The sequence below is a fragment of the Oryctolagus cuniculus genome, chromosome 18 (assembly GCF_051225735.1).
Source record: "Oryctolagus cuniculus isolate XC-2025 breed Fujian yellow rabbit chromosome 18, ASM5122573v1, whole genome shotgun sequence".
NCBI classification, from domain to species: domain Eukaryota; kingdom Metazoa; phylum Chordata; class Mammalia; order Lagomorpha; family Leporidae; genus Oryctolagus; species Oryctolagus cuniculus.
In genome coordinates, this window is record NC_142884.1 from 30,312,008 (window position 1) to 30,455,583 (window position 143,576).

At 47.9% G+C, this 143,576-nt stretch overlaps 1 long non-coding RNA gene across 11 annotated transcripts; it reads left to right on the top strand.

Annotated features, from left to right (window-relative positions):
• The first annotated feature begins 22,227 nt into the window (after positions 1-22,227).
• LOC103352338 (uncharacterized) lies at positions 22,228-110,549 on the top strand. Of its 11 annotated transcripts, none has more exons than XR_016224507.1 (6): positions 22,228-22,533; positions 43,755-44,040; positions 46,342-46,424; positions 54,948-55,069; positions 90,028-90,087; positions 108,619-110,549. It is a non-coding gene; the product is annotated as an uncharacterized LOC103352338 (long non-coding RNA). The 11 variants fall into 11 exon arrangements; XR_016224505.1 differs by lacking the exon at positions 43,755-44,040 and adding an exon at positions 47,601-47,650 and having other exon boundaries at positions 22,334-22,533; XR_016224509.1 differs by lacking the exons at positions 54,948-55,069; positions 90,028-90,087; positions 108,619-110,549 and adding exons at positions 47,601-47,650; positions 51,204-52,242.
• The last annotated feature ends 33,027 nt before the right edge of the window (positions 110,550-143,576 follow it).

Genomic DNA, 143,576 nt, shown 5'->3' on the forward strand with positions numbered 1-143,576 from the left:
CCCAGTGGGAGAAGTAGCAATTACCTTAGGTCCTTTCCTTTTGTTCATATGTCATTAGCGCTCAGGTAGTACAGCTTTGTAGCACTTCTCATCTTATGATGTTAATGGTTCATTAAGTGGTCTTTCTTTTACTAGTTGGGAAGCTAATCGAGGGGCAGGGATGATGCCATATCCACCTGGTATACACTGGGTTTCCCCAGACCTCATCCATTTATGAACACAATGCAATAACAAATTCCACCGTGGCCTTTCATCCCTGTACTGCTGAGAGCTCCCGTCTCTGCAAAAGATCACTGAGGATTTCTGGAAGGTTCTAGTAGTGGCTCACACTTGCTCACAAATGATAGTGTTTAGTTACCCAGAGCTATTTGCCATTTGCTTCCACTTCTATTCCAGTTTCCCTTGACTGGCAATCTGGTTACACCTACCAGACCTGCTGTGTCTGCTGAACTTGCCACCAAGGTCTTTGGAAAACCATGTCCACCTGGCACCCAGCCTCTACTTCCACAGCAGGTGGGGTTCATGGCCACTTCTGCCCTGCACACCAGCTGCCACCTGAGAGTCATCGTGATGATGACAGCCAGAACTCCACAACACTCTTCTGTTCAACAGACCGAGCATGGAGACCTACTGGCTGGAATGTTCTAGCACTGGGGATGCAAGGCACAGTCCTGAACCTAGGAGAACACAGACCTGCAAAGACGCAACTCTATGATGAGAGGTAAAGAGGGAGGGAGGACCCTGAGGCCAGACTTCTAAGAAAAATGAAACCTGAAGAGGAGTAGGGGTTGGGGAAGGAAAAGTGGGTGTGGAAGAAGAAAGGAAAGAAGGAAGAAGGAAGGAGTGGCAATGGCCTTTGGAAACCTAGAGGGAAAGAGGGCATGGGGGTTTCTGATGACTGCAAGTGCTTTAATCCAGTGTTAGCAAACAGCAGGTGTGAGGGAGATGACTGACAGGAGTGGAGCCAGGAGCGGTCTGGGCAAGGCAGAGGGGCTTACAAGCCACGCTAAGGGGATGGGTTTTCCCTTAGGGCAACGCAGGTCCCACAGTAGGCTGTAAGTAGGAGCGGGCCTTGTCTGAATGTGAACCTTAGAAAAACTGTTCCCATAGAAAATGGCAAGAGCTCAGTCTGAGCAGAGCAGCAGTGTAGCATACTCTCCTGCCAACGTGCTGGAAAATGTGTCATTGATGGCTGAGTGGTCAGAAACAGTCAGAGCTCAGAAACCGGGCAACAAGAGGAACCCGGGGTAAACACAACCTTCGCGGGCAGCTTTCACCTTGAGGCATTTGCCAACCTGAGTGACCTTGCGTCTTGGACTTTGTGGTTCCGTGGGCACGCAGTCTAGGAACAGATCAGGGGAGTAATCTAAAAATCCCTTCTCTCGTCCCTCTCTTTCCCACACGACCACACCTTCTGTGTAAGTGAGCTGGAAGTGAACCACTCACCCTCTTCATCAGCCTCCTGGCCTGAGACCTGCAAGAACAATTTCTCTCTTGAATTTTGGTGCTGAGTAGTTGAGGGGAATAAACAATAAGTCTCTTAAAATTTACAACCATAAACCACTCCTTGTGTGGGTTTACAGTCCAAAATCGAGCCACTCAAATGAGTCAAAAAAATGTTGAGACAAGAGTTCAGTTTAAATTGATTGTGGTAGGATCTCACTTTCAAATAATTTCCAGAGGTAAAGTTCTAAGAAATCCAGCCACAGCCACACAACACAATACAACCACACAATGCAATTTAAAAATACACACACACCTTCGTACACACACACACACACACACAAAACTGCATAAGATGTGTTGGGTAAGAACCAGCAGAAATATAAATATTTGACCTTAAAAAATTTCAAATGATGGAATTATTAAGTTCCCACAGTAGAATAGGTACATTTAATATGCTTCAGGATATGGAAGCAATTATATTACAAATAGCAAGAGACTAGAGAATAGGACTGATTATAGTAACAAAAATGTTCTAGAAATCAAAATACAGTGATCAGTTTGAAGGAGCACAAAGTAGATCTAAAAAAAACCCTACCCTCCATATGGCATAGAATCAAAGCAATGGGAAATCAGACCGAGGTTAGGAGGCCCTCAGTGAGAAGTTCTAACATCTGATCAAGGATGTGCAGGCAGAAGAGACAATGGGACGCAGGCAATAGCAGAATGGGTGATGGAAAAGAATTTTCCACAAGCACTAACAGAATCTATTCTGCAGACCTGCAAATCCCAACAAAGCAACACAGTTAAGAAAAATTCTACATGCCACACGAAAGGCAAAGAGATCTTAAACAGATCCAGATTACAGAAAAGGGATAACCTTTAATGGAATGACAAGCTGAGCAGACTTCTCAATGAAAACGACAGAAGCCAGAAAACCAAGGAATAGTATCTTTGCTGTGTTGAGAGACAAATCTGCAATTATATAGTCAGATGAAATACTTTTCAAGGATGTGAGTAAAATACAGATACACAACACTGATTAAAGAGGATGCTAAAGGCAGAAGGACTGTGATTGTAAGTGGTTCACCACCATGAAAGGAGGAGTTGTGAGTGGAGGAAGGGATAACAATGTAGGTCAATTTCGCAAGCTCTGGTAGCATAAAACAATAGTTATGGTTTTTTTTTTTTTTGGAGTAAATTATATGCCAGCAATAGCATAACAATAAGGAAAACGTGAAGTCAACCTGGTGACATCTCAAAAGCAATGTGTGTGTGAAAGCAGTCACAGAAAGAACCATAAGCTATCAAAGCTTTTAATTAGTTTAAGAGCTTGTAAAATAATACTGTATTGCATCTGGATGCATACTCATATAGTACAAACACAAAACAGTCATGAGTGGTGCATGCACCAATTTAAGGGTAGTAGGTAATTTAGCAGAGATCAGAGGAATTCCGGGAATTTTAATTGAAACTACAGTGCTTTATTTGGGGAATACAAATGTCTCTGAAACAAACATGGACATGTGTTCAGATTGGTGCAGTCTGGGGAGTGGATATATACATATCTGTCCATTTGAATGTTGCGTCACTTAAAATCAAAATGGATAGTTAGGAAAGTTTGTAGGGTAGTAACTGAAAGAAATTTTAGCTGGAAAGAGCCCCCCTTCTTTTTTTAAAGATTTATTTATTTATTTGAAAGTCAGTGTTACAGAGAGAGAGAAGGAGAGGCAGAAAGAGGTTTTCCATCTGCTGGTTCACTCCCTAAATGGCCACAACAACTGGAGCTGAGCCAATCAGAAGCCAGGAGCCAGGAGCTTCTTCCGGGTCTCCCACGCGGGTGCAGGGGCCCAAGGACTTGGGCCATCTTCCACTACTTCCCAGACCATAACAGAGAGCTGGATCAGAAATGGAGCAGCCGGGACTTGAACCATCACCCAGTTGGGATGCTAGCACTGCAGGTAGCAGCTTCACCCACTATGCCACAACGCCGGCCTCTCTTTTTCTTATTTTTTAAGGTAAATTTGGATACTTACATGCCAACATGATGGGCGCCGGTGGAGGAGGTGACGGGGGTGCCTGTGCAGCAGCCCGCAGGAGTTGGGCTCCTGGGACTGCGCGCTGCTCCAGGTCCTCCTCCGGGAGAGGAGTGCATGGGGGAGGAAGCCAGATTGCCTCTGTATGTGGTAGAGGAGGGAAAGCTTCTAAGCTGGTTGCTTAGGGCAATCCTGGGTGGTCAGCTGCTCAGCGGGGGAGAGAAGGGATGTTCATGTTCGAGGAGCCAGAGCAAGCCTTGCATGTTGCCGTGTTTGGCAAGGTGAGAGGGGACGTCTTTTGCCTAATGTGCTGTCTCTGCTTTCCTCAGGTAACAGAGTTTTAATGATGCAGCTCTTCTGGAGTGGAGCTCATTCTGGCTCTCGGATGTGAACTGAGGGGATAGGCGGTTGGCGCAGTGCTCAGGATACCACTTGGGATGCCCACAACCCATACAGAGGGCCTGGGTTCAACTTCGGGCTCTGTTTCTGATTCCAGCTTCCTGCTAACGCACCCACTGGGAGATAGCAGGTGATGACTCAAGTACTTGGGTTCCTGCCACCCATGTAGGAGACCTGGAGAGAGTCCAGCTCCTGGCTTCAGTCTGGTCCAGGCTCAGCTATTACAGGCATTCAGGGGATTGAATCCATGCATGGAAGATCTTTGTCTGTCTCTGTCTTATCTCTCTCTCTCTCTGCCTTTCAAATAAATAAATTTTAAGAAACATAGAGAACTCCTTGAATGGGGCTTAAAAAAAGAAGATATGAACTTGGGGGGGGGTGGGGCTGCACAGGGAGGCAGTCCACCACAGGGGCAACCTTCTGCCCTCAACCAAGGGCGAAGCCTATGCTGCCCAGACTTTACCTGGCAGGCTTCCTGAAGTGCAGATTTCAAACCAGTTGCTCAGATGTGGGACTGAGATTCTGCGTTTCTAAGTTCCCAAGTGATGCTGATGCTGCTGGCTGGTGGACCCCAGTCTGAGTACTGAATCAGACTGACTCACTCGTGGGGATGTATTTGCTTGTTCCTCCCCCCTCCTCCCTCCTCCCTCTCTGCCAATACTCTCTTGTTCTCCGTCCAAATAGAGTTTTGAGCCAGTGTCTCACCAATTTGCCAGACAATCCCATCTGTATCTGAACCACGGGTGAAAGGAGACTTTGGTTCAAGTAGGGTCTCTGTTCCGTTTGGTTGAGTCAGCTGTGCTTTAAACCAGAGCAGAGGCTTGAGACAGTGAGAAGGTGACTGGGGAGAAGACAAAGCCATTCTGAGGTCAGTTCCAGGCGGATTCCATGCCTTCCCTCTCCCCTTTGGACAACACAGCACAGCACTGGATTGCCGGAGCAGGGGACCCTTAGCTCTGCTTTGAGCCTTTGGCTGCCTGATCTTACGCCCTAAACGTCAGCACCGACAGTGCTGATGGAGCATTGCCTCCCGGATCTGAGAGAACACTCTGCTCATGCATACTGAGCCCCTCCTGGTGCTACTCATCCATCTCTTTCATGAATTTAATTGGTTCGTGTTCCTGGCGCCATGGAACTCCAGCCCTGAGTTCCCTGATGCCTTTGAGGCCCTCAAGCACCAGCTTTCTCCCTCTCAGCAGCTCTTCTCCCAGAGTGGACCTACGCACTGACCCTGGATCTGCCCGCTACCTCCTCCACGTTTACGGGAAGAAGGCTGTCGTTCCCGTATCCTTAAATCTGTCTACCTTGGTGCTTTTGGATTTCAGACTCATTTACTTGTACAGTGATAATAATGGACTTCCAGGTTCTTTGACGTTATCTGTAGAGACTTGGCTCCCTCTCCCGTCACAGGAATACTTAGTTGGAAAGCACAGAAGTTACCAGTGTCCACAGACCAGTAGGTCCTACCTAGCCAATGTGCTTCTAGAACAGGGTTTCTTAACGTCACACTATTGATGTTGTGGGGGTGGGGGGTCACTGTCTGTACATTGCAGGATGGTGAATAGCATCTCTGATCTCTACTTACTAGAAGCCAGTAGCAACCCCAGCCTGTGGCAACAAAGACCTGTCTCCTGACATTGCCAAATATCCCTGGATTGAGGACCACCATTCTGGGAGATCTAAAACAGAAAACCAGGCATTTGGCATAGTGGTTAAGACATGGCTCAGGGTGGCTGCATCCCCCGTTGGACTGTGGGGGTGGAGTCCCAGCTCTGCTCTTGATTCCAGCCTCCTGTTAATGTGCACCATGGGAGTGACCAGGGGACGGTTTGAGTGCATAGCTCCTTGCTACACATGTGGCAGGCCTGGACTGTGTTTCTACCTCCTGGCTTTGGTTTGACCCAGCTCCAGCCCGTGGGGGCATTTGTGGAGTGATTCAGCAGGTGGGAGAGCTCTGTCTTTCTCTTTGTTTCTCTGCTTTCAAATTAATAAAACAAGCAAACAGAATTTTTTAAAAACTGAGAGGAAGACAGAAATAAAGTAGGTGAACTTGATGTTGGAAGGTCATTAATTTAGACTGACTTCAGCAAAGCTCTGTCCATACTATAAGCTATGTCATGGCCAGGGCTGTTGGCTAATACATTAGCCAATTAGGCTTAAATGCTGGTGATTCCTGGTTTCTGCTTAGGGTCTTTTCACGAAGGTACTTCAAAAAATTCACAAATACTGAACATTATGGAAAAAACCATGCATGGATTTCATAATTTTTTGCACCAAAATAAAAACATATGTTGTAATTGCATTTCCCATGAACTTTTGGGGTACCCTAATATTTCTTTAGTTGTTCCTGGATTGTCTCATCTACATTCAGGATTTCAACAATAGTAGGCCAAAGAACCCATATCAGCCTAAACCTTTCCAGTAAACCCAGTGTCATATAGAATCTGGACAGTCTGTGCATACTTTAGACATAATTGTATCCAGCAGAACTCATTGCAGAAGCTAAGAGGATATTTCAACCCTAAATTTTGATGATATTGTTCCTCATCTTCAGACCTTTTCTTTGCAGCCCGTACTGCTCAGAAAATCCAATTTCTAACATGATGGACAGGCCCTTCATGACCCGCCTGCCTCTCCAGCCTGTTTGCTACCAGTCCCTCTCCTCCCTGTGGGCAGCCACAGGCAGTCACCCCTTTTGTTTACACTTAAACATATGGATGGAGACATCCTGGTACAGACAAAAGGCTAAGGAGAGTCCAGGAATAGGCAGGAAGCTTATTGGGAACTCTTTGTAACCCCAAAGTCTTTTGGATATGTAAATCTTTTGTGTGCCTTCTTGTATAAGACTGGTCACCTTTAAATACTACTGGACTTGTTGAATAAACGGGCCTTGATCAGGATTTGTCTTGGCTCCATTCTTTGCGTCCTTTCTCCCTGCATTCCAACTCTCTGTTTCAGGAAACCCGGTTCATTGTGCTGCAGGCCGGCACACCTCCCTTCTCTGTGACCTGGGCTCCAGGAACACCATGCTCCCTCATCCCCAGGCAGTGGGCCTATTTTTCCTGTTTCTGGTTTGGGCTTGCTGGATCCTTAGTTTCTAGCTTGGATATCATGTCTCCCCAGAGTATTTTCAGAACTCCCAGGATCATGCCTTCCGACTTGATCATGTGATCCTGGAGTGAGCAGCCTGGGTTTCATCCTTGGCAGTGGAACCTTTAGGTAGGAGGACTTTTTAATGAGGAAAGCCACACTTCCCAGGGGCTCCATGTACTTCCTTCTGCAGACAGCTGGGAAGATTGGGGCATGGAATGGCGGAGGTTTCTGTAGCCACCATTCTTAGAGATATTGTAGAGACTCTGGATTCTGTTTTGTTCTTATTAAGAACGTTGAATTTGGGGAGCTGATGCTGTGGTGCAGTGGGTTAAAGCCCTGGCCTGTAGTGCTGGCATCCCATATGGGCGTTGGTTCGAGTCCCCAGCTGCTTCACTTTCCATCCAGCTCCTTGCTAATGTGTCTGGGAAAGAAATAGAGGATGGCCCAAGTCCTTGGGCCCCTGTACCTGTTTGGGAGACCTGGTTGAAGTTCCTGGCTCCTGGCTTCAGATTGCCTCAGCTCCTGCTGTTGCCATCATTTGGGGAGTGAACCAGCGGATAGAAGACTTCTCTCTCTCTCTCCCTCTCTCTCTCTCTACCTCTTTCTATAAATCTGTTTTTCAAATAAATAAAATAAGTCTTTAAAAAATATATCTCTATAAAAGAATGTTGAGTTTGTTTTACCAAAGGGACTGACTTGAGTTAATGGAGGCCTGGTTTATGTTTTGTTTAGGGCAGGGCCATGTTTCTCCTCTTAGACCTAGGAAGAATCTTTGATTCTGAAACAGGATCTTAATTCCTAAAGTAATAGTCCTCCTATGGGCTGCATGAGTTATTTCCAGCTTGGACTTGCTGGGACATGAATCCTCTCCCATGTCCTGGATGGAAGCAGCCTGTCTGGGAAATCTTTTCTCCTTATACCTGTTTTCTTCCTGTGTTTCTTGGAGTCTCTACCATTCATACACAGTTTGGGATGAGCCAGGGAGTCCGAGGAGAGTTTCTGGACAGAGCTGGGGACTCTCCCTCCTCTGTTGTGTCTTGTCCCTCTGCGAATCCCAGCCACTCTACACTTGCTGACCCCCTTCTTTGTGTCAAGTCAATATGCTTATGGTTTCCAGCGTGGACCTCAGTGGCATGGTTGCAAAAATATGGGTCTCACTCTCTGTGGTTCTCTTATTTCAAAGGGAAAGTCGCTCCGAGTTCTGCCTGCTTTGGTTTGCTTCCCAGTTCTCTCAAGTGGCCACACTTCACATGAATGTTTTCCCCCCAGAATACGTAATTGCTATCTGTGAGCAGATGCCACTGTTCCTGGAACCGCAAGTCTTAAAACATCTTTGAAGAGAATACAAAGCATAAAAAAAGTGAATGTTTAATTTTTGTGCTATCAAAAGTGACACAGGGAACTTCTAATTTACTGTATGGGACCTCTTAGTTGAGATTGGTTGGAAACATCTTGGTCTCATTTATTCTAATCCTCAGTCTGTGATTTTTATCAGTGGATTTTATTTTGTGGATTTTATTTCTGAAAATGTGCTGCAGAGAATGACTCAGTCTGGTACCCATCAGGAATTAATTTAGATAATAAAGGACATTTGGGGGATGACAGGTCTCAGATCTCCCATATAAATATCTGATATAGCAGCAAAACTTTACAGAAGAATTGCTGATTTGTCTCTGACACTGCCAATGATCTGCGCATCGACCACAGAATCGTCAATTACTGGCCTTCACATTGCTTGATCTGTTTATCCTTTGATTTATTGTTATTTTATCTATTTGTCATATTGGAAGACATTCCCTCCAAAACCCCCATTTTCCCCACTTGGTTCTGTTAGGTAGGAAGTCAGATATGAGCTTATGTGTATGTGACAAAGGCCTAAGGAGACATTTAGGTCCAGCATATGCATCTCAAAGTCATCCCGATAACCTTCCAGGGGCAGCCTAGTATTTGCATCCTGCCCTGCCCCCTTCTACTCCATAACCTGCTAGGTGGGGGTCCCCACCCCTTCTGCCTGATAACCTTCCAGGTGCAGCCCAGGATCTGCACTTCAAACATCCTACTGATCTTCCAGGGGGTCCCGCCCATCCTTCCTCTAAGTGTAGCACCAGCCAGGCTTCCCCTGGTCTGATAACTTCAGGGGGAAAACTCAGATAGGAGTTTTTCTACTTACATCCGAAAAGTCCTTTGTTCCAAGAGGAGCAGAGGTGGGGAGGCAAGACCCATCCACTTACCCCCCACCCCGCCCCAACCTCAACTGGACTGGCTCTCAGTCCTCTGCCTCTCTGATGAGCTGCCCGCCTGGCCTGGCCAGGTGTACTCTCCATTCAACCATGTAACCTCGCTCTCCCCCAGTCTGAGTGACTGGGCACTCTCTCTCAGGTTCTGTCTGGAGAGGTGCCCATCTGTTCTTACGGATGTCCCTTCCCTAATAAACCTTCCTATTTTACTTTCCACTGCTCTGTCTCACACCTGAATCCTCCCTTCCTCCCTTCCTTCCTCCCTTCCTCCCTCCCTCCCTCCCTCCCTCCTTCCCTTCCTTCCTTCCTTCCTTCCTTCCTTCCTTCCTTCCTTCCTTCCTTCCTTCCTTCCTTGTTGGTTTACCCTCCAATGGCCGCCGCGGCCAGCACGCTGCGGCCGGCGCACCGCGCTGACCCGAAGGCAGAAGCCAGGTGCTTCTCCTGGTCTCCCATGCAGGTGCAGGGCCTAAGCACTTGGGCCATCCTCCACTGCACTCCCTGGCCACAGCAGAGAGCTGGCCTGGAAGAGGGGCAACCAGGACAGAATCCAGCACCCCGACCGGGACTAGAACCTGGTGTGCCGGCGCCACAGGCGGAGGATTAGCCTAGTGAGCTGCGGCGCCGGCCCCTGAATTCTTTCTTGCGTGAAGACAAGAACAGTTCCAGAAACAGTTCCAGAAAGGCAGGCTCTTCCAATTTTTCTTCTCCATCTTTAGTGTTTGCTTCTGGTGTTACTGTTTTCTCCCTCTTCCCTGGATCTCTGAAATTGGAATGTCCCCAGGCTGTTTTTTTTTTTTGGAGGTTTAAAAGTGTTTATTAGAATCAAAGGCCTCCAGCTAGAGCAGTGTGGAGGGGGACTTCCAGAAGAGGAAAGAAAGGACTGGTGGTAGTAGGCTTTTTAACTACAAGTTTGAAGGAAAAAAACAAAACAAAACAAAACAAAAACAAAAACAAAAACAAAAACAAAAAACCTGACAATCAGATTGGCATTCAGTTACCAGGTGGGGACAAAACCATCAAAGACCTCATTTACAATTCTCCATCCTGTCTGGCCTGCTAAGGGTGGGAGAGGTAACTGGTTTTCACAGTAAGCTGTGAGCTCTGGAGCTCCCTTGCTATTCTCATGGTAACTTTGGAAGGAGGGCAGCCTGCTTGTTCTTGCTAAAGATAATGTTTTTTGGGGAAGGATTTCACACCCCAAATTCCATTGGGGTCCCCTGACTATGGTTAACCTATCTGACTCCTCACATTCCTACTTCCCAAGGATGGAAACCCTAACATCTGTTAGGGGGAACTGGGCGATGATCGCTCTGGCTGCCTCATGCTGAAAAGGGGCGACTTTGGGAATTAGAGCCAAGACAGGGTTCCAGCAGGAGGTGGCTTCTCCAGGGGGATGCAGTGCCAGCTGCAGAAACTGCCTCCATCAGAGGTTTCACGTGCATGGCACCTAGAATTTTACTTTTTTAAGTCCAAAGAAGAATTTAACAAGCAGTTTAAACTCACAGGATCTAAAATCACAGGATCTAAAACTGAGGACAGAGTCATTACTAGAGGCCCTAAGGAAAGTGTCTAAACCATGAGCGAGTTTTTTCCATTGAGAGGCAAATACAAACTGACAGAACGGGCTTGAAAATAATCAGGTGGGCTTAAGGCCTTGTCAGTTATGAGGCTCAGACCTATCTATATCCTGTCACATGTGGTGCATCTTAAGGGAGGCACCCTGTTGACTTCCGATACCTAGCTGGCCTGGGAGGAAAGCTGGCTTGAAGAGAAGGTAGGTGGCATTTCTAAAAGGAAAACATTTATTGGTTAATATACAGTTCTGCCTGCAATGTTGGTGACCCTACTTGGCCATCCCCTTGCCAGCAGTGGTCACTTTGGAAGCTGGGCGGAGTGAAGGGCTTTTCAGCTTACAGGGAACAAGGTCTGTGGCCTTGACCTGGAGCCCTTCAACTCCAGGGCAGGTCCACTTCCAGGGACCCAACTACTGGCTGGCAGAGCTGCCAGGGCTCTTAATAAACTGACTTCTGCTGAAGCCCTGGCTTTCCACATCGAAAACCAGTGTGGTAGGCTGGCCTGTTGGGTCTCTGATGGCAGATCACTGTGTAAAGCCACCACTAACTGGGCTGCCACCTATCTTTGTATTGCTTCTTCAGCCCAGCTTCCTCTTCTTCCTGGTTTTTGTTAAAGCAGACCAGAAGAAACCTTTAAGAGCATGCAAATGAAGGGTGTGCTCCTGAAGTAGGCAGGCATACAGGTTAAAATTGATTAGGTCTGTGGGCTGGAAGACCATGCCTTCACCATGCCCCCGTGTGACCTACCTGGCCACACCTGAGTGCCCACCAGCCAATCAGGTTAATTAACCACTCCCCTTTGAGAGTGGATTAAAAGCACGGGACAGGGTGTGTCTGGCCCCCTTTTTTCCTCCATTTCCCTAGTCCTGACCTCTTGCCAGTAGGGGGCTGGCTGTAGCCCTGTGCCTCCAGGGCATGTGGCCTTTGGGCCACCTGCCTTATGCTTCCAGGCCTAGATGCTCTTCCATGTGGCTGGTTCCTGGTGCTCCGTATGAACCCAGATTTACCCCTCTCTCTTAGATAAAGCTCTCATTCTCCTATGTATCTTTCATACCAAATAAAAACTTAAAATGGACCGTGCCTCGTTCATTTATGCCAGTATTTAGAATTCTTCTCTAAATATTAGGCAAGAACCCACTCGGGCATATTAGTATTGGAGATTTATTAATAAGCATATGGTGAAATTGTATAGCACCCCAAATACCAATAACATATGTGGCACCCCAGATGGGACTTCTGGGGAAATTTAAGGGGTCACATTTTGATGTAATCTTAAGGGGTCAATTCCGATATCACTCCAACCCTAATCTTTGGTGGCCTAAACTAGAAATTTGTAGTCACAGGCACGTTCTGATAGTGGTTCTTCTTTGAGGTAGACTTTGCCCATGAGGAAACAGGCTGATTGCTTATACATGTTCTTTTTCTACTGACATTCTCTCTCTCGGTGATCATGTTCAGGTCATCTATATAATGACATTTCTAAATTGGCATCTCTGTCTCAGACCTCTCCCCATGGAGCTGTGTACCAACTACTTCCCTTCCTGATCTCCTAATGCCCAACAGGCATCTCCACTCCAGTGTCTGGAGGAACTGCCACCTTCCACTGTCCCCAACCTCCTTCTGCCATAATCGCTTCCCTATGTGTTGATGGCAACTCCATCTCTCTTTTTCCTCAGGTGGGTCCTTGACTGCTCTGGGGGCAACCCAAATGCACTCTTCCAGCAGATCTCGGCAGCTTTCAAAACCTGGCCAGAATTTCCCATTCCATCTCCATGATTGCGGAAATCACCTCACTTGCCTCCCCACCTCCGCCCTTCCCCTCTGCACTCCTTTGAGAAGTGATTATTTTAAAATGGAAGACATACTACGACCTCCTCTCTCCAGAGCACCCCATTGCTTCCCATCCATCAAAGTAAAACCAAAGTCTTGATCATCCTCACTTCGCCAAAGTCTTGATGTAGTTATCATGCTCACTTCATCACCTTCTCACTCATCCTGGGCCACATGGGTCTTCCTGAAGGGACTGGCCACACTTCTGCTTCCGGGCCTTTGCACTGCCTGTTTGTTGTGTCTGCAGTGCTTGTCTCTGAACCACCTGCACGATTCATGTCCTCACTTCCTTTAGTTTTTCACAAATCAGCAGCAAGATTGCCACTTGGCCTCAGCGATGTCTTTCCCCAAGCATTTTTTTTTTTTTTTTTTGACAGGCAGAGTGGACAGTGAGAGAGAGAGACAGAGAGAAAGGTCTTCCTTTGCCGTTGGTTCACCCTCCAATGGCCGCCGCGGCTGGCGCGCTGCGGCCGGCGCACCGCGCTGATCCGATGGCAGGAGCCAGGAGCCAGGTGCTTTTCCTGGTCTCCCATGGGGTGCAGGGCCCAAGCACCTGGGCCATCCTCCACTGCACTCCCTGGCCACAGCAGAGAGCTGGCCTGGAAGAGGAGCAACCGGGACAGAATCCGGCGCCCCGACCGGGACTAGAACCCGGTGTGCCGGCGCCGCTAGGCGGAGGATTAGCCTAGTGAGCCGCGGCGCCGGCCTCCCCAAGCATTTATCATCAGGGGGCATCTTTTATATTTTCTCCACTTATTGCCTGTGTTCAGTGACTAGACTGTAGCTCTACCAGTGCCTGTTTTCATGAATCTATTCCTGGAATATAAATGTGGACCTTGCACAGAGTATTATTCAATGAAGATTTTTATGAATGGGCTAATAATGAATGTTTAGACTGACATCATGAAACTATGTCCTTAGGTACACAGAGGTTGGTAATGGAAGATGTGATTGTTGACAAGTGTGCTATAGTTTATTACACAACAGGAGCCAAAGAAGCTGAACTCAATCACATTGGCTAGCTGCTTCCTTGTCAGTTTCTCCCATCTGTGGTTTTTATAGCATGTGCAGTCCAGTGCACTTACCATAACTCCACCCTAGTCTCTCACATGGTGGGCAGGGGCCAAAGTATTTGGGGCGGCATCCACTGCTTTCTCTGGTGCACTGGCAGGAAGATGGATGAGGAGCAGCCGGGACTTGAATTGGCACTCCGATATGGGATGCTGGCAGCTTAACCTACTGCTGCTGTGCCAGCCCTGGGAGGACGTTCTTGTCCTCTCCCTGTCCACTGTCAGCATGGACTACCACACTCCATGAGTACCCTGGCAGGTAGCGCTTCTTGCTTTGGACTTCTATCTGGGCCCATCTCAGGACGTTGGGACACTCCCTGGGGAGCTTCCTGTCCGCTGTTGGGTGACTGCAGACGTGGCTGCCCATTTACCGCATACACCGAAAAATCAATCTAGCTGTCACATTATTTCATAGTTTAACCTCTTTTTCTGGCTATGCTGTTTGGTCCTCTATACTGTGGCCAGGCATTATTACAGAAAAGGTCAGTCATCCCTTACATAAGGTCTGGGGATCAAACCGTACATCACAGTGGAGAGTCCTGCAGAACAGTAGTAACTTCCCTTCTGGAAGAGAAAAGAGGAGAAGTGAGGCAGCGAGTTGGGTCTCTAGCCTGACTTCCTGGGATTTCAGATTTAACTGGCATTTGACCAGTGTTTACTGCGTAGCCTGACTTAGAGGAGAAGTTGTGGCAGACGCCTCTGCCATCCTTTGGCTTCCGGATATTTACCGTGTAGCCAGTGGGTTATGGGCCTGGGTTTCTGGGTTTAACTAAGTCTTACCATGCAACCCATAAGTTTAAGTTTTTGGGCTTCTGGGCTTTCACCGTGTAGCCTGTGGACACTAGAGCTTTCTTGGGCTCCTGGAACCCAGTTCTCTAGCATCTGCCGCATAACCATCCCCCGTCGTCTCTAAGTCTCTTTTGGAACACTTTCTCCCTTTTGGCTAGACCTCCCATTTGATCCACATTTGAACTAGCAATACATTTGAACTAGCAATGCCTGGTTGTTCAGCGTTAGCTGGACGGAGACTTTGTCAGTCCCTCTTCAAAGGATCTGGCTTCTGAGCCAGAGACTGGAGCAGCTAGAAAGAAACATGTTTATAACTGAAGCTTAGCATCATTTCACATCTTGGCACCACTTTTCATCTAAACAGCCAATTGGTTATTATCTCTGCAAGATGAGAGATATCTCTTTTGACATCTCCAGGGGCCCTCTGGGGATGTCAAAAGTCCAGATAATTTAGAACTTTGATTTTCAGAACATCTGTTAGAGGTGCCAAGAGAACTTAGAGTATCTGGTCAAAATTCCTTAACATCCTGAAATGATAGCCATTCATTAGTCAGGGTGATTTTAACACTTTTAGACCAGATCTAATCATAATGATATTTAACAATGGTTTTCATCAATCTGAACTTAACAGAGACAGTAGAGTACACAATAGATTACTTTGGCAGAACATGAATTCTATGTCTCTTGTTGTCGAATAAACCAGAAATAAAAACCTTGAACATTAGAGTTAGCACACAAAATCATCACATAACTCAGAATTATTTAACAGAGTCAAAAAGAGCTTACAGGACCTAACTTTAGAAATGTCAGAGTAACCGATTAAGCAGACACTGTTAAAAAGAGACATTACAGTTTTTGCAAAAACAGATTTAAGATTTATGATTGAGACCATTTACTAACATTAGTACACTTTTTTTTTAAAAACCCCATTGTTATAACAGAAGATCAGACTTCAACTTTAGGTCAGTGTAATTTTGGCATTAGCACTCAACTTAAAGAAAACTCTGTAAACAATTTTAAAATTGTAAACCTTTTTTTTTAAACTTTTATTTAATTAATACAGATTTCCAAAGTGCAGCTTATGGATTACATTAGCTCCCCCACCATGACTTCCCTCCCACCCACAACCCTCCCCTTTCCCGCTCTCTCTCCCCTTCCATTCATATCAAGATTCATTTTCAATTTTCTATATATACAGAAGATCAGTTTAGTATACATTAAGTAAAGATTTCAACAGTTTGCACCCACATAGAAACACAAAGTGAAAAATACTGTTTGAGTACTCGTTATAGCATTAAATCTCAATGTACAGCACATTAAGGACAGAGATCCTACATGAGGAGTAAGTGCACAGTGACTCCTGTTGTTGACTTTACAAATTGACACTCCTGTTTATGGCATCAGTAATCTCCCTATGCTCCAGTCATGAGTTTCCAAGGCTATGGAAGCCTTTTGAGTTCACTGACTCTTATCTTATTTAGACAAGGTCATAGTCAAAGTGGAGGTTCTCTTCTCCCTTCAGAGAAAGGTACCTCCTTCTTTGAAGACCCGTTCTTTCCACTGGGATCTCACTCACAGAGATATTTCATTTAGGTTTTTTTTTGGCCAGAGTGTCTTGGCTTTCCATGCCTGAAATACTCTCATGGGCTTTTCAGCCAGATCCCAATGCCTTTAGGGCTGATTCTGAGGCCAGAGTGCTGTTTAGGACATCCGCCATTCTATGGGTCTGCTGTGCATCTCGCTTCCCATGTTGGATCGCTCTCCCCTTTATTCTATCGGTTAGTATTAGCAGGCACTAGACTTGTTTATGTGATCCCTTTGACTCTTAGTCCTTTCATTATGATCAATTGTGAACAGAAATTGATCACTTGGACTAGTGAGATGGCATTGGTACATGCCACCTTGATGGGATCGAATTGGAATCCCCTGGTATGTTTCTAACTCTACCATTTGGGGCAAGTCAGCTTGAGCATGTCCCAAATTGTACATCTCTTCCCACTCTTATTCCCACTCTTATATTTAACAGGGATCACAATTCAGTTAAATTTCTAAAATTGTAAACCTTTTAAAACTTTTCATGACTTGCTCACACCTTCTGAAACTTTACACCCGTAGTTACTTTTACATAGTCTTGAATTGTCATGTATGGACAACCTATGAGAATACATGCTAACAAACTCAGTCTCTCTTATTGAATTTGAGATGTTAAAAGTACACATAATACATTTTACCAAGTTTTACTTAGCACCAATGCCTAGATAACTTAAAACAGAGTTATTAATGAATACCACACCATTATCTGAATTAAAAGTCAAAATTACATTTCCCATGCTTTTAAGTAACATGAGGATAACAGCTGAGCAGCAACAGGGACACCAGTGCATGTTTACAACTTTGAAAAGATCTTCATTGTTAAGAGAAACAAGTTTAAAGCATATCAAAGACATGTAAAACTGAGCAAGTGAGCCAAGAGCAAACCTAAGGGCGTTTGCATTAACTCCATTCTCTGAACCAATTTGTATTGGCTTACTTTAGTTAACAACATAAAGGCCTGTATACATAGAATTTACTTCTCATTTTCATAAGACCACTCTAGCTGGAAAGCAAAAACATGAATACAGCATAGGTCTGATACCATTTACAGCATTTTAATACATTTCACATAATCTGAATTGACTCAAACAGCTGTTACTTTAACAAATTTTAGAGTCTCATCCTTTGAGAGTTCCAGGGATCCGACTGGAAGCCCAAAGTTGGAAGACTCAGTTTAGAATTTAAGCTGTCAGAGAGTCAAGTGGTTTAGTCAACAATTAGTACGTTTCTGATCAGTTGGGTAATCACTCAAACATTAAAACAGACAAATAACGTAAACAACTTCGCATTGCAGTTTTCCCAATCAAGACTCATAATGGCAATAGAAAAATGTGAAACCTTCAAGACAGGTGAATGCTCTCATCAGATAAGTCAGGGACAGCAGCACAGAAAAGAACTAGTCATCAGCATATGAGCCCATTGCTTAGGCTTCCATTAACTGCAAAGAGAAAAACCCATCAGGTTGGAAAGGGTTAATGGATTACGGGTTCTGGCTCCCTTAGGTAAGGCCAGCAGTAGTATTGAATTGGAAATTCCTCCAGAGGAGGAAAAAAGCAGCCGGGGAGGGGGGGGGGCACTCTCCCTAGAGATATCTGGCTTTGCCTACCTGGGTGCGGCAGGCCACATGGACTGGAATAGAGTGTAGAGAAAGGCTGTGGTCCCCCATTTACAGGGAAGACTGTGCACATCGGGGCCTGGCAGGACTGGCCGTGGGGTTGGGTAGGTGCGCCGTTTCACCAAGAGTGCTGGGAACCTCCTGTAATTCAACCAAAGCTAGATCAATCAGGACTACTGCAGACATTCAGTCAATTAAAACAGATAGTTAACTTTAGCTCCTTTCCAGATTCAGTCCTCAGGCAATCAAAGCTTAGCAACAGTAATAGTTCACAAAAAATTTAAGACACACCAGAGCTACCATAAGCTGCAAAGACGGAAAACCTTCTACCAGGTTGGAAAAGGTTAACATGTAACAGCTTTTCCCTAGGTGGAGAGACCTGTGGAATTCCCTCTCCCTTTCTCCAGGCCAGCGGTATAGGAAGGGAGATGAGCAGAGCCTAGCAAAGAGTGGGGGAGGGAGACGGAAAACTACAGAGGACCGAGATGTGAGCGACTGCCCTCACCTTCCCCTACGAATCCCAGCTGGAGGAGAGCGTAGGGAAAAGCCCTGATGTCTGGAGCTGAGTGGGTGTTTGAAATCTCCTATCACTCAAGATTGCCCACTACCTAGTTGTCCGAGTTTACCTGGAGGGCCAATATTAGCCTCGACTGAAGCTAAGCCCTGCTCACATAGCAGTAGGCAGCGTGACAAGGCATCCCTCCAAGAGAGAGACCTGGTCCTCAGGTCGCAGTCCAGCTGCCGGGAAGCCAAAGCGAGCTCAGGGGGTCTCCAGGCACTCAGCCAACTGCCCTTCCTAATTTCCCTCTCATTCCTTACAATCCCTCTGGAGTTTCGGCCATAGCTAAGCCGTGGTCAGGGGGACTCCGCGTTCTCGGAGAGCTGTGGGGTGCCAGACACTCAACGGTCACTTCCACAGATCCGGTCCCGCTTGAGGGAAGGAATACTGACCTCTAATGTCTTCTCAAAATCCCTTCGTGGTTGCCAAAATGTTACCAGAGAAAATGCAGGGTTCTTGTCTTCGCACGAGAAAGAATTCAGGCGTGAGACAGAGAGTAGTGGGAGGTAAAATAGCAAGGTTTATTAGGGAAGGGACATCCGTAAGAACGGATGGGCACCTCTCCAGACAGGACCTGGGAAAGAGTGCAGTCGCTCGGACTGGGGTGGGGGGGGGAGGAAGGAGCGAGGTTACATGGTTGAGTGGAGAGAGTACACCTGGCCAGACCAGGCGGGCAGAGAGGCAGAGAGGCAGAGGGCTGAGCGTGCAGTCTGGTTGGGGGGGGGGGGTGTTAAGGAGATGGGTCTTTGTCTTCACACATCTCCTCCTAAAACAAAGGATTTTATGGCTGTAAATATTAAGAAGCTCCTATCTGAGTTTTACCCTGAAGGTATCAGACAGGAGGAAGCCTAGCTGGTGCCATCCTGGGTTCAGAGGAAGGTGAGCAGGACCCCCTAGAGAATGGGGATCTGGAGCAGGGAGTTTGAAATGCAGATACTGGGCTGCACCTGGGAGATTGTGGAAGATTTGTCAGGCAGAAGGGGCGGGGACCTCCACCTGGCAGGTTATCAGGTAGAAGGGGGCAGGGCAGGATGCGAATACCAGGCTGCCCCTGAAACATTGTCAGGATGACTTTGAGATGCAGATGCATATGCTGGACTTAGATGTCTTCTCTTTAGGCCTTTATGTCACACACACATAAGCTCATAACTGACTTCCTACCTAACAGCTGTGTCTTTGGCTGTCACAGGGTGGTTTTGGTTTCCAGTGATGGTTTGGGCTGTAACTGTTGCAGAAGATTTTGCAGTTATCTGAGAACTGTATCAGATCGTGATATGACTCCATCATCTTGGCTGACTTGGGGTTGGAGACCATTAATTTTTTAATTTCTTCAGACTGAGGGTGCTCTAGTGCATCCCAGATCTTCCCTGCATTAGGTAGAAGTTAGAAATTAGCCTATATGTTGGCCAGCGCCGCGGCTCACAAGGCTAATCCTCCGCCTGCGGCACCAGCACCCTGGGTCCTAGTCCCAGTTGGGGTGCCGGATTCTGTCCCGGTTGCCCTTTTTCCAGTCCAGCTCTCTGCTGTGGCCGGGAGGGCAGTGGAGGATGGCCCAAGTCCTTGGGCCCTGCACCCACATGGGAGACCAGGAGAAGCACCTGGCTCCTGGCTTTGGATCAGTGCGGTGCGCTGGCCGCAGCGGGCCGGCTGCAGCGCACCAGCCGCGGCGGCCATTGGGGGGTGAACCAACGGCAAAGGAAGACCTTTCTCTCTGTCTCTCTCTCTCACTGTCCACTCTGCCTGTCAAAAAAAAAAAAAATAGAAATTAGCCTATGTGTGTGAGAGGGACCTGAAGAAACAGGCATGTCTACAGAAGCCCCAGGAGCCCAGCATTTTACATTTCAAAGTCCTGCCCAGACCCTGATAACCTTCCAGGTAGCCTCAGCCCTCCCCACTCCCCTGCCCCAAGGAAAGCTCCCAGGAGAATTCTCTTTGGGTTACCTGACCTGATAACATGGGTCACAGATGCCCAGGGGGAAGCTCTTGTGCCCTGAGCCAGGGCTCCCCAAGCCTGGGGGAGGAATTTGCTGATTTACACTCAGCAAATCCTTTGTCCTGGATGGGGGAAAGCGACTCCCTTAAAAACCAGGAGTCTAACCAAAGACTGCAAGCTCAGCTCTCTGCTCTTTGCTGAACCGCCCACCCGGACTGCCCAGGTGTATTGTCTCAGTTTAACCATGTAAACTCGCTTTCTCCAGTTCTGAGTGACTGGGCACTCACCCTCTATCTGTCCCTTCCATTCTGATGGATGCCCTGTCCCCAATAAACCCTTATTACTTTGCTCTCAGTCTCACACCTGAATTCTTTCTTGTGTGAAGACAAGAACCTCACTTCTCCACAGTGACACCTGCACATTTTTGTGGACGTAGGATACACCATTTTCAAACTATCCCTTGAATGCAATTATTTTATTTCACTTTACATATTAAAATTAAATTTTAGATGTCTCAAAGGCTTGATTTATTCCTCAGACATTATTAAATCCATGTTTCAATGTTAAATTAATGTTAACTCAGGGTTCAGACATTATGAAAGACGCTCCAAGCCTGTGGTAGCTTTGTTAGCGACGAACACGTCCTGAAGCTGTCCGGGTTCTCCTAAATGTGTTTCCTGCTGCCAGGGCTTTGGCCACCAGAGAAACTGGAGCTGTCTCAGGGGCAGGGGCCCTTCCTCCACTGTGTATTCTTCTCTATTTCTCGGGCTTCACTGTGGCTGGTGGCGAAGGAGCAGATTTTAGGAAAATCCAAAGTGATTTATGCCCAGCTGTGAAAAATGTGCAGAGCACAGCCTCCCGTGCTGGAGGTGCGGGTGGAAGATGAAGGGCATTTCCACGCCCACGGGCGTCGCCTGTCCCTCTCAGGAGCCCCTCTTCCTCAGACCCTGCTCCGGCAGCTCCGTTAGTGTCTCCTGAGGACAGGGAGCCCTCTCCCTGAGCTGTGACCGGAAGCACAACCGAGGGACTGGATGGGTGAAGTCCATGGGCCAAGCGGTCACTCAGCAGCTCAGGCTGCATACGCCGTCCAAAGTGATCACCCGCCCTTAGCTTTGCTTGTTCATGGGGCTTCTGATTCCTCAGGAGAAGTCAGAGATTTGTTTTTTGTTGTTTTAAAGACTTATTTGGGAGGCAGAGTTACAGAGAGAGATGGAAAGATAAAGAGAGACAGAGAGAAAGGTCTTCCATCTCCTGGTTCACTCCCCCAAAGGCTGCAACAGCCAGAGCTGGGCAGACCCAAAGCAGGGAGCCAGGAGCTTCTTTCAGGTCTCTCACGTGGGTGCAGGGGCCCAAAGACTTGGGCCATCTTCCACTGCTTTTCCAGGCCATAGCAGAGAGCTGGATCGGAAAAGGAACAGCAAGGATGTGAACCAGTACCCACGCGGGATGCAGGAGCTGCAGGTGGAGGGAGGCTCAGCCTACTATGCCACAGCACCGGCCTCGAGATTTGAATTCTTATACTCAGCTACTTGATTGCAAAATATTGGCAACTAAGTCAATATTTTACAAATCCAACTGAAACACTCCTGTGGCCTCTGGATCAGAGACCAGGCTGGTGGCTGTTCCCTTCCCCTTGTCTGTTCCCTGCTTCCTCCCTCCTCTGGGTGGGGTCCGGGAGGGGGAGGGGGCTGCTGTCCCTCCTGTGTTCCTTTGTGACCTCACTCCCACCCTGGCCTCCCGTTGAGCCTGCCAGTGGCTTGGCTTGCGGTCTGTCTTTTCTCTAAGAACACTTGAATCCCTCCAAGTAATCGAGGCGTAATTATAGCTATCAGGATGCCACCTCCGAGGACGGGGTGGAAATTAATGAAGTGTTTCGCACATGCTCTCCAGCACCTGCAGAAGAACTCCCGACTTCCTCCCAGAATGGCATTCTTCCTCGTCAGGTGGAAATTAGAGTAGGGACAGGGCAAGGCTTCTCCGTGTGCCCAGCCAGCCGGATGCTGCAGAGTCACCTGCGGGGCTGGGGTTGGGGCTGGGCGGGGCATGGTTAACAAGCAGATTCCTAGCCCTCACTGCTCGGAGCCCAGTCCAGTCCCAGACAGGGGGCTGGGGGGCTGGGGACCTTGCAGCTTTAACAGGCACGCCCCGCCCCTCCCCCCAGGTGCTGCTAACCCTCATTAACATCTGAGGAGGAGGACAGAGGTAGCCTCAGAGGAAAACCACCGGGAGGCCCGGGGAGAAGTGGTGGGTGGAGAGGGTGCTGCTTAAAGAAAGCCACGGTAGGGCACAGTTCCTACGGTGACCTTAGACTTCGCTTAGAGGAAGGAGCCGAGCTCCGAGCTCCGCTGTGACTTGGGCCCTGGTGAGTCTGCCGTTTTATTTACAGGGAGAAGGAGGGAGGAAGGGAGTGAGGGTTGGAGGCTATGTAGACTCAGACAAGGGAAGAGGTACAAAGGCCTGGGCCATGCCCATGCCCAGGGCAGCTGTGTCTGGGAGCTGTCCCCTCCCCCACAGCAGGTCCCTGTCCTCCCCACGGCCTGGGTGCCAGAGGCCTCGCTCTCCTTGAGGCCTACACGTGTCAAAGCAAGGGCTCTCCGGAGGTACGCAAGACACAGTCACAAGGGTAAGGCCGGAAGGGAGCCGCGGGGGCCCGCGCCAGGTGTGGGCTAGAACGGAACTTGCAGGCAGCGCCGGGTGGCCCTGGAGAGGGGCAGCGTTCTGTGCTGAGGGTTCTGCCGCGCTCCTTCCTGGTGACCATTAACTCAGTGTCTTTGAGTCTTGCTGAGGCTTTTTAAGGCCGTGGAATTACGTAGCCCCACGGGGGAGACAGTCTGGCGATTGGGTGGGAGGGACTGCTGTGGAGATGGCGAGGGCTGAGGTCCCAACCAGACGTGAGGCCCGCGGAAGCTTCCTGTAGTTCTGTAAGCCTCAGTTTCCCCTTAGGGTGTAGAGGCAAGAGACTGCAGGTACAGCGCCCTCACCCACAGTCGACGAGGAGGGTGCCCACAGGCAGGGCGGGAGGAGTGGACCACTGGTACCGTTAATGTTGCTGGCAGTCCTCTGACACTGAAAGAGAGGGGAAGTTAGGTCTGCACCAATTGAATCACAAATGGACAGCGGCCGAGGCTATTTGAGATTGAAAACACCCCTGAGCCCCTGCTGCTATAAAAGAATGCCCAAGGCTGGGTAATTATATATAGACAATAGAAGTTGATTCGGGGGCCTGTGCTGTGGCATAGTAGGCTAATTCTCTGCCTGCAGTACCGCTGCAGTGCCGGCATCCCACACAGCCTAGTTTTTGTCCCAGCTGCTCCTCTTCTGATCCAGCTCTGTGCTTGTAGCCTGGGAAAGTAGTAGAAGATGGCTCAAGTGCTTGGGCAGCTGCACCTGCATGGGAGACCTGTAAGTTTTGGCTCCTGGCTTCGGATCTGCCTAGCTCTGGCCATTGTGGCTATTTGGAGAGTGAACCAGTGGGTGCAAGACCTTTTTCTCTGTCTCTAGCTATACCTCTCAAATAAATAAATAAAATCTATTTTTAAAAAAAAATTATTAATAGAAGTTGATTTGAGATCCGGCGGTGTAGCGTAGTGGGTGAAGCTGCCTGGATCCTGCAGTGCCAACATTCCATATGGGTGCCAGTTCAAGACGCGGCTGCTCCACTTCCCATCCAGCTCTCTGCTATGGCCTGGGAAAGCAGTAGAAAATGGCCCATGTCCTTGGGTCCCTGCACTCATGTGGGAGACCCGGAAGAAGCTCCTGGCCCCTGGTTTTGGATCAGTGCAGTTCCAGCCGTTGTGGCCAATTGGGGAGTGAACCAGCGGATGGAAGACCTCTCTCTCTCTCCTCTCTCTCTGCCTCTCCTTCTCTCACTGTGTAACTCTTTCAAATAAATAAATAAATCTTTTTTAAAAAAGTAGTTGATTTGGGTCCTCTTTGGTTCTGGGGGTGTGGCTATGGATTCTGCCAGGGTTCTTATGCTGGAAGGCGGGGAACCCTGTGAGAGACAGCAGGTGGTGCTCATCAGACACTGCCCCTAACTGCCCCTGAGTGACAGCCACAGCCACCAGGGCTGTTAATCTGCGCACAAGAGTAGAATTCTCATGACCTGAATGCTCTCAGAGGTCCCACCTCCCAGCATGGGCACGTGGCAACTGAATCTCAATAGAACTCTAGAGGGGACGCACATTCAAGCCTATGGAACACTCTAAAACTGGTTGGAGGAATTGCTCTAGAGCACTGCCCCCCCCCCCCAACAAGAACAACAAAACTGGTTCTGCTTCCCCAAAAGCCAATTACTTTTTTTATAGAAAACTTTTATTTAGTAAATATAAATTTCAAAAGTACAACTTTTGGATTATAGCGGTTTTCCCCCCATAACCACCCTCCCACCTGCGAACCATACCATCTCCTACTCCCTCTCCCATCCCATTCTTTATTAAGATTCATTTTTAATTATCTTTATATACAGAGGATCAACTTAGTATATACTAAGTAAAAATTTCAACAGTTTACACCCACACAGACACATAAAGTATAAAGGACTGTTTGAAGACTAGTTTTACTGTTAATTCTCATAGTACAACACATTAAGGACAGAGGTCCTACATGGGGAGCAAATGCACAGTGACTCCTGTTGTTGATTTAACAATTGACACTCTTATTTATGACGTCAGTAATCACCTGAGGCTCTTGTCAAGAGCTGCCAAGGCTATGGAAGCCTCTTGAGTTCACAAACTCCGACCTTATTTAGACAAGGCCTTAGTCAAAGTGGAAGTTCTCTTCTCCCTTCAGAGAAAGGTACCTCCTTCTTTGATGGCCCCTTCTTTCCACAGGGATCTCACTCACAGAGATCTTTCATTTAGGTCATTTTTTGCCACGTGCCTTGGAAAAGCCAATTACTAAAGAAAACAGGAATTCATTTGCAATAAGCAAAGAGTTGGCAGTGATCATTCTTTGCCAGCCTGGCTCAAGGCTGTGGATGTTGAGCCGACAGTGGGGAGGAGCGGTGTGTGACCGGACTGTGTGTGGGCCACTGTCAATCCGCAGTGGGATTGGCCTTGTGCGGATTGGTCAGTGATGGCCCAGTGTGGTGTGTCAGCGGTGGCAGAGCTGACTGCTCTGTTGGGTCCGAGGTTTAGGTTGTGGACGACGTTGGTCAGGGCCTGTGAGTTCCTGCAAAGCTGTCAGGCTAGAGGCCAGCATGAAGATGTTAACCTAGAGTCTTTGTGATTCCGGGTCTTGGCTCTGGCTTTGCCCTTGTGTCACTCCCTTAGCTTCTGAGTCACTTTTCACAGAGTAACTGGAGTGGAGGGAGAGCGAAGAAGTCCACAGCGAAGGCATTAGGGTGAGGGCGTGGCTTCAGCAGCAGGCCCTCAGCTGAGTCGGGCAGGAAGCAGCTGAGAAAGTGGAAGACGCCCTGGGTAGAGCGTCCTCCCTCTTGCCCTCTTTAGGAGTGAGCATGGAGAATAAAGGAACACAAAGGACCTCCTTGCCACAGACTGCAGGGCCACGGAGGTACGGGGGCCCTCTTGAGGCCTTGGTGGGGCAGCAACGGTGCTTGTCCTACCCTGTTCCACTCCTGCGTGTTGTCTGTGCAGGGCAGGAGAGCTGTCTGAGTTCCTGGGGAAAGAGCGGCCGGTGCTGCCTTGCAGAGCAAGCTGGCCCTGAGGTGCTGGCTGTGAGCCTGGCGCTGGGCGTGGGCTGTCTCCCCTGGCCAGGAGTGCTCAGCATGTGGACGGAGAACAGTCTATGTGGGCTGCAGGAGAGGGCTAGAGGTGAGGATTTCATTATTCCTGATTGTTTGCTGCCCTCCCTGGTGGGGTGCGTTCTTGCACACTCCAAGATGTTAGGCTCTGGCTGGTGAGATGTGAGTGAAGGGCTGGTGGGACTTGAGGGCTGAAGCTCTAAGCACCGATACACAGCGTGCCGTGGCTCTTTTCTCTCTGCCACTGAGCTGCTGGCAGAGATCCCCCCCCCCCGGGCCTGTCCCTGCAGCCTTAGCCAGAGAAAGGGAGGGAGAAGGAGAGAGAGAGGGGGAGAGAGAGGGAGGGGGAGGAGAGAGATAGAAAGGGAGGAAGAGAGAGATAGAAAGGGAGGAAAGGAGGGAGGAAGAGGGGGTGAGAGAGAATGTGGAGCTGCAGTCTCTGCAGACCACACCTTTGTTGCTCTATGCCAGGATTGCAAACTTTCTGTGAAGGATAAGTCAGGGATTCTTCAGGGTTTGTGCACCCTGTGGTCTGTGCCAGAGCTCCGCGGCTCAGCTCTGTGTCCAGAAAGCAGCCACAGACACAACGTGGACACGTGGGCACGGCTTCCTGTTTGCTCTGCCCAGACTTGGTTTACACAGGCAGGCAGTGGGTTGGGCTGAGCCCTTGGCCATACTTTGCCAAGCCCTGCTGTAAGCCCCTGAGATTAGGAGCTTCTTTGTTGTCCTTCTCCCATCAGATCTTAAACTTTAACACACACTCCAGTGTTCGTGGCTTGTAAAGGTTGCTGGGCCTTGCCTAGAGGTTCAGACATGAGAGGGCCTTGTGAGGGCACCCAGAATGCACATTTCCTTTTATTTATTTATCTAAGTATATTTTAAAAAGATTTATTTATTTATTTTAAAAGAGAGAGAGAGGAGAGAAGCAGAGACAGAGAGAGATCTTCCATCTACTCTTTCACTCTCCGGATAGCCACAACAGCCAGCACTGGGCCAGGCTGAAGCCAGGGGATTCACCCAAGTCTTCCACATGAGTGATGGGGCCTGAACACTTGGGCCATCTTCCACTGCTTTCCCCAAGCACCAGCAGGAAGCTGGATCAGAAGTGGAGCAAGTGGGACACGAACTGACGCCGGCACAGCAGGTGGCAGCTTTACCAACTACGCCACAACCTGGGCCTCAAGGATGCACATTTGTAGTGTGTTCCTAGGTGATGCTGAGGCCACCGATTGGGGGAACCACACTTGGGGTGTCACTGCACTGACCCTCCCTGATTGATGTCACCCATGTAAGTGGCAACAGCATTGGAACTGGTCTCCATGGGTTGTTACCCTGCTTGTGTGGAATAGCCCAGGGGATTTTGTAAGCTCTCAATACCATCAGCCACTGTTGTATGTATATGTGTGTGAGTCGTCATTCATGGCTGCACCTGGCTATGAGCACAGCCTGCTTGTTTTGCTGTCGGAAGAAGAGGAATAGTAAGGGAGGGGCCTTGCTCTGTAGGTGAGTGCTCATTTCAACCAAGACTCCACCGCAGGATGTATTTAAAAAGCACATTATTGTGACCCTTTACTAGGGGAGTGGCTACCCCCAGAGCAGGGAGGGGCCCTGCCCTGTCCCCAAGAAGGTGCTCACCAGCTTTTGGGCTTCTCTGAGGGCAGGAAACCCAGGGGGCACCGATTCATTCAGTCAGCATTAGAAACGGAACTCCACTTGTGATCAGGACAGGTGGAGCTGCTGGAGCCCTGAGGCCAATAGCGCAGGCGTGGAGTGTGGATGGCAGTGCGCTCCCGAGTCCGGCTCAGACCTCAACTCACCTGCTGACAGTCTGTGACCTGGGCTGCCCGTTTACCTCTCGGAGCCTCTGTTGTCTCACCGGCAGTGGATGGCGGGACTGACTGTGAGAAGAGTGAATGAAAGGGGGTGCTGCCCTCGGGTTCCCTCCCCTGTGAAAGCCCCCCATCTTTGGCTTTGGGGCATTGGTGGGGGCGCTGGTTAGGAAGACAGCTGCTGGAGCCATTGCTAGAGCTTGGTGTCAGCAGCGTGGCCTGCACACGTTTCTTGGCCCCTGCGTGCATTGCTCAGATGAAACTAAGCATTCTCTCTGAAGGCAGCCATCCTGTGAGGGGTGAAGGAGATCAAACGCCTAGAAGAGCACCCAGAAGGGTGCCCGTGGCCCCAGAGAGGCTGGGTTTGCATTTCGGTGACCGTGACACTGGGGCGGTGCTTGTTCCCTTCTCAGTAGGTTGTTGACCAGGTGGAAGGAGATGAATGGGTGGTGAGTGCAGCTCTACCTTCAGTGCTCCTGGTGGGGCCCAGACCTTCCTGGGGGCAGGGCACAGACTGTGGGGGCTTCTTCCTGTACGATGGCAGTGGAAGAAGACCACAGCTCTGCTCCCATGGTGTGGGCCTGCTCTCAAGTTCCTCTTTCCTCGGGGCGGTTGAAGCAGTACTCCCTGAGCCGGACCCGGCCAGCTGCTGATGGCGGTCCTCTACCTCATGCAGGCTGCAGGTGCACCGTGCTTTGGCCCAGACACGGTTAATCCTTTCCTCTGCCTGAGTTTGCTAAGTCCACATTTGGACTTCTCCCAGCACAGCCTGGAGACCCCTACTCCTAGCTCCTCCTGGAGCATCAGGCTTGTGGGTAACACGGGAACAGAGAGATCCAGCCCCTAACCTGAGGCTGACAGAGAGCCAAGAAAAGCGGCTGGCCCCCCAGGTGGCTGAGGGCTTACAGTCAGGAAGCCAAGGAGGAGGAAGCTGCCACACATGGCCCCAGCCTGGAAGACTCTAGTCAGAAGCCAGGGGAAGCAACATCGCTGGGATTTCTCTGGAATGAGTGGGGGTCACGTTCTCGCTCGTGTTTCCTTTTGAGGGTCTTCTGTCTGGGGGGCAATTTGTCTAATATCATTGTCAAGGATATTAGCTGCCTATTAGGATGGAAGGCATAATTAGCTTCTTCATTTATTTATAAGTCAGTGTTGATAACCCTGTCTGTTGAAGCAACCTAAAGTGCAGGCTGTAAATTGGCAAAGGAGATCCTAGCTTCAAATGGCACAGTGGCATTTGCAAACCCTGTGCCTTCCGATCCACGTTTGCTTTGGATGCACTGAGAGCTGGGAAAGCTTTGGCAGAGCCATCTGCTCCGCTCCTGGCTTATGTTTCTCATTTAGTCTGGAGCTGGGACTTGGGAGTGTGCTGGCCATGCCCCGTGCTGCGGGAGCCAACTGCCTCCGTGCCCTGACTCATGGTTTCCTTGGGGCTCTCGGGGTCAGGACCCTGTGGCTGTGACATTTCCTGCTGCCCTCGCCAGCCCCTAACCATGTCATCCCACCTCTGGCTGAAGGCTGAGTCTGCCACCCCTCTTGTGTTTTCCCTTCTCCAACACGCTCTGCCATATGCATTCATTCCTTTCCTCTAAAACTTTTGGTGCTACCCTGCTGCCATGGGGTAGCATCCAGGTGCACCCATCTGGCTACACTGTCACTTTCCTGCCTTTTCCTCCTCTCTTCCCAAATGTTCCCTGAAGCAGCGCTTTAGGTGCCCCCTCCAAATTCCTCTGTCCTGACCTCCTCCGAGCATGCTGGCAGTCCTATGCCTCTCTGCCCAAGGGATTTCTTTGTTCCTGGAGCCCAGGGTTTAGCCCATTGCAAGTAGACTTCTTATCTCCGCCCCGTAAGCAGGAGCCCCTGGCTCATGGGAGCTGGAGTGTACATATCACAGTTCCCTCGCCTTGCACTTGATGACTTGCGGTTCCACACTGACACTTCCTCCGAGGCAGAGGCCCTGGCTGGATGACAGGCTGTTTGCCTGCTGCCTTCCCTTTGCAGCCTCCCTTTCCTATTCCTCTCCTAGAGTCTCCTGGAATCTACTTGGGTCTGCCTCCTTGTGTCTGGGTGAGCTTCTGGAGGAGCCAGAGCTAAGACAAAGCAGCCCACGCTGGTGGCTTCAGGTCCCAGGTGCTTCTCGACTCAGAGTCCCCCGGGGCCAGGAGTCTGGATCAAGGTGGCAGTTGTCCGTCTGGTGGCTCTTCCTGCTACAGGCATTTGCTGGCAATCCTTGGCCTTGGGTGACACGTGGAGGTGCCACTCCTGCCACCACAGCTATCTTCCCCTGTGTGTCTTCAATCAGTTTCCCTGTGCATGTCTGTCTCAGTGTGCAAATGTCTCCTCTTTGTCAGGATCAGGGCCGACCCTAATGACCTCATTGTCCTTTATCATCTCTGTGAAGGCAGTTTCCAAGCGCGGTCACACATGCTGAGGTCGTGGGCTTAGGACTTCCACATGTCTGTGTTCAGTCCTCCCCTTCTCTTTGCTCCTCCCTCTGCTGTCTTGTCATCCTAGGGCAGCAGCATCGTTCCCACAACTCCACCTGTGAGGCTTGGACACACGCTTAACGCCTGCCTCTTTCACGCCTCCACGGCACTTGGAGAAGCTTCCCAATAGGCCACACCCCTACCTGCCTGTGTTGAGGTGGGGTGCTTGGGGGCCCTCCAAAGACGGCACGCCTGTGCCCACTGTGGTGACAGGCACGGAGGCACACTGGAAGTACTTGTTGCATGTGGTCGTCAAATCCTCAGGGAACAGATTATTCTAGATTACTTTTGGAATCCACTTGCGCTCAAATAACATTTTATTTGAAAACTATTGGTGTTCTTTCTAGAAGATACAAGTCTATGTTTTTGTCTTGGGAAATTCAGTTTAATGAAGACAATGGGCTCTTCCTTGGTTGTTAGGGATCAGGAGGCATCTCAGGCTGGTGAGTGTGGCTCTCACTGTGCAGGTGGCAAATGCAGAAGCAGCAGGTGACTGGGAGTGTCTCTGTGACTGGCATTTCAGGCCTTGCACCATCAGTATTGTTCCCTTTCAGCTCTGACTTTTTCATAAATGCCAAATTTACAGGAAAATGACTGTGGTGACCTGAGAGTGGTGGAGGTAGGCTTCGGGGCACAGCCATGGGTCACTCCAGGACAGGTCTCAGATAAACACAGACAGCAGGGGTGAGGGGTCTTCAACAAGTTCACAAGAAGTGCATATTCCTGAAAAGAACTATGCATGGGCTTCTGAGTCTTTAAAACTTATTTTTAAAGAATTTATTTTTAGAAAGGCAGAATGACAGAGAGCGGGAGACACACACACACACACAGAATCTTCTATGCTTCGGTTCACTCCCTAAATATCTGCAACAGCCAGGGCTGGGTCAGGCTGAAGCTAGGAGCCAGGAACTCCTTCTGGGTCTCCCACATGAGTGGCAAGGTCTTGATTACTTGGACTGTCATCTGCCATCAGCAGGAAGCTGAGTTGAAAATTTGGAGTGGCCAGGACTCGAACCGGCCCTCTGCATCCCAAGCAGTGGCTTAACCCACTTACCCCAACACCTGCCCCATCTAAGTTTTTACTTGTTTTCTTGAACTCAAATTTTCATTTACTTTTTCCACTAACTGAAACACTTTCACAGTTCTATTTTTGGAGTGCAAACTTCTGAATTTTTTGTTGGACTTTTTAAAAGCAATCTAACTTTCTTGAATGTTTAGTGGAAGAGCATTCTTGTGCTTTATACAGCACTTGGGGCTAACAGGGAACAAAACGGGCCCACTTGGCTCAGCCCAGAACCAAGAGCATTTGTACCTCGTCCTGCAGAGTGTAACAACAGAAGGAGGAAAAAAACCCAAAACTAGTGTCTATCTCCTTAAGAGCTTGGACTGGAAGTATAGACACTTTGCAGCTCCTGGCAGGCCTTCTGTGGTTTTCTGGCAGCGAGAGAGACCACGTTCAGGTAATGCACACAGGGGCGACTTTTAGGCAGGGTATTGTGTTGAGAGCTGATGCCTCTTCATGTTTGCTCTGTGCCAGACACAATCCCACTCCACCCTGTAAAGACTGCAGGAAAGCTGTTAGTGTCCCTTTCCAGCGGCGAGGGAACCAAGGCCCCGGAGGTCCTGCTTGGCATTGTGCAGATGCAGCAGAAGTAGGTGATGGGTGTGTTTGGGGGAGGGGTAGACCCCCAGACTAAGCTCAGCACAGGTTGCCTGGTCTCCTTGCCCTTTCCTGAGTACATTCTCTGCCCGAGTCAGGCAGCCATCCACCGAGAATTGTACTAGATCCACATGTAAAACTCTGATTTGAATTCCATGAGTGATGTCCTCAACAGAAAGCCAATTTCCTAAGTCCGTGGCTACCAGCAGAGAGCACATGAAATCGCGGAGCAGCAGTAGAATTGGGGACGCAGAGACTTCCACCCCCAACTCTGCCTCGTCTCGGGGAATATAAATGACATCCGAAAAACAGTATCTTCTCTGTGCCTCTCCTTCTATCACCTGGTGCTCTGCCTTGGATAAATAATTTACTCTCCAGCAAAGAGAACCAAATTTGATTTATAAGCCATAGTTCAGATATATAAGACAAACTTGCAAAAATATGCCGATATAAATCCCAGCCATCCCAGGGGTGTTTATCGTTTTATGCATATGGCGAAAAGAGAAACAGAAATTGAAGCCTTTTTAATCTGTGTTCATTGGAAAGTGCTTTTGAACTACTGGCATTCAGGGCCCCATGGGGAAGCAGGAATAGCTCTGAGCCACAAACGGCCAAGTTTCTTTCAGATTTTTTCTGCCTCCATGCATTTCTCTGGTCTGTCTTAAGCCTGACTTCCATTTGCCCAGAACCTTCCTTTGTTTTCTTACTAAGTTGTCCTTCAAGGCCAGGTCAGATGCCACCGCCGCCGTGTCACCAACGGGTCTTTCAACTCGGTACCCCCACCCACCCACCTTGTTAGCATCCTCTCCCTTTTCCGGCACCCTGCATCCAACATGCAGTCTCCACTGTGGATTTGAGGCTGCACAGCCCTCAACACTGTGCCTTATGGTATGTTCAGAGAAGGCAGCGTGCCCAGCTCCAGCTGGCTCAGCCACAAGGCCTGGCACCCGTCTTGACTCCGGCTTGCCTGCTGTGTTAGATAAGAATCGCGAGGCAAGGAGGAGAGAGATCAAGCATTGTTCCAGGGTTCCCTCGGTGGGGAACAGGGCAGTGACCAATCAGGTCTGTGGAATCAATAAAGGCCATCCGAATGAGGATAAACCAAGACTATTTATTCTGAGCTTGTTATAGCAAGGGAGGTAGCCCCTGCCACTTGCATTTTGGCAGAGACTCAAAGGCAGGAGTGGGAGAGCTTTCTAAAGTGAAAAAGGGGACGGCATCAGGTATGCGCTGACTGGAAGCTTCCGCATGTAGGCTGTTTGGGGGGGAGGGTTGGTAACTAGAAGTGGGGCATCCTGTGTGATTGGCAAGGGTGCCTTTTTGGCTTTTTTTTTCTAGTTGGTCCTCAATTGGAAGTGGGGACCAAGTCCTGCCTGCTCGGGGCCGATCGTTACAGGGGATGTCGGTGGCTCTCTGGACTGCTTGCCAGGAAGAGTGTCGGACTTCCCACAGGTCTGACAGGTGGGAGGGGCTGGCTTCCTGGGCATCCCCCAAACGTGGTGCAGTGGCTTCCTGGGCTGGTGGCTGCAGACTGTGCGGCCAAGGTCTATTTTTATACGGTCTGGCCACTGTCCATTTGTATATTCAGTCCCTCAGGTCAGTGCTTAATGGCCAGTTTGAGGCAGCATGTGACTGAAGGGAGTCCAACCACAACAAAGCGTGGTAGATTTGTGGGACTAGCTGGGCAGGATGACCTTCCTTTGTTGGGATCATGGAGCTAGCAGTATTAAACCTGGTGCTGCTGGAGGCAACCAGCCACAGGAGGGAACCAAATCAACACGTAGGGCCATAAAATCAAGAGATGGTGAGAGTAAGATGGTCAGTGATGACCTCCTCGGGGCTCCTGGATCATCCTTGCCCCAAAGCCCTGTGCTAAACTCTTTGATTTGGAGAAACAACGTATGTCTTTTTCAGTGGAGCATATTTCCAGTTGATTTTCTACAGCCCTCTAGCACAAGAATCCCGATTCTCGCACCTTCCTCTGGGGGAAACAATGACACTGAGTTTTATCCTCACCTCATCTGAGACTGTGCCTTCTTTGAAGACCCCACAGTCCCGCTCATAGACTCTTCTATCTTCCTTCAGGCCTTGCTGGTGGGCAGTGAGTTCCTGTCATCCAGGGAGTGTACATGTGATGCGCTGCCTGCCTGGCAGAGACGTGGTGTGGGAAGATGGTTGTACTAACTCTAGCTTTTCTTTCCACTGAATCTTTATATCTCTACGTGAACCTCCTTGTCTTCTCAGATGGAGTAACAGTGAACGATCCTAAGTGTTGAAAGTCAACATTTACTCTGCATCAGGTGCCATTCTAAGCAATTCCATATATTAGCCTGTGAGGCAGGGGTTGCCATCCCCTGCTCGCTGAGGGTTAATTTGAGGCCGCACTGCTTGTGTGCAGCCACACACAGAGCTGGGCTGTGTGGGTCTAAGCTCTGGTGCACCACATTTGCTTTCCTCTCCTTTGCCCTCTTACATTGGTGGTCACCTGCTATCTGTGTGCCTAGGTTTCCTGCTAACCCACCCCCAGCCTCCACTCCTGCTTCTCATTGGCTGGAACCTGGGCCTTGATGGAAGAAGACAGGTTCAGCGTGGGGAGACCTAGGGAGAGAAGAGCGGGTGAGCATTGATAGGAGCTGGGAGGGTGAGGGCTGAGCGCTGGGGCAGGGGAGGGAGATTTCCTTCAGAGGGCATGGAGGGGAAGCCCGGGAGGATCATGGCCTGTGGGAGACACCACAAGAAGAGACGGGTCATGTGGGGGCAGGTGTGTGTGTGTGCATGTGTGTTTTCTGGACTGGGTTCCATGTAATAATTGTGAGGAGGGGGAGACGCAATTTGAAGTTGTTGTTGCTATTATTGACACAGACTATGTATAGAGACTGGGACACAGGATTGAGGAAGATAAAGGTTGTGATATGATATCTGTTTATTTCTCTAACTATCCACCCCTTTCCCCACCCATCCATCCATTCACCCACCCATTCACCTACCCATTTACCCTATCCATCCATCCATCCACCCACCTATCCATTCACCCATTCACTCACTCTCCCTCCCCTGCTCCAGTGTTCCAGCCTCTGTAAATTGGTGTGAGCATTCTACCAGCAAATAGCCAAGAACATTGCAAGGGGGATGAAATGGAAACATGGGAGATAAACAAGGAGGGCCCAGTGATCCCAGATGGAATGTCTGGCCCCTAAAGGTTCTCTCTCTCGGCTTTTGTCATTTCCCAGCCTATCTGGGGTCAGGGTCTACCCTAATTGTTGTGCTGTGTGATGCTGAGGGCTGCCCCAGGTAGAAGGAGACATTAGTTATTTGCAGAAGCTCCTATCAGGCAGCTGAGCGTTTTCTGCTTTCAAAGATGATGCCCTATGCTCTCCAGGAGCAATTACACTAATGGAATGAGGGGCCTCCTCTGATGGATAAAACCAACTCCATGGTTAGGGCCAGGGGTCAGTCGGTATTCCATCTGCTGGATGTGAGAGGAGATGGCTTTACGCTCATGGGCAGGGAAGCAATAGGCTTCAGAATGGGTCTGACTGCACAGGCTCATTGCTTTCAGAGAGACAGGCTTGGCTGAAAGTTCCCTGGAATGATGGACTCGAGGCAGGGCCGGTTACAGTCCAACTGGCTGCAGAGCACTTAGCGGCTGCTAAGTAACTACTTGATGCCTTGAATCAACAGGAGTTTTGTGATTTGGTTCCTTAAAATGATGTTTAAATGGCAGCAGTCTCCAAAGCAAAGCAACAAAAGCTGAGGTTATGAGCATGGACTGGGCACAGGTGTTCTCCGTAAGTCATGGCTCAGGTGTTTCTAGTACTTCAGGAAGTTACAGCTGAGAGGGATCTGGAGCGAATCAGTGTGGTTCTGCGTAAACCCATTCCTTCTCTGGCTCTTAGCTGGAAAGTGGAAGAGCAATAGCGCCTCCCTTAATGGGGGGCCCTTAGAAGAGGTGGGGAAGACAGTGTGCTGAGTGCTCTGCCTGGCGCCTGGTGAGCAGGCACCCCTGGCCTCCTGTGTCCAGTTCTGAGAGTTCTAGCACACAGGACTTCCCGGACACGGCTAGTGCTCTAACAAGCTTGGGCACAATCCCACTGATGATCTTACTACATAGCTAGTGAAGTAAATAAAACATAGCAGCCTGCAGCGAGACAATCTTTGTGCTCATTTGGACCAAGGCTCCCGTGCTGCCGTGCTCACCTCCGGATACGTCTATTGCACGCACCTAGTACACAGCGAGTTCAGAAGTCAGCTGCCCCTCCTGCTGCTCTTGCCTCCCTCATTGCTCCACAAACATCAAGCATCAGGCCATGCACGCCTAAGCAGCGCCCCTCATAGCCCAAGATCCTTCCAGCCTCTTGTGAACATCCCAGGTGGTTCCCAGTGGCAGGGGGAAGCTATGCTGGTTTGCTCCGTGTGAGCTGAAAAGGCACAGGTGTTGACTGTGAGATGGAATTCAGGGTTTGAGAACCTGGGAGCAAGGCTCCTCAGCTCTGCGTTCTCACAGCCAGGCCCAGGGCCTTAGAGGAGTCTCGTCCCTCCTTCTGACCACTAGGGTTCAGGAACTCAGCTGGGCTGGGTTGTCCTTGGAGGCCCAGGCTCCACCAGCTGCAGCCAGGTTAAAGCACAAGGCTTCTGTTTCAAAGGGGAAGGAGGGAGCACTCTTTGTACGCACAGGAGCCCAGTGCATGGGGCTCCAGTGACTTGGGGAGGCGCAGAGCACCAGGCTGACATTCCTTGTTGACCAGTGGATTTCTACAGGCAAGTGTGAGGGGGAGAGGACCAAAGGACCGGGGGTGGACTGTGCAAGGTGTAACTGTGCAGCCAGGACAGGTAAGAAGGCGGCAGCTATCCCCGCCCTGTATACCAGGTGCTGTGACAGGTTAGAGGCACTTGCTAAGATCTCACGGGAGTCCTGGGAGCAGGTGTTACCCTTGTGAGGACCCGAAAGCTCAGAGAGGTACACCTGTTGCTCGAGATCACCTATCGAGACACCTGAGCCCTCAGCATCCAACTCCAAGACTGCTGTCTTCCCTGTGTACCCCTCCCCTCGCCCTGGCCTCTGCCTTCTTCTGTTCTCCCCGGCGGGAAGGCCTGAGTACTCTGGGTTCCATTGGGCCAGTTGGATTTCTGTCTACGTGGACTGTTCCCTCAAAGATGTCCCAGACCTGGGAGAGCCTGCAGGCTGCAAGTGTGTCTTCCAATTATGCCAGCACATCTCTCTCTCTCATAAATTCCCCTCGGTGGAAGGGGGCCATGTTTTCTTTGTTTGGATCTAAATCCTGCTGCTCTATTGATTACTATAATTCAGCCCTAATTGGAGTTCTGCAAAGCACATGCACAGATGACAGCAAGCCTCCAGGCTGCACAGCATCCATTATTAATACGATGGCGCTGCCCTTCACCCTGCTCTCTGCCTGCACCTCGGGGAGCTCGGGAGAACAGACCTGCCCAGAATGTGCTTTCCCTACGAATTTGTCTTTTCAAAATATTTGTTACCTCTTGGAGCAGAAGAGGGGTGTGAACCACACAGCTAGCGCACGAGCCTTTCATTGCCTCTCTGCTGGCCCCGGGAGGCAAGCATACAGTCTCTCTTTCTGGGGTGGGGAGGATGCTCAGGCCCCCTCAACACTGAGGGACTGGGCTTGCTGAGTGGTAGGGCTACAGGGAAGCCCCAGGCACGCTTAGGAGCTGGCTTAGGAGCTCAGAGACGCTGGAGGACAGAGACCAAGAGTTTGTAAGTGGCCAGTGATGAGAACGGCCTTAGAAGAAAGGCTCGGATTGAGCCAGATACTTGAGACGTTGAAGCTGTGGCAGAGCACGGAGCCATGTTCTTGTGGGCTGAAACTGAGCGGACTCCTGCCAGAAGGACAGACCTGGGAGACGAGCAGAGAGGTTCAAGGCCCATGGCAGAGTGAACATGTCAGTGTTCGGCCCCCGCGACTGGCAGCCCGTTCAGGTCGCAGTTCTAGTTCGTGGAGTCTGGGCCAGCCGAGTGCCCTTTCCATGTGGAACACAGGGTGCTGGAGTCAGGAGGAGCCATGCGGCGGTCGTGTCCGGCCGCGCCGCTCACAGCTGCGCGAGCTGAAGTCTGAAGGGAAGGACGCTGCCCAGGCTCAGGCTCCATTGAAGCTGTGTGGCCTCCTTCCATGCCTGGGTAGCGGAAGTCAGGAGGCCACGCTGGGTGTGACACACAGGACCACGGGGGAGCTGTAGGTAGCTGGATGAGCTGCTCAGACCCTAAAATATGGCAGGGACAGGCCTGAATGTGGACCGAGCCCAGCACCTACCATGGGAGTTGATTTTCCCAAAGCCAGTGGTCCCAACTGTCTGTCAGTACAAAATCTTAACCATTCATTCAGAAGATGAGCATCTGTTCCCTTCTAGCCATGCTTCTGTCGGGGGCAGATGGAGCTGTGCCTGGAGGGAGAGCAGAGAAAGAAGTGTGGGCTGACCCAGGCGCCTGGCCTCCCTGCCCGCCCCTGCCACTCCTCGGCTGGGAAGCTGTGCTTCTCCTGGATCCTCTGCACATTTTGGACCAGGGCCCGAGGACTCTCAGCTCTGCTTCCTAAGCACTTCACTGTCAGGGATCCAGAGCGCCTCCTGCCTACTAGCACAGGCTGTGCAGCCACACCCCAGCCAGTCACAGCTAGCTCTGTCTCGCTGGTAGGGTTTACCAGCCTCCCTGTGCCTGCTTTACCCAGCTGGAGAACAGCATAGCCCATGCACCACTTTGTGGTTGGGAGGAGAGGATGGGTGAGCCCACAGGACATTGCCTGGCAGGTGTGTGTGCTGTGCGTGTGTCAGCTGGCACCTCTTGTTTCTGTCCTTGCCACTCCTGCTCTCTCCTTCCTTTGCTTGGACCATTGCAGCAGCCTCTCAACAGACCACCTGCCCTTCTCTGGGTCAGTGTCTGGAGATCTCTGGAGATCTCGGCTGCTCACCCTATGACACCCTGTGCTGGCTCCTGGTGCCTGCAGGACAAAACCCAAACCCTGCCTCTGGACCCCTGCACATGACCTCACCTCCTGTGCCAGCTCCCAGTGTGCTCACTGCCCCAACCTGGGGACCTGGGCCCCTGGGAACATGAGGGATCCACCAGAATCTTCCCTCTGGACCGTTGTTAAGTGGGTGCTTGTCTGATGAGTATAATCCACTTTCATTTAAGTGTTCCTGAACAAAGGAACTGGACAAAATCTGAGTTGGAAGAAAAATGCACCACATTTTTGATGCCGGAAAGAGATTTTTATACCTCAGTGGTTAGGAAGCCTCATAGGACTGACCGATGAGTCTTCTCACAGTGGCTTCCACATCCATAGCCTGTCATGCCTCCTGCTGGTCCCTCTGCTCAGAGCACCCTTCTCTTCCCTGCAGGTGAATAGCTAGGTGCTCATAAGGCCGGGACTGAATGTCACCTTCTCTTGGAAGTCTCTTTTATTCCCTCAAGACGACATAGAAGTATGCAAGAAATATCATATGTAAGAGATAGAGATTTGCAATGATTAAATAATGTTTAAATAAGGAGATTTGTTTATTTATGTGAGTTAGCAGGGTAACAGAGAGAAAGAGAAAGAGAAAGAGATTTTCATTTGCTGGCTCGCTCCCCAAATGGCTACAACAGCAGGGGCTGAGCCAGGCAGAAGCCAAGAGCCAGGAACTCCAGCCGGGTCTCCCAGTTGGGTGGCAGGGACAGAAGCACTTGGGCCATCATCTGCTGCCTTCCAAGGTGCATTCACAGGGAACTGGATTGGAAGCAGAACAACCCAGACTCCAACCAGCATTGGATATGGGATGTAAGTACTGCAAGCGGTGACTTAACCCCCTGAGCTAAAACGCCAACCCTGATTAAACACCATTTTAAAGCCACTTTGTCTCAACTCAACACTAGGCTCTGCTACCCATGAGTTGTGTGGCCTTAGAGTGGTTATTAACGTCTTTGTTTGCTCTTCTCTATAATGGAGATAGCAGCAGTACGTGTAACGCGTTGCTTTCTTTCCCTTCACCTTTATTGAGGTAGAATGGATAAAGAATAACTGTATATATTGAAGATATACAGCATAATGTTCTGCTATAAATATGCATTATGCAATAATCACCACGATCAAGATAATTAACATGGTCATTACCTCACATAGCTACCTTGTAGGAGGGTGAGAACACTTAGCACACAACTCACCACTGTTAGCAGTGGTCACACTCGGTGCCTGTTGACCTTGCAGGGTGAAATTCTCATCCTTTGATCACATCTTGACATTCCCCCACTTCCTAGCCCCCGCAGCCACCCTTCTGCTCTTTGCTTCTCAGTCTGACTTCCTTAGGTTCCGCACAGGAGTGAGATCACACAGTATCTGCCTTTCTATGCTTGCCCCACTTCACGCAGCACAGTGTCCTGTCCATCCACGCTGTCACGGATGTCAGGATTTCTTCCTTATTTATGGCTGAATAACATTGTGTTGTGTGTGTGCTGCATTTCCGTTTTCTGTTTACCCGCTGATGGACATTTGGGTTGTTTCTATTTCTTGGCTATTGTAAATACTGCTATCTCATCAGCAGGCTGATTTCATTTCCTTTGGTTATAAACCCAGAAGTGGGATTGCTGGATCATAAGGTATTTCTATTTTTAATTTTTTCAGGAACTCAATACTCTATTCTATAATGGCTGTGTCAATTTGTGTTCCTATCCACTTTCTACAAGGATTCCCTTTTCTCCACATCCTCATCAACACTGCTATATTTTTTCTTTTTGATAATAGCCATTTTAACAAGTATGAGGTGGTATCTCATTGTGGTTTTAATTTGCACGTCTCTGATGATTAATGATATTGAACATTTTTTCACACAACTTTTGGCTATTTGTATGTCTTCTTTTGAGAATGTCAATTCAGGCCCTTTGCCCATTTTAAAATTGGATTTACAAAACCTATTTTTTTTTTTTTTTTGCTATTAGGTTGTATGAGGTCCTTATATACTTTGGATTTTAACCCATCATCAGATGTCTTGATTGCAAATATTTTCTTCCATTCCACGTGGTGCCTCTTCATACTGTTGATTGTATATTTTGATGTGCACAGATTTTATTATTTTTTTAATGCTTTGTTTGAATGGCAGAGCATGAATCAGAGAGAGAGGGAGAGAGGGGGAGATGGAGAGACGGAAAATGTCTTCCATCCACTGACTTGCAATAGCCAGGGCTGGGCCAGGCTGAAGCCAGGAGTCAGGAACTCATGGGTCTACATGGGTGGCAGGAACCCAAGCACTTGGGCAATCATCCAGTGCCTCCCAGGCATGTTAGCAGGGACTGTATAGAAAGTGTGGAAGAGCTAGGACTGGAACCAGGCACTCCAATATGAGATGTGGGCATCCCAAGCAGTGGCCTAACCTACTGCATCACAATGCCTGCCCAGGCACAGACTTCTAGTTCAATGCATTCCCATTTGTCTATTTTACTTTCGTTGTCTGGGATTTTATATATGGGGTGAGATAAGTTCCATTTCATTCTTCAACCTGTAGATATCCAGGTTTTTCACCACCACCCTCCCTTCTTTAAAAAAAGATTTATTTTATTTATTTGAAAAGCAGAGTTAGAGAGAGAGGGAGAGACAGAAATATCTTTCATTTGTTTGTTCACTCCCTGAATGGATGCAGCAGCCAGGACTGAACCAGGTCAAACGTAGGAGCCTATAACTACATATAGGTCTTCCTTGTGGATGACAGAGGTCTAAATATTGGGGCCATCTTGTACTGCTTTCCCAGGCACATTAGCAGGGAGCTGGATCAGAAGTGGAGCAGCTGGGACTTCAACCAGCACTCATATGGGATGCTGGCATTGCAGGTGATGGTTTTACTGACTGCATCACAATGCTAACCCCTCTGCTACTCCTTATTTAAGAGATTATCCCCTCCACCTTGTGTACTTTTGGCACATTTTTCAAAGACGAGTTTACTATACACTGTGGGTTTATTTCTGGGCTCTCTATTCTTTTCCTTGCCCTATGTGTCTGTGTTTATGACATCACCATCATTTTTAGATTATAATATATATTAGCTTTGTAATATATTTTGAAATCAGGAGATGTAATGCCTCCAGCTTTGTTCTTGCTCAAGTTTTTGTGGACTTCAGTGGTTCCAAATGAATTTTAGGATTTTCTACAAAGAAAAATCAGGATTTTGATAAAGACTGCATTGCATCTGTTGATGATTTGGAATAGTGTGAACCTTTTAGCAATATTAATTCTCCCCAATCCATGAGCACATGGTGCCTTCCCATTAATCTGTATCTTCTTCAATTTCTGTCATCAGTCATTACTTTGGTTCAGTTTACTCCTAAGTAATCTATTGTTTTTGATGCTATGTAAATAGGATTGTTTTCTTAATTTCCTTTTCATGTAGTTTATTGTTTGTGCCACTGATTTTTATTGATTTTGCCTTCTACAACTTTAATTTGTTTTGTGGAGTCTTTGGGGTTTTCTATACATATGATCGTGTCATAGACAAACACAGGTAATTTTATTTCTTCCTTTCTGATTCAGATGACTTTTATTTTTTTTTTACTTGTCTAATTGCTCTGACTAGGAGCTCCCAGTACTACGTTGAAGAGCAGTGGCAGGACTGGGGATCCTTTCCTTGTCCTGGATCTTAGAGAAAAAGTGGTCAGTTTCTGCTCATTGATTATAGTGTTAGTAGTGGGCTTATCACATATGGCCTATATTTGGTTGAGATGAGTTCATTCGATACCTGTTTTGTTGACAGTTTTTGTCATGGATGGTCACTGAATTTTGTCAAATGCTTTTTTTTTTTGCATCTGTTGAGATGGTCATGTGGATTTTATCTTTCATCCTGTTAATATGTTGATAGTTGAAGATATATGCCTATATTTCCATGTCTTAATTGCTTTCTAATTGTTTCACAGTCTCTATTCTTTTGCTTGTTTTGTATGATTTTTATAATTTACTTTATTTCCTTTCTCTTTGTCCTTTTGTATTTTTTTTGTGATTACCTCAGGGTTTGCAGAAAATATTACCATTTTAAGTTGACAACTTTATTTTCAGTTGCATACAAAGCTTAGATACTTTTACTCTCCCTCCACCCCGTGTGTTCTTCCAGTCAGAGATTTCTTTTTTTAAAGATGAGAGGAAGGGACAGAGACAGACAGAGATCTTCCATCCACTGGTTCATTCCCCAAATGGCCACAATAGCCCAGGCTGAAGCCAGGAGCCAGGAGCACCATCCTGATCTCCCATGTGGATGGCAGCGGCTCAAGTACTTGGGCCATCATCTGCCGACTTCCTAGGTATATTAGCCGGGAACTGGATTAGAAGCAGAGCCTCTGGGACCTGAACCAGCACTGTGATATGGGATGCCATGGGATACTGGCATGGCAAGCATAGGCTTAACCTGCAGCACCATAATGCCAGGAAAAAAAGCAGAGTTTATTTCTATTAATATTATATATCCATTCATAAATTTTAATTTTTTAACTTTAAAATATTTACTTTTTTAACTTTACTTGTTTATATATTTGAAAGAGCAACAGATAGAAAGAGGGAGAGACACCTTCTTTCCATTGGTTCACTCCCCAGATGGCTGTAATGGCCAGGGATGGGCCATGCCAAAGTCAGGAGCCAGAAACTCCATCTGAGTCTTCCACCTATGTGGCAGAGACTCAAGCACCTGGGCCATCTTCCACAGCTTCTCAGGCACATTAGCAGGGGGATGGATTGGAAGTAGAGCAGCCGGGATTCAAACTGGCAGTAACATTGATTGTGGTTATCCCAATCCTGCTGTGCCACAATGCCAGATTTTTAACTTTTATATTATTATTTAAAGTAATTTAAAGCACTATTACATTGCTGCTCTGTTTTGTATTTTCCTGTAAATTTACTTTTTTTTATTTTTTATTTTTGACAGGCAGAGTGGACAGTGAGAGAGAGAGAGACAGAGAGAAAGGTCTTCCTTTGCCGTTGGTTCACCCTCCAATGGCCGCCACGGCTGGCGCATCGCGCTAATCCGAAGCCAAGAGCCAGGTGCTTCTCCTGGTCTCCGATGTGGGTGCAGGGCCCAAGCACTTGGGTCATAGCAGAGGGCTGGCATGGAAGAGGGACAGCCGGGACAGAATCTGGCGCCCCAACCGGGACTAGAACCTGGTGTGCCGGTGTCGCAAGGCGGAGGATTAGCCTATTGAGCTGCGGCGCCGGTGAGTAAATTTACTTTTACTAATGAAATGACTTCATATGATTTCATATGCTTTCACATAGATGTTTAGCAAATTTCATTTCAGTCTGAAGAATTCCATTAAGCATTTCTTATAAGGCAGGTCTAGCAGTGACAAAATCAGTTTTTGTTTATCTATGAAAAACTTTATTTCTTTTTCAAATATAAGATTATTTGAGGGGTAGAATGACAAAGAGGAGAGATAGAGATCTTCCATCTTCTGGTTCACTCCCAAATGCCTGCTACAGCTAGGGGTAGGTCAGGCCAATGCCAGGAGCCAGAAACTACATCTGAGTCTCCCATGTGGGTGGCAGGAACCCAAGCACTTGGGCCATTATCTGCTACCTTCCAGGAATGTTAGCAGGAAGATGGATGGGAAACAGAGCCAGAGAACCATGATCCTAGCCACTCTGATGTGGAATGCAGGTGTCCAAAAGGGTGGCTTACCCTGCTGTGCCACACCTACCCCATGTTCTTAACTTTTCCAGGGTAGTATTTCCAGGGATTGTATTCTTGGCTGACAGGTTTGTTGCTTTCTTTCAGCACTTTGACTATATCATCTCCTCCTTTCTTGGCCTGCAAGGTTTGTGTGAGAAATCTGCTGCTGTCTCATGGGTCTCAGGGAAGAGCTCCTGAAATGTAATCTATTTGGTGTTCCTGAGCTTAGTGTTTCTTTCCTTTTTCTTCTTTAAATGATTGATTTGAAAGAGTTGGAGAGAGAGAGAGAGACAGAGAGAGAGAGACAGATAGATCCTTTATCCACTGATTCACCACCCAGATGGCCACTGGGACTGGGCCATGCCAAAGCCAGGAGCCAGGAGCTCCATCCTGGTCTCCCACATAGTTGGCAGAGTCCAAGTACTCCCACTGCTTTTTTTCCCAGGCCTGGGGGCTGGATTGGAAGTGGAGCAGCCGGAACTCAAACCAGCGCCCATAAGGGATGCCAGTGTCACAGGTGGCGGCTTCACCTGGCTACGCTACAACACTGACCCTGAACTTAATGTTTCTTAATGTTTGTTTTTCTCTCCAAACTTGGGAACTTTTCTGTCATTTTTCACCATAAGCTTCCTGCCTCTTCTCTTTCTCTGTTCCTTCAGAGACACACAGATCGTATGTATGGGTTCTTTTGATGGTGCCCCATAAATCCCATTGACTTCCTTCATTCTTTTAATTTTTTTCCCCTCTGACTGGATGATTTAAATCGCCTGTCTTTAAGTTCTCTGATCTTTTCTTCTGCTCAGTGGAGCCCGCTATTGAAACTATTGCCTTTTTTATTTCACTTGTTGTATTCTCCTATTCTGGACATTCTGTTTGGTTCTCTGTATCTCTTTGTTAAACATCTCACTTTATTCTCCTGATTTCATTGGCATATCTCCTTGTGTTCTCCTTTAGCTTGTCAAGCTTCTTTACAACACTATTTTAAATTCTTTGTCAGGCAATCCGCTTCCTTGGGAATTTTATTGTGTTCCTTTGGTGGTGTCATGTTTCCCTGACTTTGCCTGTTCTTTGTTGCCTTGCATTGTTTCTGTGTGTTTGGGAGAGCAGTTGCCTCTTCTACACTTTATAGACTGGTTTCAGTGGGGGAAAGATCTGCTCTGGGTGGACATGAGGGTGGGTGAGGTGTGAGGAGGTCCTGGGTCCAGTGGGCATGAGGAAGGGACAGGTCTGGTAGGGGCACAGGAGCACTGGGTAGGGAAGCCATGCGGCAGTGCCAGGTCCAGGGAGCATGCCGTAGTACTGGGCTTTGTGGCAGTGCAGACTCTGGAGCACAGACACGGATGTGGCAGTGTGGGGGCTGGAGGAATGCACCTGCTTGAGCTCAGCCGTGGTGCAGGGGTGGGCTCTGCACAGCCCCACCAGCAAAGACGACAAGAGGCGTTGGCCACAAAGGCTGCAGGGGTCCTCCTGCCCTCCTGACCCCATGGAGGCGCTGTCACTGAGGCACTGAGCTGTTCCAGCCTGGGGCGTTGCTGTGAAAACACATCCTCACTTTTCTCCACAGCCATCTTTGATTTTGTGCCTCTTTGGGTTGCTTCTCGGTTGTACTCCAGAGCTCTCCAGAGCTGTTTGGGCTCATGGGTAGTTGTTATCTCGCTTTGCTGAAGGAATGAGTGCTGGGAACTCCTCGCCTGCCATCTTGCTGTCACTCAGGGTTTCTGAGAAGACTAAATGTGTTAATCTATATAGGACACTTAGATCTGTTCCCGGCACTGGAGTGATATTTAAGTGCTTTCCATATTATATTATTTAATTAATGTTCTTCTGGTCCTGTCTCTCTTTCCAGAAAATTGAATGACCACGTCCCCTTGGCAGTCAGCACTCTCCTTTCTGAGTCCCTGGATGGGGCCTGCACACATCTGAGACCTGGTGAGTGTTTGCTAGAAAGATGCACACAAGGGCCTCGGTATCTGGCCTGTCACTCCCAGGCTCGGGCTGCCTGCATTTGGGCAAGCCCAGGCCAGGAACTGTTCAGGCCGCTCCATCTGGATCTCATACTCAGTGTGCAAAGAACACTGTAAGGAAAGTAAGGAAAGCTGCCCAGAATCTAGACTTCTGTTGGGAGGTTTTCTCCACACATCCCAGGACTCTCCTGGGGCTCTCCGTTGCCTTTAGATTAAGGCCACTTGAGGTTTTGACATAGGCTTGATGGCACAGGGAGGCTGCAAGCTTCATCTCTCCCTGGGGGTCCTCCTACCCTTGCCAGCCAGCAGCACCATGACTCCATTCAGAGGCCCTCGAAAGGTCCCTGTCCTTTGTTCTGTGTGGCCACACCTGCATGTCTGGGGATGGAGGCATGGCTGTCGACTGAGCACCCCCTCCAGGGTGGAGAAGGTGTGCAAGTGCCTAGAGCCAGCCCACTTTGGGCTACACAGGAGTGAGCCTGGGTTAGGAGGTCAGGGATTCAAGAGTTGGTGGAGCAAGGACCTTGCTTGTTTCCGAGGGGGGTCCAGCGGCTCAGGAACTGGAGAGGCTGCCTCAGGGGCTCCCTGGCTGGTGACACCTACGCCCCATTGTGTGAGAGACAGAGCCTTGCCGGAGCCCCTCTTGTGCCCTGCGTGGGCTGACCCCATGGGAAAACGCTTCCTTGTGTGGGGTCATCCCGGGCACTGCGGAATAAGTGCACCTGTGGATCCTGCTCAGCACAGTCTGGGAAGGACTCCTTGGCTGCCCCAACATCACTGCGACAACCACAAGATGTCACACATCCCCTCCCTTGTCTGTTCCCCTTGACGAAGTAGAAGGCCAGAGTGGGGCTGCCACTACCTAACCCTAACCGCCCCCAACTGAGGCTCCTGGGAGGAAGGGGTGGGGCAGTGACCAGAGCCAACAGGCTGATGGCTCAAGGACAGACCTGCAGACAGCGACTCTCAGGTCAGGCTCCTCGAGCCTTGGCTTTCACTGTACTGCTGCAGGGGGCGAGCTGAGTGGGACCTGGGCATGCTCCTCGAGGGGCTCAGTGTCTTGGTGCCAGGCGGGCAGTGAGCCACTCCCCCACTCCCATGGAGTTAGACAGTGAGAGTTATGCTGCTTTCTCGTCCTCAGAAAGCACAGACATCTCCAGACGCTTTCCTGTGCAGTGCTTCAGTCCTCAGGTAACCACGGCCTTGACCTTGCTTCTGCATGAATGCCAGACCCCAGAGGCACAGAGCCAGAAGAGCTCAGGAGAGCTGAGTGGCTGCAGCTGGGGCTCACCAGCCCTGGAGGGGAAGCTAGAGGGTCAGAGGCCACCTTGTACCCCACTTCCCCTGCTCCCCTGGAGCCTCCCCCAGCACACACCACCCCTGTTCTCTAGGCAGCCCTGCCCCAAACTCCCCTCCCCACCCCCACCTTAGCTTCACCCTAGGAACCCTCAACCCTCCACCACTGCCCACCTGTGTGCCTCCCCACCTTCCCAGCACTGTTTTGAGACCCAAGGGTTTGAGCTGCCCTGGAGGAGTCTGCCCATCCTGGGCCATCCCAGGATGCAGTAGGGTGAGCAGGACGTAGCAGTGGAGTGGGGTCAACATCACCAGGAGGAGAGGCACTGGGCTTGTAGGCAGGAAGCCCGGGGCACGTGGGCCCCTGTGTCAGACAGCAGCAATGAATGAGGGAAGAATGCAGAATGCTCTTAGGTCAGGAGGAGAGACAGAGAGGGAAACAGGGTAGAAGAGGTGGGGAAAAGGAGAGGAGAGACTTCAGGTCATACAAACACCATGTGTAAGGGAATTTTTTTCTTTTGAAAAGACCATTTAAGAATTTCTTTATGTAAGAGGTAGAGGGAGAGGGAGATATCTTCCATCTGCTGGTTCACTCCCCAAGTAATGACCAGGACTGTGTCAAGCCAAAACCAGGTGCTTGGAACACATTCAAGGCCTCCCACAGGGGTGGCAGGCACTCAGGAACTTGAGTTATTACCTATTGCCTCCCACGGTGCATGTTAGCAGGAGGCTGGTTTGGAAGTGGAACTGGGACCCAAACCCAAGAACTCTATTATGGGATAGGGGTGTCTAAGTGATGGATGTCTTATCTGCTGCATCAAACACCCTCCCCAGATTCTTATTCTAGAGGCATTAGAGCTCTATATCCAAAGGAATCCTGAAATCAGTCCTGCTCGTAGCATAGGACTTGCTAGAAAGAATCCATTCTTCCTTTACCTTCGCAAACTTGCTTAGAGTGACACGAACATGCTCATTGGGGGCCGCGCAGATGTTTCAACAATAAAAGCACCGTGTTAGTGCTGGTCCTTGACTCACTAACTTTGAGGTCCAGGGTGAGGTGTAGTCAGGAACATCACCCTGCTGGGTGGGAAGCAAATCCGAGCAGAGAGAATTCTATGCTCCTTTCCTCCCTCTCAGAGTCTGGGCAGAAGGCTTTCTCGACATCTTGAAGTGGGAGAGGCAAGTGTTTCTTTCCCAAGTCCCAATCTCACGGAAGATGTCATCTCAGGCTTTTCTGTTGGCTCTCAAAGAAGCTACGATAAGGGATCCATTTCTTTGGAGCAGAGCAGGAGTGTAGATGAGTGTTTCTCAAATGGGCTGAACACAGCTCTGGCAGCAAGGCCCCAGGGCCGGGACCCCCAGCTCCACCAGTTCCTACAGTAAGATTCTGCATGCCCTCTGTTAGCCCTGCAAGATGGAGATGGTAGGCGAACCTGGCTTGCGGAGTTGTGTCCAGGACCAAGTAAGCTGGCTCAGGTGAGATCCTTAATCTGTTTCTGGCACATGCTTTCCCTGGCTGCCACGCTGCTTGCCTGTCTGGGAACTCAACATAGAAACCTTTCCAAGTACAGCCTCTGTCCAAAAACCGGAGCTGGGTGCTGGGCTAGACAATGTGGGTAGAACAGTGACGAGCATAGACTGTATTCACAGTTGGATGCAGGCAACAGTTACAGCCTGACAAAGGTTCCAAACGATGAGCCCCAGCCTGGCCCTGGGTACTAATTCCAATTGTTGGAGTAGGAATGTGTCTTTCCTCTGATCTGGTGTCTGCTAGAAAGATGGCCATGGAGCTGTGAGGGAGTGCGGGTTTGAGAGAGGCAGCTGGCGATGACCTGGGGCATGGGGTGTGGACACAACATCTGATGCAGGGTGATGGACAGCTCACATTCCAATAGGCTCCTATGTGTCCAGAAATGATCTCGAATATTGATCAGGTGAGAAGTCATTCAAGATTTTTGTCTATTTTAATCCTTAAAATATTTTTCGGCTGATAGGAATGCTACACTTTGGGGGTTTAAAATTGAAAGTACAGGGCATTGTGGCACAGCAGGTCAAGTAGCTGCTTGGGAAGCCTGCATCCTCTTTCAGAGTGCTGAGTGCAATCCCAGCTCTTCTGCTTGCAATTCAGCTCCCTAAGAATGTGCCTGGGAAGCAGCAGATGATGGCTTGAGTACCTGAGTCCCTGTCACTCATGTGACATCCAGGGAGACCTGGATGGAGCTCCTGGCTCCTGGTTTAAGCTTGGCCCAGCGCCAGCTTTTGCAGCCCTTTGGAGAGTGAAACAATGGATGAAGGATCTCTCCCTTTCTCCCTCTTTCTCTGTCACTCTGCCTTTTAAATAAGTAAGTAAATTAACAAATAGATATTTATATACATATATATGTGTGTGCACATTTATATATATGTATATGTTTTTATATTTAAAACAGTAGAAAGCAAATAGTGGATGATCTTACAATTGACCAGAGTTTTAGAGAGCCTATTTCCAGAATTATACATTTATTCAGTACTGACCAGGGACAGATCCCTGAGGGTGCAGAAATGCACTTGGAATTAATAGATTCTTCAAACTCCTCTTTTAGTCACAGCCAGTTTCTCTTCCCACTGCATGCCCTGAATATCCTTCTCTGAATATCTCCTCTTCCTTTCTTTCCCTCTCTTAGCTTCCGTCTCAAATCTCACCATCTTTGTAGTTTCACCTTTATCACAACAGAACACCACAAACAGATACACCTTTTTCTTGCCAAAGTTGGGATTTACTGGGACCAGTGTTGTGGTGCATCCCATATGAGATGCAGAAATCCCATATGAGCATTGGCTTGAGTCTTGGCTGCTCTACTTCCCATCCGGCTCCCTGCTAATGAGCTTGAGAAAGCAGTGGAAAGTGGCCCAAGTACTTGAACCCCTGCCACCCATGTGGAAGATCGGGAAGGAGTTCCAGGATCCTGGTTTCAGGCTGGCCCAGCCCTGGCTGTTGTGGCCATTTGGGGAGTGAACCAGCAGATGGAAGATTCTCTCTCTCTCTCTCTCTCTCTCTCTCTCTCTCTCTCTCTCATTCTTTCTCTGTGACTTGATTTTCAACTAAGTAATTAAAAAAAATGAAGTTGGGATTTATTTAATTCGTTTATTTTTCTGACAAGATGACTCCTCCCTCGTCTTGTGGGATAGGACAGCATGAAGGGGTGAAAGGAACCTGGAACCCCTCTTTTTCCACTGGCATGGAATGGAGGCAAAGTGCACAGAGCCCTTGACTCGCCCAGCCTCCATCCCCAGGTGGAATGTCACAGGGAACCTTGAAAATCACCAGAATGGAAAAGTCGCCATTGTGTTCTAATAGATACAGTTTGGGGCTCCTTCGAATAGACGAACACTGAGGGGATTTCAGTGTGGCCCTGCAGCCCTCTGCCCCTCCTCACCCATGCATCTGTTCCCTCCACTTGCCTTCCAGGTGCACATGGCTTCTTACATCGAGTAGCTCCTCATGTCCCTGGTGTCCTTCCTGCCGCTCCGGGCCCATGGACATGCACAAGGTGTCGGCCATGGGGCTCTTTCTCCTGCTGGGTTTGCAGCACTGACTCCAGCTTCCTCTGCTTTTATATGCCAGCAGGAGAGCGGGGGAGGAGCGGGAGTAGGTGAGGATGAGACGCCCAGCTCAAATCTCTGTCTTGAAAGGAATTTTATGGTTTTTCTCTAAAAAGAAAAATCAATAAAACATTAATGCTACCTTTAGAGAAGATGAAATAAATGAACAAAGCCTGCTTTTACTATATTATTTAGGTCATGCTTTACAGAACCGATTACTCGCTCAAAGCTGTGTGGACCTGAGGGAGAGCTTGGCCAGCCACTGCACTTGGCAGCCTTGCCAGCTCTGCAAAGGAGGCCAAGGATTGATCCTCATGGCTGGTAGGCAGCTGCCCTCGCTCCAGCCTCTGTCTCATAGGGAGTTAGCTAAGCCGTCTTTCTGTGCAGGGGTCCGGTTTAGCTGAGATGGTCACTGGCTTTCTCCTGGGCATGTGGCAAGGGCTGAGGTTTGGAAGATCACTCGGTTCTTGGCCTATAATAAAACGCGGGTGTTGTGAGTTCTCTGGGAGTGGTGTATATGCAGGAAAATGTGTGTTTATAGTCATGCATTCTAAGACATTTCCGAATTTCAAGCAGCAACAGCAGACCCACCGCTTTCGCAGGTGTTTATAGTTCACTACGCACAAACTCATTCATGATCTCATCTGTGTAGAGTTGTAGGCAGCTAAGGGAGGGGCTATCCTCCCACTTCTCAGACAAGGAAACTAAAGTGAACAGACATGAAACGACTGGCCTGGGGCCACCTGGTAAATTACCATCATCCCTTCTCCCTAGATGTCTGGGGGGAGGACATGAGCGGTTGGTTCCAGGACACTTCCCAACCTCCCATGCCAAACATCCATGGATGCCCAGGTCCCTTATATAGAACGTGTAGTATTGGCATAGAACTATGCAATCCTCCCATATACTCTAACTCACCTCTTGGATGACTTGTGCCACTCAGTACAACATAGTTTTACATAGTTGCTACACTGTATTATTGAGGGAATAATGACAAGAAAAACAGCCTGTGCATCCTCAGTGCAGGTGCAACCACTGTGAACCTAACTGGAATTTTTTTTCTGAATCTTTTACATCTGGGGGTGAGCCCAGGCATTCAGAACCTAAGACTCAAACTCAGATCCCTGGTTCACAGGCTAGTGAATGTTATATCAACCTCTGGCATTTTGTTTTGTCAATGAGAAATATAAGGATTTCAGGAGTAATCTCCTAGCATAAACTCTAAAGAATACATCCTAGTTCTTGAAATCATATTGACTTAAACAACGAGACAAGCAATACCAAAAAGGTAAATACACTTGTGTGAATCTTCAGGGGTATAAAGTGAGAGATGTGGTCCATTAAGAGTGCTGTTTTTCAGGCCAGCACTGTGGTGCAGTGGGTTAGCATACTGCCTGCAACTTACACCCTTTGGTTGAGTCCCAGCTACTCCACTTCTGATCCAGCTCCCTGGTAATGCACCTCAGAAAGCAGCAAGGATGGCCCAAGTCCTTGGGCCCCTGCCACCCATGTGGGAGACCCAGACGAAGCTCCAGGCTTCTGGCTTCAGCCTGGCCCAGGCCCAGCTGCTGTGGTCATTTGGGAAGTGAACAAATGGATGGAAGATTCTCTCTCTCTCTCTCTCTCTCTCTCTCTCTCTAATTCTGTCTTTCAAATAAATCCTTTTTTTTAAAGAGTGCTGTCCTTATTCTGCTGTTTTTCTTAGGGAAGGACCATGCCCATTACAGTTTTCTATTCATAGGTTTCAATGGTTTGAAATTTAAGATTGAAAGTAGCTGATACAGGCCTGCGCCGTGGCTCACTAGGCTAATCCTCTGCCTGCGGCGCCGGCACACCGGGTTCTAGTCCTGGTTGGGGCGCCGGATTCTGTCCTGGTTGCTCCTCTTCCAGTCCAGCTCTCTGCTGTGGCCCAGAAGGCAGTGGAGGATGGCCCAGGTCCCTGGGCCCTGCACCCCCACGGGAGACCAGGAGAAGCACCTGGCTCCTGGCTTCGGATCCGTGCAGTGTACTGGCCGTAGTGGCCACTTGGGGGGTGAACCAACGGCAAAAGGAAGACCTTTCTCTCTGTCTCTCTCTCTCACTGTCTAACTCTGCCTGTCAAGAAAAAAAAAGTAGCTGATACAATGAAAATTCTCTCACTCTGTTCTTCAGCCACCCAGCACCCGGTTTCTGTCCCAGGAAGTAACCAATGCCACTTGCAGAGAAAATAAGTTTGCATGCAAATAGGTGTTTATGCTCTCCTTTTGTGTGCCACGTGTCAGCACACTGCCTTTGTGCCAGATTTCCCCGCTGTAACTGGAAACTGTTCCCCCGTAGTACCCCATGGGAGCCGCTATTCCTCACTATGGTTACGGTGTGCCCTGATGATGGACGTTTGCACTGTTTCCAGTCTGTTGCTATTATAAGCAGGGTTTCAATGAATAAGCTTGAGTGCTATTATTCTTACAAGTGGGATTCTTGGGACACCTGGTACCTGCATTTGTGATTTTGAAAGATACAAATTGCCCTCCATAGAGGTTGTGCCAATACACAGCCCAGGGCAGCCATTAGTTCCCATCACCCTCGGCTCAACTCATTGTAAATCCTGCTGCTAGATGCCACCTGCATCATCTTTATAAAGCCGGAACAGTGTGGACAACCGTATCATCTCAGCTCCAGGGAGGTTAAGAAAAAAGATGGTGAGCGATTCTCACTACGGCCACCAGTGAACTTCACGTCGCTAACCCAGCAGACACTTTCAATTCTGATCTTATGGACCCTCCTACTGCCTCCTTCCTACTGGATTTTTCTATTTCTCTTAGCTGATATTTTCTGTTTCCTTTGCAGTTTTATTTTTCCTCCTCCTGTCTGTTAAATGATGGTCCTTCACCCCTCAAACCTGGTGTTTTCATTTTAGTGAATGTCACCAACCTTACTCCAATTGTTCAGTCCAGGAGCACAGGGACCCTCCTGGCCACCTCCTTTTCCCTCCCTGATCCAGCCATCACCTCGGCCTCCTGGCTGGTTTGTGTGTTTATGCACTGTGCCCCTTCCAGCCCCTCACATTGCAGCAGAGTAGCTGCTTTGAGAGCTCCCCCGCTGACAGGATTGCCCCTCCTTGCTGCTTCTCCCCGACTCTGGACGAGGAGCCTCCTGGTTGCCCACAAAGCCTTCCATGGCCAGGCTCCTGCCTTCCTCTCCAGCCTCCCATCCCCCAAGCTCTCCAACAGACTTTCTTTTCTGGCCTTGCAGCCTTCTCCGTTATCCACATGCCTCCCCCTGCCTCCCACACAGGGACCTTGTGCGGGTTCTTCCTGCTCCCAGAATTCCTTCCACTCCCCTCTTAGCCTCCTTGACCCCTTCCAGTCTTGCAGATCTTGTAGAGGTTAGCTCAAGGGTGTCTTCCACAGGGAAGCTTTCTCTGACCTTGATGACTGGGCCGAGCCAGACGGCCCTTTGATAAACTCCTAGTGAGTCACGCAGCTTTCCTTCAGTGATGGTGGTTGTGGGATTTCACTCTGTCTCATGTGATCCTTGATTAATATCCCCATTCGCTTTTGGACCATTAGCTCTGTGAGGGCAGGAATGATGGCTTTTTTTTTTTTTTTTTTTTTTACCATTGTATTCCCAGGGCATTGTAAAACTCCTGGCATCTGGTGGTAGGTGCTAACACATGCTAAGAAATAAATGAGCACCAGAAGCAATCGCTAGATGGAAACAAGAGGAGTCAAAGATCTTACCACTGACCACTAGGTGAGTTCAGAATGGTCCTTCACTGCCTTCAGTTCAGAAAGGGGATTCCGGGAGCAGCCTCGTGCCTCTGACCCCAGAGAGGACATTTCCCCTCTTACCGCCTCGGGTTTGAGCAGTTGGCAGCTGCTTTAGAATGAGAGTTATCAATGAAAATCATCTGCGTTTAATAACTTCTAACAGCACTACATAAATACTTGAGAAAATATGGAGGAGTGTTTACAGTAGCTGCACCTCATAAGGGAGATTTAGAGGACTATTAAAAATTATTAGACTTCTTCTGCGACAGTGCCGGTCTCGCGAGCGGCACTGCACGACTTCATACCCGGGCTCTGCAGAATGTTTATTTTCATGTTTTCAAAATACTGTATTTCTTCCACCATTAAATTTTATCTCAGCGGCGTTGTTTTAAAGCACCAATTTCCCCAACTCTTCTGATCTTGTAATTCAGCTCCAAAATACGTTGCTTTGGAAACCCTCTGGAGACCCTTCGGGTCCAGGGCATGGCTGCGGACGGCACTGCATAATGTACAGGGCTTCTGAGGTTTGTGGGTGTGTGTGTGTATGTATGTGTGCCTGCCTGTCAGGGCCACGGGGCTCCTTGTCTACCACTGGCTGGGACTTTCCAGCAGGGATGCAGTTCTAACTATAGGCACGAGAGCAAGGAAGCAGTGGGAGAGAACCAAGATCTCAAGAGGCGCTGAGCCTGGTTTGACCCTGCAGGCACAGACCTGCTTGTCTGTTCCCTCTGTGGTACAGACTTATCAACGTGTGCAGAATGCAGACTTGAATCTTCCTGGAGTGTTGCCTGTGCCCCCTTGCCCATCTTCCCAGCCCAGCCCAGCGTCGTCCAGGACACAGGGCGTTCCTTCCCCTTGAAGGGTTGACTCCTGATAGCAGCCCAGGCTCTCAGGGCAGAAGGGGGCACCACTGTGGCGATGGTCTGTGCTCCACTTCAGAGCAGGGGCTGCTTGAGCCGTGTCAGTGGCAGGAGGTCAGTGGTGTGTTGAGTAGGCCTAGGAAGGAGGCTTGGGAATGTCTCTGTCTCCAGGATTCACCTCCACTTGGTTGGCTCTTGGGAAAGTCGCCCAGCCTTTCCTACCGCCATGCTTTGGCTTCTGCCATTCCTCTGCTCTGCGCTTTCCATTCCTTCAGCCCAGCTGCAGAAATCCAGCACCGATGCCACCGCCCTTACTGCTGAGAAGGGGCTCTTCCCCGCTGGGATGGCCCTCCTTCTGGGGCCTGAGATGCCACATGCACCGTCCTGGGACTCCCAGGCACTCTGAGAGCCTATTGGATGCAGCCTCGGCATTTAGAAGGTGAGGCTTGGGCCAGTGTTGTATCATAGCAGGTTAAACCACTGCTTGAGATGCCGGCATCCACATGGGTGTTGGTTTGTATCCCGGCTGCTCCGCTTCTGATCCAGCTCCCTGCCGATGTATCTGGGAAAGCAGCAGAAGATGGCTCAAGTGCTTGAACATGGGAGACCTGGATGAAACTACTGGCTTCTAGCTTCAGACCGGCTGTTGCAGGTATTTGGGGAGTGAACCACTGGATGGGAGGGTGTTTCTCTCTCTTTCTCTCTCTGTAACTCTGCCTTTCAAATAAATAAACCTTAAAAATAAAAGAAAAAGAAGGTGAGGCTCCATGACTCGGGGTCTGCAGGGGCCAGGCTGGTGTGGTGGACAAAGGAAGCAGTTCTGAGAATGGCTGGGTGGGCCACACACCCTGTTTAATCCAAACCCTTGTCACCATGAGGGACATGAGGAAATATGAACCATATTTTCTGATTTTCCCAGTGAAACGAGAAATCTTGATTCTTTTCTGAGTTGCCTACATTTCAAAATCCTGCAGTCCAATTGAAATATATAAAGCTGGTGACAAGGCTACACTAGACACTTAGGGTTTTGGCCTCAGGTCCCTCCTCCCCAGGTATTTATAATGCTCTATGGGCTCTTTCCCAAAGGCTCAGGAACCCCGAAGTCGAACTGAGATGGAGCCAGCATTAGCGTCTGGGAAAGGCAGGGAGGTGGAGACTTCATAACCAGAGCAGGAAGCTGGAAATGCGCGGGGTGTTGGGGTCTGGGCTTCTGCAGATTCTTTCTGGAGATTTACTCCCCACAGGGCTGCAACAGCCATGGCCGGGCCGGGCTGAAGCCAGGAGCCAGTAGTTTCATCCAGGTCTCCCATGGGTGGCAGGGTCTCAGGCACTTGAGCCACCTTCTGCTGCCTTCCCAGATGTGACAGCAGGGAAGCTGGAAATGGGCAGGGGTGTTGGGATCTGGGCTTCTGTAGATTCAGCAGTGCCTGTGTCCTTCCAGTCTCCTCATGGTAGTTCTCTCGGTCACTTTCTATTTTTTTTTTTAAAGATTTATTTATTTTACTTGAAAGTCAGAGTTACACAGAGAGAGAAGAGGCAGAGAGAGGTTTTCCATCTGCTGGTTTACTCCCCAGTTGGCTGCAATGGCCAGAGCTGTGCAGATCCAAAGCTAGGAGCCAGGAGCTTCTTCCAGGTCTCCCATGCAAGTGTGGGGGCCCTAGGACTTGAACTATCTTCTACTGCTTTCCCAGGCCATAATAGCTGGATTGGAAGTGGAACAGCTGGGACTCGAATGGGCACCCATAAGATCCACTGCAGGCAGCGGATCTACCCACCACGCCACAGCACTGGCCCCAACTCCAGTTATTAATTATTTCATTTATAAGACTTCCTGCTGTGGAAAAAGAGCTGGACAGGGAAGAGACGGTGGGAAGGTCTTGTTCTCAGTGCACCGGGACCAGGCGTCTGGGAGGTTAGAATCTCTAGGGCTCCATTCCCTGCTTCCTTACTGAGGAGGTGACACTTGGTTGCCAAGCCCAGTGCCAGCCACAGCACAGCAGCTCCTGGAAGGCTCAGTTACACGCACCTACCCTGGGCTGCTCCTCTGCCCCCTGTCTACCAGCCCCAGATGTAGGGAGCACTCTGGGCTACCCAGGTGTCCATCAGCACTTAGCTCCACTGGTTCATTAAATCCCAGGAGGGGCAGAGATATCTCTTATAGATCACTCGCTTCAACAGGGACCCAGCTCTCAATGGTAAATCAAGAGGAGGAAAATGGTTTATTCAGGGTAATCCTCCTTAAACCAGATAAATTTTCTACATATCCCACTGGTCCCATTTACAGAGGAAGGGGATGTGACTGGAATAGCAGAGGAAGGATTCAGGTCCACCGAAGCCTGCACGTGCAGTGATGCTAAAAGCTGCCATCAGAAGGCTCCATGATGCTGTTTCAAGGACTCCCTTGATGTCTGTCTAGACCAGGTACCCTTCAGGACCACTTAGCAAAGCCTGAAGAATGGATGGAGAGCTTGTCCCTGCTGTCACCAATGCCCTGAAAGTCTGGGGATAGGAGGGTGCCCCTGGGCAATGGGAAGGGGGTCATGGCCACAGGGTATGGGGGAGTCTGGAAAATGACTCCCTATGAGGAGGGCAGAGGTCCCTTTGCTTCCCAGTCTTCCTTGGGACAGAAGGTTCCAATGCTATGGCTGAGAACTCTGGGCCAACCACCTGGCTGCCGAATGCATTTGAAGGGAAGGAGAGAGTGCGTGGGGTCAAAGCCACCTTTTGTGAACACAGAGCTGCCTCGACCCTGCCAGTCATTCTTTGAGTACCCAGAGCAGTTGACTTACAGCACAAACCTATCCTGTCTTCCTCCATAGTTTTTAGCTGTTCTCCACACCCTATCAGCCCTGCACCCCTGACACCATCTCCACTCCACATCTGACCACACACTAGGACAGTGTGTGTATGTGTGTGTGGTTGCTGTTTGCCACACTTGCCAAGCTTGGGACTGCTCAGGATTCAGTGTTCCCCAGATCCAGCTGCTCTCTTCTCATCGTCTGCCCCCACCTCAAAAGGACCTTCCTCAATGGCAAAAAGGCTCTGAGCCACAAACTCCTACTGTATTGCAGTTGGCTCACACTATCCATGAGCTCTGTATCCACAGATTCAATCAACTGTGGGTCAAAAATAGAAAAAAATTGCGTCTGTACTGAACATGTACAGATTTTGTTTCTTATCACTCCATAAACAATACAGTAGAAAAACTATTTGCATAGCATTTACATTGCATCATATGTAATCTAGAGACACTTTAAGGTCTACTCAAGGATCCAGAGGAGGTGCATAATATTGTCCATTTTATACAAGGGATCAGCGTCCTCAGATTTCAGTATCCATCAGGGGGCCTAGAACCTCCCACCGTGGATATTGAATATATATTGCATTTTCCACAGGACCACATTCCAGCTCTGTTTCATTTTTCACTTGTGTGTGTGTGTGTGTGTGTGTGTGCTGTGTGGCAGCACGGACCTTATGTTTTGATAATATCTAAAAGCTTCCATGCTTGGCTCAGTGTCTGATACTTAGCGGACACTCAGACGATAGCTACTGGATGGAAATGTGAATGGGGCCAGCAGTGTGTGGCCCCGGGGCCATGAGCTCCTGAGCCTACGCTAAAATAGGCAGTGCCTTCTCCAGCAGGTGGAAATTTGGGATGGATGCTTTCCACCCATCACGCTCCTTCTCCGGCAGAGTCAGCTCAAATGCCCCATCCCTCATGAACAACTCTGATTCGCCTCCCTCTTAGGACTCATTCTGTACCTCTCCCATGGTCTTTTTTTTTTTTTTTTTTTTTTTTTTGACAGGCAGAGTGGACAGTGAGAGAGAGAGAGAGAGAGAGAGAGAGAGAAAGGTCTTCCTTTGCCGTTGGTTCACCCTCCAATGGCCGCCGCGGCCAGTGCGCTGTGGCCGGCGCACCACGCTGATCCGATGGCAGGAGCCAGGTGCTTCTCCTGGTCTCCCATGGGGTGCAGGGCCCAAGCACCTGGGCCATCCTCCACTGCACTCCCTGGCCACAGCAGAGAGCTGGCCTGGAAGAGGGGCAACCGGGACAGAATTCGGCGCCCCGACCGGGACTAGAACCCGGTGTGCCGGCTCTGCAAGGCGGAGGATTAGCCTAGTGAGCCGCGGCACCGGCCTCCCATGGTCTTTTGTGTGGCTGCTCTATAGGTAGCCCTACTGGGCAGGGTGCCTGTGTGTGACTTTAGTCTGATTATCTCTTGATCCCTCTGACTCAGCCCAGACTCCATAGCCAGGATGGGCCTGGGGAGTCAAGTGCTGGGGTGGCTGAGCTTCATCCATTTGGGGATGGCAATGAGTGAGAGTGTCTCCATTGAACACTGCTTCCCCACGTCCTCGGGAAGGGAAGCAGGACACAAAAGACTTGGGGACATTTTTGGACCTGACAGACACAGGAGTTCTGACATTTCTTCTTCTGGGGTTCCCGCAGCTCAGCTCAGTCCCTCTCCTGGTTTCTCCAGATGCGTATGGCTTTTACTCAAGACCTAGCCCGGCTTTTACTCAAGACCTAGCCCCGTGTCTGGGTCTGTTGCAGTTCAAGTGCTTTTGCAGAAAGCTCGTTGAGATAGAGCTCTGAGCAGGTGAGCTTGCCTGGTGATGGAAAGGGCTGTGTGTGCTCGCCCACGAAGAGCCTTGGAGCAGTCTGCAGGTGGAAGCCTTGGTCACGTCCTCAGCGGCATTCCTGACAGTGGTTTTGGGGCTTACGGAGAGTCTTGGGATGCAGTGAGGAAAGGTCATTGCCAGGCACACATTGTGGGCCTGCCAGCTACTGGCAAGGATCTGTCAGGGGACAGGTTGCAATGCCATCCACCAGAGAGCATTTGGAATCCTGAATCCTGATCTTCTGCTTCTCTGCCACCTGGTCGCTGAAGCTGCGGAATGGGTGGTTTTACATGCAAAAACCAAAACCAAAAGTCACAAAGAACACCGAGCTCTTCTCATGAATGTGCAATTTGGTAAGATTTGTGTGTGGGGACTGCCCTTGTCTCATCATCCTGGTTAAGTGCAGAGGCTGGGAGCCTCATCTACGGTGGATTCAATAGCGAAGGTCAGAAAGAGGATACCTGCGCTTTTGTTACAGGGCCAAGGTTTCATTAGCAAAGGGAGTTGTCCCGAACTCTGCAGGGTCTGAGATTGTACCCTGCTTGCAAGAAACCGAGTTAGCTTGCTGCGATATCATGGATTTTGGCAGGAAACACAGGGCTCCTAGGTCAGAGACAAAGAACTTCATTACAGAAAAAACAGTTGCCCAAGTATCAACATTTTCTTGTACTAGCTTCCTCCGCTCCAACTCCCACCTGGTGATGTGAGAGAGCCAGGTGACAGCTGCTTGCTCAGTGCGTGTGTTGTTAAGAGAGCAGCCCGGAGCTGAGCAAAGCTGAATCTTTCATAATGGGCAGTGGGCCAGCCTAGCCTTGCTCCACAGGGCGGCAGGCATTCTCTTTATCTTCCAGGGCTGCTCACTATACAGTGATTCTTAAAAGACTTTTCAGAATAAAGGCAGCCAGTGCCTCTGTTCACAAGACATGCAGAAATGTGGGAGACCTAATAAGGATATAATCTCATATGTCAACCCCATGAGGCCTTTTGCACGTTGTCTTTTGCAGTATAAAGTGTGACTCATTTACTCTAATACTCTGGGAAAAATCAAAAACAAATCAAAATACGGTAGACGGCAATCCAGACTCCGAGACATCCCATGCCTCTCTAACCAGCAGTGGAAAAAGGCAGAGGAAATCAGCCACACCTGGGGCTGTGCACATACAAGTAGAAACACACCAGACAGGAGAGCAGAGGGGACAAGAGAGTGAGAACAAGAGAGAAGCACCGAGAGAAGGCGCTGTTCAAGTAGCACCTGAGATTTCTGAGACCATCACCTAAAGGACACTTCCTGGGGACAGCAGCATCTAAGCTGGTCCACAAAGCCCAGGAGCGGAGACTGCATTGCATCTCAGCATGATCATTTTGAGTTAGCCGAGGACTCCTGGGAGAGACTGATGTCTCCTTGTGTCTGAGAGCCAGTAAGGCCGAGTCTGGGGGCAGAGGAGCACTTGCAGATGCCTGTCCAAATTCCAGACTCGATGGCCTCTGCCATCTGTTTTGCTTGTTTTTGGAAGGCGTCGTTCACAGTCTGCCCCAGGCTGGCCCAGGGGCTCATGATCCCTGCTCTTTCGGTCCTAGGCACATACTCCTGTGCGACATCAGAGAGCACTTACCAAGGGCCATTGCCCCCAGCTCAGAGGGAGGAGAGAGCAGCATCGGAGGCGAGGGAGCTGCATGTCACACTTAGCTTGGAGCTGGCTGGGGAGCTCCCGCTCAACGGCAAGCAGGGTGCCCTGTTGCAAGCAGTGTAGCATGCGTCCGAGCCACGTGCTGTGTCAGACTGCTTTATAATAATCTTTAATAACAGACGGCCAGGGCACTGCAAGTAGTGCCAAATGGGCTCTGAAGTGGAAACAGGGAGGCTGCTTGTGAGCATGGCAGCTATGCCACCTTCCTCTTCCCAGGGCACCGAGGGGGTGGTAAACGGCTGAACACCCTTAACTGCTTTGCCTGTGGGCCAAATGTTGTTAGTGAGAAATAAGTTCCTCAGAGTTGGCATTTTGGAACTGGCGTTTGCTCTCAGTAGTGATGTGGGCATGAGTTCAGAGAGGGGTAGGTGTAGGGACTTGCAAGGGTGCAGGCACGAGGCAAGGTCTTGGCTGCCAGAGAGGGCGGCCCTGTGGCCAGGCAGCCGTGTGGAGGCAAGGGGCTCAGTCTGTTGGCCTCGGCAGGCTTCAGCTTGAGGATATTCTGAGTTTGTGTGCGGAGAACTTTTATCTAAGTGTCATGGTGTCAGAGGTGAATGGGTTGTCTTGTCTTAATATCCCTCTCTGGGGATCGAGGGAATAGGGCATGGCTGGACACTGTAATAAAAGACTCAACTCACAGCTGCCTCTCTGAAAAGATCCTCATTTAACTGCTGGACAGTGGGGCTTGCTCCAAGTGGTCCAGTCAGTTAGAGGCAGAGCTGAGACCTTAGTTATCAACTAACGTGTTTGCCCAAGCCCTGGGGTTAGTTTTCTTGAAATTAACATCACATATTTGAGCACCTGACAGGGGCTGGGCTTTGGTTTGGGCACTCAGGCTGTGATGAGAAATAAGATGAAAACATCCACATCCCCACAATCTCGATGGGTACTATGGAGTGATCTGGTTTCAGGTGCCAAGACCTGGCATTGCCTGAGGCTGAATCACAAGCTGCTCTCTGTGGCCCAGGCAACAGGGATTCCATTGAGGATTAAAATGTATCCAGTTCCCGGGGCCGGCGCTGTGGCATGGCGGGTAAAGCCACTGCCTGCAGTGCTGGCATCCCATATGGGTACTGGTTTGCGTCCTGGCTGTTCCACTTCCGATCCAGCTCTCTGCTATGGCCTGAGAAAGCAGTAGAAGATGGCCCAAGATCTTGGGCCCTTGCACCTGCGTGGGAGACCTGGAAGAAGCTCCTGGCTCCTGGCTTTGGATTGGCACAGCTCTGGCCGTTGAGGCCAGCTGGGGAGTGAACCAGAAGATGGAAGATCTCTCTGTCTCTCTGTCTCTCTCTGCCTCTCCTTCTCTCTCTGTGTAACTCTGGCTTTCAAATAAATAAATAAATAAATCTTTTTGAAAAAAATGTATCCAGGTCCCAGACAGCTTGAGCCTGAGGGGTATTTTCTCCAGACACGAAAGATTGGGCTAGACAACAAGAAGGCGAATATTTCCCCTAGAGGCTGTGTTGAGAAACAGGGAAGCAGGTCTCCCGTTGTTGTGCTTGGAGAGTTAATCTCTCCTTCCTTCTTTCTTGCTTCTCACTGGGAGTGTTGTCCTCATCAAGGGAGTATCTTCCTTCTCATCAAAAAAGGAGGGGAGTAGAAAGATATTTAATTTTACAGTGCAGGGAAACAAATACGATTTATTTATCAGTATAATTAGGAGCGGAGACAAAAACTCATCTCAGATGTGTTTGAACATTTTATTGCTGCAGATATTGTCTTTCAAAACATCTTAAAATCAAGCCATGAAGCGGCATTCACATTCCCCAATTACCACCAGGACCCGTTTCCCTGGGAAGGTACAGGCTGTGAGAAGCTGCCACAGCTGGATCATGTGCACTTTATTCATTAGGCTGTAACAGGAATTTTACCATTTTCCATAAAAGTGCCATTTCAGGGTCCAGCAACAAATGAGCCAACGCTCCAACAGGTGTGAAATTCTACACCAGCATATGCATGAGGGAGCAGAGTCGCACCTCAAATATTTAGGATAAAACTCTTTGATGATGGCATGAAAGCAAAGCAGGTGTTAACTCAGTGCAGGATTTGTGCTGTCATCTGGGGATGCTCCTGTGTGACTGTGGCTTTTCTTGCCTCAGCAGACTGGGTGACTGACCCCAGTCCCATGAAGGCCAGCTGGGCAGGCTCTGGGGCCGAGGTGACTGAGGACAACAGAGAAGCGGGTGAGGAAGAGCCCCTTGTTGAGGAACTGAAGTGATGACCGTGCCCCTGGCCGCGTCACCTGCGACATCTGGCTGTGCAAGGAGCTGCTGCCAAGGCGAGGTGGTTTACATCAGACGCGTGTTGATTTTGTGTGACTTCCACGCCCTCTTCCAGCAGAAGGAGCCCGGCACCCTTTGGGAAGATACCCCTGTTCCGCTGCATGCAGGCAGGCTGGGACTGTCAAGCAGGGCACCTGCCATGCTCCCTGCATTAGACAAAGGACAGGCGCGTAACAAAAGGGACGGGAGAAAAGGTGGTTTCTCTCTTGGGACTTTGACTCTTAAGAGATGTGAAGCAAGTGGATAGAATGATTGGTGATAAGCTTCAAATTATCTCTGACTGCCTGGGTCCCTGGAGTGGTCTTGTTCCTGTTTTCGTTTGTGCTTGTTGTCCAGATGTCCCTTTGATTGGGTGAATTCTTGAATACATTCCCACCCTTAAGTTAGCCAGAGTTGACTTCCGTTGCTTGCAATTAAAGAACCTTGACTGATATAAAAATAACAATGGCAACAACAACAGAGGCAGATGTTGTTTATTGAGTGCTAAGAGCTTTACAGATGTTACCTCATCTGATGTTCACGAGGACAATCTAAAGTAGACATTATTATGCTTTTTTTACACTACGCGATATGCAGAGTCATAAGTAGCCTAGGCCAAAGGATTCTTTAAAACCTGGCTTGCGATCCCAGTGAAGGCCCCTGTGTTAGCCAGGATTCTCTACAGAAGCAGACCTGATAAGGTGCATGGATGTAGACACAGCTGTAAGCACAGATATGGATGCAGGAGGAGATTTCTTAGGAGAATTGGCTTACATGATTATGATGGCCAAGAAGTCCCACGATAAGCTGTCTGGAAGTTGGAGAACCAGGAAAGCTGGTGAGATAATTCATTCCAAGTCTGAAGGTCTGAGAATCAGGGGAGCAGTTGATGTTACTGCCAGTCAGAGACCAAGAGCCTGAGAGACAGGGCTGCTGATGTAAATCTTAAGAGTCTGAAGACCCAAGAATCAGCAGCTTGGCTCCAATGTCCAAGGGTAGCTCAGGAAGAAAGGGTTCACCCTTACTTTGCATTTTGTTCTATCCAGGCCCTTGATGAATTGGTTGATGCTCCCCAAATTTGGTGAGGGTGGATCCTGTTATCTCAGTCCACGGATTCAAATGCCGATCTCACAGAAGCACCCTCACAGGCATAGTATTACCTGGTCATCTGGGCATTCCTTTGCTCACGCAGGTTAACACAGAAGATTAGCTGTCATGCCCTCTTGGGGGGCTTCTGACTTCACCTGCACAGTCTTGGCTCAAGTCCCAGACTCAGGTCAAAAGCAGCCTACAAATTCTTTGTACTCTGGGAAACTGATAGGCTTGATTCCAGCCCTCCTTTGAGGGAAGTATTTGTCTTTCTTCTGAATCAGTTGTTTGTGTGAATCAGGAAACTGTTAATGGGGAGAGATAAATGGGAGGTGGAGTGCTGGCTTCATAGAGTCAAAGTTGTACTCAGGGCAGGATGGAGTAGGGAGACGGGACCCCTTCAGAAATGACAGTTCTATTCAAAGATGGAGTTGTGGGCCTGCAGAGTGTCCTTCAGGGCTGGACTCCAGCCATTTGTGGATGAAACCACTCAGTTATCCAAGGCCCTCTGGGAATGGTCCAGTTCAGAGGTTGCAAACTCAAATGCCTACAGTAGTCATGTGATAGCACATAGAATGAAGTGGGTCAGGCGAGAGAACATGGATTCTCTACCATGAAAGAGTGATTGGCCATGTCAAGGCAGTTCCCCTGACTAGCAGAATTTCAAGTCCTCAGAAGTTGGGGATGGAACTTAATTGGAGACAAGGGATCCTTCCATTTATAATGAAAAGAATAATAATTTACTTGCAATAATTCTTAAAAATAGTTGAAAGGATGTCTTGATATATGCTTGTTAGCAGGAGAACTGTACCCCCCTTTCCTCTTTCTAAGTAATTGCTTTAGAAGTCAAAAGTTACAAATTGAGCATTTCAAAAAGTCTGATTTTCTTCTTTGTATTTTTTGTATCACATCATCTTCGCTCAGACAAGCTAACTGGTAGGTGAGAGCAAGATCCCACGAGCTGGGCGCTAAGAGGCACCGTGAAGGTGGATGAGAACATGAACACATCAGCAACTTCTCCATTGTGCAGGGACTTGCCATTCACACAGTGTGTTCCTTTATTCAGGAGACGGCCGCGACTTAGAGTGGTCTATCCCAGTTAAAAGACACTGGACCTTCACCAGCAAGTTTAGCTCTTCAGGTGAGCCAGGACAAGAAAATGTTTCTTTCCTGCAGGCCAAAGCCCGTCAGATGACCTTGTTTATATCTCAGAGCTGGCTTGTAACCCCAAGAGAAGACACTCCATTTTCACTCCAGAGGCGATGATGGTGTGCTGTCATCCCTGCCCAAAGAGCCAAATAGCCTCAATTATTTTGGGCAGGCTGTATTAAATAAAAGATTCTAATCTAATAGTTGTTCTATGTAAATTATTTTAGGAGTCATTTCATTTGAATAACATTTGCATTCACATTTAAATTCTTGCCTTAGTCTGCCTTGTGTTGCTATAACAGTATACCATAGGCTGGGTAATTTATAAAGAAAAGAAATTTATTTCTTACAAATCTGGAGGCTGGAAGTCGAAGGGCAAAGAGCTTACATCTGGTGAGGGTCCTCTTGCTGTGTCCTCCAATTATGGAAGATGGAGGACAAGAGAGCACAGTGTGTGTGTGTGGATATAGACGCACATATTTGCATGTGTGCAAGGGGCTGAGGGGGCCAAACTCATCCTTTAATCAGGAACCCACTTCCACAGTGATGGATGATAACAGCATCCATCCATTCGTGAGGGCACAGCCCTCATGCTCCAATCAGCCCTTAAAGCCCCCACCTCCCCATCTTGTTGCATTGGAGGTCAACAGATGAACTTGGGGGGATACATTCAAGCATTCAACCCATAGAAATTTTTGATTATCTAAAGAAGAAATAGTAGACACAGAGTGGGCTCTCCTCTCTTTCCTAGCCGCTGCCACTTTTTTCAATCCCAACTAAGTGATCTAGGGCCATGTGGGTGAATGGGATTTTCATGATCAAAGTGGGTAGTGTTAAGATTGAATAGGATTTGGCTCCCCAAACTCATGCAGAAGTTTAAAACTAAAAGACTTATGCTGGGGTCAGCATTGTGGCCCAGCAGGTTAAGCTACCAACTATGATGCTAGCATCTTACATCAGAGTACCAGTTTGAGTCCTGGCTTCTCCACTTGTGACCTAGCCGCCTTCTAATGTGCCTGAGAAAGCAGTGGCAGGTGACCTAAGTGTTTGGACCTCAACTAACCATGTGCGAAACCCAGCTGGAGTTCCTGGTTTCTGAATTTGGCCTGGCCCAGCTTGGCTTATTGGGGGCCATTGAGTCGTGAACTTGTAGATAGAAGAGCGCTCTCTCTCTCTCTCTTTCTCTCTCTCTCTCTCTCTCTCTGTGTGTGTCATTCTGTCTTTCAAGTAAAATAAATAAGTCTTTAAAAAAAGCACAAAGACTTCTGGTAGTTGTTGGTGGATTAGCATGGAGACTTGGTATAATTATGGTGGCTAGGAGGTGGGGACAGTGGGAGGTCTTTAGGTCACTGGGGGCTTGTCCTCAGAAGGCATTCATTGTGAGAATATCGGTTATTTAAGCCGAGTTTGGCCTAGCCTCTCTCTCTGCTTCCTGGCTTGCTGTGTGATTGTTCCTCTGTACCGACCTCCATCAGTGCCAGACTAATGGGACCCTCTGTTCCTGAACTGTGACCTCTAAGCCCAAACAAACCCTTTTCCCTCCCAAGAATCTCCTTTCAGGTATTTTAGTTACAATAGGAAAAACTGACTAATAGAGGAAATGGACACCAAGAAGAGGGATCATTATCGTTAGCTCCACCTGCAGAGGTGGACGAGCCTTAGAAATGCACTGACCAGGGAAGGCTGGGAGAGTCTGGAGGAGGAGGCTGGACGTGGAGTGTTAGGGCTGCGAAGACTGGCATGTTGGTGGGACTACAGACGGTACAAGCCATACTAGTGAGCTCTCAGATGGAAACGAGAGTTCTACTTGGAATTGGACTAAAGGTCCCCTATGTTACACGGCTGCAAGGAGCTTGACTTCTTTTGCGTTTCTGTCCTGAGTCTAAGGGTGGCTGACCTTGAAGATGGTGGACTGGTTGGGGTGGCAGGGTGGACTTAAAGGCAGCAAAGGGTTCAAGCTGGCAGCCGTTACTAAGCTTTACAGTGAGCATCAGGAGCAAAGGGAGCATAGCAGCAAGATTTGGAAAATTCACAGCCTGGCTCAGGAAGGAATAAGAGAATGTGTTCATGACGGAAGGCAAAGGAGAAACCCTGTGCTAAGGAGAGTAGTTCTGGTGAGACAGTGTGTGTTAATGAGCAAGATGATGGGAGAGGGAACCCCCAGGCAGTCAAGAGGTCTTCTGGGCAGGTGCAGGCATCACTGTCCCTCCACAGGTCTAGAGCTGCAACTTCATGTCAAAGAATCTCTCCAGGAGAGAAGCCCAGGCTACCCTGCAGCCTCAGGACCATTTCAGGATACTGGCTTGCTGGGTTGTGGCTCCTGCTGAAGGCAGACTTTGATGACGTTCACATGCTGCTGATTTGCAGGTAGTTATGGGTCATGGCTGCATCTACTGACATGTCACAGGGAAGCCCAGGGGTAGGGGCAGGAGGAGCTGTGCTGCAGGGGTGCAGCTGCTACATAGAGCAGTGTGTAGTGAGGCTGTGAGAGTAGAGCTGCAGAGGAGACCCCAGAAAAACGGAGGCACTAGCAACATAAGACGCCTGCTGAGGAGAGCTGCAAGCAGCGGGCCAGGCAAGCCTGGGAAAGTGGCACACATCAGCCTGCAGATTCAGACAGAAATTACAAAGGCCTCACCATCACATGGGGCCTAGGATTTCAACATGTAAATCTGGGGAGGACACAAACATTCAGTCCGTTGCACAGAGGCAAACCAGGGGCACATGCTTTGTCTAAGAAGGGCAGCAAGGGTTCAACACCTCTGCGAGTTTCAACACCTCTGCATCATTTTAAGATAACCGATGCCTTGGTTTTATTTTTTTTGTGCAATTGCTAAGGTTCATTTTTTAGACACCTACCACTGTGGCTGGGTTTGAACCAGGGCCCATGCATAATGTGTGACCTGGGCCAGCCCATTGGGCCCAATGGCTGTTCTTTGTGCCATCTTTGTTGTCAGCAGGTTGGGGTTCTTGACCCAAGGTAGAAAAGCTTTTATAAGGCATTTTGGAGGCAAGCAAGAATTCCATTGTGTTTGTGCTAAACAACAACTATTCCAGGGGCAGGGACCTTTCACAGGTGCTGCCAGGTGCAAGTGGCAATGGGCAGGAGTCTTTAATATGGGAGGTCTTTAACTTGGATATTTAGGAGGCGTCAGTCTGGATACTGGGACCATTAAGCCATAGAATGCTCGGAACAATTTTGGGCTATAATTTGATGCTGTTAGAGTTCCACAAAGGCCCTGGTTTTCCATCACAAGGAAACCAACATGAATGGCTGTGCAGCCGTCCTTGTGCCCGACCTCGATTGCTCCTGAGTATTATCCCAAGGAGGCCTTTGCTTTGGGAAGATCTCGGGGCTCCTGGGAGGAAAGGGCAGCTGATTAGTTAGCATGCACTTTAGGAAGCTGTGCGTAAGGGTTTGTCACACTGTTAGATGCATTTTACAGCTCTCTAAATGGTAAGACTTTCTTGAACTTTTATGTAGGCTATGGGCAGACCATAATTTAGAGTTCTTAAAACAGACTTGCAAATGATAAGGGCTGTAAACTGAGAGGGAAAGCCAGCACATATCTGCCTTGCTAATGGCTGCGACCTAATGCTGCGGAATAGTGTTTATGCAGAGTGCTGAGGGTGAAATTGGCAATGTAATATTAAGGGCAGCAGCTTCTCTGTGGAGTTTCTGTGGGGGCCCATTTACCCAAGGGGAAGACAGGGAGGAAGACACGGAAGCTACTGTTCTCAGCGCTGATCTAGCGAGGTCTCCACTGAACCAAAAGGGAGGCTGTAAGTACACCCTTTTTTTCTTAATTAGATAACTGACTCAGAGTTAATGTAGAGAAAAAAATTATGGGAAGAACAAAATGGAAGAAACAGCACTCATCTTTAAAGTCATCGCCGAAAGATCACAGCCAAGCATTCAGTGTGTGACCTTCCAGTGGTTTCTGTGTGGGTATGTGTGCCCATACGACAATGATGGCCTCCTGTGGAACTCTGGGTCTGGCTTACACCCCTCAGCGATTTAGCGTTCCGTGCCACTGTGTATTTGTGTAATTGTGGCTGTATAGTGCTCCATGCTTTGCAATGAAATTGGACTTCGCCTGTCTTGCTGGAAATTTTGATTGCTTTCAGCTTTCACAGGTGTGAATGTCTCTACCATGGCTATCCTCAGGCACAGCTCATTGCCCATTTTTTATCACTTCCATGGAGTAAGTTTCTAGTTCTGGAATTGATAGGGCCAAAGGCACGCAGTTCTGTGTACACTGGGCCCTGCTCTGCACACACTCCTGTCTTCCCTGCTCCCACAGTCTCAGGCATCCAACCTATGCCAACAGCATCCAAAAATCTCTGTAGCTGGACCTGCAGCTTCAGAGCCCTCGAGCCAACCATCTCCATTAAACATCATCTTGGTATCTTCCTCCTCCTTCCTCCTAGTATCCAATACATTACTAAGTTTGGGGATGCTTCCCCTAAGTATATTGACTGCATATACAAGTTTTCCTTCCTTCCTTCCTTCCTTCCTTCCTTCCTTCCTTCCTTCCTTCCTTCTCTTTCTCTCTTTCTCTCTTTCTCTCTTTCTCTCTTTCTCTCTTTCTCTCTTTCTCTCTTTCTCTCTTTCTCTCTTTCTCTCTTTCTCTCTTTCTCTCTTTCTCTCTTTCTCTCTTTCTCTCTTTCTCTCTTCTCTTCTTCTCTTCTTCTCTTCTCTTCTCTTCTCTTCTCTTCTCTTCTCTTCTCTTCTCTTCTCTTCTCTTCTCTTCTCTTCTCTTCTCTTCTCTTCTCTTCTCTTCTCTTCTCTTCTCTTCTCTTCTCTTCTCTTCTCTTCTCTTCTCTTCTCTTCTCTTCTCTTCTCTTCTCTTCTCTTCTCTTCTTTCGAGGTCCAAGCCACCAGCTGATGTCAGTGGACTTCTTCAGAGACTCCTAAACTCTGCACACTCTGGTTGCAGGTGAATCAGTGTGATAAGTACAATCCAGCCACTGTGATGAGACTGAAAGGATTCTCTGTCCTGGGGAGTCACACCTTAAAAGGGGATTCAGGCTGTGCTTAATTCAAAGAAGGGTGAGCTAGTGGGCCAACCTCTGCATCTGGGGTGTAGAGATTTTTGAAATAAGAAGACCTCCATTCCTCTTCAGAGAGAATCCTTTCTGACCTTACATGTGAGGCTGGCTCTGTCTCTCATTGTCCTCCTTGGAGATAATGTCAGGTTTGGGCAATCTAGTTGGGATCCTTGCAGCAGCAAGACAAGCTGTGGCCCTACGCTGATGTCCACAGCCTGTGAACTCCTCTTCTGTCATCCCCAGAAGCTTCCAGATGCAGGCCGGCTTCTGCTCCCATTGTGGCCCCAGTACTGGCTCTAGCCAAGTGCTCAGGCCGTGCTGGGGGCTGGGCCAAGGTGAGAAGCAGGGCCAGAATCCTTGGCCTGCAGACACTAGTAACTTAGGGAAATGCTCATGTAAGGAAGTCCCGGCTGTTGGCAAAGAGACAGCTGTGGCTTCTGGCATCTGCTGCCTTCCCAGCCACCTGCCTTTCTCTCATCTGTACTCCATTTGAGCATTGTTCAGTAGGCAAGAACTCAACCTGTGTGTTCAGCCCATACGCTGCCTGGCAAGTGTGTGCATCAATGACCTACTATCCCCAAACCAAGGGAAGGACACACAAATCCAGTTGTATAGTAGTTTTCTACCGCTGCTAAACAAATCGCTACACAATTGGCAGCTTAAAGCAACCTACGTGTTTTATCTCACAGCTTCTGCCAGCCGCAACTCTATGCCCAGCCTTATCTGGGCCCTCTGTTCCAGGGCCTGTAACAAGGTTACAGTCACAGCTCCAGCCAGGGCTAGCGTCTCACTTGGTGGACTGACTGGGGAAGGTTGTTAGAACTGAATTCCTTGAGAGCTGTTGGCCTGAGGACTTTGGTTCCTAACTGGCTTTTGGTCGGAGGCTGCTCTCATTTCCTTGCCGCAGGAGCCTCTCCCACAGCACAGCTTGCTTTATCCAAGTGTGGAATGCAAGAAGGAAATTGGGTACATAGGCAAGATGGAAGTCCAACTTTGTGATCTAATCACAGACTTGTTACCCTACATTTTCATCTTCCTCTGTTCTTTTGGTTAGAAGAATGGCCCACCCCAAGGGGAGGGGATTACACATAGCTGTGAACTCAGGAAGGTGGGGATCACCTCTGGCCATCCTGCAGGCTGCCTGCCACCTGTTACCAACCAGGGCCTCCAGCTGAGCAGCTCCTGCCCCTGGAGCTGGATGCCTCAGCACGGGCTGCCACAGCTCCTTTGACTTCATCGTTAGTTCTGTTAACTTGCCAAATTCCCCCAGTTGGCTCATGAACTCTTTGAGAGCAGAGCCTGTGTCTCTCTTGCTTTCTATAGCCATCCCTAGTGTACTGCCTAATGCCTCTCAGGTGCTAAATCCACTTGATAGATGATGAATGGGTGGAGAGCTGAGGTCAGAACAGAGCTATGCCCACTGCCTGCCTACTGCCTGCCTGCACACCGCCTTGGTGAGCGGAGGAGCTGATGGTGCAGAGGACAGACAATGCTAGGCTGTGCTGTGGGCTGTGGCCTCTGATTTTTAGATACTTCTTCAAAGTGCATTTTTGTCCCCCTGGGGAGACCTGGCTACATCAGCCTAACCCCACTTCTAATGTTTCCTAAGCCACTCACTAGGGTTTTCTTCTCCAGATGCTAACGGTGCTTTTAGCTTTTGCTTTAGATCCTACATTCAAAATCAGGGAGGTGTTCTCTCTCCTCTCTCTCCTCTCTCTCTCTTTCTCTCATACTTGTTTTATGTGTTTGAATGGCAGAGTGACAGAGAGAGGAAGAGAAACAAAGTGTGTTTTCTTCCATCTGCTGGTTCACTCCCCAAAGGGCCGTAATGGCCAGAGCTGGGCTGATCCAAAGCCAGAAGCCAGGAGCTTCCCCTGGGTCTCCCACGCAGGTGCAGGGGCCCAAGGACTTGGGCTATCTTCCATTGCTTTCCCAGGCCGTAGCCGAGAGCTGGATCGCAAGTGGAGCAGCCGGGACTTGATCTGGTGCTCGTGTAGGATGCCGGCACTGCAGGCAGTGGCTTTACCCACTATGCCACAGTGATGCCCCATGGATCTGTACATGTCTACGGGAGCACTGTAGTTCCTTCGAGGCTGGACCATGTGCCTCTCACTGTGCCCCTAGTGCCTGCAGGCAGGTGGTCACTGGCAGACATGCTCTTTGGCTGGGGGTCGGGGCCACTCCGAAACGCTTGCAAGAGAATGTGAGGCTTTGATGCGTGCCATTTGAAGCGAGCACATGTGGAGGCTCTGTCTGGGCAGTGAGGGGAAGGGAGGTCCTGGGCACCATCTTGGTAAGGGGCAGGAACAACTTTGGTTTCAGCAAAGCAAATGGAGCAGCAAGAAGTTGGTTTCTGAATCGTCTGAGGAGCTGCACAGAAACAGCACTGAAGGGTTTATTTGTGTCTGTTCTCACAAAGAAATCAAAATGCATGTGGATAATGCGATGTCCAAAGTGAGTTAAAAATAGTGCCGCAGGACAAAGCCGGCATGGAAAGTCCATTAGCGGCTGATCCGCATTAATGACCTCCTGGGAGCCGGGCTGCAGACAGCAGGCGTTGGCGGCAGGGAGCGGCCAGATGCCACCCCTGCACAGTTCCTCGGTGCCAGCTTGGCCTTGGAAATGCATGACAACGTCACTGCCTTTACAGAGTTAACAGCCCCCGCGGCCAGCCTGAGTCAGGGAGGCCTCCCTCCCCGTGTCTGAGCTAAGACACACCCTTGGGGGTACGAGGCTCCAGGACCACCACAGTGGCGTGGGGCGCCCTGCTTAGCTCGCTGGTGCGGGTGTGGGGAGGCACTTTTCTGGCAGGAAGAGAAAATAAGACTCTGGAGGCTTCGGTGGGTGGGAGTTGATGGGGAGCTCCGAGACCAGCACCTCCCAACCTAACAGTGGGGAAGGACCAGGTCTTATAGTTCCGGCAAGCCATGAACCCATACTTTTGCAGACAACAATAAAGCTTGAATTACGAGCAAAATGAAATTTTAAAAAGTCATACAAGCCAATTTGTTATTATTAGATTGAACAGTCAAACTCTGTTACTCTGTGAAATTGCTACTGAGGTTCTAAAGACTTACAATTTCCGTGTTCCATCAGGGTGGCACACAGGCAGTCCTGAGCCAGCAGGCTCCTGCCTTGTTGGACCGCTGTTCCTCTCCTGCCCCCATGCTTCGCTGTGTGCTCATCCGAGCACAAACCGTGGCCTGCCTCTTCCTGTATGGAGCACCCCTGGCACATCCTCTTGGGCCAGAACTGGGCTGTCCATGCCTGCCTCTCTCTTCTCGACCCCCAAGACCACCTCGATGGGGACTTCTCACCTCTCACTGGACACCCCTGACTGGGGCCTCTGTCTCCCACCACATGTGCTCCAACCCTCCCTCCACAAGGCTGCCTAAGAGATCAACTTCCTTGCACACACATTTCCAAACACGTCTCTTACTGGCTGTAGACCTGCAGCAGCTTGCGTGCAGGCAAGTACAGGGCTGAACCCACTACCTAGGTGTGTGGCCCAGCCCCCCCTGGACTACCTGGGAATACCCTCAGCAGCTCCCCCGACCTCTTGCTGTTCCTGGGTGTGCCCCACTCCCTTCTGCCCCCAAGCCTCCAAGCCTTCTCTCAGTCTGTTCCTCTGATCTGATCTGCCTGGTCCGTTTCCACTCTGGAAATGTCTCCATCTGGTTTCATGCTGAGTGACACCCCCTCCGAGAGGCGTCCCTCCTGCCCCACTCCCAGATCCAGTGATGGCACAGAATCCTTGTCATCTTTCCCTCTGGCCCTTGTTGCACTGTAGTTCACAACTTTCTTTGGAGACTGGGCACTGAGCACTTCCTGAGGAAAGCTGTCTGAGTGTGGCATCTGCTGCCCCAGCCCCAAGTGCTGGTCCTGCCCTCAGGAGCCACTGCCCAGGGGGCAGGAGGTACAGCTTGGGGGTCACAGCAACCATGCAATTGGGTTGCACACCTCAGGACAAGTGGGGAGCACCCAGGCGGGCTGGAAGTGGACTGGGAGGATGTCACCTTCAGTGGAGGGACAGCTAGAACCTGGCACAGCCATCCAGAGGACCATTCAGGGCCTGGTGAATGAACACCTGCTCCCTATGCCTCCAGCGGACACCTCCAAGGCACATTCTTCACAGCCTCTCCCCCGGGGCAGAGGGATCCCCAGGTGCACAGCGGTAACCTGATCACTCTCATCATTCTCCTCACCCACCTGGCTTTTTTCCCTCTCCTCCCACGCTTCCTGGGGTCACCTTGCATGCAAATTCTCTGTACCCATGTTTTTTCTCAGGTCTGTCACTGGGGATCCAGAACTAGAACCTCAGGGTCACTGACCTTTGTCACTCACAGTCTAGAGCCAGAAGTTGGAAAAAGTGAACCATGACAAAGGCTCCGAGGAAACCATGTTGGTTGCCAGTGTCAGGGTCAGGAAACATTTCATAGACATAGAGCCTGAGCTGAGAAAAGTGGTCCAAGTGTCAGGCAGCGACACAGCAGAAAACAGCCAGGACTGCCTGGCTTGCCCGTGCACTACGGCGATAGCCACCAGCATGGCTGCACCCAGGCCCTGGGCTCAGGATGCTTCGTGCAGTGCCCCGCTAAACGTCCACGGTGACTCTCTCCGCAGTTCCAGTTTTCTTTAAAGGTAATTTTTAAAGCAGTCACAGAGTCACAGAGGGAGAGGGACAGACACAGAGAAAGGGATCTGCCATCTGCTGGTTCACCTGCAAAACTCAGGCTGGACCAGGCTGAAGCTAGGAGCCAGGCGTTCCATCCAGGTCTCCCACATCGGTGCCTGGGCACCTGCTGCTGCTTTCCCAGGTGCGTTATTTAGTGGGGAGTTGGGAGGGGAGCAGCTGGGACTTGAACTTGTGCACTGATACAGGATGCTGGTGTTGCAGTTCCAGTTTATGGAGGAGGGAATAGGGCCCCCAGGGAGAATCCACAATGTGCCATCAGGGAGAGGAGAGGGACAGGCATGGATCATGGTAACAACTCACTGGGGATTTTATCTGGATTTCCTCTGTGTTGAACTTCCTAGTGGTGGGTAGAGGTTTGGTGCTGCAGGGGACACTTCGTCTCTCATGGGAGTGCCTAGGTTCAGTCCTGGCTAAGCTCCCTATTTTGGCTTCCTGCCATTGTACACCCTGGGAGAGAGTGGTGCTGGCTCAAGTGGTTGATCTCTGCCACCTGGGTGGGAGATCTGGATTGAGTTCCTAGCTCCTGGCTTGAGCCTGGGCCAGCTCTGACATACTGCAGGCATTTGGGAAGTGAACAATAAATCTTTTTTTTTTTTTTAAATGAAATTTCTAGTGGGCCTACTTCATGCCACGACCCATGGCATTTGTGCTTGATATTTTGTCCTAAACAGGTTCTTTCCATATTAAACGTGAATAGAAACATCTGTCCTATGAAAATGTGCTGTGTCGGGTAGGGTGAGGTGTTAATAATTTATACAGCTGCAAAGGTGTCATTCCAGGTGTTGGGGACCAGTGAGCTACTCTGTCACCTTGTCCTGTGATGCTGCGCCACGTGGCCAAGCAGCACCAGCACATTCCGAACTGGGAAAAAGCAGTTTTTCCCTCCCTGCTGCCTGCTTTCAGGGGCTCAGGATCAAGGAGGGGCAGGAGAATGGGCAGAAGGTGGAGTAGGGGAGTCCCCTTGGGGACTCATAGCCCCAGGAGCCAGGCTTGAGCCACCACAGCACAAACAGAACTGGGACTTCCTCCTGGCAGTGGACTATTCTTTTGCCCTCATGTCTGGCCCTCCTGGGGGCTGGGCTGTCTTCTCCAGGGTCATATGCCTATCCTCTAGGAAGCTTGCTCTGATGCCTCTCTCGCTGTCCTCTCACCATTTGTCCTTGGCACTGTTCTCTGTCTGTCTGTCTCTGTGTCTGTTTACTTCCATTTTCATGTTTGTCTTTGTCACTCTGTCCCTTAGGCTATCTGTTCTCTCTCTGTTTATATCCATGTTTCTGTTTGTCTCTGCCTTCATCTCTGTTTATGAAACTCCCCGCCCCCCTCTGTTTCTCTCTCTCTTTTCTCAGTCATTGACTGTTCACCTTGCATTACTCTCATTCCTTACAGGTGCATCATTCTTGGCTCCTTCCCACAGATGTGTCCAAGACTCCTGATGGCCAGATACACAGATCTGGGAGGTGGGGCTGGGAGGCAGGAGCCAGGGAGCAGGCCAGGGAGACAGGGAAGAGAGAAAATGTCATCAAATGTGAATTTTGGAGCTTCTTACCACTGTGGGCCCCTGGGGCCAATCCCAGGGAGACTTCTCTGAAAACTCATCTGTTCTGTGCTGGAGCCAGGGCCTGCTCTGAAACGTGGGACCTGACGGTGTGGACCTCCCAGGGGTGGGAGTTTTCTTGCACTTCTAGGACTCCCTGGGAATAGCTGAGGGAGCTCCACAGATTTGGGGAAAAGCCTGGGGCGGAAAAGTACAGAAGCTCAGCAGGTGCTGGAGATGGGGTGCTGGCCACAGGCAGGAGAGCTCTCTACCACAGATGTGGCTGAAATCGGAGCTGGAGTCAGGCACAGAAGCACCTGTTGTAAGATGGCATTGTGGCACAGCAGGCTAAGCTGCTGCTAATGATGCTGGCATCCCATATCAGAGTGCAGGTTCAATTCATAGCTACTCTACTTCTGATACAGTTTCCTGTTAATTAACCTGGGAAAGCAGTGGAAGATGGCCCCAGAACTTGGGCACCTGCTACCCATGTGGGAGATCCAGATGGAGTTTCTGGCTCAGCCTGACCCAGCCCAAGCCATTGTAGCTGTTTGTTCTCTGTCTCTGTGTTACTCTGACCTTCAATAAATAAATAAGTAAACAAATAAAAGAAATGTCACCTGAGATCCTCAGTGTGGCATCAAGGACCCTTAACAACCACCTTCACCCCTCTTGCCCCTTCATACCTGTTATAGCACCTCACACTTGCCCATCTCACAGCATTTGCTTCCCCAAGTCCATACTCCAGCATGCCCTGGCCCATTTCCTCCCTTCTGCATCCATTGAACGAATGCCTGTGTGTATCTTTCAAGTCCCAGCTCTACAAGAAACCTTTTCAGTGGGAGATGTTTGTCCTGCTCTCAGGGTCTAGACTGCCAATTCATCATCTATGAGCCCTTCTGCCTGGGGTTCTCTTCCAACTGCTTGTCTCCAATGAACTCCCTGTCTCCCAAGCCCCTTCAGTTTGCCAGCCAAACTTGCTCATAGACCAGGGCCATGGCAGCAGTGCCCCTGAGGCTCTGCAGCTGGCAGGACACACAGGTAAAGCATGTCTTCTTTTAACAAATATTTATTTGAAAGGCAGAGTATCAGAGAGAGATAGATGGGGATGGGGGTGGGTAATGAAGATCTTCTGGTTTAACATCTGGGCTTCAGTGAGCATAGGACAGATGTGACCTATGATCTTAGATAGCTAGGAGCAAGCGATCTGAGGGTTCCAGTGTTAACTGAATCATCCAGCAAGTGTAATATAGGTTCCGAGGAAGCCTGGCAAGGCTGCTTTAAAATGGTCCTGGGAAAATGCATTTAAAAGTATGAGTTTATTTTAGTGCATTTTTTAGATCTATGTATAGTTTTTTATAATATTCATTCTCCATATATTATGAGAAAACATTTTTTGCACCAAAAGTTTTCTTGCTCCAAGAAAACTCATACATTTAATTCCACTTTCCATGAACCTGTTGAACTATCTTCAAAATGCTACTGTCTTCAGATGTACAAACGAGAAAGATAAACAAGAAGGTAGGAAATACTTACAGCTTGGTCTGATGTTCGAGCTCTGGCCTCCCCATGTCTGCAGTGAAGTCACTGCATTGAGTGGGGTAATGGGTAGGTTTATAGGGAATCTTTGAAAGTCACAGTCTCGTGAAGTCGGTGTAAGCCCTTCCTTCCTCCAGGATAAAAACATGAAGAATGTTGGCCATTTACAAGGATTCACATGTTCCCCATGTGAGCATTTAATTCTGATGTCTGCTAGAGGCCCTGGGATGCCTTCTCAAGGTCACCCAGGCCACCCTGGTGCTGAGGACTGGAGTCCACCAGAGCTCTCTGCAGCAGATTCCAGCATTGCACTCTCTGACCCCTGCTCTCTGGGTGGGGATCTGACCAAGCCTTTAGCCCAAGGATAATTAGATGGATTTGTGCTTAATGCATTTTCCAATCAATACAACTTGAAGATTAATTTATAAACATTGAATATGGTGACAAGATGCTGCATTAAAACCCTACTTATCTTGATGAATTAAAAGTTAGTGTTAGGAGTAGATTTACAGCTGGCTAAGGAGCCCACAAAACAATTAGTAGACAGTTCTCCTCTCCCCTGGAGAAGCACGAATACTGTCCCTAAGTGTGAGCTAGGGTTTGAATGTGGTTTATCTCCTATAAAATGCATGTTGAAACTTTAACCCCTATTATGAAATATTCACAGGTAGAAGCAGGTGAAACCTTGAGAAGTGATCAGGTCTTTGCTTTCCCAAATGCGTTAATCCATTCAGTTGACTGATGGACTGATTAATGGGCTAGTGGATTATCTTAAGGATGGGTGTGCTACAAACGTCAGTTAGGCTGAATCTTGTTCATGCTCCGTGTCTGTTGCCAGGAGATGCTCTGTGTCACCTCAGGACTCTCCAGCAAGAATGCGCTTGCCAGATGTGGCCTCTTGACCTTGGACCAGAACCGTGGTTTCATGTTGTCAGCAAGAGAGCTTGAATTCACACAGAGTGGGAGGAGGGTTTGGGGGTTGAAGAGTCTTTCCTGGGGCATGTGCCACTTCCTTTCAATGTGTTACAGATGCTTTGCTTTCTACTTTCCACCCCAGTGAGAGAACAGAGCCTCTTCCACCTCCTAAATCTACCCTTCCTCCATAAATGGGGATTGAAGGTGTGTCTCACATCTGAGCTGAAACTCCAAACAGGTCAGCTCTTCAGAGCAAGGCCACCTACAAGGAATCCTGGGTCAAATGGTTAGCAGCTTCCATTTTCCATTTTTAAAATCATTATCTGTTGTTTTAAAAAGGATATATTTATTTAAAAGGCAGGGAGAGCAGGAGAAGGAGAGGGAGAGAGAGGGAGAGGGGGAGAGAGAGAGAGAATCTTCCATTCACCGACTTATTGTCCAAATGGCTGCAATGGCTAGGGCTGGCCATGCCAAAGCTAGGAGCCAGGAACTCCATCCTTGTCTCCCACATGGGTGATTGTGGCCGAAGAACTTGGACCATCTTCTGCTGCTTTCCCAGGAGCATCAGCAGGGAGCTGCATTGGAAGCGGGACATCTGGTACTCAAACTGGTGGCGGATATGGGATGCCAGTGGTACAGGCAGCCCTATCCACATTCCTCCTGTGTTTCCACTGAGCAGAAGAGCATGTCGCAGCTAAGCACCTATCCCAGCACACTGATTGCTGAGAGGATAGGTCCCATAGACCCACATTCCTGCTCTCACAATAGTCTTCAAAGGAGAGCTAACACAAACAGTGCCCCACCCACCCACACCCCTCCACTGAAGAACAAAGCCAGAAAGTCCTTTGGAAAGCTGCTCATCAGAGAAAAGGGAGAAGGGAGACAGGCTCGCTTTATTGCATTTTGTTTCTGCAAGGCCAGGGAGGTTGTAAGAGGAGAAAGCACGGGTAGTGTGAAAGGCAGCATCTGGCAGGGGAACCGCTCCCTGACAGGACATGGGTGCAAATGCTCCTTGACAATTCTAATCAAGGAGCATTCTCGTTAGCATTCAAGATGGTTGCGATGATAAATTGTATGAATAATTTTGCTTCTTTGTCAAGGCTCGGATGATATCTTCCCGCAACACATCTGTAGCTGTGCATACTTAATTACTAACTAAAGAACAGACAGGAGGCATGAAATGCAGGCACAGCCCTTATGCTACATGCCTTCTATGGGGTATATGTTAGGGAAACAAACGAGACAGCAAGTTTCTCAGCCAGGGCCCTCCTGGGACCCTTGTCGGGCCTGTCACTTCCAGCCTGGAAGTAAGAAGGAGGCTTTGACATGAGCGGAGTTAATCTACAGACTGGGGCTGGGTCGCAGCAACAGCCAGCTTCTTACCAAGCCCCCTCGGACCAACTTCACACTCCTGAATGCAGACAAGTAACTCATGAAGACCATGACAAGTTTTGAACTTTAAAAATGTGTAAAGTTTTACATAAGTACTTAAAAAATGTCACTAATATGACCAGCTTCATCAACTCCAGGGACAAATATAAAGTCGGAACTTGAAAAATAACTCACAGAAAACTCTCCGTGTTCTAACAGGAGGTGGACCAGTCGTTGATGTCTGATGATTTGGCCTTTACAACATGAAGATATCCGTTCCCTTTCTCCTTGTTTAAACACTGGTCTCTCTCCACCCTTGATTGTCTGATCCATTTGTCTTCAATCAGGGCCCTGCTCTTTGTTGGCTGTTGTAAAGCTCTGACTACAAAATGCGAACAGTTTAAAGTAAATTAGAGATATTGGAGAAAAGTCTCAGGAAGTTAATGGAAGTTATGCGGGAGAACTGCCCAAATTCCCACAAACCCACTGATAGATGAGGATCTGGGTGCATTGTACTACATACAGTGATGGAGAAAATCAACAAGGATAACAGAAAGGCACTGAACAGGAACAGTTAAAGGACAAAGAGAGTCTCATGGAAAAATTGAATAAAGGTTTATTTTTTCTTTTTGAGACAATCATCTGTGGGCCCCTAAACACAGCCACTGCATGGAGAGGAGAGCAACTTTCACCGTGAGCCAGGAGCTAGGCTGAAATCAGCACCCTCATTAACGCCCCCTCTTCCACACTGGTGCGCTGGTTCCAGTCCTGCCTAACCCACTTCTGATCCAGCTCCCTGCTAAGGCAGCTGTGAAGCAGCAGATTGACGGCTCAGGTACTTGAGTTCCTGCCACCACGTGAGAAACCTGAATGGAGCTCCTGCCTCCTGGCTTCAGGCTGGCTCAGCCCTGCTGTTGTGGCCATCTGGGGAGTGAACCATTGGATGGAAGATCTCTCTTTGTGTTGATGCCACTCTGCCTTTCAAGTAAGTAAATAGACCTTTAAAAAAGAAAAAAGTACATGATGTGCATGCCTGTGGCTGTGACTTTACCTCCTCGATGGTTCTGACCATTGATATTTCAGCATTTATGTGGCAAGAGGCGGTTCCAGGGTATGGCAATGGGGTTAGCATGGTTTTGTGCTGTATTATGGTTTGAACGTACCTAGAATTCATGTGTTGGAAACTTAATCCCCAAAACCACATGCTAATGATATTTGGAAGTGGAACTTTTGAGAGGTGATTGGGGTGTTGAAACTCTTTCCTTTTTTTTTTTTTTTAAGATTTATTTATTTATTTGAGAGGCAGAGTTACAGACCAAGAAAGGGGAAGACAGAGAGAAAGGTCTTCCATCCACTAGTTCACTCTCCAAATTGCCACAATGGCCAGACCTGAGCTAATCCAAAGCCGGGAGCTAGGAGCTTCTTCTGGGTCTCCCACATGGGTGCAGGGGCCCAAGCACTTGGGCCACCCTTCACTGTTTTCCTGAGCCATTAGCAGGGAGCTGCATCAGAAGTAGAGCAGCTGGGACTAGAATAGTCACCGTTGGGGATACTGGCACCGCAGGCAGAAGTTAACCATGATGCCACAGTGCCGGTCATGAAACTCTGCCCTGTTGAGTGGACTAATCCATTCATGGATTACTGGATTAATAGAGTATCAAGGGAATGGATTAGTTGTCATGAGAGTGGATCTGTTATGAAAGCCAGTTTGGCCATCTCTCTTCAGTCCCCTCACTGTGTGGCTGCTGGGCTGCCTTGGGATTCTACAGAGCATCTCCACCAGCAGCAGGTGCTCACCAGGGACAGTCCTTTGACCTTGGACTTCCCAGCCTCAAGATTGTAAGAATTTTTCCCAAAGAACCCAGTCTAGGTATTCAGCAGAAAGTGGACTAAGACATTTGTAAAAGCAGAAGCATTGGCTTGAGTGCCTTGGCAGAGCAAGGGCTTCATGTTACTTTCCCATGGACTTTTCACACCTATTTCTCTAGGCAAGGGCCAGGATTGGCTGTTACTGACAACTTACTCCAGATAAATGGGATACATAGACTCTGATGCTTCAGGACCATGAATGATGGCCCCCTTCCACAAGCTCTGGCTGAGTTCTGGCTATGAGCTAGGCCATGTGTGCATGTGTGTGTGTGTGTGTGTGTGTGTGTGTGTCTAACATGAACCCGTAGGAAAAAAGAACATGAGGAAGAGCTCCTCTGACACTTCTGCACAGCTCTCTTTCTGGCAATGAATGAAAATAACTATTGAGGGTCAATATGGACTGATGTGAAAACCTTTCTAGGAGATATTAGGTGGAAACTTACATTGCAGAACTGAATGTGAAATCCATGTTCAATTCTGGGAAAAATGATTTAAGTAAAATTTGATTCACTTACCTGTCCCACAAACAGTAACAAATTCTCCCATGGCCCTAATGGAATCTTAGGGGAATGTTGACCCGCTCTCTCCCTGCCTCTGTGTCTATGCTCTGGACTCTGGCTGGATTACTGAACTCACGTGCCCCTCACTGCCTGTCTTTCTCTCCTCCCTGCAGAACTGTCTTCTCCCTTGTTAGAAACCCCAGCCAGGGCAGGCAGAGGCTGGCCTGGCCTCTCAGGAAAGTAGATGCCGCTGGTGGTCCACAGAGATGTTGAAGTTCTTGCTCTGGCCGGGGCTTCCCGGCTGCAAAGACCAGTATGGGTGGAGAGGGGCTGGGTTGCTTCAAGGGAGCTCCGATCTGGAGAAGCCAATGGGAAGGAGAGGCTCTGTATGAGCAAAAGCTGGGAGAGGGCAGCATGGGCATGGCGAGAATCAGTGCTCGGTGTAGGAGGCCAACAGGAGGTGAGCTGCAAAGGCAGCAGAGCTCAGGCCCTGCCCAGGGTCCTCAGATGCCTTTCTTGGCAGATTGGACTTTGCTGTCACCACTGAGGAGCCACCGACCACTCCTGAGCAGAAGACTCACATGGTAGACCTCAGCATTGCTAGGACCAGGCTCTCTGGAAAGGGTGCAGGACAGGAAGTCTGATCAAAGAGCCTTTCCCACAGCCAGGTCCTGAGCCATGGAGCTGAAGTGACCATACAGGCTAGAGTCTGTGGCATCCTCAGACTTGGATCTCCTTGGGGAGACAGGGACAGAGCAGAGAACCACTGAAGCTCTGGAGGGAGAGAATAGTTGGATGAGTTGGATGAGAGCCAGGAGAAACCACAGGCTGGAGGCTACTGCGGGAGAGAGGCTGAGGATGGCTGCCTTAGTGAGCCCTATGCGGAGCTGCAATCGTGAGTCCTCACACAGAGTTCCAGCCTCCACTGGTGATCAAACCTACAGACCCCAAACAGCCTGTGCTTGAGACTGGTCTGGGCACACACCTAAGGAGCATCAGATGCGTAGAGGGAACACTGGTTCCTGGAGACTGAGGAGTTTTACTGGCAGGAAGAGGTGAGATTGGAGGGCTTCCAGGCAGTGAGGAGAGCTGAGGAAGCAAATACCTGGTAGTGTGTCCTTGCTTTTCTTCTAGGCGGTGAGGGAACAGTCTCACCCAAGTTTGCCTGTCTGGTCAGAGCAGACTTGAGTTAGACCTCTGGATCCTGTGTGCATATCGGAACTCCCCATAGTTCTGCAACCCAAGCCGTTAGAAGCAGGTTCCAACCCGGTACTGCAGCTGAGAGAACTCACACAGGGGATATATTTGGCATAGTGCTTCCGGCACAGTAGGTATTCAACATTTGTCTCTATTATCATTATTATTTTATCAACGGTTCTCCAGAAGAGAGAAAAAAGTGTTCTGTGCATGTAAGTCCTTAAGTGTCCAGGGAGTTCATGGAAACCATGACACATTAGCCCTGAAGGCATGTACAGAGAGATCACACAGTGCTCTGAAGACACAGCTTCTTAGCTTTGTCCCTAATTGTATCCGACTCTTATCAAGGACACGGATGCGTCTGGGTGCCTCGAGTCAAATAAAGGGAGCGGTGAATGCTGCTGTCCTCCCAATGTGGACAGAAAGGTTATCTGTTGATTTAAAGGAGCTTTTCAAAGAACCTCTAACTCTTGTGTACTGTGAGAGGGGAAGGATGAGGTAACATCACCAGGCACAGACTTCAGAGTCTGCATAGCCCCATCAGGTTCTTACCCACCCTTGCCATGTGGTCTTGGACAGAGTGCTTCATTTTTCTGAGCCTCAGTTTCCTTAATGTCAAAGTGGGGCTTTATATAAAGATGAGCACATGCGTTTGTAAAGTGCTTAGCACACGAGGCCTGTTAATTAAATGTGTTGTTAGTTATTTGTTATGTATATGATATTTTCCTTCCATGAGGTCATAGATTTAAAGTCATACATATTTGACCTGAAATTAAAATATAAGTGTATGGGGCTGGAACTATGGTGTGACAGATTAAGCTGGCATTCCGTATGAGCATTGGTTCAAGTCCTGGGTTCAAGTCCAGCTCCCTGAAATGTGCCTGGGATGACAGCAGAAGATGACCCCAAGTACGTGGGCCCTGCCACCCATGTGGGAGATCCAAATGGAGTTCCAGGCTCCTGCCTTTGATCCGTCCCAGCACTGGCTGTTGTGGCCATTTGAGAAATGAAGCAGCTGATGGAGAATATCTCTGTCTCTCCCCCCACCTCGTGTGTGTGTGTGTGTGTGTGTGTGTGTATGTATGTCCCTCTCTATATATAACTCTACTTTTCAAATAAATAAATGTTAATATGTATGCACACATACATATGCTTACATTTAGCAGGAAATGGCACAATCATGAACCACGCAGATTGCTTGGTGAACCAAGTCTATGTTACGGTATTTGAGGGAAGGTTCAACTTTCTGAGACTGCCTCTTGGCTCATCTACAGATGTTTCCCTGATGCCTTTGCTGAAAGGTTTTGCTTGTGTGTCTAACCTTTTCCTGTGCTTGGCTTGTAACCTGAATGTGAATAAACAACCTTGGGAAATTTCATGCCTGGGTTCACTAGGATTTTGATGTTGAATCTTCCCGGGACATTTGGGGTCTCTGCTGCCACTGTGGTGGGGCATGGGAAAGACCAGCATGGCAGGAGGAGGAGCAGATACACAGGCAGAGCCCAGGCTACTCTCTCTTTGCTCTTCGTTTTCAGCCATGTCAGGGGCTTAGCATTGTTAGTGCAGGCCTTGCTGAGTGGTCTTTTACATGCCAGGTTGGCCATAAGGGAAGGTTTTTATAAATATGTGCCTTTCTGAATGGATTAGATGAAAAGCAGATCAGATGTTATACAACAGCCTCCAGCTGCAAGGGGGCTGACTGCCAGAGCAGTTAGGGTTAGATAAATTATCATAGAGGAGTGAGCTGATAAAGATGGCTAAGCTCATTTCCTTATCTTATAGTTCAGAAAATTGAGACCCAGAGAAGAGCAGCAGATTTCTCAAGGTCACAATCCGTTCCTGGATGCACCCAGGAACACTCACACAGCAGCTCAGGCAGTCATTCGCTCTGCACTTTAATTTTTGTAATTTATATGAAATGTTGCTTTATTGCCAATGGGAAATTTTCTCAGGGGCTCTTGGAAGTGAAGAAGGTCAAATGGCTACAATTTAAAGGACACCTTAAACGGTGGGTTCAACAGCTCATAAAAGGAAAAAATGGGCCAAGTGGGGGCCTTGGGCAAGTGCAGGTAGCACAGTGCCGTTCGGGGGGACTGGCCCCCATTAGCACCAGCAGGTTTTGCCATGAAGTGCTCAGGTACAGAGTTATCCACATTTATAATAATTCCATGTTTTATTGTTGCTCTGATTTTTCAAGAGAAGGTGGAAATCTAAAATTTTATGTGAAACCCTTGGTGGTAAGTGTTGGCAATTCAATGAATCAAACAGTTCATATCAGCAAAACCTCTTCACTTGCAACCTCTGGCTCGTGTGTGCAACAGGCTGGTGAGTGGCACACCACTGAGTTTTAGGAGGTGAGTGGCCATCGCTACAGCCTCACGCTGTTTCTGTGGCATGCACAGCTTCCCCAGCAGTGTGAAGATGGATGATCCAATATTCCTTTGCATCATTGTCTTATGTCATCAAAGATGACACTTTTCCCATTGATTTTGAAAGCAGAACTTTCAATCATCGTGAAGAACTCAGGGCCTCAGAGTGAGATGGGAAAATCATGCCTCACTGTCTACAGTGGCAAAATATTGTGGAAAAACTTTACCTTTGACATGCCTTCGTGCAGCTGTCTCCCAGCAACACCCAGGCTTTGCTCCTCAGCCTTGCTGTAGCCCTGGTGAGTCCTGGGCAGCATGAGTTACAGCAGGAGAAGATGTGGATATTTGGACAGAATACAGGTACCTTCCCTTTGCTCTTGGTTTTGAGCTGTGCCAGGAGCTCAGTATTCTTAAGAACGTTACTCTATAGCCTGTCTTTGTCTAACATCCAAACTTTGAACTTCCATTTGAAAAAAATTTATTGGAAGGGAGATACACATACATAAGGAGATATGTGTGTGTGTGTGTGTGTGTGTGTGTGTGTGTGTGTGAAAGAGAGACAGAGAGAAACAGAGATACAGAGAAATCCTATACCAATATAGAGAAATCCTATACCAATCCCAATACCTACAACAGCTGCGTGTGTCTGGGCCAAGCCCAAACCAGGAGATAGGAACTCAGTCCAAGTCTCTCACATGGATGGCCAGGATGAGCCATCAACATTGCCTCCCAGGGTTTGCATTACCAGGAAATTAGAGTCAGAATCTGGAGCCAGGTATCAAACCCAGGTACTCTGATATGAGACATGGGTGTCTTAACTGGCATCTTTTCTTTTCTTTTCTTTCTAGATTTCTATATTTCTAGATTTCTTTATTGATTTGAAATGAGAGTGACAGAGAGAGAGAGACAGAGAGAGAGAGAGGGAGAGAAATTATACACTGGCCCACTCCCAACATGCCTACAAGAGTTGGGGCTGGGCCAGGTTGAAGCCAGAGACCACTCCATCCTGGTCTTCCGTACGGGTGGCAGGGACTCAAGCACATGGGCCATCATCCCCTGCATTCCCAAGTGCATTAGCAGGAAGCTAGATCGGAAGAAGAGCCACTGGGACTTGAACCAGCACTCCACATATGGGATTCCATTGTAAGGGATGGCCTCCCACTGACCACAACTCAGTCCCTTAACTGCAGCTTAACCAGAAACTAAATGCCCCTTCCTTCCCTTTCCTATTCCTTGTGCCCAGTGAGGTCAAGTGACTGGTCTCAGGAGCCACTCTGCATGGCAAAGAGTAATGTGCCCTTTTAATATGGAGGTCTAATTTATAGGCAGGTCACATGCACATCCTGGCAGAATATTTATGTACAGCCAAGAGTGTTTCCTATGCATCTCCCCACTCTCTACCTCCACCATTTTGTGTATACTGTAACCGCACATAGATAGAATCACATAGTGTATAATTTTCTGAGTGTCTGGCTTCTTTTCACACATATTTGAGTCCCACGTTGTGTGTATATGTAGGTCATTCCCTGTAGTGGCTGAGATGAATACTATTGTGGTGATTTTTCGGTTTATTTGCTGATTGATGGATACTGGAAATTTTCAAATTTTGAGTTATTATGGATAAAGCTGTTATGAACATTTTGTGAGCACATATTTTGTTTCTTTTGGATAAACGTATGAGAGTAGATTTGCTAATTCATGGGGTAGGTGTATGTTTAACATTTTAAGAAACCACTGAACAGCTTCCTAAGAAGTTGTATTGTTTATACACATCCCAGCAATACAAGTGTAAGAGGGTCTGCTTGCTCCACACACACTCTGACATCTTTATTTTGGTCATTGTAGATTTATAGTGACCTCAGAACATAGATTTTTTTAATAGATTTTTGTTTTTCAAACAGTTTTAAGTTCATAGCAAAATTGAGCCGTTTTCTCACAAACCCTCAGGCTCCAAATATGTACTGCTCCCTATTATCCATCCCTCCACCTGAGTGGCTCATTTGTTATAATTGTGGAACCTACATTGACACATCTTTATTACCCAAGGTTCATAGCTTGCATTAGGGTTTAAAGTTTGATAGCGTTAATGGCATGCATCCACCATTATAGCAACATACAGAGTTTCACAGCCCTGAAAATCCTCTGTACTCTGCCTGTTCATTCCTTCCCTCTAATCTTTGACAATTAATGATTCTTTTACTGTTTTTGAATTTTTTTTTCCTTCTCCAGATTGGCATATACTTGGAGTCATACAGCATATCACCTTTTCTTTCACTTTGCCAGGTGCATGTAAGTTTCCTCTTTGTCTTTTCATGACCTGAAAGTTTGTTTGATTTCTTGTATTTTTTTTTTAAATTTGGTTGACAGAAAATTGCATATATTTACCATGCGTAGTGTGATATTTTGATATATGTACATTGTTCAATGGTTAAATCAAGTTAATTCAAGTTAATTAATATATATCTATCACTTCACATATTTTGTTGTGAGAATATTTAAGATCTACTCTTTATTTACAAGACAAAGTTACAGAGAGAGAGAGCGGAGAGAGAGAAAGAGAGAGAGATTTCTTCCATCTGCTGGTTTACTCCCCAAATTACCACAAAAACCAGGGCTGGGCCAGGCCACAGCCAGGAGCTTCATAGAGGTCTTCCATGTGAATGCAGGGGCCAAAACACTTGGGCCATTCTCTGCTGTTTTCCCAGGCGTGTTAGCAGGGAGCTGGATTGGAAGTGGAGCAGCCAAGACTCCACCAGCGCCCATGTGGAACGCCAGCACTGCAGACAGCCACTTAACCACTGTGCTATGGTGCTGCCCCCAATTCTTTCAAATTTTTTTTCATAGACTATCATGTCATCCGCAAGCAAAGACAGTTTATGCCTTCCTTCCCAATCTGTCTGCCTTCTGTTTCCTTTTCTTCTCTTATATAGTTAGGACTCCATTATGATGTTAGAAAGGAGTGGTGAGAAGGAACATATTTCATTTTTTCTGATACTAACAGAAAAGCTTTTGGTTTCTCAGCATTGAGTATAGCATTAGCTCATTAGATGTAGATTATTTTGTACGTGTTCTTTACATAATTGAGGAAGTTCTCTTCGGTTTGCCGAAAACTTATTTGGAATGAGTGTTGGATTTTTTCAAATGCTTTTTCTGTGTGTATTGATATGATCATATGATTCATTTTCTTTAGTCTATTGGATGAATTACATTATTTGAGTTTTGAATGTTAACGCAGTTTTGTATACCTGGGATAAGTCCCACTTGATCACCATATGTAATGTTATACATTATTAGAGTAATTTGCTAATATTTTGTTGAGAATTATTTATCAAAGTTATTGGTCTTTAATTTTCTTTTTTGTGAAGTCTTTGTCTGACTTGGTATTACAGTAATTCTGGCCTCATAGAAGAACGAGTTAGGAAATATTCCCTTTATTCCTATAAATATTCTCTTCCTTAAATGTTTGGTGGAATTCACCAGCAAACTCATTTGGATTTGGTACTTTCTGTTTTGAAAGATTATTAATCATGAATTCAATTTGTTTAATAGACATAGGCCTTTTCAAATTGTTTATTCTTGTGTGAGTTTTGACAGATTATGTGTTTCAAGGAATTGGTCCATCTCATCTAGGTTATCAAATTTGTGGGCATTGAGTTACACATAATATTTATTATGCTTTTCATTTCTGTGAGACCCATAGTGACATCCCCTGTCTCATTTGTTTTGTTTTCTTTTATCCTTTATTTTATTGATCTTTTCAAAGAATTAGCCTTTGCTTTGATTGACCTTCACTACATTTTTCCTGCTTTCATTTTAATTGATTTCTGATCCCTCCCTCCCTTTCTTCTACTTTGGATTTAATTTGCTTTGTTTCTCTAGTTTTTTAAGACAGAAGCTTAGACACTGATTGTAAATCTTCTTTTTAATGTATGCATTCAATGCTATAAATTTCCTCTAAACTTTGATTTTTCCATATCTAACAAATTTTGATGAGCTGCATTTTCATTTTTATTTAGTCCAAAATACTTTAATTGCTCCTGAGATTTCTTTTTTTGACCCACGGGCTACAGAGTGTGTTGTTTCATCTCTAAAGATTTTCAGATTTTCCAGGTTTCTTTATACTATTGATTTCTAGCTTAATTCCATTGTAGCCTGAGAGCAGACATTGTATGATTTATATTCTCTTAAATTTGTTAAGGTATGTTTTATGACCTAGAATGTGATCTCTCTTGGTGAATGTCCCATGTGAGCTTGAGAAGAATGTACTTTCTGTTGTTGCTGGATGAAGAAGTCTATAGATGTCCATTACATCAGCTGATGGATGGTACTGTTGAGTTCAACTATGTCCATACTGATTTTCTGCCTGCTGAATCTGTCTACTGCTGACAGAGGGGTGTTAAAGTCTCCAGCCACAATAGTGAATTCATCCTTCTAATTTGCTCAGATTTTGCCTCATGTATTTTGACACTGTGAGAAGGCACACACATGTTAAGGATTATTATTTGTGGATAATTGACCTCTGTATCATTATGTAATGACTCTTCCTGTTAATTTTTTTTACTTAGTACTGCTCTTTTCTACTATGTCTGAAATTAGTCTAGTTATTCCCATTTTTTTATGAATGTTAGCATGGTATATCTTTTTTTAAAAAAAGATTTATTTATTTATTGAAAGTCAGAGTTACACAGAGAGAGGAGGTTCACTCCCCAATTGGCCACAACAGTCAGAGCTGTGCCGATCCAAAGCCAGGAGCCAGGAGCTTCTTCCCGGTCTCCCACATTGATGCAGGGGCCCAAGGCCTTGGGCCATCTTCCACTGCTTTCCCAGGCCATAGAAGAGAGTTGTATTGGAAGTGGAGCAGCCAGGTCTCGAACTGGTGCCCATATGGGATGCTGGCACCGCAGGTGGCAACTTTACCTGCTATACCACAGCACCAGCCCTAAAATTGGCTTCTTGTGGACATAATACAATTGAGTTTTATTTTTTGATCCATTCTATCTATGTCTTTATATCTAAGCTGGATTAATATCTATGCGATTTGTTGCTGTTATCTACTTGTCCCTGTTTTTCCCCTGTTTTTGTCTTCAAATGTTTTCCTAACTTTTGTGGTTTTAATTAAGCATTTTATATGATTTGTTCTTTCTTATTATATCAGTGCACTCTTTTTTTTCCTTACTCCTTTTAATGGTTTTCCTTGAGTTTTCTGTAAGCATTTACAGCTAATCCAAAACATTGTACCACTTCAGATAGTACAAGTACATTATAATAGGAAATATTCTCAGTTCCTTCCTCTGTCCCTTTTATCATTACTGTTCTTCATTTTACTTATACAAAAGCATTTGTGTAGGTATGAGTCCATATACTTATATACACATGTAGGAGCACTTTGTTGCTATTATTATTTTGGAAAAAATTACTGTTTCATCAAGATGCATAAGAAAAATAAGTTTTCATTTAACCTTCACCCATTCATTTACAATGGTCTTTCTTTATGGAGATAAAAATTCTTGATCCTTGTAATTTTCCTTCTCTCTGAAGAACTTCTACTTGAAAAAAAAAATTGCCTAATGCTTGCTTGTACAAGAGAGCATTTATTTCCCTGCACATTTGGTAGATAATCTCACCTAGCTTGGAGTTCTAGATTGGTGGTTTCTTCTCTCAACACTTTAAATGCTTTGCTCCATCCTTTTCTTGGTCAGTTTCTAAGGAGACATTGGAGGTCATTCTCCTCTTCTGATATTTTCTCTTTAACTTGGATTTTCTGCAGTTTGAATACGTGCTTATCTGTAGTTTTTTGAAGGAAGAGATCATTTGTCTTGCTGGGTATTTTCTGAACAGGAATTTGCCTAAATTCAAAGTGATTACTGTTCCAGGTATTTCTTCTGTTCCTTTCACTCTTTCTTGTGGCACACCTGTCGCCCTGCTCTCAGTCGCCCCACAGCTCTGGGATGTTCTATTCCACTTGGTTTGCCTCTGTGTCATTGCTTTTCTATTTGGAAGTTTATGTTGACATATCCTCAAGCTCAGACATTCTTTCCTCAGCTGTGTTTGGTCTGCTAATAAACTCAGCAAAGACATTTTTCATTTCTATTATGGTATAAATGATCTATAGCATTTAAAAATTCTTTTTTAGCTTATCTTTTTCTGTGTCTTTTATTTAGTTTTCTTTTTAAGATTTTTTTATTTATTTGAAAGACAGAGTTACAGAGAGGCAGAGGCAGAAAGAGAGAGAGAGCGAGAGCGAGAGAGAGAGAGCAAGCTGCTTCTGGGTCTCTCATGTGGGTGCAGGGCCCAAGCACTTGGGCCATTTTCTTCTGCTTTCCCAGGCCATAGCAGAGAGCTGGATTGGAAGTGGAGCAGCTGGGACTTGAACTGGTGCCCATATGGGATGCTGGCCATGCCATCAGCAGCTTTACCCTCTATGCCACAGTGTCAGCCCCTAAAAGTTCTTTATTTTGGTTTCACATCTTTGCTTACATTGCCCATCTATCCCTGCATGGTGTGTAATTTACTTTTTTTTTTTTTTTGACAGACAGAGTGGACAGTGAGAGAGAGAGAGAGAGACAGAGAGAAAGGTCTTCCTTTGCTGTTGGTTCACCCTCCAATGGCCGGCACGGCCAGCGCACCATGCTGATCCGATAGCAGGAGCCAGGTGCTTCTCCTGGTCTCCCATGGGGTACAGGGCCCAAGCACTTGGGCCATCCTCCACTGTACTCCCTGGCCACAGCAGAGAGCTGGCCTGGAAGAAGGGCAACCGGGACAGAATCCGGTGCCCTGACCGGGACTAGAACCTGGTATGCTGGCGCCGCAAGGTGGAGGATAAGCCTAGTGAGCCATGGTGCGGGCCATAATTTACTCTCTAACTCTTCAGTGTGTCAATATACTAAACTTCCCATCTTGCCTTCTCTGAGGCTCATTCTGATTGTTGCTCTGTCTTTCCAACTTTCCTTTTGCCTTTAGGTCTAGCATATAATCTTGTCTTGAGAGCCAGACAGGAGGCATTGAGGGAGATGGCCCCTTAGTCACATGGTGGTGAGGTATGGCAGGTGGAGGGGAGGCACCCTATGGTCCTGTGGTCTCAGTCCTTTAGGGAACCTGAGCTGCTGGACTGTGAACTTGGCAGGTGCTCCTCCGTATCCTCCCATCCCTTAGGTGGAGGATGGCTAGAGTGGACTGCACCTGGGCACTCCCTTCCTCCCACGAGAAAGGCTGGAGCTGGATATTTTCTTTCAATCCTGAGAAAAGCTCAAGAAGGCTGAGGTTGGGTATTTCCCTTTTCCCAGATTGGTTTTGAAGAACTCCACCTGTTCCGGCTCTAGTGAAACAGTTCCTCTTGAGGGTGATCCTTCCTCTCCCCCTTTCTCTGGTAATCCTTGAAAGCATGGTTGAGGTGAAATTCCAAGAAGTGTGGGGGCTCCCCTGTGACTGGGTCTCTTTGGATTTTCAACTTGGATGCACTGATACTCTAACAATTTGTCAATGACATTTTAGGTTTCCTGACCTGGCACTGGTTCCCTTGGAGGTTTTTCTCATAGATTTCTGCTCCAGTAAGTTGTGGTTCTCTGAATCCACTTGTCTGTTTCTCCAATTTTGGGAGCAGTGGTTTGCCCTGTGACCTCACTTTTCTGATGGATCTAAGAAGATTGATTTTTCTGTTTGTTCAGCTTTTTACTTGTTAGAATAGAGTGACAACTTCCAACCTCTTTACACGTTGGGTCAGATACCAGAAGTAAGAGGTGTCTTTTGTAAACATTATTTTAACCAGCTTAACTTATAAAGACTTATGCTAAGAATTATAATTATATAAAACTTCTACCTGGACAGAAGTGTAATCATTTAAGTAATAGTAGCTTGTTGAATTAAAATGAGAAATAATCCAAAATATCATTTTGAAAAGCATAAGAAATTTCCATGTTTCTAGAAGAATGAGAAAGGAAGTATGATGATTTGAACATTAAAATTCAACACTAAATATAACAGTATTTTAAAAAAAATTATGGCTGGGTGGTGGGATGAAATTCAGCCCTTAGGGAAAAATGAGTAAAAAGGTTAAAAACCCTTGGAAGATGCTGTTCTTGTCATCTCTAAAGACTGTGGCAGACCAGAAAAAGCCTTGGCAAAGGGCATTCTTGTGGTGGGTGTGAGCCACTGTGCACATTTTCTAGAAGAAGAGCCCTGTGCCCTGTGGGTCTGCAGCCAAATAAATGCTAAAGTATAGGAAGAGCTGGGGGACAAAGTCTGGGAGCAAATGCAAGAATAGGAGGAGAGAGGAGGAAATGTCTCAGCCTTTAGAGCAGGACCATGTAGGAAAGACTCAATTACGTGACCTATTTGGAAAAACCATGGATGATTTGATAGATTAGGATTTAGGCTCAAGTGACACTTCTTCAATATTAGCAATAATGGCAATCAAGTCATCCATATTTATGGGTTTGGTTTTCTATTTTTTAAATTTCTTTTTCACGTGAAGGCATAAATTTGGGCTTGAGCTTCCATTGATTGCCTCTATACTTATTCACAATGATTCCTTATAAAGACTGGCATTTAAAAACAGTGTAATTGGTTTTTAACAGATTCAATGTGATTTGTAGCTACAATTCTAAGACTATATAATAACCCTTTCTTTCCTCCCTTCTTCTCCCCTCACCCCTCTATCCTCCTGAGAAGCAGAGTTACAGAGAGAGAGAGAGGGAGAGGGAGAGACACAGAGAGAGAGAGAGGTCTTCCATCTACTGGTTCACTCCCCAGATGGCTGCAACGGCTGGAGCTGGACCAATCCAGAGACAGGAGCTTATTCTGGGTCTCCCACATGGATGCAGGGGCCCAAGTACTTGGGCCATCTTCTACTGCTTTCCCAGGCCATGGGAGAGAGCTGTATCAGAATGGGAGCAACTGGGACATGAACTGGAGCCCATATGGGATATCGGCCCTGCAGATGGACGCTTAACCTACTATGCCATAGATGCTGGCCTGAGCTAACATTTTAAAATTACATTATAGTAAAAAAGACTTAATACTTCTCTGAATAAGAAGTGTAACAAATAAAAAGCAAAAAGATCCTGATTTAGTGGGAATATAGATAATGGCTATAAATAATAATTAAATGGAAAAATGACCATTTCGTCCATATACAATAAATTTTAAAGTAATCACAGATCATTAAAATTATAGTAGTATAACATTTCTTTTTTTGACAGGCAGAGAGGATAGTGAGACAGAGAGACAGGGAGAAAGGTCTTCCTTTGCCGTTGGTTCACCCTCCAATGGCCGCCGCAGCCGGTGCACCGCGCTGATTCGAAGGCAGGAGCCAGGTGCTTCTCCTGGTCTCCCATGGGGTGCAGGGCCCAAGCACTTGGGCCATCCTCCACTGCACTCCTGGGCCACAGCAGAGAGCTGGCCTGGAAGAGGGGCAACCGGGACTAGAACCCGGTGTGTTGGCGCCGCAGGCAGAGGATTAGCCTATTGAGCCACGGCGCTGGCCTAGTATAACATTCTTAATTACTGGTTTGATAAAGGTATAAAATAAAGTTTTATAAAGCTATATTTACACCAATACTGATACACAGAGATCTTTCTTTCTTTCTTTCTTTCTTTCTTTCTTTCTTTCTTTCTTTCTTTCTTTCTTTCTTTCTTTCTTTCTTTCTTTCTTTCTTTTTCTTTTTCTCTCTCTCTCTCTCTCTCTCTCTTTCTTCTTTCTTTCTCTCTCTCTTTCTTACTCTCTCTCTCTTTCTTTCTTTCTTTTTAAAATTTTAGCTCTCATAAAAGGGAGAACATACAGCATTTGTCTTTCTGGGTCTGCTTATTTCACTCCTCCAGTTGCATCCATTTTGTTGCAAATGGTATCATTCCATTCTTTTTTATAGCTGAATAATATTCCTTTGTGTGTATGTACCACAGTTTCTTTATCCATACATCTCATGATGGACACCTTGGTTGATTCAAATTTTGGCTATTATGAACAGTGCTGCTATAAACATGGTGGTGCAGGCATCTCTTTGATTCATTGAGTTCAAGTCTTTTGGGTAAATATTGAGTCGTGGGGTTGCTAGATCTCATGGCAAGTCTATTTCTAGTTTTTAAAGAAATCTCCACACTGTTTTCCACAGTGGTCACACTAATTTACATTTCCACCAACAGTGTATGAGTGTTCCTCTTTGTCTACACCCTTGTCGGCATTTGTTACTCGCTGTGTTTTGGATTTTAGCCATTCTGACAGATGGTATCTCATTGTGGTTTTGATTTGCATTTCCCTGATGGTCAGTGATGTTGAACATTTTTTCAATATTTGCTGGCCATTTGTATTTCATCTTTTGAGAATTGCCTACTGAAGTTCATTGCCAATTTCTCAATCAGATTGGTTTTTGTTGTTGTTGAGGTTTTTTTTTTTTTTTTTTTTTTAAGTTGCTGATATATTTGGGATATTAATCCTTTGCCAGATAGGTGTTTTGCCAATATTTTTCCCGTTCTATTAGATATCTCTTCATTCTATTGATAGTTTGTTTGCCATGTGAAAGTTTGATATAGTCCCATTTGTTTAGTTTTGCTTTTGTTGCTTGTGTTTGGGTGGGGGGGGGGGAGGTCTTATCCAAGAAGTTATCCCCTACACCACTAGGACTGGCATTTAAAAAACATTATTGATTGATCTGAATGGCTGAATGACAAAGACACACACACACACACATACACACGCACACACACACAGAGAGAGAGAGAGAGAGAGAGAGAGAGAGAGAGAGAGAGAGGTCTTCCATCTGTTTATTCACTCCCCAAATGGCTGCCACGGCCTAGACTACTAGACCAGGAACCTGGAACTCCATCTGGGTCTCCCAAGTGGCTGGCCTTTTTAATAAAGGACTGTCCAGGAGCATTAGCAGGGAGCTGAGATGCAAACCAGTGCTCTGATATGGGATGCCAGCATCGATGCCATAAATTGCTCAGCCAGAATGTTGACCTCAAAGACTGGCATCTTTTGATGATAACTTAAAGTGATCTATCCTTGATTAACTCAGCAAGTTCAAAAGCAAATTATTTATGCTTCTTTAAAAGTGGTGTGTGTGTGTGTGTGTGTGTGTGTTAGAGAATAAAGTTTCTTTCTAAAACCAGCTAGCAGATTTTTCTGCTCATGGCTTCATTTCCCAAGGAAATACACAGATAGCACAAACCAACTGCTTCTTCAAGACATGGCATCATGGAGCTGCTCTAGGAAGAGCCCAACACACATCTCTAAAGCAGTCTACAGGCTCGATAGAGCACCAAAGCCACCACAAAGAGGCCTCTGGTTGCACTGTCCTGCTGAGCCACAGGGTTCCCCAGCTCTGCCAGCTTCCCCCCACTTCTCAGATCACATCTGTGCTCATTTACTGTCTCTCTGCGTAGACAAAAGTTTCCATTTAATACGATTTCCTTCCAAGCCTAAAAAATTCCCTCCACATGTTTTGTAGTTTAAGTTTGTTGGCAGAGGTTTGTCTCAGGTTTTGTGCATCTGAATGTGAACATTTGTTTGTTTTTCAAAGAAACATTTTTCTGGATATGAGATTCTTGACTGAAAGATTTTTTTACCCTTCAGAATTTAAAGATGGCTTTTGATTTCCATTATTTCTGATGAAAAGTCAACCATCATTCTTATCATTTTTCCCATATATAATGTACTATTTCCAGTGGATTTTTTATGCTTGGTTGTCAGGAGTTGGAAAATGATGAACTTAGGTGGAACTATTTTCACCATTACCTTTTGTGGGTTTTGTTGAGTTTTTTGCACCTGTGGATTGAGAGAGGCCACCCCATTTTAAAAAATTTGATCATTATTTCTCCAACTACCTTTTCTTCCCTGTTCAATCTTTTGTTTCCTTTTGGAATTCTACTTACAAGTATTTTATATCATTTGACTTTTTTTTTTTTTTTTTTGGTATGAAGTACATATGCCTTAGTTAGATTTTATTTCTCTTCAATTCCTTTTCTCTTTTTACTTCTGTTCGGATTATTTCATTTGTCTACTTTAAATTTAGTCGTCTTTTTCCTTTCTGCTGTGTCTACTTATTATGCCATATGTATGTGTATAGTATGCCATATGTATAATAGCATAATATCAGTTATAGTTTATTATGCTTTGAAACATTTTGTTAGATTTAATTCATAAAATTCTGTTAATGATGTTTGCCTTTATGCCTATGAGAGAATTGACCAGTAGTGATGTTTTTGGTGGAAATAGCCTTTTCTGGTTCTAATATCAGGGAAATGCTGGTCTTATAAAATTAGTTACAGGTATCCCTTTCTATTTTAGCTTCTGAGATAATTCTGTAGAACTGTCGTCACTTCTTTCCTGAAAATTAGGCAGAATTCCCTAGGGCAACAGTGGAACTCTGAGGGCCTGCCGTTCGCTGTGTGGAAGATTTTTAAACTGTGTGTTCCACTTCAGTTCTCTATTTCTTCTTCGAATGGGAGGTGTTACAGTAGAAGCTTGGTAGCTGTATCTGAGAGTTCTTTTCCATTTAGTGTGCATTTTGTTTCTGTTTGTTCTTTTCCAGTCTTTTCCTCCTGTTGTGAGGAACAGGTCTAGCCTGAGCCCTTTCCCAGGTCCTCAGGGCCCCTGTGAGGGAGGAGACAGAGCTCCTCCTGGTGACCCCATGTCACAGAACCCTTGGAGACTGTGTGCAGGGAGGTGTTTGTCCCCATCACGTGGGAATGGTTTTCTAACTTTGGAGTGGCTTGGCAGGAGAAGCAACAGGAAGGTGTGGTTAGTCCTTTACCCCTGAAAGGGACTGAGCACAGTTCAGAGAGGAGCTTCTTGGGAGTACGGTATGTGTGGGGGGTGTGGTGCATGTGGTGTGTATATGTGGGTGGTATGTTTGTGTGGTATGTGTAGTGTGTGCATGGTGTGTGTGTTTGTGGTGTGAGGTGTGTGTGTATATGGTGTGTGTCCTGTGTAAGTGGTATATGTATGTCTATGTGTGGTGTGTGTGTTATGTCTTTGTGCTATGTGCTGTGGTGGGGTGTCTGTGTGATGTGTGTGTGTCTGTGTGGAGTCTGTGTGGTGTCTATATGTGCAGTCTGTGGTGTTCTGTGTGGTACATGTCTGTGGTGTGTGTGGTGTGAGATGTGTGTATGTTGTTTGTGTGTGGTATATTGTGTGATATGTGTAGAGTGTATATGTGTAAGTGTGTGGTGTGTAGTGTGTGTATGGGGTGTGTGTATGTGGTATGTGTGTCTGGGGTGTGTGTGTGGTGTGTATGTATGTGGTGTGAGTGGGGGACAGTGTGTGCAGTTTGTGTTTGTGTGTGTGGGGTATGCGTGTTGTGTATATGTGTATGGTTGTGTTTTTTGTTGTGTATGTGTATGGAATGTGTGTGTATGTGGTGTGTGTGTTTGGTGTGTGTGTGGTGTGTTTGTTGTGTGTGTATATGGTTTGTATGTTGTTTGTTGTGTATGTATGTATGTGGTGTGTATGTATGTGGTGTGTGTGTGGTTTGTGTCTGTGTGTAGGGGTTATGTGTGATGTGTTGTGTATGTGTGTCTGGTGTGTGTCTGGTGTTTATATGGTGTGTGTTTATGTGGTATGTGTGTGGTTTGTGTTTGTGTGTGTGGTGTGTTGTGTATGTGTGTATGGTGTGTGTGTATGTGGTATGTGTTTGTTGTGTGTGTGTGGTGTGTGTATGGTGTGTGTATGTGGAGTGTGTGTGGTGTGTGTGTATGTGGTATGTGATTAGTGTGTGGTGTGTGTGTATGTGGGGTGTGTGTGGTGTGTGTATGGTGTGTGTATATGTGGTATGTGTATGTGGGGTGTGTGTGGTGTGTGTATGGTATGTATGTGGAGTGTGTATGGTATGTGTGTGGTTTGTTGTGTATGTGTGCATGGTGTGTGTGTGGTGTATTTGTGTTGGGGATATTGAGGGAACGAGATAACCTTCCCAGACATGCCTAGATTTGGGGGCAAAGCAGCCGTGTTTCTGGGGAGTACATGATTATGAGGAGGATGGGTTTTCGGTTTTCAGCGTTTGCTCTGTGCTGCCAGTCTCGGGCATATTTATTTTTGCTCCGGCAGTAGCACCAGTGGGTAGACATTACCATGCAGGTTCACAGACGAGGAAACAGGAACGCGGGCTGCTGCTTTTCTCCTTGCACCCACTCTCCTATGCATTCATTCTCCACCCTGCTCCGCATCCCCACAAGGCTGACCCCTGTTAATCCACCTGGCTTCTGGGCAGGCTCAGCCAACAGGAATCAGTCAGAAGAGTGGAGGATGATAAAGGGGCGAGCAGGGCATTTCTTCCCTGTTCCTCTAGGTTTCTGCACCACGTAGCTCAGAGTGGCCGGACCACACTTAGAGAGTTCACTGGGCCCAGTGGCACTCTCCTGTCCCCTTCAGGTGTTGCATGGTAACGCCTTCCGATCCTTGGCACCTCTACCAGGGAGGTGACAATCCCTTGTTGTGTCCGTTCACCTCACCCACATCTCTCATCCCTTCACAGTGGAGTCTGCTCAGTTGCGCTTTTAGCCAAATCCCTAATTGATTGTGATTAGCACCATGTCCGTGAATAGTTCACTAAATCTGATTGTGGTTGAGACTCTGTCCCTGGGGAGTGGTTTGTGTGCACAAGAAACTCCAAAGACAGGGCAGAGAAAGGGCCTTTCACTGTCTTTACTGCACCTGCAGATGGCAGAGTGCTGAGGCCTCGGCCCCGGCCATGCTGGAAGGTGTCCCTGCTCTGGAAGGAAGAGGCACTGGGGTTAGACTAGAGGTCTGGAGACCTTGATTTTCATCCTAGATCTGACAGCTGAGCAGCTGGAGCTCCTCCTCCTGAGGTCCCGGCACTCAGATTTCAAGGGGTACTTCTCTTGCCTCTGGGATTTCCATGACACTCTAATGAGGAAATGATTCTGGAAACCACAAAGCAGAAGACACGAGGTAGCCCTGTTTTCATGGGTAGCCACAGTGGAAACTGCAAGTAGTGTTAACTTTTGTTCTGTCCATTTAAGTCCTAAACTTAGACTGGACTGAGAAAACTTAGGGGGGATTTGCATCTCCCATGCCCGCAAGGCTGCCCATTCTCTGCGGGGCTGGGTTCTGGGGGGTGGGGGGAATCAGCCTGACGTGGCCTCACAGAGCCCTCATTTAGGCTTGTTCAGGTCCTGCTGGGCAGAGAGACGATTTCTAGCTTTTAAGAAGAGGACAAATTAAATCTGCAGTAGCAATGAGCTTACCTTGGCATTTTTCATGACTTTCTGCAGCGTTAAAAACTTTTGCCAATGTTTGCATTTAATAGCTTCTGCCTTGGTGAAATTATCGAGGTTCCCAACTGTGATTTCAATGGTGCTGGAGTAGCAGGGCATTTGTAAATTGTTGCCAGAAATTAATAGCAATGTATGAGAGAGGCAAAATAATCAAACAGGAACTAATGAGCACAGTGGAAGGAAAAGTCAGATATGAATTGATAGATAGACAGAAATATATCTGTATGGGAGTATTTTTAAAAGTTTATGAAAAGTGGAATTAAAATATGACTATTTTGGTGAAGCATGTTCTTCATAATGGATAGAAAATGCCTATTATGAAAAAACTGTATAGATTTCAAAATTGTTTTTGCAACAAAGTAAACTCATGCTTTCCATTCTATTTTCCATGAACCTTTAAAAATACTTTCATATATATATATATACATATATAATTTTTTACTATTGTTTTTGCTGTTTATTTTTGTTTACTTATCTGTCAGAAGGACAACCTGACAGAAAAATGTAATGATCTTCTCAGAAGCATTACCTCTTTATACCCCTTTACCTCCCCAGGCCTCCATCCCAGCCCTGCTCCGCGTGGTGCTGGAAACCAGCCCAGTGTCCTTCCTGGAGCTGGTGGGGACCTACAAATTCTGTGCGCAAGATGCCTACAAGATCATGTGCTCCCCAGGCTTCAGATCCAAGTTCATGTAAAATCGTCCATTTTAAATGTTGAACACACATTTTGTTAAAGGCACATTCTGTGCAGACCCAGCCAAAAATATTAGATTGACCTCATGAATTTTCAGTGCATGGGGCCAGGTGCTGACTTTTGTGAAGTCTGATTTGGGGTGATTGATTTTTTTTGGGGGGGGAACATGTCTTTTTTTTTTTACCTAGTAACCTTTTATTTAAAGTATACAAGCTTCATGCATTTCATATATACAAATTTAGGAACACAGTGATTCTTCTTATCCTACTTTCCCTCCCACCCTCACTCCCACCCTTCATCCTCCTCCCTCTCCTATTCCCATTCTCATTTTTTTTTTACAAAGATCTATTTTCAGTTAACTTTATACACATAAGATTTACCCTACACTAAGTAAAGAGTTCAACAAATAGTATTAAAGAAAAAACTGTTCCTCAACTGTCATGACAAGGGCTGTTCAAAATCATCACTTCTCAAAGTGTCAGTTTCACTTCTATAGATTAGTTTTATCTACTCTATTAGTTACCATTGATCAGGGAGAACATATGATATTTGTCTTTATGGGACTGGCTTATTTCACTAAGTATGATATTTTCTAGTTGCTTACATTTTGTTGCAAATGAACTATTGCATTCTTTTTTAGCTGCTGTGTAGCATTCTATGATGTACAAATACCATCATTTCTTTATCCAGTGTTCACTAGGCAGAATCTGGGTTGATTCCATGTCTTAGCTATTGTGAATTGAGCTGCAATAACATGCAATAACAGATAACTCTTTAATATGCTGATTTTATTTTCTTTGGGTAAATGCCCAGGAGTAGGATGGCTGGGTAATATGGTAAGTCTATATTCAGATTTATGAGGTCTCTCCATTCTGTCTTCCACCAGTTTACATTCCCACCTACAGTGGATTAGGGTACCTTTTCCCCCACATCCTCACCAGTATTTGCTATTTGTTGATTTCTGTATGAAAGCCATTCTAACTGCTCTGAAGTGAAACATCATTATGGTTTTGATTTACACTTCCTGACAGCTAGTGATCCTGATCATTTTTTCATGTGTCTGTTGGTCATTTGAATTTCCTTTTTTGAAAAATGCCTGTCCAAGTATTTACCAATCTTAACTGTTTTGTTGTTGTTGTGTTTCTTGAGCTCATTATATATTCTGGATATTAGGCCTTTATCAGTTGCATAATTTGTAAATATTTTCTCTCATTTTGTTGGTTGCCTCTTCACTTTGTTGAGTGTTTCATTTGCAGTGCAGAAAATTCTCAGTTTGATGTAATCTCATTTATTAATTTTGGCTGTGATTGCCTATGCCTCTGGGATCTTTTATAAGAAGTTTTTGCCTATGTCAAAGTCTTGCAGAGTTTCTCCAATGTTCTCCAATAATTTGATAGTATGAGGTCATAGATTTAGATCTTTGATACATCTTGAGTGGATTTTTGTGTAAGGTATAAGGTAGGGGGTCTTGCTTCATACTTTCTGCTCATGGAGATTCAGTTTTACCAGCGCCATTTGTTGAAGAGACTGCCCTTGATCCAGGGATTAATTTTAGCTCCTTCGTCTAAGATAAGTTGGTTGATGTATGGATTGATTTCTGGAGTTTCTATTCTGTTCCATTGGTCTACCCATCTGTTTTTTTTTTTCCAGGACCAAGCTGTTTTGATTATAACTGCCCCATAGTATGTCTTGAAATCTGGTATTATGATGCCTCTGACTTTGTTTTTGTTGTACAGATTGCTTTATCTATCCGGGTGCTCCTGTGTTTCCATATAAATTTCAGCATTGTCTTTTTCTAGATCTGAGAATAGTGTCCTTGGTGTTTTGATTGCAATCTCATTGAATCTGTAAATTGCCTTTGGTAGTATGGACATTTTGATGAAATTGATTCTTCTAATCCATGAACACAGAAGATTTTTCTTTTTTTTTTTTTGTATCTTCTTCTATTCCTTTCTTTAATGTTTTATAATTTCATTGTAGATATCTTTGACATCCTTGGTTAAATTAGTTTCAAGTTATTTAATTTTTTGTAGTTACGGTAAATGAGATTGATCTTAGATGTTTGTTCTTAGCCATGGCACAGTCTGTGCATACAAAGGCTATTGATTTTTGTGTGTTTATGTCCTGTCATTTTACCAAACTCTTTAATGAGTTCCAATAGTCATTGGAATTTTTTGGATCCCCTATATATAGAATGACATCATCTGCAAATAGGGATAGTTTGACTGCTTCCTTCCCAATTTGTATCATTTTGGTTTCTTTTTTTGGCATAATGGCTCTGGCTAAGACTTCCAGAACTATACTGAATAGTAATGGTGAGTGAGAGTGGGCTTCTTTGTCTTGTTCCAGATCTTAGTGGGAATGCCTCCAACTTTTCGCTATTCAATAAGATGCTGGTCATGGGTTTGTCATAACTTGCCGTGATTGTGTTGAGGAATATTCCTTCTATACCCAATTTGCTTAAAGTTTTCATCATGAAATGTATTTTATCAAATGCTTTCTCTGCATCTATTGAGATAATCATATGGTTTTTGTTCTTCAGGTTGTTAATGTGATGTATCACAGTTATTGATATGTGAATATTGAGAGGCTGGTGCTATGGTGCAATTGGTCCCAGGCCTGCAGCACTAGCATCCCATATGGGTGTCGGTTCGAGTCCTGGCTACTCCACTTACATTCCAGCTCTCTGCTATGGCCTCGGAATGCAGTAGAAGATGGCTCAAGTCCTTGGGTCCCTGCACCCATGTGGGAAACCCTGAAAGAAGCCCCTGGCTCCTGGCTTTGGATTAGCTCAGCTCTGGCCATTGCAGCTATCTGGGGAGTAAACCAGCAGATGGAAGATCTCTTTCTTTCTCTCCGTAACTCTGCCTTTTAAATAAATAATGTCTTTTCAAAAAAGAAGAATATGCTTTAGAAAAGAAAAGCCCAAAGGCCAATTGGCAGTTCTATGTGCTGCTTCTACTTGTATGTACCTTTCTGTCTCCAAATTGGGGAAGTTTTCTGTAATTATTTCACTAAATATACCTTATAATCCATTCTCTCTTTCCATGCCTTCAGGAACTCCTAAGACCCATATGTTGGGTCATTTGAGAGTTTCCCATACATCTCTAACACTCTTTTTAATTTTTTTAATTATTTCTCCTCTTCCTCCTCTTCTTCCTTCTCCTTCCTCTTCTTTTTGGTCTGACTAAAATTTCCAGAGTTTTGTCTTGTAACTCAAATATTCTTTCTTCTGTCTCGCTAAGCTGTTTGTTAAGGCTTTCCATCACATTTTTCATTTGATCTATTGAATTGTTCATTTCTAATATTTCATATTTATTTCTATTTAAAAATATCAATTTAGTGCAAAAATTTTCATTCATATCATGTATGGATTTCTTTAATTTGTAGATTTGTTTCGGATTGCTTCTGAGTAATCCTATGATCAATCTTTTGAATTCTATTTCCAATATTTCATCAATATATTCTAGCGTTAAAGCGTTGTTGTGTTCCTTTAGGGGTGTCATGTTGTCTTCCTTCTTATGAATTTCTGTATTTATTTTTAGAAATACTGCCATTTCCCCCCTCTGATGACTTTTATATTTGGACTATTCCTCTGTGACTGAGTGGAGTGTCTGCTCTTTCAGTGATTACCCAGAGGCCTGTGCTGGGTGTGGCCAGGGAGCTCTGTTCAGTGCTCCAAGGTGGGGTAGTATCCAAGGTGACACCCAAGTTGGATGTGGTAGACCTTTTTTTTTTTTTTTATCAGAGGGAACGGTTTGATAATCTCTGTTGGCACAGTCTCACCCTCACCTCCTGTCTTCCAAGGTGGTCAATGCCCTGGCACTAGCACCAGTGGATGCAATATTCATCAGCAGTGCTACAAGAACCACAAAAGGATCCATGCAGCCCTCAATGTGAGCATGGATCCTGCCACAGTGACCCACCCTGTGCAATCAGGGAGCCCTGAGCATGTGGAACCACCCACAGCAACTGCCCAGAGACCTGGCTACTCCCTGTGCCTTCACACACAGACACAGTGTTTCCATAATCCCAGCACACAAGGCTCCTATAGTCACAGGGCACTGAGAATCCATTCTGTCCTGCCAGTCTGTCCCGTCTACAGATAGGTGGAAAGGCTCCCAAAGCCAGCCACCTGGGGGTACTCCACCCAGGTCACCTAAACCCCAGAGCCTGTGACATGCTGGGTGCCTGGGGCACCTCAGAGTCCTATATGAGTACCCAGCCCCTTGCCAATCCTCCCAGCCAGATTCAGCTGTCCCCTCTTGGCTGGTTGCTAGAGGGGTGGGCACAAGCTGGTGCAGCTGCTCCATATGTCCAAAATGGCACCCATCCTCTCTCAGCCAGTTGCAGGGAGCTGTTGTTGGGGTGGGGGTGGGGGGGCAAGAGAGAGAAACACGCCTCTTTTTTTTTTTTTCCTCTAATTGGCAGGTACCCTGTCCCCGACAGGGTCCCAGAATGAACTCACAGCAGGCTCTCCCCATAGCTCTGTCATCAGTGGCTTGGACTGCTGAGTCTGCTCTCACCTCACTCTCCAAACTGGGGTTGAGGATCTTGGCTGCTTGTGTCTGTGCGCGTGTTGTATATCCACCCTTCCTCGTAGAGCCACAGTGTCCCTGTCCCTCCTATGGAATTTCCACTGCATTTTTCTCCTTAACTCTTCCCTGAAATTGTACTCTCTCCACTCTTTTAAAACTATCTTCCCCTAGACTGGAGCAGCAAGCTGCCTCCCAGTTCTGCCATCTTGGAATCTTCAACATTAAATTGTGGTGTCATTTTTTAAACTGAGGTATGACACACTTGTAGTAACATGTGCTTGGTACTGAGTGTGTAGCTCACTAAACATCGTGTTGATTTCTTTTTAAATTTTAATTTATTAATTTTCATTTTATTTATAGGCAGAAAAGCAGACAAAGATCTTTTACCTGCTGGTTCACTCCCCAAATATCTGCAACAGCCTGGACTGGGCCAAGCCAAAGCTGGGAGTCTGGAACTCAGTCTCAGCCTCCCAGATGGGTAGCAGGGATCCAAGTACTTGATTCATCGTTTGCCACCTCCCAGGGTGCACTTTACCAGGAAGTTGGTTTTAAATCAAAGGAACCAGGCACTCCAACATGGGATGTGGGCTTCCCAGCAGCACCTTAGCTGCCGTGCCAAATGCCTGCCCTGAGTGTCATGTTTAATGGGTAGCCATTCCCCAGATGGAGATGTAGAACTTTTCACACCTAAAAGATCTCCTGCACTCCTTTCCTGCCAATACTCACTCCCCCGTGGAAAGGATTTTAAAGGGAGGACACATACGAATGAGGTGGGGGACAGTGAGCCTCTCTGAGTGGGGAGGAGTGACAGACTTTAAGGGGCACCGACTTGGTGGATGGAGACTTGGGATTTTGGGGATGGGATGGCCATGACAGTCCTCAGGAAGCCTCCCACTTTCAGCTGAGTCCAGAAAAGGCTAAGAGCCCTGGGCTGGTGTTGGTGTGGAAGTAATAGAGTTCACAGCTGGGAGTCCACTCCAAGGAGCACAGTTAGGCGCGAGTTCAGAAAGTGACTGCTTCTGGGACTGAAAACTTTTGAAGCATGGAGAGGCCTTCAAAGCCCTGTGCAGGTTTGATAGTCAACCATAAACAGCTAGTGAGAGAGTAGGTAGAAGGGCAAGGCATGAGCCAGCCTCATTTATATAAGATAAAACAGACATGAAGTGCTTCTATGTCCTGTACACGTGTCAGCAGGAAAAGTCATATGTGTTATATTTTTTAAAATTTTAATCAGCAGAGCCCATCTTGCCAGGCTGCATTGGCAGACATTCTGGTCCTGCTTGGAAGAGGTTTCTCAAAGGAGGTGAAATTTCTGCTGTTTCTCAGTCCAAAGGTTAACTTGTTTCCAGATTTCATTTTTCACCATGGGTCTGAGAGGCCTTTGTTCTAGTACAATAAAGCCGAGGCTTTGGGGGAGAGGCCTAGGGCAAGGGAGTCAAGATCAGCAGTGAAGACAGGCTGAGGGCTGCATCTTGTTTCTAATCCAAAAGGGAATTGGCTGGTACCCCTCTGTGGTGAGAAGAGATGCAAATGCCTTTGCCCCCTGTGAAGTCAGCATGGCAGCAGAGGTCAATTTTCACCTGGTGGTGACTTGCTGCATTGTATTAATGAGGCTGTTGGACTGTCTTCTGAACCATTCTCCCTCAGATGAAAGTGAGCTTTGCTTTCCTAAGTGCTAATGGCTCCTGCTGGAACTCTTGTTGTTTTGCTTTTCTCTCTACTCCCAGGGAGCAGATTTAGGGACTTGCCCTTGCATTCAAGGTGGCTGAGAAGGAAGAGTGCCTGATGTATTTTTCCTTTCCTCCTTTCATTACTTTAACTAAAATACCCGAGAGGTACTTAGGATGGAAGGGAGTTTATTTTGGATTATGATTTTGGAGGTTCACAGGCCGAGATTGGGTAGACCACTGGTTCAGGTATATGGTGAGGTCAGAAGATAATGGAAAGATGATCACATGGTGATCCAGGAAGGAGAGAGAAGCTAGGCCAATCTTGCCTTAAGTAACCAGCCTCCTTGCAAAAAATGCTTCCTTAGAGTGAGCCCCCAACAACCTAAAGTCCTTCCAGTGAGCCCACCTCCTAGATACCATAATTAAATCAGATCTCTATTCTGGATTCATTAAGCATTAACATCAATCCATTAACTGTTAACACAAGACTTTGGGGTTGAAATACCTACAGGGGGAGCCAAATCCTGTTCAAACTATGACACCAGGTCTCAGGGATGCACCAACACATCTTTTGGCCTGGCCAGGTTGTGTGGGGACCCTCCTGGACCACTCCTATGAGCCCTCTTCTGTTTCATTCTGGCGTCCAGTGCAATTTTGTTCAAATGTGGGGTGGGGGTGCGGGGGTGGGGTGGATGACTGAAAGCTCTTCCCCAGGTCTGGAAGTCGCAGATATCCTTATGCTCACAGCTTTGAATGTCAGACTCTGTCTTTAGGCAGGTGTGATGGAAGCAGACTTCTCGGCCAAAATGGAAATCACCTTAAAAGTGTCCTTGACTATTGTTGAAACACTGGGAACACAGAGCTGGCCCACGCCCTGTATACCCAGGAGCCCATCAGGTTCTCACCATGACCCTATAGTTTTATTTCTTTTAACAGATGAGAAAACTGAGATTTGAAGATGCTAAATAACCCAGTGAGTCTAAACCCAGATTTTGAATCCAGGTCTCTCAGGTTCTGAGTCTATATATTATCTTTTTTTAAAATTTATTTATTTTTATTTTATTTTTTTTATAGGCAGAGTGGACAGTGAGAGAGAGAGAGACAGGGAGAAAGGTCTTCCTTTGCCATTGGTTCACCCTCCAATGGCCGCCACGGCCGGCACGCTGCGGCCGGCGCACTGCACTGATCTGATGGCAGAAGCCAGGTGCTTATCCTGGTCTCCCATGGGGTACAGGGCCCAAGTACTTGGGCCATCCTCCACTGCACTCCCGGGCCACAGCAGAGAGCTGGCCTGGAAGAGGGGCAACCGGGACAGAATCTGGTGCCCCGACCGGGACTAGAACCCGATGTGCTGGCGCTGTAGGTGGAGGATTAGCCTATTGAGCTGTGGCGCCAGCCTATATATTTTCAGTTCACCAGGAACCATAGACACAAATGCACATAAGGATGAGTCCAGGACTGGCTAAATAATCTATGGGGCTGGTACATGATGAAAATGCAAGATCCTTGTTCAAAAATTTAGGCAGTTATAAGAAGGTATTAAATCAAGGCCCTTCCACTTGTGGGCCCTATGAGACTATTCAGGGCACTTGGCCATGAAGCTGGCCCTGGGTAAGGCAGACTGAGTGTAACACACACACACACACACACACACACACACACATAGAGAGAGAGAGAGAGAGAGAAATAAACAAAGTAAAGTCCTAGGGTTTTGGTGGTACAGTTTCTGAGGGAACTCACAGAAACACCTCCACTAGTCTTATCATTTAGAAATACTCTGCGTGACCAGATCTCAGGGTTCAAAAAACTCAATAGAAGTTTGACTTTTGTGAGCAGTTGATTAATGTTTACATGTTTGTTAATTTGCCTACCTAATATTCACCCTCTGCTTCATGGTAACACAATCACAGTCTATTCAAGGCAGAAATATGCTCAGATAAAACCCATATTTCCCAGACTCCACTGGGGGTGGTCATGGTGTAGTCCTGACCACTGACACAGAAGCAGAGGTCTACCGGGGTCTTTTGGGAAAGTTTCTCTTCACTGATACAGGTGCTATCCTTTCCCACCCAAATTTCTCTTTCTATCTGTCTTCTTGACCAAGGTGGGGCAGCCAGGGGTCCCTTGTAGGATGCGGTGGTCTTCAGGATGAAAGCACCAGAGGAGAATGGTGAGGAAGGGAGGCCAGAAGCCCAGGGGATGGATAACGTCTTGGAGTTACTGTTCCAGCCTGGAGCCGCCTCCCTTGGGTTTCCTGTCCCATTAGAAGGGCAACTGTGCTGGGCGGCAGCAGTCTTTAAGGTACAGCTGCCACTGAAGTTGTTTTAAAGCCCAGGGATAAACCCAAACAAGCACAGTCATGAACTGCATTTGTCCCAGGGTTGTTCAGTAAGGGTCGTGAGCAGGCATCAGGAACACACATCTCCCTTTCTACACCTCTTCTTCTCATTGACTCTTTAAATGGCCAGGCTTACCTTTAATAGCAGTCACACTTAGTTCTTTCTTTTTTTTAATAAGATTTATTTATTTGAAAGAGATAGTTACAGAGAGAGACAGTAAAAGAGAGAGATGGAGAGAGTCTTCTATCCTCTGGTTCACTCCCCAAATGGCCACAATGGCCAGGGCTGGGCTGATCCAAAGTCAGGAGCCAGGAGCCAGGAGCCAGGAGCCAGGAGCTTCTTCTGGGTCTCCCATGTGGGTGCAGGAGTCCAAGCACTTGGGCCATCTTCCACTGCTTTCCCTGGTGCATTAGCAGGGAGCTGGATCAGAAGCCTGGACATGTACTGGCGCCCGTATAGGATGCTGGCGCTGCAGGTGGAAGGTTTACCTGCTATGCCACAGTGCCGCGTGCATCCCCCCCCCCCCTTCATTTCTGTACTCACGGTGGTAGACAAGGCCAGGACTGCCCACTTCTGGTCTCTTCATTTTCTAAGCACAGGAAAGACGTTTCCTGGCCCTTTGCATTAGGAAGAGCCTCAGGATGACTTCTAGCTAACTGATGTGGGTCATGGTGGGGCTGAAGCTCAGAAGAAGGCATGAAGCCTCATGTGAGGGAGTTATCCCTGCTGGGTAACTGATGAGGCCTTGTGTTGAGATGGTGGAGTCACAGGATCACAGCAGCCTTGATGACCGAGTCTCTGCATGGAGCCGCGGAGAACTGTCTGGATTCACATTGGACTTGGTGGGAGTGGGAAATAAATGTGTTTTATACCACTGGCATTTTTGGGTTATTGGCTATCCTAGGTCAGCCTGATCTAACCAAATTAACTCACCTTCTACCCCAGTTGCAAAACATGCACTGACCTGAAGGACTTAGTGGCTTGGGTTAGAAAGTTTGCTCCCAGGAGGTGCTCCTCACCTGAGTGGTGAGGCTGTGAGCAGACTGATAGGAGGGGCTGAGGGCTTGGGAGCAAGTGGTATATCATCAGGGGGTTTTCACGTTGCAGGCACCTGCCATGGCTGAGGGCACCAAAGAATGAGCCCTGGGTTTAGTGAAGTGTGGCCTAGCTCTCCACTTGTGCCTGCAGTTACAATCTCATCTCTGCCCAATCGCTGTTCAATGGGACGAGACCTTACTTACAAATTGGCTGAGGCTGTAATGGGATGAACTGGCTCAGGAACCCAGACGTTCTGGGTTTTAGATGTGACTGAATCCAGATGCTGACATCATGCACAAATCCTCTCTCACATTTCACTTTCTCAGCTTTGCTTCCCCCTGGGTTAGTGTCACTCTTAACACGCCGTCTACATGCAGTGGTTCTGAGCAGCTCTGCATCTGCAGGACTTCCCTATGCACAGGAAGGGGCTGTCCGACAGGGTGGCCTCCCGGTCAGGACACCAATACCTGGGCTGGGGCCTGGGGGCTCAGAGCAACCAGCGTGTGAATTTCCCTGCATCTGGGAGCTTTCGGAGCTGCCTGCCCCCTGAATACCCTCCAGATTTCCTTCTAGTTCCACTCCCCTCCTTGTCCTGTCCAGCCTTCTAGTGGGTGCTGCTAGATAAAGGGAAATGAATGAGACAGTTAACTGTGCTACCTTGGCTTAGCATCTTACGGACAGCCTTGCAAGCTAACTGCTGCTCTATGCCTCTGTAGAGCAGCCATTCAGGTCTGGGTTTGGTGAAAGTCTCTTAAAACAAGAGAGATTGGGCTCCTACATGAGCCTCATGGTGATGCTGTTCCCGTGGGGCCATGGGACGTGATTGGAGGAGGATTGCATGCACTGTATCTACGGGACGTTCATGATCTGCACTGGAAATGAACTCGGCGCACACGTGTTGGCGTGCGTGTGTGTGTACCCACCAGATGGTGTGCATTGTTTATGCTTATTCAGTGTTGGCACTCAGTGAGGACTTGACCACAGGGATGGCAGCAATCATGGCTTGCACACAAACCACTCATGGAACACCTGTTTAGCATCAACCAGGAGTACCCTGGATTTAATTTCAAAGATCCTGAGAAAACAGTTCTTGTGAGAATGATTTAGGAGGAGAATCTAGTAGGGATGTGGCAAGTGGGCTGGGTCGGGAGGGAGGCTGAGCAGGGATGCAGTGCCAGGGTCACTCCAGCAGACAGAGGACTCCCAGGGTGTGGGCCCAGCTCTTGGTTATTAAATTGAGCTTGGGTCCCATTGCTCTTCCTAGACAGATCCTTGGAAGTTGCGACAGGGGATCTGGCTCTTGAGAACAAAGCCCAAAGTCAGAGTCCTTTTTAAAATAATATTTATTTATTTATTTATTTGAAAGGCAGATTTAGAGAGAGAGAGAGATCTTCTGATTAACTCCCTAGATGACTGCAACTGGCTGGGCTGGGCCAAGCCAAAGCTAAGAGCCAGGAGCTTCTTCCAGGTCTCCTGTGTGAGTGCAGGGGCTCAAGGACTTGGGCCATGTTCCACTGCTTTCCCAGGCGCAGAAGCAGAGAGCTGGATCAGAAGTAGAACAGCCAGGACTCAAACTGGTGCCCACATGGGATGCCAGAGTCGCAGGTGGTGCCTTCACCCACTACACCACAGTGCTGGCCCTGTCTCGCACTCTTAAAGGAATCAACCACAAAGTCCTGTACTAAGAGCAATGCTGCTACTCCCAGGAATTGTGTAGCACAAATGTCTCCATATTAGAGACAGGAAGACAGAGGCTAGGAAAGGAGAAGGATGTTGATGGAGTCTGCATGATTGCCAGGGCTCCAGAGGATGATTACATATTTTTTATGTTCCACCTCACATCCCAAGAATAAACACTAGGACGCAAATGCTGCTGCAGATGTCTTTCATAATCTATTGCTGGTTTCATTTTCTTCTGTGGATGCCTCCACCTTGAGCAGAATCTTCTCATTTGTGCCAGACCGGCCCTTACCCTCAGCAGCCTCAGGTTTATTTCTTGCAGGTCAACCATCTAAGTGGAAAGGGAGGGTGACTTTCCCAAGGGCTCCAGAGAAATTCCCAGGGCTGAGGCTCATTGGCTCAGGTTGATCACATGCCCATCTCAGAGCCAATCTCTTGATTCTGATTGGTCAGGCCTAGGTCATAGTCTATCTGGAGTGTGCATGTGAGTGATGTGAGTGATGTGTGTGTGTGTGTGTGTGTGTGTGTGGTGTCTAAACATTTCATATGGAGAGAAAGGAGAGTTCTTTCTCCAGGGGAAATTAGGGTGCTATTGCTAGCGGGAATGTGGACGCTGGGCTGTGAGCCACTGCAGGGAGTCCCATGGAATCGAGAAGGACAAGCCTGTGGTCTCTCAATCCTTAGAGCTGTTGGGTGTCCGAGGTTGGGCTTTTGGAAGCTGTGCCAGTGAGGGATGAGGACTCCCGTGCCAGTGAGTTTTCAAGAAAGTGCTCATAGGAAACAGGAAAGTGAAAGGGAAGTAGAGGGAAGAGGAGTCCAGGGAAAGGAAAAGTGCAGCCCAGAGGCTGTCTGTGCCCTGCCCACTTCCCCCTCTGAGCTGGGTGTGCTGAGTGACTCAGCTCTCCGGAGAATTGCCCTGGGGTGATGGAATTTACAGCCCCCAGAGACTGGGTCCACAGCCAAGGACTGAATGATGTAGGGATATAAGACCAGCCCCCTGCCTCAAGACGGGGCTACGAGGTGATGCTGTTCTCCAGGGTGCCCTGTAGGATGAAGCTGAGAACAGGCTCCAGTGGAACCCACGTGTTTTCCTGACTTTTTCCCCCACTCCCTTCAGCTTTCCCCACTTCCTTGCAAGTTTCCTCTGCAAGTCTTCCTTAGTCTGCAGGGTTCCTCCCCTCAGGCCTCCCCTCAAGGGAACCACACCTGACAGCCTGCAGTGTTACACCTGTGTTTGACCCAACTCAAGGCCAAGGAGGTGAGCTTTACACTCTGACATTGGTTGCTGGCTCCAGATCTCTCAGGGCAGGGAGTGCGGAGATAACTTCCAGGTATTCCTGGTTGTTTATACGGGTGAGGTAGCTCCAATAAGTCACAGAAAACACAGCTGGAAGCCATTGCAGGTGGGAACCTTTTGTGACAAAATCTGTGCCATTAAAAAGCAGCTCAAGGGAATGGAGTGAGTCGCCAACGTTGCCTAACTCACCAGGGACAAGCATCAGGCTACAGAAAACTTAGAGGCTCCAGATTTCTAAATTAGTACCAGCTTAACTGTTGACAGCCTTAAGGGTACTAATGAGCTAACAACAGGTTGCTGTTTATCAATTTGTTGCTACTTATGTAACAAGAGGTACAGAATACAGTACTTCTAAACCTTGGTAATGAAATATTTTTCTGTTATTGAGGCTGTGTTTACATAGATGCACATTAGTTTAAACTTTTTGACCTCATTTGCATTCTAAAATTACAGCTCCATAATTTCCTTTTCCCAAATGCATTCACTCTTAATTAATCCTAACCACTCTTGAGCTTTTCTGATTTCTATTATCACTATTTAAAGTTGAGAAGACTTTTAATGGATCTAAATCGCATATTCAAATTAGTTTCTTTTCCTAAAGTTATAATGACTTGAAATTTTATTTGATTTGGGCCCAAAGTATTACCTGAAAAGTAATTTGATTGTTTTACAATTTAAATCATCTGTGTGGAATAAAATTCATTAACCTTATTTACATGTGTGTGAAAATTATGACATTCAAACCAATTAACATTTTATAAAGCGTGCAGTGTTTCACAGCATAAAGTTCTGGCTTGTGCCGTGGCTCTGTCATCTATATTCCTAAACCCATTTAGCTCCAGAAATGTAGGGTAGTGTTGATGTCCAGTTTTGGCTGAAACTCTATGAATTTAGTTGTCTTTTTGGACGATGCCGTATGTGGAAACCGAGTCTCCTTCCAAGGCTGAATGTGCAGTGGCCTACTGAGGCTGAACTTTAGCCCAGTCTTCCCAGGGGAGTGAGGCAAAGCTTTCTTCCAGAGGCCCTGCTGGGAGGCCCTTGCTGGGAACTTGAGGCTGAAGGCTGGGGATTGTCAGACGTTAGCCAGAGAATCCTTGCAGCCAGAGCTGCCCCGCTGGAGAAGCTCTAGCATCCTCCTCTGCACAGCCCTACCCCACCACAGCGCTGGAGAACCCTTCTCACTGAGGCCACGGGGGAGGGGCCTGGCACCCGCAAGGCTGAGTGCACCGGATCTGGCTCAGTCTTTGACTGAGCCCAGGCCTTGCCACTTGCTGCCTGTGTGATTCTCTAATCCAAGTCCTCTGTCACCCGGACTATGGGCAGAGCCTCCTCACAGGTTCCCTGTGGCCACGTAGCCCCTGCCTTGATGTTTCCTTTGTTTAATATCTAGGAGACTTATTTTGAATAATCGCTGAGGCCAATTGTACAAACACATACTGAATAAGCTTCTCATGGCTTTCCATTGCTATCCGTATCGATGAAATTTTACCTTGGCCGGCAAGGCCTGCTTTGTCCCACCCATGCCCTCCAGCCTCAGTGACAGTCGTGGACCTTTGTACTCACTCTTCTTCAAGTTCCCAAACCTCTGCACGTGCTGCTCTTTTGCATGAAGTGACTTTTGCAGCCTTCTTTGCCACGTCATCTCAAACTCATCATCACTCATCTCAACCCAAGAGTCACTTTGACTCCTTGATTGGGTAAACTCTCTAGCCGTCGGCTCACAACACCAGACTCCAATAGAGGAAGGCACTGATCTTCATCTCTGTCATGGCCCTGACCACAACCACAGTTGCTCTTCTGCTACTGATAAATCATCGTTGCCCTGATTTAAGGCTCTGTGAAGGCAAGGGTCAGGTGGCATTTTGCTTACCCTTCTGTACCCACCATGTAGCTCAGTGTCGCCTCCTTATATAATCTATGTTGAATTAATCAGGAACAAGTGTGATAAATTTTTGTTACTTTAGCTAAATACCAAGAGGAGCATTTCGGGAAAGAAAAGGCTCATTGAGCTCACAGTGGTGGTTACAGGGTTGGGTGGTCCCACAGTCTGGTGTCTGGTGCAGGCTGGTTATGCCAGGTGCAGTGGTAGGGATCACACTGTGAGCCAGAAGCAGAGAGAGAATGGAGGCTGAACCATAACTCAAATACTCAAAACCTCTTCTGAGAACCAGCCTCTGAGGACACGCCCCCTGTGGCCCACAGACTTCCCATCAGCCACACCTCTCAGATGCCATCATTAGGTCAAATCTCCAGCCTTAGTCAATCAACCATTAACACGGAGACACTAGAGTTTAAGTAGCTGCATGGGTTTTGGGGAGTCAAATCCTGCTGTAGCCATAACCTGACTTCACAGTTCTGTTACTTGAAGACAGGGAAATCTCATTCTCACAATATTCCTGTGAGGTTAATATTAAGCGAGAAAATACATCTGACATGTCTAGCACAGCCCGTGCCCCCAGTTCTCCCTCCAACCTCCTCCCTTGGGGATGTTTAGGCTTCTGAGTGGGAGCCAGCGGTGGGGACAGGGCAGGATTCTAGTTGGGGATCTAGGCGCATTCATTCAACCACGCAGAACGGAGTCGGAGAACCACACCACTATGCCCTGGTTTGCATCTCCGTCTTTGATTGTTTATTTTTAACACTCTAAGCAGCGAAGCACGTCAAGAATAAATAATGAGAATGGAAACAGCTCATTGTTCTGGGAAGCTCTGTCTTGCATTTCAGAGTCCTCCTGAGGTTTGCAGTACCCACTTGGAATGAGAAAGCTGGCGACGCTTCTGCCACCAGGGGCTGCCCCTTACAAACCAGCGTTTCTCAGGGGCCGGGACAGAGCTGAGCCTCCAGCCTCTCTGTGAACTTGACTGATGATGTCATTTACTCAGATCACTGAGAAGGAGCCTCTGTGGCTATTTCCTTGGCTTCTGGCTTTGGCTGAGTTTGGAATTTGGCTGTGCTGGCTATGTGAGAGGGACAATGAGTCCTTGGAAAAGTCTCCAGTCACTGGGCCTCAATTCCCACCCATAACATGACAAGAGCAATAACTGGCTTGTATGTGCAGGGAGCTCATGAGCATACTTGGAGGGGGGGAGGGAGCTTTTGAGCACAGACAGAAAACTCTGGAAACTATTACACCTAGTCTCGGGACTCCACAGGCTTTGTGGGGGAAAGTGGGGGGACTCCACAATTCCCTTCAAAGGGAAGACGCAGCTTCAGCGGAGAATCATAGTCCCAGCCTGGCTTTGCTGCTGGCCAATTGGTGACCTTGGCCCATCACCCCTGTCTGGGCCTTTGGGTTTTTCTTTTCTAAAGCAAATATATTCTTCTCTCTTTTTTTAAAGACATATTTATTTATTTGAAAGGCAGAGTTATGGAGAGAAAGAGAGAGATCTTCCATCCTCTGGTTCACTCCCCAGATGGCCACAATGGCTGGAGCTGTGCCGATCTGAAGCCGGGAGCCAGGAGCTTTTTCTGGGTCTCCCACACAGGTGCAGGGGCCAAAGCACTTGGACTATTTCCTTCTACTGCTTTCCCAGGCCGTAGCAGAGAACTCGATCGGAAGTGGCGCAGCTAGGATTCGAACTGGTGCCCATATGAGATGCTGGCACTGCAGGTGGTGACTTTACCTGCTATACCACAGCACCACCCCCAGCAAACATATTTCTGATGGGCTAGACACCCTCTGATGGGCTAGCCAACTCCTGTTCTCCATCCAATATTTTCTGAACCTATCCATTTCCATAGTAGTTCAAGAGGTTCTAGGCCTTTGGTCCCCAAACCTACTGCCGCATTGTGTGGGTGAGGGCTGAGGACCTTTTATTCCCAGCCTCAAGCATGGTGGTGTTATTTCTGCAAAGATGCAAACTCTTTTCTTTTTTATCAATGGACCCAAGGCAACTCTGTTTCCCAGAGGATCCTTTAGCTCACTCACTGCTGTGGCTGGGAAGGAGGGAGAAGGAGCCCAAGGCTGTTCCACACAGTGCCCAGTCCATGCGAATTCACACCGCCTCATTGAGGAGGATATTCAACAAAGACCTCTGGTGTCTCCTTGTGCCATTAACTCTCTGCTAATGTCTTGAGGCCCTGCTCTCTTACAGTTGGATTTTCTTCTGTGTGACTGAGCAGAAATTATGACTCTGAGATCTCACTGGCATTTCTAGGTCTTGAATTAGTCCTGAAATCAATGCCTGCCTTGTGGCTCAGTTCAACAACAACCTAGGTTTCTCTAAGCCTCATGGTCCACAGGTTAACGGGAGGTTAGTACACAATAAAAATTCAGACTTGGCTGTCCATGGGAAGGAACTTAGCTCTCCGAAAACGTTCCTCTCAGCGATTTGGAAAATGCCTGCACACTGCCTCACGGTGACCTAGAAATAGCTGAGTGTGTTTGCAGAGTTGAATAGTGTTCCCCAAAATATATGTCCGCCAAGAACCTCAGAATGTGGCTATACTTGGAAATAGGCCCGTTGCAGATGCAGTTAAGTTTAGATGAGGCCTTGCTGGAGCATGGTGGGCCCTAAATGTGACAACTGCTGTCCTTGTCAGAAGAGGACACACAGAGACGCACACCCAAGAATGCCCACGCGAAGGCCGACAGAGATGGGACAGAGGCTGCCACAAGCCCGGGAATTCTTGGGGCCAGCAGAGGCTGGGGGAGGCAGGAAGGATTCTTCCTGAGGATGTGCAGTGTGCACTTCTGACCTCTAGAACTAGAGAGCAAACGGGTGCTGTTGGAAGCCGTTGGCTGTTGGTGGTGGTTCACAGCAGCCTGAGGGAACGGGTACAGTGTCGTCATGCACCTGCTGCTTGCTGATGTTCTGCTGCAGATGCGCTTGGTGAGGCGGCATCATGCCTCTCCCGTTGCCTTCTGGGAGTATCTTTCCTCCCTGCTCAGGTCAGACTTATTTGGCTGTAAGTAAAGCTCTTAGGATAGCATGGGCTTGAACTATTTTACTTTATTTAAAAAATGTTTTTAATTACTATAAAGGGAACAGATTTTACTTTCTATTATGAGAATCAATACAGAAGACGGAGGCAGCAGTGGGTTTTTGGGACCTCATTGGCCTCTGGGTTCACTTCTCATTGCTTTTTGATCTTTATCTGTCATTACAAAATGGCTGCTCAAGATCTGAGGCTCTTGTCCTCACACAAGAATATCTATAAGCAGGAAGGAGTAAAGGACTCATCTCTTCCTTGTTCTTTTTTAATCAGAGAAGAAAAATATTTTCCAAAGTCCCTAAGCAATTCCTCAAGTCCCCTTGGCCACAACTTGGTAACACTTTCTTTCCCTTGTTACAAGGGAGGCTTGTAAAGAGAATTTCTTTGATTGACAGCCTCTCTTGTGGGAGAGGGCACTTAAGCAAAAAGGGTGGAGGGATGGTTTTGGGGTAGGAGGTTGACTGTTGCCTGTGGTGCATGCTCACCCTGGGAACATCCTCCCAGGTCCAGGTGAAGCCACACTCCTGGGGAGCAACCTGTGCTGGGCTCTGCTATACTCCAGGAAGAACCAGCGGGAAGCTTCTTGCTCACACTCTGAGATAAATTGTCCCAAAGCCTCTGTGATATTCTGAATAAAGGCCACCAAAGATGCTCACACCCTAATCCCTGGAACCTGTGAATGTTCAACCTTGCATGGAAAAAGAGCCTTTGCAGGGGTGGGCGAGTTAAGGGTCTTCAGGTGGGAGATGATCCTGTTGGGTCCAGTGTAATGAGAACAGTCCTTATGTCTGGGAGGCCAAAAGGTCAGAGGCAGAGAAGGAGACGTGAAGGCAGGGGCAGAGCCTAGAGTGAGTGACATAAGCCTTTAGAAGCTGGAAATGCAGAAATCTTCTAGAATCTGGAGAAGGCAAAGACAGAGTCTCCTCTGGAGCCTGCAATCGGAATGCAGCTCTAGGAGACCCATTTTGGACTTCTGGACCACAAGGGGATGCATTTGTATTGCTCCCATCCACCGTATTTGTGCTCAATTGTTATAATAGCAACAAGACAGCAATACAGCCCTGGATTTATGCTGCCTGGGTCCCTGGGACTCACAGGAGCCTGGGAACCTCCCCAGAACACTTCTTTCCCAAACTCTCTGTGTGTCCACAGGCCTAGGCAAGAACAGACCTTGGAAGTACCTGCCACCCACTCCAGCTCACTCTCTCCCAGGTTCCCTCTCAGACCACACTGCCTTGCAGGGACCCACTGTGTTGATGGTCTGTCGGGGAAAGGGGTCCTACGCTCAGACTTATGGGGTGCTCAGCTGGGCTGGAGGCTTGGCCGAGGCCTGCCTGCAGGCCACTCTGCACTGCCCTGCCTGTGGGGGTCCGACGTCCTTTCCTGTACTCTTTGCTATTAAAACTTCTTGATGTGACTCCTGCATCTCCAGCAGCTGTGACCTACAACTGGAAGGCCCATGAGTCCCTAGGGATCTAGTGGTGTGGGCAGAGCCACCAGGCCCACAGGCCTTGGGCCTCCTATAAGAGAGGGGTCCAGGGAGGAGGAATGCTGCTCCCGGTGAGGGTAGCTGGCCAGGATGCCGTCTCCACCCCTCCGCTGTTGAACACGAGCTATGACTCAGCAGCTCTGATGCTGGGTGAGGCCTGCAGGGCGTCCTTGGTGCTCTTGGCTCTGAGCATAGGCTGAGGGTTACTGCAAGGGACTGATGCAGAGACATCATCTCAAGCCCTCTAGCTGGAAGAGGCTGACACCTACCCTGGCTACCTCGGGTGCTCATCTCCTGGAGGGCTCAGTTCCATGGGGCCTGGTCTGGCAGGTGCCTAGTCGCAGGTCCTCCCAGGAGCTCTTCTCCTTGAACTTGGGGTCCTTGCTTTCCCTCTGCCGACTGGGGATCATTCTTCGCTCTACTTACTTGTGGCTCAGAGTGGTGGCTGGCACTGGGTCCTTTCTATGTGTGTCATGATTGTTCTGCTGCAGGACCCACTGCCAAGAGACTCAGTGTCAGCTGACCCAGCTCATATGCTGGCCGGGACAGCATGTGCCCAGCGGGATCAGCAGGTGGGGGCAAAATCTTGAGATTGGCTTCTGCTCAGGGCTGTTGTCCTCAGTTCAGGTCCAGTAGATAATCTGTCCATTGTGGCATGCCCAGAAAGAAGGTGAGATTTCAAGAAAATTGGGCAAGTCTCACCCAGGATGCCGATAGGATTAGGGGGTTTGTTGGACTCACCGTTAGTTAGGTGTGTTAATAATAAAGTAAAAAAAAAAAAATGTAGAAGGCACTTGGGCAGGGCAATCCTTACCTTTAGAGCTCCCATTTTTTTAAGCTGGTGAGTTCTCTCTTCCTTTCCTCAAAATTCTACTCTGTGCTAAAGTTTATCTTTCATGTTTTAGCTCTGGGTTTTGCCCCAGAGAACTCCTGAACATACTACCAGAGCCCTGGAGAACATTCCAGGAGCTGAGCCTAGGAGGATGAAGCAGACACTGCAGTGAACAACCCAGGAGCCTTTCAGCACAGAAGGGCTCATTCTCAGCTGTTGGGAGACAGCCAGAGGATGATCCTCGGCCGTCTCTTTGGGAATCTCTGGGCTCAGGAAAACAGGGGACACGTCTTTCCCAGAGCAGCCCCCATCTGGCCAAGGCTCAAGGGAGGGCAGAAAGCCCCAGCTCCTCACGCTGACCAGGAGTGTCTCTGCAGGGCCATTGGACCTCTGGAGCTCCCTACGGGACTGGCTGGAGGCCTTGTTCCTCCCACATCCCAGCTCCAAATCTCCCTAGGCCTAGCCCTGCGTCCTCCACCTGTTAGCAAACACCCTGCCTGCTCCTCTCCACCTCAGAGCCTGCACCCTGGGTCCCTGTTGGTGCCACAGTGCCCTGGGGCCCAGAGTCTGGCTTCATCTGACTGAAAGTCACACCCATGCTCAGGTGAGCCTCATGATGGAGACCCCCGGCTGAGAAGTGAGGAAGGGGGTTCTGCCAGGTGGTCCCTGAGGCTTGCCTTTTTTTTTTTTTTTTTGACAGGCAGAGTGGACAGTGAGAGAGAGAGACAGAGAGAAAGGTCTTCCTTTGCCGTTGGTTCACCCTCCAATGGCCGCCGCGGCCGGCGCGCTGCGGCCGGTGCACCGCGCTGATACAATGGCAGGAGCCAGGAGCCAGGTGCTTCTCCTGGTCTCCCGTGGGGTGCAGGGCCCAAGCACCTGGGCCATCCTCCACTGCACTCCCGGGCCACAGCAGAGAGCTGGCCTGGAAGAGGGGCAACCGGGACAGAACCTGGTGCCCCAACCGGGACTAGAACCCGGTGTGCCAGCGCCGCTAGGCGGAGGATTAGCCTAGTGAGCCGCGGCGCTGGCCGAGGCTTGCTTTTTGTCTGGCTCCTGTGTGGCCTCTTCCAGGAAAGGTATCGCCAGAAAGGCTGGCAGCCCAAGTTCCCTCTGGCAGAGACCCAGGTGTGCAGGTGGAGCAACATGGGCTCGTGCTGTGATGGTCCACACTGCAGGTATCCAAGGAAGCTGGTGGTGGTTGAGGGGTCAGTCAGCTTTGTATAGAATCCTGGTTCTGCCGCGGGTTGACCTTGGGCCAGAATGTCATCCTTCCAGGTGATTTTTCCACCTGCTTGATGCGTGCAGGTGAAAAACTCCATGCTGAGCACCTTGGGAGGTGACTCCAGAGGGACCCCAGGAATGAGGGCTGTTGTGTTGGGAGAATCCTAGCATCTACACTCTGTGGTTAGCAGAGAATTAAACCTCTTCCTGTCCGCCCACTATCTTCCCCCTCCTCCAATAAATAAATAAAAACGAGAAAAAAAGATGATAAAGGCCCAGGAAGAATTCTCCATTCATCCTGCATGATTTGCAAAACTGAGTAAGGGCCACCAAGGGTCTTCGTTACTTTTATGTGGTGCCGATAACTGCTTTGTGGCCCCTCCTGTCGCCCTCCCAAGCTTACAGTTCTTTTTGCACAGAGAAGCAACTTTCCTGAGCTTCATTTTTTTATCATCAACAGAAGCATTAAAACCACTCCCAGCTGGCTCTGGTCTGCAAATGACAGTCTTCAGTTCCTCCACTTCTTCCTTGCGCCTCCCGCCCCCTGTTTTGTATCTGGTAGGGCCGTCAGGGGATGCCACGCTGGAAATGAATCTTAACACACTGTGATTTCCAAAGATTTTCTGTCTTCACCATTCTGAGCCTTCATGAGACTGGAAAGATAGGCCCTGGTAGCTCTGAGCCTGGCAGCCCTCAGGGAGAAGGGGAGCCTGGAGTCCTGAGACCAGCTGGGGTCTTTGTGAAAAGCAGCGCACCACAGTCAGCCCTGGGAGTACTGCCACAGTCCTGCTTCCCGTGGGGGCCTTTGTTCTGAGAGGTATGTTAGTCTGGGTTCTTCAGAGAAAAAGAACCAATAGGATACACATAGACATGGAGAAAGTTTTTCGATAACGAATTGGCTTATCTGAGAAGTCTCAGATCTATAGGTGGCAGATCAGAGAACCAAGAGAGCCACTCATGCAGCTCCGGTTTGAGCCCAAAGCCAAAGGCAGGAGAAAAGACTCCTTTTTTTTTTTAACCTTTTATTTAATGAATATAAATTTCCAAAGTACGACTTATGGATTACAATGGCTTCCCCCCCATCCGTCCCTCCCACCCACAGCCCTCCCCTTTCCCACTCCCTCTCCCCTTCCATTCACATCAAGATTCATTTTCAATTATCTTAATATATAGAAGATCAGCTTAGTATACATTGAGTAAGGATTTCAACAGTTTGCTCCCACACAGAAACATAAAGTGAAAAATAATAGATGATTTTTTTTAAATGATGATGAAATCAGATCAGACCTATTGTCATGTTTAATCCCAGTGAGAGTCAAGTTGGGAATTGATAATTTCTTTCTTTTTTTTTTTTTTTTTTACAGAAGATCAGTTTAGTATGCATTAAGTAAAGATTTCAACAGTTTGCACCCCCATAGAAACACAAAGTGAAATATATTGTTTGAGTACTCGTTATAGCATTAAATCTCAATGCACAGCACATTAAGGACAGAGATCCTACATGAGGAGTAAGTGCACAGTGACTCCTGTTGTTGACTTTACCAATTGACACTCCTGTCTATGGCATCAGTAATCTCCCTATGCTCCAGTCATGAGTTTCCAAAGTTATGGAAGCCCTCTGAGTTCTCCGACTCTTATCTTGTTTAGACAAGGTCATAGTCAAAGTGGAGGTTCTCTCCTCCCTTCAGAGAAAGGTACCTCCTTCTTTGAAGACCTGTTCTTTCCACTGGGATCTCACTCACAGAGATCTTTTGCCAGAGTGAAGAGACTCCTTTCTTAATCAGCCTTTCTCTTTGGGCCTTCAGTGGGTGATATCTGCCCCCATTACCCTGTCTACCAATTTTAATGCTAATCTCATCCAGACGCCCCTCACAGACACACCCAGAAACATGCTTACCCGAATATGTTGGCACCCAGTGGCCCACTCAAGTTGACACATAAAATTACCTACCGCAGAGAAGAAGAGATGGCACAGGTGTTTCGGTGCAGCGGACTAAGCCTCCAGGTGGGACACCTGCTTCCCACAGGACAGTGCTGTTTCAAGTCCCAGCTACTCCACTTTCAATACAGCTGCCTGCTCACGTGCCTGGGAAGCAGCAGATGAAAGCTCAAGTATGTTGCTCCTGCCACCCACATGCGAGCCCTGGATGGGGTTCCTGGTTCCTGGCTTAGGTCTGGCCCAGCTCCAGCTGTTGCAGCCATTTGGGGAATGAACCAGCAGATGGAAGACCTCCTTCTTTTTCTGTCATTCTGCACTTCAAACAAATCAGTACATAAATCTTAAAAAAAAAAAAAAAAGAAAGAAATACACCCGACATAGGATGGATGATTCAAAGAAATTCTGGGTGTACTTATCTCTCAGCCAGATTTGGCGCTGGAGAAGGAAAGAACCATTTTTTAAGAATTTTATTTAAGGTAAACAAATTTCATATATTTCATAAGGACAGATTTAGGAACATAGTGATACCTCCCACCCTTCCTCCTCCTTCCTCTCTTATTCCCTCTCTTGGTTTTTTACAGTGATCTATTTTCAGTTTGCTTTATACTCGTAAGATTAACCCTACATTAAGTGGAGAGAAGAATTAGCTCATCTTGTGAGGCAGAGGCTGGTTTGGGAGCTGTAAGTGAAAAGCAGTAGTGTCTCTTGGTGATGTTCGTCTTTAAAGAACTGGTGTGTCGCTTTCCCAGGGTTGGGCCTTCCTCCAGACCCTGTGGCTACCCAAATTCTTTAGCTGATCATCCCTTGTCCGTTAGTGTCCCTGGCCTACCACCCACAGCCACAGGGGGCTTTTCCCCTCACCAGGCACAGAGAGGAAACGTGGCAGCCAGGGGGCATCCTTCTGGGATCTCTTAGAGAATCTGAAGTAAGGATTTGCATTTGAGGGGTGCACATTTGCTGCAGTGATTAGGAGACATTCATAGGCTATTTCAGAATGTCTGGGTTCAAGTAAAACTGTTCTGTTTTGGAGTCAGCTTCCTAATAATGTGCAGCCTGGGAAGCAGCCGGTGATGGCTCAAATGCTTGGGTCCCTGCCACCCACATGGAAGACCCAGGTGGAGTTCCAAGCTCCTGGCTTCAGCCTCACCCAGCCCTGGGTAGCACTCTTTCTCCCTCTCCCTGCTACTCTCCCTTTCTCAATAAATAAATGAATAGCTAAATGATGGGAAAATATTTTCATTTGAATAAACAATAACAAATAGGAAGACACACATGGATGGACTTTGTCTTTATCAATTAGGAACTCTTATCGGGTCTGAATAATTAAAACATGAAAAGTGGTTGTTTAAAATATACAAAAGAACAAAAGCACACTATTTTTCTCTCGTGACATGAGAAGTATGAGCAACCCAGGGCTGTATGGTGGCTCCCACCCCCCTCAAGGGTCTGGTCCCCTTCCCCTGTCTGGCACTGCTGGTCTCCAGGGAAGGGCCCTCCTCAGGTGAGTCTGGGGTGTGGGATGTGTGCACAGCACAAGAAAGGGAGTGTGGTGTATGTGCAGTGGATGGGGTAAGGCAATCAGCCCCTCCTGTCCTTCAGTGAATGTCCCTGGAAGCTCTCCCTCACGACTTCAGCTTGTATCTCATTGGCCATCTCTATCTGTAAGGAAGCTGGGATTTGGAGCCCTTCGTCAAACCACGCTTCTGCATGCTGGTGTCCCAGCCCCCTGCTTGCCAGTGCCTGTGTTCTATGGAGCCACCTTCCTTGCCTCCTCCGTGTGCCTCTGTCCTTAACAGAAGCTCTAGTATGACATCAGGCCCTGGGGGTTTTCTCCTGCTCACTCGGAACATATGCGTATTTTAATTATGAAGGACAGAAGAATAACACAGCACTTCAAGCCAGAAAGGAAATCTATGGCTTAAGCAACTATATTATGAAATAGCAGGGCTGAAGTCTCCTTAGTAATTTCTGGAATCAGACTGGAAACCCAATGAGTCTTTCTCTATTTGCTTCTCTCTCCAGATTGACTTTGGCTCTGTTCTACTGAATTTGTTCTCTGTCCTACTAAAACTGCTTTCTCCACATATCAGAGGTGATCAGAGGTCAAGGCCAAGGAGTCCATACAGATTCACATCTCTACAGCTCCACACGCAGAGCAGAGAGGGCTCATTCCCACCAGCTGCAGCATGAACAGTCCTGGAGAAGACCCTGACTGGCCTACCTTGGTCACATACCCATCCATTGTCCCATCACACCGGGCAGGACATGAGCTCATGTAATAGGATCTTTTTTACCTCTTTGAACCCGTGGCTAGATCAGGGTTGGGGAAGGGAAGCCAGGATGGAGGAGTCTTCCCAGGGAAGGCTCTGGGGACACAAGCACGGCTCTTTGAGGCTCTTATGTTTGGGTGGCTGCTCACCCTGGGGACTATGTGCTCTAATTCCCTGTAGAAGTCTTGTGTCTGTTTTCCCACTGATTCACTTTTTTCTTTGTGTGGCTCTGTTCTGTATAGCAGCGGATTTGACTTCCATAGGCTACTTTCCTAGTCCTCATCGCAGCTTCCAACATGTCACAGTCAATGAGATGTTGGTGAGGATTGGAGGATGGGAGAGGTCAGGGTGTTTATTTTTCTTCCTCTCTGCCTGTGGCCGCTTCTCAGGCAGCAGCTGGTCTCCTTCGGGGCTCCAGCTCTGGCAAGTGAGGTCCTCAGAGGACTGACCTTGGTCTCACAAACTCTGCCTCCTCCATCGGTCCATTGGCCTAGGGGAAGCAGTGACTTTCTGCTCTTGCTAATCTCTGGGTTTACATCACTTATGTAACCACTTGGCTGCATTAAATTTCTCCTGTTGTGAAAAAGGGAGCTGTTTTCCTGCTTAAATCTGATTTACGTTCCTTCTTTCTCCATGCACACTCCTCCACCTCCAGTCGGCTTTTGCACTGAAAACCTTTTTCTCTAAGCTGTGAATAAAAGGTTGTATCTCCTGTAAATGAATTTTAGACTTCAGTGAACAGTTGCAGGAAAAATACTCTGAAGGGGGAGGGTGGGTTGTGGGTTTCCCACCCCCCCTAGGCAGTCACCTATTGAGGGGCCTTGGGATGCACAACCAGTTCTCAATCAGTTGGGAGTGGGTGAGCCTAGAGAATTCTTGCCAAGACCTTCATTTCCTGCCCGTCTCCACCTGCCTGTCAGCAGGAATGAAGACTTTTTAATGTGAGCAGACACAAAATCAAAAGCAGAAAAGTAAACCGGTAGGAAAACAGCCAGTCTATAAGAGAATCATAGCCAAATGGTTCAGAGGCTCGTGTGTGACCTGCATTCTCTGTTACACAACCTATTGAGAGTTGACAAAATAATGAATTTTTTACATTTGATTGCATACGCTCTGGGATGTCAATCCAGGGAAAGGTCACATTCTTGTGCTAACTGGAGAAAATGTACTAAGCCACTTTTTTCTAGCACTCTGTTTTGGGGAATAGAAATGATGCTTACACAGTTTTTCCTTCTCAAACACCCCTACCTGAGAGCTTACTTACTTTTCAACACCAGACTCCCAAATCACTTTAAATTATACTGCTCATCTCCTTCATCTCTTCTGCTTTAATGGAATGAGAGTTTCTATGCCAGATAATTAAGTATCTACAATTGTAACAGCATCCTATACTCACAGAAGTTCATAATAATGAAGACTCATTTCTCACTTGTGGGCCACATCCACTGAGGATGGGGCCTTGCACCACGTGTCCTCTGGTGGCTACTGTGGCAAAGTAAACTGTAAACTGTAATCTCATCCCACATCAAGGTCATAGACCGTTACATGGTGATGTCCAACTTCCGTGACCACTTCTGTTCCTCCGAAGTTTTTGCTTTAGCTCAGACTTAAGCAAATCTCTGCTCTGTTTTCTTATAGCAATCTCAAGTGTAATGTCAGCAAAATGGAGCCCTTGCTTTCCCACACTTCTGATTACCCACCCCCATTCTCAGTAAATGATAGTGCTTTCTACTCATTGAGTAAGTCAGAAATCTAGACATCATCCCCGATTTTCCCCTTCCTTTCAGTTACCCCATTCGACCAATCTGCAAGTCTTATTGATTCTGCCTTCAGAGCAGTTTTGGGATCTGCCTATCTCTCCCCATATTGACTGCATGCTCTTGTCTTCGTTTGGGTTTCTCCCAGAAGTGGACCCTGACCTAAGAATTAAAATGCAAATTGTTTATCCGGATAGTGCCTGCAATACCCGATAGGGTAGTAGGGATTGAGACAGAATGTGAGGTGAAACAGTAAGGGAGGTCATTACTGAGCCAGGTCCAGCTGTGGCTAACTAGAGCTTAATCCTGCAGAGCACCTCTGGGAAATGACACAGAACATGGTGGTTTCTCCACTGGAGTGGGGGGAGGGGTAGATAGTATAGTGAGCTGATCCTGGGAGGCAATGATTATTCAAAATTCTAGACTCTGCTGCAGATAGGCAGCAGGGCTTCACATGACTTTGGAGAAAAGGCACAAATAGTAGCCCTTTGACGCTGACTTATTCTGGAGTGATATGGCCAGGGCAGTCTGGGTGGGATACCAATACCATCCACTGTGGTCTATCCCTTGGCCCTTCAGGTTCACCTGTGAACCATGTTTATAGCAACCACTCTTCAGCATGATGGCAAGACACGCCTCATGAATTATCCAGTGAACTCGCCAATCAATCAACAGGAAAGTTCCTGGGGTAGGTTACAATGGTCAGTTGGCCCTGAGGTTGGGTCTTGCCATTTGACATCTCTCTCCTTTAACACCACTTCTAATTCCCCTTTACCATTTACCAGCACTTCAAGTAATACTGGCTGCTTGCCTGGTAACCTACACTTTTATGCCAGAAAGATCTGAGAATCTGATTGTAATTTCTTTGTCATTCATGGTGTTGAAATTATCGAGAAACAGGTAACTGTCGCTCCCCGTCTTCGTGGAGGAACGACACAGGACCCTGCGCTGTTCTTTTGTCTGCTCGGCCCTCCCCGGGTTTGCTGCTGGTTCTTCCCGGGTTGGCTACCGACCCTTCCACCTCCGTGGAAGGGCGGTTCCCCCTGCCACATTCCCCACTTCCGTGGGGGAGCGGCACACCGCCGGCCGGCTCTCTCGGGGGCTGCACAGGTGTTCCTTCAGATAGATGTTCCTTCAGATAGATGTCTCTCTCCTCCTTTATAGTCCTCTTCCACCAATCCCAACTCTGCTACCCACACGCCGAGTACGCTGCTCTCCTCCAATCAGGAGCAGGTCCTACAGTTTATTGGTTGAACTGGAGGCAGCTGAGCAGAAGCTGTTTCTCCCTTCTCAGCGCCATATTGTGGGAGAGCAGATGCATAGAATAAGTCTTAATTCCAGTAACTTAGTCTAGTCCGAGTTGCTCCCCACAGTAACAAAGAATTGCCACCCAAGGAAGTCCCCTGACTTGCACACAGACTCCTCAGGATGTCCAGCCTAGAGCAGCAGCCCTGTAATCCATGAAAAGCAGAGCAAATTGCTCCACCACGTTACTAAATCTTTTCTTTGCATATATAGACTGGAAAAAGGAATCCTAAATGACGTGATGGGAACTCATGCTGAATCCCATGCTAGAAGTGTTTTTTCTAGGATTTAAAGTCCAACAGGGCCTGGGGTTTTGGGGACAAGAAGCACACATCCCACAACTGGGCCTCTGAGTTGGTCTGGGAAAGGAGTCCCTACTCAGCTCCGCTCTTTGAGTACCAGTCAAGTGTACCCTACCTATTATGAATGGTCTGTGGTTCCCAACATACATTGCATCTTGGGAAATATTATCCCTAAGCCCACCACGTACTATCATTAAGTTGATCCCTAACTATGCCTCTAAGTGGCCACTAACATTCACTCAGGCCGCTGGCATCTCTGTATTCTGTGGTATGCTGGTAAACTGGTTTGCATGTGTGTAGGAAGGATCTCTGATTTGTAGAGTTTACCTGAGTTTTGTTATGTAAATAATTTTATTGTGGCCAATTTCAACCTACTGATAGTTTAGTAACATTTGTCTAAATTCCTGGTCAACAAACAATAATAACCAGAATCCTTAGTCAACTGACATTATGATTTTATATTTACAAATAATAAATTTGTAATTAATTACAAATGTGTTGCTTTCATGGGAAGCAATGTTATGTGAAATTCTCTTGACAATCAGAAGCTATGAGGCTTTGCCAGCAGAGAAGGCAAAAATCTTCCCAGGAATATATCATTGTCATAGGTGAGGTGACACATGGTACAAAGTGTCTTGTGTAATCAACTCACCCCGTATGGCTAGGTGGCAACTGTGGTAACCATGGAGGAACGCTGTTCAGGTCTCCCTTCTAGAAAGAGCCTGCCACAAAGTCGGTAACTGACAATAGCCTGCAGTTATGGGTGCCTTCAAAATTTGCTTCTGGCTTCAAGTTCAAGCTACAGATTCCTTGTGCAGTGGTCCCACACATCATTCCTGCTTAGCAATCATTTTTCCCCAGAGTTCTCCCTTGGGCTGCTGGGGCCTTTCCTATAGTTGCATCTCTTTCTGTCCAGTCCTCCTTGCCTCTCCCTATCCTTTCCACTGGTGTCGGATCTGCGTCCCAGCTGACAGGCTCTCCCTACCTCCTTTGTCCCTTCTTCCCTTTATCATTCACAGGTATTGCCCTTAATAATTCTTTTACATTTCCAGGTCTGTCTTGACATCCTTTACCTGGAGAACCTCCGAAATGATGTCCTTGGGGGATGCTACCATAGCAAGGGCCCAGATTGGCATCCGTTGCTGTCAATAATGGCAGTGGTTATATTAATACAAGTGGGCATGAGCCCAGGCTGTTGGAACTGTGTATAACTCGCACAATTGCTGCCCTGGCTACTCTGCTCATGGACCATCACGTAATCACTGGAGTATGCAAAGGAGAGTTTTCTGGTCTGCTTAGTATAGTAGTGTGTCTTCTGTAATCTGTGCTGTCTTATGAGCGTTCACATGAAGTGTGAAGAGCTCCATACTTTGATGCCACTCTCATAGGTCCACCTGCATGCTTCTCCCAAGACTTGTTTGTTTCCTTTCTTCCCATTCCCTATTCTCTAGAGTTCCTGAAGAACCAGCTATGCAGTGCACAATAGCTAAAGAGTCCTGAATATTCTTAGCTCAGGCTGCTTTCCTCAGCCCAAGTTAATAATCAGGTGTACTTGTTAAAACTAGCCGCTGGCAAGTTTTCACCTCACCGCCTCTGAAATGGGGCTGCGGTAGTTGTACCACTGGTATGGTAGGAGCACTGATATGGTGGGAGCACTGGTTTTTGGCATGCACCAACATAATGAGATCATTCGTTGATGATTCAAAGATCTTCCTTTTTGAGCTGGTTATGTGAGTGAATACTCATAAAGACTTATGTACGGAATAAGGGAGACTCATCTTTACAACAGAGACAGGTGATTTGAGGGTCTAGAGCAAGTGTTAGTTTAATTTATTTGTGTAATCTGGAGCTATTCAGTCTGATCCCATGTGTTTGTTTCACTGCCATTGTAAGATGAAATGATGCTATACCTTCCCAGCCGTATGAATTAGTGACTCTGACAATACCCAGCTCAGGAGGTGAAACTCGGACCATGATGGGAAGCAGTATGACGTGCTGTGATAAGTTATCTGGTCTCTGCTAGGGCCCAATAGTGTGCCAGCAGCTGCTTTTCCAATGTGGATTATTTCCTATTGCAGACACATGATGGACTGGATCATGTCCTCTCTAGAATTATATGTTGTAGCCCTATGTGACTGCATTTGGAGATAGGACCTTTAAGGAGGTGATTAAGGTTAAATGAGCCCATAAGGCTGAGAGCCCTATTCAACAGGGTTGGTGTGCTTGTTAGAAGAGGGTGCCTGAGTGTTCCTCTGTTCTCACATGCACTGAAGAAAGTACGTGTGAGGACATAGTTACCTGAAAGCCAGAAAGAGAACTGCCAGAAACAAACCCTAACAGCACATTGATCTTTGACTTTGAGCCTCCAAAATGATGAGAAAATAAATTTCTGTTGTTTTAGTTATCCAGCCTATGGCATTTTGTCATAGCAGTCTGAACAAACTAATAAAAATAGCACAGACTTGCTGCAAAACCCTAGGGGTATTTGCTGAGTGACTATTAGCACAACATCATCTCCTCATTTCCTATGAGCACCTCCAGTGCCCTCTCACGTGGTGCACCTGCAGAACTGCTGGCAGCCTGAATCTGCTCTATAGCCATTTCTTGCTCGGGTTTCCACTCCACAGAGGCATCCGTCGGAATCATTCAATAAATGATTGGTATGTGCTGCTTCCAAAGGTAAAAGTCTTAGTAATTGGTGTATCTGGTAGGAGTTACAAGGTTTAACATTTTCCAGCATTCCACACATCACCTTGAATGTAGATAGGGTTTATCTCCTGCCCTGTGGTCTATCCAGAATATTGCCACTTCATACTCCTCAGGTTCCATTAGCGTGGTCATTCGTATTGTGGGACAGACGATATTCTGTGGAATGCTAATATGGGCAGGGTCTAACTGAACTATAATGCACAGAGAGTTAATCTAGACTCCTGCCAAGCCCATGAATGTATGCTGCTGTCCATTCAAATGGATGCAAATGTCTTTTCATCCCCTTTGTGATATGAATTGAAAAGAATGCATTCACCAGACCAATAGCTGTTATTTATGCCAGAGGTTGGGATGCTCTATTCTGGTAAAAACGCAGTATCTGCTACTGCCAACTACAATTGGGGCTACAAGTTAGTCAAGTTTTTGGTAGTTGGATTAACTTCTTGTGGCTGCTACAACAAATTAGGACAAACTTGGGAACTTAAAACAACCTGCATTTATTCTCTTATAATTTTGGAGGTCAGAAGTCCAAATGTGTTTCACTGGGCTGAAATAAATCATGGTGATGGCAGAGCTGTGCTCCCTCCAAAGGTATCAGAAGTGAATAGGTTTCTTTGTCTTTTCTGGCTTTGGCATGCCTTGGCTCATGGCTCCTTCTTCCTTCTTCAAGGGTGCAGCGGAGCAGGATCGGTTGTATCATTGCTGCCTTCTCCTGCGGTCGAAGTCTCTCTGCTCCCTCTTATTAAGACACTAGCGAGTGCATTCAGGGCTCACTTCAATAATTCAGGATAATCTCCTCATCTCAAGAGCTTTAGTTTAATCACATCTGCAAATTCACTTTGCTATGCAAAGGTGATGTTCACAGATTCCAGAGATAAGGACCCAGATATCTTTGGGAGTTATTTTCAGCCTTCTATAGTAGTTTTATCTGATCTACCATGACCACATCTTCCTGTCTCCCCCCACCTCCTAGGGATGTACTGGTGAATTAAAACTCAGGAGTGTGATGGGAACCACTTCTCCTGTATCCTTCAATCTTTGAGGGCAGCCCTAAGCCCTGACATTTTACCTGGAATATGGCATTGCTTCTTACTATCTTGGCCAAAGGGGCAGTGTCAGGATTTGCCCCTGCCCTTTCTTACCACACCCTTATTGTGATCTTGATCCTGAGGCCACATTTTGCTGGTAGCATCCTTTATTAAATTTTTACCTGGGTTTTAGTTAGTCAGAGCATATTTTCGTAGCTGGGGAAACTACTGAGAAATAATTTTTATTTTCCTTCTTCTGCTGATCCCTCTCTTTTTATACCTCACCAAATTAAGAGTGGAAGGAGAACTCCAGTTGATGTGTTCTGCATACCATCTGGAAATCTTGGCCCTATCTACAGGTTCATCAGGTCTGTGTCCTATCTATACTCATTGTAGGTGTACCTCTCGAGCCAGGCGCCCACTGGCTTCCTAAAGGAACTTCTCATTGCCATCAGCCATTCTCCGTAAGCCACTTCTCCAACATTTGTCTGTGCCTTCATCCTAAAGTCAATGCCACATGTTTTAGGCTCCTGTTAGAGCACCATGCCATCTGATACTACATTTAATTTTTTCTTAGGTAGCTTTGATGAGTATCGTGTAACATAAATATGAATATAACATTTAGTTGCTGAAAATACCAATTCTTTTCTCCCAATTCAGTGAGTTGTTTGAATTGTTCCTCTGCTGATGTCCAAGGGGATCCCTCATGGAACTAAACTGTTGGGGCAGCACAGGCCCAGTCCATTCATGCTACTACAACAATGTGTCACAGTCTGGTCATTTGTAAACAGCAGAAGTGTATTTCTCACAGCTCTGGAGGCTGAGAAGTCTCAGGTCTCGTTGCCAGCAGATTCAACGTGTGCTGAAGGCTCCCTTTGTTTGCAGGATGGCACCCTTTGCTATGCTATCACATGGAGGAGCTCAGCCCCTGTGGCGGTCAGTTCTGTGCTACTACCTGTGGCAGCCAGCTTTATAAAGGGAAAGGATTCATTGAGCCCTCAGTTTTGGAGGCTGGAAAGTCTGAATGGACTCATGGGCATTCTGGCAAAAGCCCCATGGCTGATGGAGAAGTGGGTGCAGAAGAAGGAGCATGTGGTGACCTGAGAAGCAGCGGGAGAGAGGTTGGGCCCAAACTCAGGCTTTTCCAACAGCCTTCCTTCAAGAAGCACCTTCTGAAGGCATGCCTCCAGTGACCCCAGGGACCCTCTGAGACACCATCACGGGGAAGAAGCCTTTAGTACATGGGCCTTGGGGAGGCACTCCATATCCAGACTAATGTCCAGACCACAGCATCCCTCAAGCCCTTTTGAAGGTCACTCATCTTCGAAGTGTGTGTAGAGCCCTCGGGACCTAATCACCTCCTGATGACCTCACCTCTTCATACACTGATGCCTTGAGGATTAAATTTCAACAGGAATTTAAGAAGAGACACAAATCTTCAAGTTGTAAGCTCCCAACAGTTCCCATGTCTTGCTATTCACACTTTTCCATCATCCCTTCTCCTGGAATGTTGGCTGGGCTAGCAACTTAGAATTTGCTTCTAATCCACAGAATGAGAACAGGTGACAAACTCACTTTTGTAATTAGGTTATAAGAGATTGTGATTCCCGCCTCTCTTCCTTGCTGGCTCTGTGGAAGCACGTCTCCACGCTGGGTAGGCCCAGGTGGCAAGGAACTGAATACAGAGTGGAGGGGTGGTGTCATCATCTTCACTCCCACCATCAGCACCACCACAGTCTGGACTTCACAGTCTGGACCCTGGGTGGCCATTCTCAACCAGTGACTGACCAGTGGGACAGAGCTCAATGTAGCACCAAGACCCATATGGCTAATTCAGTTGATCCTAGAGCCAAAGGGCCTCTCTCCAACTTGCTCCTCCCTGCTAGAACTTTTCTAGTCTGGAGAAATCAGCTCTGAACACGGCCACTAGCACCAATGGCTTCCTAGGATCCTGCCTGGTCACCCAGTGGGCAGGATCCTGGTATACATCTCCAGGGCCTCTCCTTCCCCTTTGCTGGGCAGTGGAGGGAAGTGTCTGGTGTGCAGCTTATAATCCAGCACCAAACTAAGCAGGAAAGATCTGGTCACAACCTAAAAGGGACCAACTCCTGACCTTTCCTATGAGCCTCTCCTGCAAATGCATGCCATCTGTCTGCTCTGTCCAAGTGGCCCAGCTTGCTAGTGGTGCACTTCATCTATTGACCTGGCGCAGAGGTGAGGCTGGGGTTCTGTGATCTGAGCCCCCTCCTGTCTTGCAGAAGCTCATAGCACAGTTATACTTTGTGGGGAGCAAACCGGACTAGACTGTTACTGGAATTAAGACTTATTCTATGCATCTGCTCTCCCACAATATGGCGCTGGGAGAGAAGTAAACAGCTTCCGCACAGCTGCCTCCAGTTCAACCAATTAACTGTAGGACTTGCTCCTGATTGGAGAGCAGCGTACTCGGCGTGTGGGCAGCCGAGTTGGGATTGGCGGAGGAGGACTATAAAGGAGGAGAGAAACGGCATGCACCAGGAACATCTATGGGGAACATCTAGCTGAAGGAACACCTGTGCAGCCCCCAGAGAGCCGGCCGGCGGTGTGCCGCTCCCCTGCGGAAGTGGGGAATGCGGCCAGGGGGAACTGCCCTTCCACGGAGGTGGAAGGGATAGTAGCCAGCCCGGGGGGAACCAGCAGCGAACCCGGGGAGGGCCGAGCAGATGAAGGAACAGCGCAGGGTCCTGTGTTGCTCCTCCACGAAGAGGGGGAGCGACATAATGGTGCCGTGACTCGGATAGGAAACCTAGCTCGGATATGAAGCCTAGCTCGGATAGGAAACCTAGGACGGATAGGAAACTTAGGAGGGAAGAAACGGGAAGAACTGGGAAAATACCGGAGAGAGAGACTAGCAAACAGCCTAGGGAAAAGCCGGACGAAAAGGGTGCCGGAAGAAGCTATTGAAAGCCTAGGCATAGACTCGGATACGGACTACGGGGGGAAGCTGGGAGGAATCTCTAAGGTCGAAAGCGAAAGTGAAAGCTAGAACAAACAGACTCGGACGCGGACTGTGGGGAGAGGCCAGGAGAAATGAGGGAGGAATATCGTTGGAGGAAAGCTTGGGGAAACATACCGGGTAGAGAAAAATGTTAGGGAAATTGAAGCCGCGGGGGGCAGGCCAAGGCGGAAACGAAAGCCACTTTGGGGTTCTCAAGTTAGCCCGGGAATAGGGGGCGAAAAGTTGAAACCAGAAGCTGAAACGTGAGCCTGGTTGGGATCCGTCTGATTAGCCCGGGGAGCAAAGGACGGGAAGCCAAACCGTGGGGCGGAGACGTAAGCTGGGTTGAATTCGCCAGGCTAGCCCAGGGAACTTGGATTGAATGCTAGTGGTGGAGACGCAAGCTACGCTGTGTTACTCGCGGAAGCCGCCGCGTGCAGAGAGAGCACGGGGCGTGAATAGATAGGGAACGCTGGCGTAGGCCGTGGTTCAGACGCGAAAGGGTTAAGCGTGGAGACCGCGGAGCGGGCGAAGCCGAGCCGCGCAAAGCCGGGAAGCTGCGCAGATGAGAGAGCCGGGAACCCGCCGGCGGGGCGAGGTGCCGGGAAGCTGCGGGGATAAGAGAAACAGAAGTTTGGAAGTGGAGTGAGAGAAATGAGAATGTTGGCAGATAGAAGTAAAATGGGAGAAATAGGAATGCCCGGAGATAGAGAAATAGAAAAATAGAAAGGCCTCCCTACAACACTGCACTGTGAGAGCTTGGATTCGGTCTGCCTAATCAAGTGAGGCGATGAGCACCTGCGGGCAGCTAGCAGCTTGTGCGCCGCAGGTCACCGAAGACAGGCACGAATTAACATCAGTAAGGCTTCCCCACAATACAACAATATTAAGCTTGGATTCGGTCTGCCTGATTTAAGGCAGTAAGAGCCAGCAAGCAGCTCGACCAGAGTATGAGCTGCAGGTCACCGAAGATAGGCACAAACCAACACTAATAAGTCTCCCCCACAATACGGCAATGAGAAGGCTTGGATTCGGTTTGCCTGATAGGTTTTGTAAGCCCCTGCAGGCTCGACCAGAGCATGCGCTGCAGGGCACCGAACACAGGCACGCATCAGCGCCTAAAAACCTCCTCACAACATGGCGAAGAGAGGACCTGGATTCGGTTTGCCTGATTGATAGGACTTGTAAGAGCCTGTGGCAACTCTAGCAAGTAGAGCAGAGTGTGTGCCGCGGGACACCGAAGACAGGCGCGTATCAACGCCAAAAAATAAAAAGAAAGGGGGATCTGTGGGGAGCAAACCGGACTAGACTGTTACTGGAATTAAGACTTATTCTATGCATCTGCTCTCCCACAATATGGCGCTGGGAGAGAAGTAAACAGCTTCCGCACAGCTGCCTCCAGTTCAACCAATTAACTGTAGGACTTGCTCCTGATTGGAGAGCAGCGTACTCGGCGTGTGGGCAGCCGAGTTGGGATTGGCGGAGGAGGACTATAAAGGAGGAGAGAAACGGCATGCACCAGGAACATCTATGGGGAACATCTAGCTGAAGGAACACCTGTGCAGCCCCCAGAGAGCCGGCCGGCGGTGTGCCGCTCCCCTGCGGAAGTGGGGAATGCGGCCAGGGGGAACTGCCCTTCCACGGAGGTGGAAGGGATAGTAGCCAACCTGGGAAGAACCAGCAGCAAACCCGGGGAGGGCCGAGCAGACAGAAAGAACAGCGCAGGGTCCTGTGTTGCTCCTCCACGAAGAGGGGGAGCGACATACTTGTCTTGAACAAAGCCATTTCCCATTCTTCTTCTAGCCCTGGGGCTTGCACACCTAGTGGGTGGGCTGGGGAAACATTCGGGTCAGACTGAGGGAGTGAGTAAGTAGAGTCCCAGGGTTCTGAAGGGTGGCCCGACTTTGCTGTCTTACTGCTCACAGAACACCTTAGACATCACTTCTCCACCTGCTGCCCACAGAGAGGTGTGAGCAGTGCTGCCCCGCCTCAGCTGACTATAAAGAAGTCCTGGGAAGGGGCGACTGCTCCTCACTTCCGTAAGAGGAGATTTCTACCTACAAATCCCACCCCATCTCCCACTCCACATTTTCCCTCTGGATCTCTCTTTCTCTCACTGCACTGCATCAGCCAAAAATTTGAGAAAAATAGCTGGCTCTGTGAAAGAGACAAGAAAGTGTGCCAGAAGCTGGAAACAAGGGCAGGACAGGAAAGAGCAATGTGCAGGGAAGAGCAGATGTAACGCGTCCACCAAAAAGGCCTCCTTCGTGAATTGTCAGAGGAGACCAACATCAGGGCACAGTCGGATTCAGGAAGAATCCAAATCCAGATTTTCAATATTGTTTTTTAAAGGAAATCTTCATTTGAGTTGATAGGACATTATTAAGCAGACCGATATAATTAAATTAACAAACAAAAAATTTGCAAGCCTAGTTTTCAGATTCATGAGTTATTGATCTTCTCTGCTGAAAAGGATACAATTTTCTTGGCCTGGCATTTTGTTTTTAAGTGGGCAACTCTGCATTCATGGAAATGGTCGTGCAGTTTAAAGAAAGAAAGTTGCTAAATGCTAAATTTTCGACAGGGTCTCCCAGACCATCTTATTCAAAGCTGTATCCTGAGCACTCCCCTGCCCTGCACTAGGGGTCATTGGTTCCTGTACTTGAACTACTGGATCAGTGCTGCCACCCAGTAGGCACTTAATACATGTTCTTGAATGAAAAAATCTTGGTAAAATATTCCATCCTCTAATTATGTGCATAGGAGTTAACTGCGAGTTAGAGATGCAGCAGTGCTGATGGATACACAGCAGGAGTCAAGAGCAGCACTTGAAGCGATGCTGAGAGGATTCTCCTGCTGCCCTGAGCAGCAGTCAGCCCTCCCTTCACGCAAACCCTGATGTGTCCCTTCTCCAGCACCAGGTGCCACTGGAAGAAGTCTAAGGAGCGAAACAAAATCTGTCTGTGCCCTGAAGTCAGAGATCTGCCTAGCTGGGGTGGATGGGGCACCTTGAGCATCCCCCAAGTGAACCATTTCAACAAGGCTTGCGTAGGCGTCGTGGCCGGGACGATAGTTCTATTCAGGATGACAAGTCTGTTAGGAAGCAGAGCGAAACAGGAACAGAGTCCGAGAGAAGATTGTCAAAGAGTGGCTGACCTAGGTGGGGAGATCTTGGACTGCTAACAACTTTGTGTTCTCTGATGTTAGAACCTGGCAAATCAAGGGGGCCGGCGCTGCGGCATAGGGGGTTAGACCACTGCCTGTGAAGCTGCCAACCTGTGTGGGTGCTGGTTCAAGTCCTGGCTGCTCCACTCCCAATCCAGCTCCCTGCTAATGCACCTGGGAAAGCAATGGAAGACGACAGAAGTCCTTGGGCCCCTGCACCTGCATGGCAGACCTGGATGAAGCTTCTGGCTTCTGGCTTCAGCCTGGCCCAGCCCTGGAAGTTGAGGTCACTGGGGAGTGAGCCAGCAGACGGGAGATTCTCTCTCCTCTCTCTCTGTGTGTGTGTGTGTGTGTGTGTGTGTATGTGAGTGATTCTGCCTTTCAAAATAAATAAATAAATCAAAGAACGTGGCAAAGCTACTCCCCACAGTGACCACTCCTGCATGCTTCTTCGCTCTGCTGCCCCCAAGGTCATGGGTCACCTGCTTCCCCCTGTTGCTTCTGCAGCCGCTCCTCATCTTTCCCCCCTGCTCTGTCCCAGGCCACCAACAGCTCTGCAAGAAGACCTCCTGTGACCTCCCTGGCTGGCTTAGCTCACTGGTCAAAAAGGGGCCCATTTCTGGCTCCGAACCATTTCCTTCTGCAGAGACTGTTGCCCTCAGGGCTGATTTCTTTGTTGGGAAGAAGCTTCCTCATCACCGTGTGCTCTTGGCACTTGGTTTCCATGGGTTTATTTTTCTTCAGTGGTCTGGACAAGACCTTGGTGTGAAGTTTCCAAATTCTAATTCAGTCTCCGTCTAAACATGCGTGTGCCCTGCTACGAGTCAGGCAGTGTGGGCAGCTGCTGACCTTGCCCAGGGGCTGGTCTCATCCCAGGCCAGAGGCGCCAGATGGGCAGCTTCCGCTAAGAACCAGAGAAGAAACAATGCGCGTAGCATAGCCTGCGCCAGTCAGGGAAGGCTGCCTGGGGGCATTGGCTGCTGCAAAGCTCTGACTGCTTCCTTTGATGGGACTCAAACTGTTGGCACTAAGTTAAAGCTCAGCCTCAGTGGGTTTAACCATGGAAAGACACAGGCCCACCCCAAGTGTGACCCACCCACAGCTCTAGCTGCCACCTTGCTGTGACTGCTGGCCTCGTGTCACCAACCCCAGTGCAGCCGATTGGTTTCTGCCACTTGCATTGGAGACGTTGGCAGAAAATTCTAGAAGCTTCTGGCAAAGATCTGCCTGACCCCTCCAGAGCACAGAGAGGTGAGGTGCGGGGAGGGGCAGGCCTGATCTTCAGGGAGGATGCTGGATAGTAGGGCCTGGGAAGGGGGAGGGTCTAATGGGCACCCTGTCTTCCACTGAACAGCCTGCAGTATC